Raw genomic sequence first — 121,896 nt, forward strand, 5'->3', positions numbered from 1 at the left:
GCAGTCTCCACACTGTCAACGAGGAGCCCAAAGTGGGGCTCAAATCCACGAACCGTGAGATCACAGTCTGAGCTGAAATCAAGAGTCCGATGCTTAACTGACTGAGCCACCCAGGCACCCGTCTCCCCCCAAGGAATTTCTCTTAAATGTCCTGTGTTTTTTGGTGTGATCCAAGGTGAAGGTTGTTGGTTGTTCAAAACGTAATCAGGAGTTTGTGTTTTATATCTGGTTTTATAGGTTTTATACCTTGCTTTTGAGCAGAATGTTGAAAGTAAGGGAACATTCTTTGACAGACTATTGGACCCCAGTGTAGCCTTGATAATGTCAAGTGAGTCAGGTCCCCTGAGCAAGGTCAGGGGATAAGATAAGGACAAAACTATGAGAGAGAAGAAAGTGAATCCCAGGACAGCTTTTTGGTCCTGGGAGGCAAGGACACCTGTGGCGGTGGCCCTTGGAAATTCCCGACACCATTTCCTTGGGGTCCCGGCCCCTCCTGCCTCAGGATGGCAGTGACAGTGACCCTCCTGTGGACTGCTGTCCCCCGGGGAAGTCCACTCTCTCTTAACGTGGTCCTGCTCAGCACGCAACAGCCCGCTTGTCTCCCTCGGGTGGAGCCCTCGGTCCCCCTTCCCGGCAAGGCCAGCCTGCTCCGTCAGGATGCTGCCCTGTCACCACAGGTGTCCCGCTCACAGGTCCCCCAGCCCTTGAGGTGCCAAAGCCGCACTGCGGTCCGTGGCGGGAGATGAGCTTGGAGCCCCCCCGCCCCTCCCCACCATGAACCTGGGCACCATGCCGTCCCGGAGGCGGGGGGCTGCACCCCAGCACCGGGCACAGCGGCTGGCACCTAGTGGATGCTTGATGGCTTTGACGAAAGTGGATGGAGAGCAGCAGACACAGCTGTGCTTCGTCACCTGTGTGCCACCCCTCCTTTCACCAGGTGGGCAGAAAGGGACGGGAAGGGAGAGCCTGGAGGGGGGAAGGGCAAGGGTCGGGGGGGGGGGAGCGGACGCACACCAAGCTCGCCGCGCGGCCTTGAAAATCGTCCACAGTTACGATTAAGCAGCTTTTCTTCTGCAGGCAGAACAGCAGAATCAGATCGAGTAGAAGTTGAGAATGAAATTCGATTATCTGAAGGCTGGCAGGGAGGGGGGGGCGGGCGCAGGCAGGAGGCCAGGGACTGTCACGGAAAAGCCCCAACGCCCAGACAGACACCTGTAGCTCTACGTTGGCACAGGGTGGGAATTATTTGCAAAGGGGTCGAGGGGGCTGACCTCTTCAAAGGGGGACCTTGGTGCGAAGGGCTCCCCTTTATTTTATTTAAGATGAGAGTTTCCTTAATTGAACACAGATATCTGGCAAAGAAAATGTTTGGTCATTACCAAAAGTGTTGGGGAGCACCACATTTCTGAGACACCTCCCCCCCCCCCCCACATCAGGGATTTTGCTGTTGCCGGGTGACTTCGAGACAGACACTCCTTGACAACGCGAGGGGTCAGAGCACAGGCAATAGCGATGTCCTGTTGCCCTGCCTCTGCCGTTTGTCCTGGCCTGGCCTTCGCCAGCAATCGTGCTATAGCTGCTGAGGCTCCCTCTGACCTCTGGCCGTGTTGCCCCAGCTCTGGAGTTAACGCTATTGGGGGGTGGCAGGGTTTGGGGGGAATATACCAACAGCCACGGGCCTCCAGCATCCAGGTATGGAGTCATCTTGTTCCCCCAACTCTTCCTGCAGCCAGCCTGCGAGAGGGCGACTGCTGACTTCCTATTTAATATCGCAGTGCCCTCTGAGGACCCAGGGAACACTGTCCTGGGGCCCTGCCACTCTTTCCAGACCTCCTACCCCCAGACACTGGGCCATATATTTTTCTCTCCTTTAGCCTCTTAATATACGATCTAAGAGTGTGATTCCTTTTTTTTTTTTTTTTAATGTTTATTGATTTTTGAGACAGAGACAGAGCATGAACGGGGGAGGGTTAGAGAGAGCGGGAGACACAGAATCCGAAGCAGGCTCCAGGCTCTGAGCTGTCAGCACAGAGCCTGACGTGGGGCTCGAACTCACAGACCGTGAGATCATGACCTGAGCCGAAGTCAGATGCTTAAGTGACAGAGCCACTCAGGCACCCCTACTTTGACTTTTAATAGGTACATTCAAAATATTTACATCTATTATAATAAAGATATGTTTTATCAAATATCTGTTATCTAAACCGTATTTTCCTTTTTGTCGTGCTTCCTTGGCTTTTTCCAGATTGAAAAGGTTTCCTTTATCCCTGATGGTTTCTCTTTCTATCGGCTTGGATGCTCTACAATCCATCCATTCAATGAATATTGGCTTAAAGAGCAAAGGGATTCCATGCACAGTCAGCATCCTTGGATACGTTTCACCTGCCTTTTATTTGACGAGAAAGTGAGATTTTGCATGCCTGGGTAGCTACTTGGCTTGAGGCACATTCTCAGACGGTCCTATTTGAATGGGAAGTTTGCCAACTACTGTGGTCAAATGGGATGTCCTGACTTCTGCTTGGATGCTCCCTCCTTCACCTTTTATCCCACATTTCTCCTCCGGGAACTTTCCACTATCAGCCTCCCTGGGTAACGGCAGCTGTATACAAAGAAGAAACAGGAGACCAAGTTCCAGGGGGTGAGTAGTTCCCCCAGGTCCTGAGGAAGACGGCAAATAATAGATAGAAAGTAAGCAGCAGCAAGGCATCGTCATTGGTTACTTAAAAAAAAAAAGTAGTATTTCAGGTTGCGGAGCCTACTTCCATGAAGACTTTCACCGACCTCATTCATTCATTCACTCGTTCATTCATGAAGGGCAGACTGAACACCTCCTATGTACCAGGTACTCTCTCAGGCAGTGGGGTGATGGCGGTGAATGAGATTCCTTCCACACGGAGTTGACGTTTTGTGATGGGAGAGAGAAATCCACAAGTAAACAAACATGAATTCAGATTATAATACCCTCATAGGAGCAATACACTGACTGTGAGGTAGAGAGTCATTGTGGGTTTCAGGTGGAGGCAAACGCAAGTGCAAATGTCCTGGGGCAGGAACGAACCGGGAATTTTGAGAAATAGCAAGCGAGCATGACACACAATAAGCAAAAGGAGAGGGGCCCAAGAGGAAGTCAGAGAGGCAGTGAAGGGACAGAGAACAGAGGCCTTGAAGGCTCTATCCTGAAGTCTGTGTTTTGCTGTAAAGTGCAGTGGGAACTCATTGACGGATTTTGAAGCAGGGGGGTCATGCCCCGTTTCAATTGTGGGAAGTCTATAGTTTAGAGAATGGTTTGTAGCAGTGGTTCTCGGTCTCTGGCACGTGTCAGAACCACCAGAGGGGGGTGGGCTGTGAAAACAGACTGCTGGGCCCCATATCCAGTGTTTTTGAATCAGCGGGTCTGGGATAGGGCCCCAGAGTGTGCATCTCTAGCAAGCCCCTGGGTGCTATGGTCTGAACTGTGTCCCTTCCAAATTCATATGTAGAAGCCCTGACCTCCAGAGTGATGGCAGTGGGACATGGGGCCTTTGGGAAGCAATTAGGTTTTGAAGAAGTCCTAAGGGTGGGGTCCTCAGGGTAGGATCAGTGCCCTCATCAGGGACACCAGAGAGCTTGCCCTCTCTCACTTTCTCTGCCACGTAAGGACGAAGTGAGAAGACAGGTATCTACACACCCGGAAGCGAGCCTTACCAGAACCCGGGCGTGTTGGCACCCCTGATCTTGGACTCCCAGCCTCCACAGCTGGGAGAAACAATTTCTGTTGTTGAAGCCACCCAGTCTGTGATGTTTTGTTATGGTGGCCCGGGCTAAGACATCAGGTACCGGGCGGGGGTCCACCCTCTGAGAACCACTGCTCTGGAGGGACACAGAGCACAGGAACCAGGTAGGAGCTCTTTCACGGTTTGGGGTGAAATGGACATGTGATCCAGTGCACATGGAAAGGAGATGGAAAGGGAACCAACCAGCTGATCTGTAAATAGCATTTCCAGTCACAGAAACGAGAAAAGTTCATATATTTCCCAACTACATTTTATTCTAAAGTTTACAAAGAAATTCTTCCCACCTGTCTAAACATGCTTCTATTTTTTTCTTTTAAGTATTTAAACATCACACATTAGGGGTGCCTGGGTGGTTCAGTTGGTTAAGCGTTCGACTTTGGCTCAGGTCATGATCTTGCGGTTTGTGAGTTCGAGCCCCACATCGGGCTCTCTGCTGACAGCACAGAACCTGCTTTGGATCCTCTGTCTCTTCTCTCTGCCCCTCCCCCACTAGCTCTCTCTCTCTCTCTCTCTCTCTCTTTCCCTCAAAAATAAATAAACATTAAAAAAGATAAAGATAAAATGAAAGTCACAAATTAAAAGGTTCAGATAAAGGGGTGAAACAGAGAACTGAACGCTTTCTTGGACATAGGTGACAATTCCCACGCCAACATCATGGCCGCATAGAACATCCCTGCTTTTGCCTTCCTTTTTGGTGACAACTAATTAGGCGTCCATCCACACACAAAAATGCCTCTGTGGGGGGTGTGGGGTCCAGCCCTATATGCCAGGGGATCCAAGAGGCCTCTCACCCACCTGCGCATCTGGGAGCAGGCAGACAGACCTCAGCTCCAGCCGTCGGGCCATCAGAGCTGGCGAACCTGACCTCTCTTGGCCGTGACCAAGGAGAAACTTGGAGGATGCTGACTTGGGCAAATACCCACGGATGAAAGAGAATTTGTACAAGTCCAGCCTTCCCGAGGGAAGATTCCAGCACGCCACTGGAGCGAGAAAGGGAAAAAAAGCATACGCAGTGGAGAGGGTAAGAGGCTCTTTGCCAGTACTGTCTCTTCCCAAGACAACACGGTGTGGGGCTGAGCTAGCCCTAGCTGTGCAGGAAGGTGCTGGAGACCGCTCTTTCTCCCCAGTAGCACCCAGGGTCCTGATGGGGTCCTCCGTGCCTAGACAGAAACAGATGGGGAAAGGGGCAGATAATACCAAAGGGCTGATTGCACTCAGGACTCCAGCAGGAAGCCTGCCCGTGAGCTTCTGGGAGAATCTCACCTGAGGATCACGCCTTCGGCCCCCGTCGCCCCCAATGCCCCACGCACTACACACACATCCCCACTCAGCAGCTTCGCGTGCTCCCAAGTGCGGGGGCCAAGGCGAGTCCAGTAACAGGGGTGCTTTCAGAGAAACAGACCAGGATCCACGGGCAAGGGCGAAACCACAAATTTGAGCTATAGTACCACCTTCCGAAAAAGGAAGGAGGTTTCCAGTGGCCAGCTGCTGAGTGTAAGAACCAGAGAAGACATGAAAGCCTCAGGGTGCTGCCATGGGAGGAAGCAAGAGGCGTGGAACAGGGGGACCCATCCAGAGTCAGAGAGAGAACCCCAGATGGAACAGTCTGTACCCCATCCGGAGGCAACTGGGAAAGATCTGAGGAGGTGCCTGCTGCCTCAAATGCGAAAGGCAGCTGCACAAAACGAAGCAGCAGGAAGAATTAAGGCAGCGTGTCCTCGCCAACAGCCCAAGCCACGGAATCTTGCGGTCCAGCTGACAAAGGATCAAAATGAGCTCTTTTGAGGAAATCCCACGAGCTACAAGAAAACAGAAAGATAACGCAGTGGTAGCAGGGGAAAAAAAATACAAACCAAAAGAGAAATGTAACTAAGAAATATAAATCATAAGAGAAGAACCGAACCGAAATTCTGGAGCTGAAGAATTCAGCGAAGGAAATACAAAATGCCTTAGGGAGCACCTGCTCCAGGGTAGATCGGGTGGAAGACAGAAAAAGTTATCCAGAGGGCAGGAACTTTGAAATAGCCCAGTCAGCCCCCTCCCCCACTTGCATTCTGTCCCTCTTCCTCAAAAAATGAATAAACATTTAAAAAATTAAAAAAAAAATAATAATGCATCGATATTTTCTGTAAACCTAATACCACGCAAACAATTAAAGCCTATTAACAAATAAAAGAGGAGAAGGCTGAGAAGTCATAGGAGAAGGCTGGGGCTATCATCACATCTGGAAACGGGCCTGCAGGGCCCATCTACTCATGGAAGCCCAGTGGGTACAGCATCTACAACCTGTGATACTTTCGGAGAGCCACAGAAGTGTTTTAATCTCTTTCAAACTCAGAAGAAAAACTTGCACATATTAATGAATACACAATCATAAGTTCAGTCTGTATACCAATGCCGTCACAAATTACACTTTCAAAAACGTTTATGGAAGAAGGAGTTCATGAAGGCAAAAGTGGCTAGGGCCTCAAGCATCAAAATGCCACCTCTTCCGAATGGGTGAGACCTAACACCCGGTGAACTTGGGCGTGGGCTTGGGTTGAGTTGGAAAGGACCTAGAGGGTAGATACAGAGTTGCTATGTTAAGAAGAGAGGAGGACTCGGGCAAGTTGTTCCAGACGGAGCCTGGGCAATCAGACTGCTGTTGGAAAAGAATTAAACAGCAAATTAAAAACTGCAAGACAGGAGCTATACTGGGATGGGGGCGGGGGTAGCCAGAATCTCTTCTAATTTGAATAAGAAAATGGGCTCAGAGGCATCGGGGACCAGGGACACAGGGAACAGCTAGTCAGGGGGGCTGGATTCTTGTAGGCAGGGACCACATGAGAGAGAAGAGTCTCGTTCTCAGGCTGTGGGGACCCCAGAGGGAGAGACTCCGTCCTGGCTGGGTAGAGACTGAACAGGCCTGGAAGTCACTTCTGGTGTTTGTATCTAACAAAGAAGCAGTCAGAAAGGCTTTCCTGGCAGAAAGCCTATGTGTGCTCTTTATCCCTTACTGATAAGAAGCTATGGCCTTGACTTAGCCCCAGTGATAAGCAATCCAACAACAGAATGTTTTCTTGAGTTACAACATTTTATAAAAATAATATACATCCCCATGGGTATCTTTGGGTGGATGTGTGTTCACATTTCTGGTGGGTATTTACATGGGCGTGGAAGGTTAAGAGTTTGTAAAAATCTTGAATTACACAGTCCCCGTTCTTGTACCAAAGCTTTCAAAACTAGTAATGCTTGAGAGGAGTGCGTCTTACGCAGAAGCCCTCACTGAAAGCAAAAACCCATCGTTGCCTTTGGTGTCTGCATTTCATCAGTTTCAAAATATCTTGGATTGAGAAATATTATCGCGCGTAGATTGACTTCTTTGCATTATGGCCTAATGCAGTAGTCCTGCAGCTCCGGCGTAAGAATCACCTCGGTGCAGGGTTTGGGGGCGGTTTGTGAACAGGATAGACTCCCAAAGACCACTCCCCCCATCCCCAACCAATTCTGGTTTAGTAGATGCAGAACTCTGCATTGTAAACAGGTATCTGAGCTGGTTTGGATGTCTGCTCATGGTAGACGGTACTATAAGAAACATCTACATGGTGCTTAGGGTATACTCTCTAGTCTAGAGAAGAGTTTCTCAACCTTGGAGCTATGGAATCCCCAGGGAGCTTTTTGACAAGGCCCGTGTCTTATCCTTGGACTCCCCGATTCCACTCCCATGTAAATACCCACCAGAAATGTGAACATACATTCACCAAAAAATCTGTAGGAGAATGTATAAAGGAACACTGCTTCATAATAGCCCCATGCTGGAAAGATCCCTAAGGCTTGCTCATCAATAGTTGATTAAAAATATTATAGTCTTTTCATACAGTGGAATGCTATACATTCCTACAGCAGTAGGAATTAAAAAAAAAAAAAAACTACAACTGCGTTCAGGAACGCGGATGGGCCTTACAAGACTACTCCTCCGCGAAAGGAGCCAGACACGAAAGAATGCACGATGTATGGTTCCATGAAAACATTGAAATAAAGCTCAAAACCAGGCACAACTGCTCGGTGGTGTTAGCAGTCAGGAGACTGAGTTTTCTTAAGGGTCTGGGGAGTGACCAGGAAGGGGCATGAGGGGACTCCTCTGTCTGGAGTGTTGGGTTTCTCCTTCCGGGTGTGGTTAGGGGGGGAGAGCTCCCTGAAATTCATCAACCTATGCCTGGGTTCTGAGCCCTCCTCTGGGTGTATGTTACGCTTTAACAAAACATCAACTTGAGACTAAAAAAGAAAAAAAAAAGTCAGCATTTGGACCCTAGCCCAGTCCAAATAAATCCGAATCTCTTGTGTGAGTGTGAGTGGGGGTAGGTGGGAGGTCCCCGGATAACACAGTCAACAGTTTCCCCACGATGCTGATGTGCAGCTAAGGCTGGGAACCACTGCTCTAGAAAACGCCTAGTCTGCTCCATCACAGCTCTTTCCCTGATTGGTTATGTGACGTTGAGGTGATCAGCTGCCTCAGTTTGCCCCGGACTGACCTGAACAATTTATCTAACCGCTCTGAGCTTCCTCATCTCCAATGTAAGATTAATGATGTCTACTGAGAAAAGTTACTTTGGATGTTAAAATGGGTAAATCGCAAGAAAGCACTTAGCATGACACCTGACGTCACCCTTTTCATCCCTCCTTCCCCAGTGTGTTTCCTCTTCTGCCCTGTCTCACAGACTGATCCTTGTGCCTCACACTCCCTCAGGGGACCCTCTGCTCTTTGGACTGTCTTCCTCCTTGAGAACAAAGGGTGGCTTCATGTGTATCAAAACGGAGACTGCCAGCAGGATGTGGTGGTGAATGCACAGCATGGAGCTCCAGGTAGAGCACGGCTGCTAGAAGTTACGTGCTTCATGTGTGTAACAGGGCACTTTCAGTCGGTTAAAAACACATGCACACTTGGGGTGCCTGGGTGGCTCAGTCCACTGAACGTCCGACTTCGGCTCAGGTCATGTTTTTGCAGTTTGTGAGTTCAAGACCCGCATCAGGCTCTGTGCTGAGCTCAGGGCCTGGAGGCTGCTTGGGATTCTCGCTCTCTGCCCCTCCCCCGCTTGTGCTCTGTCTCCCTCACTCTCAAAAATAAATAAACATTTAAAAAAGAACACAGGCATGCTTAATACCAGTCAACATTATGAAAGAATGCGCTAAACATGTTAGGATGATGGTCTGAGCATGAGAAGTGAAGGATAATACAGGATAAATACATAAATCCACGCATCAGAGAGAAAGGGCTCCGTATGAAGTGATAATGTACATATGCCATGAGTCAGTTCGCGCACCTGACCCCAAATAAATACATGAATGAATAAATGTAGAAATTGATATTTAGACATGTCTTTTTTTAAATTTTATTTTTTTTAGAGAGAGAGAGTGTGTGCACATGCAAGTGGGGGTGGGAGGAGAGGGGCAGAGAGAGGGAGAGAGAGAATCTCAAGCAGGGTCCACGCTTGGTGCAGAATTTGACTTGTGGCTTGATCTCATGACCCTAAGATCATGACCTGAGCCAAAATCAAAGAGTCAGATGCTCAACTGTCTGAGCCACCCAGGCACCCTGAGAAATGTCTATTTTTGAAGGAAACAAAGATAAGAGGTCAGGAATCTGATGTATATTCTTTCGCCCTCTACTTCAGGGACCTCCTTCCTGAGGACCCTCTCTCATGAGAACATGGTTTTCTGGGCAGCAGAAATGAAGCTTCAAAGCCTTCTCCTGTTCTGGTCATCTTTCCCCCAAATGTTCTTTTCTCTTACACTCTAGATGACTCACTTTCCCTGAATTACAAGTTTGATATGTTATCAGTTTGGAGACTCAGATTGCTGGCCAAAAACCATAGTGAGTCATCAATCCACAACTTTCTCAGCGAAAATAGAATAATCAATGCATGCCTTCTGGAGCAAGGTGCATTGAAATCGGCAGAATAATCAGATTAGACAGTTCTGCCTAAGCATGTCTGGGCTTAATACTGAGATTGGTCCGATCCACAGTAAACATGTTTTCGTTGAGATGAAACTCACATAAACTTTACCATTTTAAAGCATACAGTTTAATGGCATTTGGTCCATGCACCATGTTATGCAACCATCACCTCTAGCTAGTTGCAGACACTTTCACTACCCCAACAGGAAGTCCCCAAACCGTCATTTTGCCTTTTCCTCAGACCCTGCTAACCTGCTCTGTCTCTGGGAATTTGCTTCTGGATATTTCACACAAACAGAATTGTACATAATTTTCCTTTTGTGACTGGCTTATTTCACTTAGTACAATGTTGTCAATGTCTCTTGTACCATACATCAAAATGTTCTTCCTTTTCAAGGCTGAATAATATTCCATTGCACGCATACACTACCTTTTGTCTATTCATTCGTCCCTTGATGAGCACTGAAGTTGTTTCTACCTCTCCGCTACTGGGAGCTTGGGTGCACGGTGCTATGGTTTTTATGAAGTGTATGGGAGAATGTCTACAAAAGGCAACCCCCAAGTTTCCTGATGATGGTGATGCTACCTGCCTTCAAGTAGTGAAATGTCAGCTGGTGTGGGGAACCTGCAGAAGATCTTGCCCCGCTTTGTGACAGGGGGCAAGGGTGGCGAGTGGGCTTCCACGACCCATTTCAAATGAACTCATTTGGAGAAAAGTGGGTGACGGGTGGTGGTCACAAAAAGATGCCCGGCTATGGATGGGATGACTGGCAGTTGGACAAGAGGCCAACGAGGGCTCTCTCCGAACCACGTGGGGCATGTTCATCTTGGCGACAGTAGGAAGTATTTCCTCGACAATAAGCTCAAACGTTAAGAAGAAATCAAGGGTGATCCCAAGGACTGTTGAGGACAGTTGAAAGAATTTTGTTGAAAAGTTCGAAGATTCTGTCTTCTCTCTCTCGCTGTTCCTTCGTCATCCTCCTACCAAAAGAGCAACCACAACAACAACAAATCTCTATAATAAAATGACTGGAATAAAACATTGAAGCAAGAGTGAAAGGCTTGTCCATATACCAGGAATAGTCACTGGAAATGGGAACAAGACAGGATCCTCTTTCACCACCGCGACAAAAGATGAAAAGTACCTAGGGGTAAGCTTAACACACCCTGTGTCAGAACTATATGAGGGAAACTGTTACGTGAGGACATAAAACAATACTTCAGTAAATAAAAAGGCATATTCTGTTTCTTGTTAGGAAAGCTAGATGTTAAAAACGCCAAATCTACTAAAATTATAACACAGTTGCATCTAAAATCTCAGTACATTCTTTTGAAACTTGACAAAAATGGTGTTAAAATGTAGCCACAAGAATGAACATGAGAGAATATGTCTAAAAGTATTCTAAGGGAGTGTGATTGGGCTTTTTGCATATTAAAGCATACTCTGCTATCGCTGAAACAGAGTGGTTGAGATACAAAAAGATAAAAGGATTAATGGGTAGAGAGTTCATAGTCATCCTGGTATATGTAGGAACTTAATGTATAAAGAGCTGGTTTTTGCCTGCCTAAATGGTAAGAAAAAAAAAGAATTTTTTTTTAATATGAAATTTATTGTCAAATTGGTTTCCATACAACACCCAGTGCTCATCCCAACAGGTGCCCTCCTCAGTACCCTTCACCCACCCTTCCCTCCCTCCCACCCCCCATCAACCTTCAGTTTCTTTTTAAGAGTCTCTTATGGTTTGGCTCCCTCCCTCTCTAATTTTTTTTTCCTTCCCTTCCCCCACGGTCTTCTGTTAAGTTTCTCAGGATCCACATAGGAGTGAAAACATGTGGTATCTGTCTTTCTCTGTAGGACTTATTTCACTTAGCATAACCCTCTCCAGTTCCATCCACATTGCTACAAAAGGCCACATCTCATTCTTTCTCATTGCCAAGTAGTATTCTGCTGTGTATATAAACCACAATTTCTTTATCCAGTCATCAGTTGATGGACAATTAGTCTCTGTCTATAATCTGGCTACTGTTGAAAGTGCTGCTACAAACATTGGGGTACAAGTGCCCCTAGGCATCATCACTCCTGTATCCCTTGGGTAAATTCCTAGCAGTGCTATTTCTGGGTCATAGGGTAGATCTACTTTTAATTTTTTGAGGAACCTCTACACTGTTTTCCAGAGTGGCTGCACCAGTTTGCATTCCCACCAAGAGTGCAAGAGGGTTCCCGTTTCTCCACATCCTCTCCAGCATCTATAGTCTCCTGATTTGTTCATTTTAGCCACTCTGACTGGCGTGAGGTGGTACCTGAGTGTGGTTTTGATTTGTATTTCCCTGATGAGGAGCGACATTGAGCATCTTTTCATGTGCCTGTTGGCCATCTGGATGTCTTCTTTAGAGAAGCGTCTATTCATGTTTTCTGCCCATTTCTTCATGGATATTTGTTTTTTGGGTGTGGAGTTTGGTGAGTTCTTTATAGATTTTAGATACTAGCTCTTTGTCCGATATGTCATTTGCAAATATCTTTTCCCATTCCGTCTGTTGCCTTTTAGTTTTGTTGATTGTTTCCTTTGCAGTGCAGAAGCTTTTTATCTTCATGAGGTCCTGATAGTTCATTTTTGCTTTTAATTCCCATTGCTTTTGGGGATGTGTCAAGTAAGAGATTGCTGCGGCTGAGGTCAGAGAGGTTTTTTCCTGTTTTCTCCTCTAGGGTTTTGATGGTTTCCTGTCTCACATTCAGGTCCTTTATCCATTTTGAGTTTACTTTTGTGAATGGTGTAAGAAAGTGGTCTAGTTTCATCCTTCTGCATGTTGCTGTCCAGTTCTCCCAGCACCATTTGTTAAAGAGACTGTCTTTTTTCCATTGGATATTCTTTCCTGCTTTGTCAAAGATTAGTTAGCCATACGTTTCTGGGTCCACTTCTGGAGTCTCTATTCTATTCCATTGCTCTGTGTGTCTGTTTTTGTGCCAATACCATGCTGTCTTGGTGATTACAGCTTTGTAGTAGAGGCTAAAGTCTGGGATTGTGATGCCTCCTGCTTTGGTCTTCTTCTTCAAGATTGCTTTGGCTATTCTGGGTCTTTTGTGGTTCCATACAAATTTTAGGATGGCTTCTTCTAGCTTCAAGAAGAATGCTGGTGCAATTTTGATTGGGATTGCATTGAATGTGTAGATAGCTTTGGGTAGTATTGACATTTTAACAATATTTATTCTTCCAATCCATGAGCACGGAATGTTTTTCCATTTCTTTATATCTTCTTCAATGTCCTTCATAAGCTTTCTATGGTTTTCAGCATACAGATCTTTTACATCTTTGGTTAGGTTTATTCCTAGGTATTTTATGATTCTTGGTGCAATTGTGAATGGGATCAGTTTCTTTATTTGTCTTTCTGTTGCTTCCTTATTAGTGTATAAGAATGCAACTGATTTCTGTACACTGATTTTGTATCCTGCGACTTTGCTGAATTCATGTATCAGTTCTAGCAGACTTTTGGTGGAGTCATTCGGGTTTTCCATATATAATATCATGTCATCTGCAAAACGTGAAAGCTTGACTTCATCTTTGCCAATTTTGATGCCATTGATTTCCTTCTGTTGTCTGATTGCTGATGCTAGAACTTCCAACACTATGTTAAAGAACAGTGGTGAGAGTGGACATCCCTGTCATGTTCCTGTTCTCAGGGGAAAGCTCTCAGTTTTTCCCCATTGAGGATGATGTTAGCTGTGGGCTTTTCATAAATGGCTTTTATGATGTTTAAGTATGTTCCTTCTATCCCAACTTTCTCGAGGGTTTTTATTAAGCAAGGATGCTGAATTTTGTCAAATGCTTTTTCTGCATCGATTGACAGGATCATATGGTTCTTATCTTTTCTTTTATTAATATGATGTATCACATTGATTGATTTGTGAATGCTGAACCAGCCCTGCAGCCCAGGAATGAATCCCACTTGATCATGGTGAATAATTCTTTTTATATGCTGTTGAATTCAATTTGCTAGTATCTTATTGAGAATTTTTGCATCCATATTCATCAGGGATATTGGCCTGTAGCTTTCTTAAAAAATTTTTTTTTAATTTATTTATTTAAATTCAGGTTGGTTAACATATGGTGTAGTAATGGTTTCGAGAGTAGAACCCAGTGATTCATAACTTATGTACAATACCCAGTGCTCATCCCAACAAGTGCCCTCCTTAATGCCCATCACCCATTTAGCCCACTCCCCACTCACCTGCCCTCCAGCAACCCTCAGTTTGTTCTCTGGATTTCAGAATCTTTTATGGTTTGCCTCCTTCTTTCTTTTTATCTTATGTTTCTTTCCCTTCCCCTCTGTTCATCTGTTTTGGTTTTTAAATTCCACAGATGAGTGAAATCATATGATATTTGTCTTTCTCTGCCTTATTTTGCTTAGCATAACACACTCTAGTTCCATCCATGTTGTTACAAATGGTAAGATTTCACTCTTTTTGAACACCAAGTAATCGTCCATTGTGTGTGTGTGTGTGTGTGTACACATATATACATATGTATATATATTACATCTTCTTTGTCCAGTCATCAGTCGATGGACATTTGGGCTTTCCATTATTGTTCACAGTGCTGCTATAAACACTGTAGTGCATGTGCTCCTTTAAATCAGCACTTTTGTATCCTTTGGATAAATACCTAGTAGTGCAATTGCTGGGCCCTAGAAGACCTGTTTGTAACCTTTCATCACTTGACCTTTACCTCTTTGTTTCTCAACTTTCTCCTCTGAAAATGAAACTAATAATTGTATCTGCCTTATAGCACTGTGACAATTGAATTGGGGAATGCCTATAGGCCATATAGCACAGTGTCTAATTATAAACAAAGAGACAAGTGCATGGCTCTGGAGAGATATAGCCTGTATCAAATCTCAGCACCACCATTTACCTTGAACAAATTGCTTACCATCTCTATTTGTCAGTTCCTCATTTGTGAAGGGGGGGCAATAATAATAGCACCGACCTTATGAGGTTGTTTGAAGAGTAAATGAGAAACTGTGTTAATCTTTTCTTAAAAGTTTATTTATTTATTTTGAGAGAGAGAGAGAGAGAGAGAGAGAGAGAGAGAGAGAGAGAATCCCAAGCAGGCTCCACACTGTCAGCATAGAGCCTGACACAGGGCTCTATCCCAGGAACCGTGAGATCATGACCTGAGCCAAAATCAAGAGTCAGACACTTAACCAACTGAGCCGCTCAGGCACCCCAAGAAATGTGTTAATCTATATAATAGTACGTAGCACAGAGCCTGTTAATAATAGTAATAATCAACCATAAAGAGAATGTGCTGGACTCAGGATCAACCCTCTCCTCATTTGATAATGAAGGCCTTTTTTGTTTGTTTTAAATTAGTTAATTTTTGTCTGGATCATTCTTCCTATGAGGTAAATTCTGAGCCAGATATTCCTCAGCTGATCATGGAACTGGAACTTAACTTTTTTAAACAAAGTTAATTTTTGGTACTATAAAGGAAAAATAATGGCTGGGAACAATGGCTCCTGGTTGATGGTATCCACTTCTGAAAATGTTCTGTTACTCTCCCAGCTCACACTTGCTTTTGCCTTCATTCCACTTTGACTTCCATTTATTTCAGGATTAAAATCCATTATGTTAGGATGTTTCGTCTGGAGGTATCATCTGGGCTTAGGAGTTTAGGGGAGATGTGAGATGTCAAGGTGGGGGGTGGTGCCTGTGTGGGTTGCCCTCTGTATGTTGGCTTCCCCTGAGACGTGGCTCATATGTCTGGTCCTTAGGTGTGACCAGCCCTGCAGTTACCTGAGATGTCCATATCCCCATCAGATCCCTAGGCACTCAACCCCTCTGTAACCTCCCCAGATTGGGATGCCCTGAATATGATGTGCAGGTTGAAGAGGTACATTTCACAACCTTCACACTCCCAGATCTGGGACATTTAGAGACTCTCCAGAAGCTTTCTGCCAGGCAGCTTTGCCCTCACATGAACACAAGAAACTGGTCTGTTCTCTCAAGCACTGAGCTGGGACTCCTGGACACCCCGAGGCTGCCATTGAACCCACTCAGATGGACACCTGCCATCACCGTGACTCTACAGCTTAGGGACCTGGGAGCTTCCTTGACCGGGTGTCTTCTTCCCAACCTCACCCTGGGAAACAGGGCACAGTTCTCTGCTTTGAGACTTCCCAACTCAACTGGGTATCCCCAGACATTAACAATAATAATCCCCCAAGCATTGATAATAATCATCTCGAAATGTGGAAATATGGATGGATTTTATTTTTTTATATAATCTTTCCTGTGCTCTCTAACAATTTTTCTGATGGTTGTCAGAAGGGTTTTGTGTGGGCATGGGTAACTGATAATGGGGATGAAGGAGTGCACTTGTTGTGATGAGCACTGAGTGATGTATGGAAGTGTTGGGTCACTATATTGTACACCTGAAACTAATATTATGCTGCATGTTAACTAGCTGGAATTTAAATAAAAACTTAAAAAAAAAAAAAAGAAATGCCATTGACTTGCTGACCCCCTGGTGATCTTACATCCCTGGATCATGTATCTGAACCAACTCTGCTATAAATGGCCTGTCCCCTGTTAGATCAGGGCGTAAGTCAAAAGGCAGGAAGAATGAGTATGATGCGGCACTTCCTTTACCCAGTACTGATGTCTCACTCTTGGTTCCTTGCAGCTATGGTCCACCTTCTTTGGGAGACCCTTAGTGAAGGAAGCCCGTCAGAATACCCTTAGGGATCTGAAACAGGACTGTCAGGACCTATCTTATTCACTGGCCACAAGGATTACAGGTTAAAGCTACTCTCTGTCCCAATCTCCAGTTCCCGAGCAGGGAACTAGAGTGGGGTACTAGAAAACAGCAGCTGTGCAGGGCTGGGGGCTGGGGTGGGCTGCAGCATGGGGTCTTGCTCTTCATGACCTGAACTGCAGGTTTTCAGGAGGAGACAATGAAACAGAAAGGCACTGGCCCAGAAAGGAGGCTGAGTCCACGTGTAGCTGCTGAGATGACCAAGCGCCTAGGTCTTCTTACAGTTACGTCCAAGAGAATCATGATTTCTGGCAGCCCCAGCAAGCAATTGCCACATCATCTTTGTCCTCCTTCTGTGCCAAGGGTTCCCCTCCCAGGGGAGCTCTTACATACTGCAACTGCAGGGTTCAACCCTCTGGTTAATCAAAGCACACCTTTGGGTGCCATCTTGGAGAAATGCCCAAGCATGGCCATGCTGGAAGACAGACAGCCCTCATTGAAGAAACAGAAGAATGCATTGTCTGGGGCTCCCCTCCAGCCTGCTTCGGAGAGGTGAGAGGAACACGAGTTCCTGACTGTCTCACCTCATGTCCAGCTAGGGTGATGACAGTGTGCCATCCCTAATGGCTGGCTTCTTGAGGCTGCTAGAATACAAGTTGGCCAATATCTTCCCCCAGGAAGCCACTCCTTTGGAAGTTAACCCTTGTCTGGTGATTTTGAAACTGAAGGTTGTCTCCAAGTGTATATGGGGTCTGGTTATATGCAGTTAATGTCCCTGATGATAATGGTGGCTTTGGGGATGCGTTCATGACAGATTTTAAGTCAATCCAGCAGTTTCTAAAATATAAAAACTTACTTACCCCAGTAGACTGGTTTAGAGGTTTCATTTCAAATCGCCAAGTTCAGAGTTTGTACAAACTACACGTTCTGATGTTTGGACTCTGGAGCATTTCTGGGGGAAAAAAATGGCACACAGATGTGGATGTTGAACGCAGGTTAGGATCTTGAAACCGCATTTAGCAGAGCTGAGTGTTCAGGTGCGCATTGCACTAAGCCTTTTGTGCTGCAGTTACAGCCTGGGAAGATCCTTCTCCCCACAGATGATAAGAACAAAGTCCTCAACAGTAAAGTAACATTCTTGGATGCCTGGGAGGTAGGCTCCATCTTGTTCTACGTGTGCTGGGAGTGAAAACTTGCCTGTAGCTATCCACAAGGGTCTACACTGGTGTGAAGGAGCCTATGTACTTGATGCTGTTTAATTCCATCATCATTATCCTCTAATCTAGCTTTTTCAACTCCTTCCTAATCACCTCTGGCTTTTGGGTTCATCTGACAATATGTATATTTTCAAAGGCTAAGGACTGGATCATCAAAGGAGATAGGAATATAATGTACCTCAATATAGAGGATATGCATGCTGTTCTGAAACCAGGGGGAAGGATCTGGAACAGAGGGTTTGCCCTGGGGTTGCATGCCTTAGCTGAGTAACCTGGCGTTATGTTACCTGATTTCTCTAAGCCTCAGTTTCTGCCTCTTAAAAAAAAAAACAAAAACAAAAAACAAAAAACAAACAAAAAAAAAGACAAAAACAACTTTATAAAAATATATCTTTTAGGCTCTGGTAATTTAAAGATTAAGATAGCCAACATCTGTTGAGTGCCAGGAACTTTAATCATGGAGCTTATTTAATTATCTAACTTAATGGGGCAGGTACTATTATCATCCCCATTTATAAAAGAGGAAATTGAGACCTAGAGAGGTGGGTGACTTTTTCAGACCACATTGCAGAAGTGTGGCAGAGCTGGGATCAGACCCAGGTCTACCTGTCTCCAAAGTCCAACTGTTCGAAGCCCTGCACGTGGTGTTTGGCACACAGGGAATACACACGTTTGCACATCAGGGGACACAAGCGCTTGGTTTCTGAGATCAAGTAATCACCTGTTCCATGTAATTCTTATTCAAAATCGAATTAAAGAGTGAAAGTCTTTTTCTGGTATTTTTTTTCCCCCTGAAAACATTGTTTCCTTCTCAAATGCTAACAGAGAACAGAGGGAATGAACAAACTGCAAATGACTGGTGACAACACCACCAAGAGTTAACTGCGTCATTTTATCGGCTTGTGGTGTGGGGGCAAACGTCCTTATAAGTTTATATTGTGTTTTACTGCTTAAAACCGGATTAGGACTCACCTTTCTGAGGAGCTTAGAATTGGCATGATTTAATTAAATGTAACTTTTCTCTGGGTGGTTTGTTCAAACGTATTTATCCGGAAGCACGGGCTTTCTTGATACTTTGAACTTTAGCAGCTAATAGTGAGAACATTTAGAGAGAAAAATTGATTTGATAAGGAAAGCGTGATGAAGCAGAAAAGTGATCATTTCATAACGGCAAGGTTAACAATCTTGTAAATGTATTTGAAGGGAATTATCTTTGGCAAGTAAGCCATTAAATTTGCTGGCTAGGAAGAGAAAGGATGGAGGAAATGATCTGGATTTCTATGGGTGGGTTTTTGAGACTGTTATGAAAGCTCTCTAGGTTGTATATAAAGCAAATCCACCAGCTGTGATAAAGATCTTCAGTATCACCACTGAATTTGCTCGACAGGATATGTCATTTGCAGTTAGGTGCTACGAGCCTAAATTCGCAATAGTAAAATAGCAATGATTTATGTCATTAAGAACCATACTAAATAATAAATTACTGAAAATATATCTCACGAGCAAGACACTATCCATCGAAGTAAAATCAAATAAATAGTCTCATGAAGCCATCAATTTGTCATGCCTTCTGCTATTTTGATTATGTAATTAAATACAAACCCACAGTCAATGTGACAAAATGTCACTGCTATACAAGCCATCAGCTGGGTGAGCCCACATACTAGAAAGATGGTTCAAACTACAAGTTGAAACATGCTGTTTTTTTTCTTTGGACTTACATATTCTTATTTGCCTTAATGACCACACAAGTCATTATCCAACTACCTAGTCTTAAATACTTGTTTGATGTATTTACTGAAATAAATTTATTAAGCCTGAATCTTGGAGATGAGATATTAATTTCTCTTTGCTAGTGACAAAATCATAGCCATCAAAACATAAAAAGAAACTCAAATTCTGGTACTTAACTGTAAAAAAAAAAAGTCAACACATTTCTTCTGCTACCACAAACAACCTTCCATTAGGGAAATGTTCCAGGTTTGATGATTTATTGAGCAACATAGTGGTTTATGTGCATGGACTCAACTCAATGAATGTTTTATTCCCGGGAATGAAAACTGTGGCAAGACCTACAACAAAGCCTAAAATTTCAGCAGACTCAGACTTTGCATTAAATCTGATAAGAGGGCTCTATGATATATATTACCCAGGTAAAATACGATGTCTTCTACCCTTAGGAATTATTCTTTGTGAAATGTGGAGACCAGCACACCTCTAAGGTTGGTTCTGTGAGATTTTTTGCCCTAGTTCTTATGACGATATTCAATGTGGCAATTATGTCATTGTTCTCTGCAAGAAGTACCCCAGTTTCACAGTGCCATGCCCTTGGAATGGATTTCAGAATAACCACTAACTAAAAGATTCGGGGCCATGAAAAGATTTTGATGATGAAAGTCGGTGGGTCCACGATGAAACAGCACTGAACACGTAAGCGATAGATTTTTATGTGGATCCAAGACCAGTTCAATAGAAGCCTAACTGACCACCCTGAACCACATGGGATAAAAAAGTATAAAGGAGTCCACGTGGGTCCTATACCCCCTTACACCTGATCTATGACACACAGAAACTTTTATAGTATCTCATTGCTCAACTCAGACATGTCGTGGACCTTGTGATCTCATCAATTCTAAACTCCTTTGCCCAGTTTGAAGACCGACATCATCTACCCTAGTGGCCCTCAGCCTTGGCTGTACCTTGAAATCACCGGGGGAGTTTGAAGAAATTCCAGTGCTGAGGCTACATCCCAGACCAATTTGGTAAGAAACTCTGGGAGTGGATCCTGAGATCGGTATATTGTAAAGTCCTCAGGGGATTCCAAATGGCTGTCAGATTTAAGAACCACCGCATGAAGTGTCCCTTGAGCACCTCAAGTTTGTCCCTGCCACAAAGCTCCTGCTTTCTTCCCTCCACCCCTGCTCTTGTTCTTTCTCTCTTTCCTCCAAGTCATTTTTCAAGTCCCAGTTTAAACTCCACCCGGAGTCCGCCCTTCCTTTTCTGACCTCCCTGATTCCCAGTGCTATGCTGTCAAGCGACTGGAGACAGCCTCAGCATCTGGCGGACTGATGGATCCCCAGAGGGGAACCTTAGCACTTTAATTGGACTGTGAGAGTCTTGGCAGAAGGAGGTACACGGTATATTTTTATATCCCGACAACTCCTGGACAGGTTCTGGATGTGTAATAAATGCATAATAAATACATGTTGAATCTGGACTGCTGTTAACATATAGGGTATCTTTGGGCAATTTCGGAAAAGTATCCTTCACAGGCTAAAAATCACGGGAAGATACCTTTCCTCAAGTTCAATGTAGTTTCTGTACCTGGGAACATGTCTTGGTAAGTGGCTAGTGGCCAGATTGGGGCCCCATTCAATCACTTGGCCCGGTGCCCCTGCCAGGGCACAACCTGCATGACCCTCTCCAGTGGCCCTGATATTACTGCCAGCCAAACCGATGTCAGTGTGGGAGAGGGTGACTCCAGATGCAGACAACAGGTGCTTCCCCACATGCTGCAGCCTCTTCCAGGGCCAACTCGTGTCACCCAGATGTAGGCAAGAGGAGGGGAGCAAGCATATCCAAGCTTTACCTTTTCCTCCTTGTTTCACTGGGGCTGGTAAAGGGCAGTAGGGCTGAAACCAAGGAGCTTTATGGCACACATGAGCTGGACAACTGGACTGAAATTTCCTTTTCATACTTCAGCTAACGTTGCCATGATGGCTCCTTTACCAGCTTCTCCTGCCCCAGAGAAGACGAAGACAAGCCAGGGTCCCTGCAGTCTCTCTAGGACTGCTCCAAAAGTGTTCCTTTCTGTGATAGGCCATGGAGGACCTGGTGGACTAGGGGCTGGTGAAAGCCATTGGCATTTCCAACTTCAACCACTTCCAGATTCAAAGGCTCTTGAACAAACCTGGACTGAAATATAAACCAGTGACTGGCCAGGTAAACTGTTTAGGGAAGGGTAAGAGTCCTGCCCTTTTCCTTCTCAAACATTTGGGGCAAGTTCAATGCTGTGTACTCAGTCTTTGGGGAGGGGGAAGTCAGGGTCTGGTGTAGGCAGTCCAGCAGTGGGAAGGGTTTGACCTCTGCTTGGCAGTCTTTTTTTACGTGGGGGGCTCCCTCTGTGCAGCTTGAAATGCAGGCCACCTTCCCTAGTGATGGCAGGTTGGGTGTCATCCTTACCTTATACAGGAGAAACAGATCCAGTAATGTCACTCCAAGCGCATCACTGTCACATGGTGGTATTTGAAGCCATGTGATGGGGTAAATGAGTTTCCTGGAAAGCAAGTTTCCATAGAATAGAGAGGTTAAACAATGCATTCCTCCAATTTACTTGGTCAACCATAGGTTTCATTCTTAATTGAATGCTTATTAAAGGAAGTGGGAGTAACTTCACCTTAAATCTCTTATAAGCATCCAAGATGAATTTTTTACTCTTGCTAGGTGATCCTTCTAAATGATCTATTAATCTTTCACCAATGCTTTCTGATTATTAGATCCCATTAAAGATATCAAAGATATTTGTCCTTGGGAAGATGGCTTGTGACATTTGATATTGCCAGGTGCCCAGTTTAATGACAATCTGAATCTCTTCTATGGTTTTTAAAGCCAAAACAACAACTCATTTTCAAGAGCATTTCAGTGTCTCAAGCATCAGTTTGCATGGCATGATGTTCCATATCCACCCTGCCCACCCCGGGTATCATAGAGCTGCCTTTCCCCATCTTACAACTGCTCATTTTTGTTAGAGGGCAGCAAAGCAGCAGCTACTTAGAATGACAAGGAATGTCAAATGTCAAATGTGACCTTCCCCAGGATGAAACTACCTCTCCTCCTACCAGCACCATTTCCGATGGAGGCAATAGACGGGTGGGCTCACGAGTGAGAGTCCACATCCCAGCTCCACCATTTATTTCTTAGCCTCGTCACCTTGGGTAGATTTCCTGTTTCCCAAGTTGGTTTCTTTATCCACAAATTTGGGATGATTGTACTAAGTGCAGCTAACATCTACTGAGTGTTCGCTCAGAAAGGGGTAGGCATCCTAAGTTCTTTGCATGTATTATTAACTCACCCAATGCTCACAGCATCCCCCAAACCATTCTCTTGTTCTCTACTCACACAGTTGTGAGAATAAGTGGGGGTGATACTGGGAGGGCACTCAGCTCCATGCTGGGCACCAAGCTTATTATTAGCTATCCATTAGGGTTTACTCTGGTGCCCCGATCCCTGCTTCCTGCCCTCCTTCCTAGCACACCATTTGGGGCAGTTGGATGGAAGGTCAAGGCAGGGCCCCTTCTTGTGTCCTTACAGCATCTTGTGGGGAGGGGTCTGAGGGAGCACAAAACCATAGGGCACACCACAGGAAAATGCCTTCTCAACTAGTTAATGCTCACATACTCTCCTTTGGCCTTGTTTTCTCTGCAGGTTGTCTCATTTGGAGGATTACCCCTTCCAGAATCCAGAATCAGAATAAGAAAGCTGAATCTCCTGATAAGATGACCCCACAGATTCTCTCTCTTCACTTTATTGAAGTGTAACTCTTTCTGCCAGAGTCTGACTTTTGCCAAACTTGTTTGAAATCATACTGACACTGGCCTCATAGGCCAGGATCTAGGCAGTGTTGTATGGAGATTGGTATGCTCAACCAGGAGCAGATTATCACAGGGAGACCTGAATTAGATAAGCAAATTACAGGGTGTCCTCTTTTGCTACCCCCACTCATTTGATCTGACGATCATCACAGGGGAACTCTGCTAACACTGAGGATCCAAAGATAAAAAGAACAAAGAATGATAATAATACCCAAAATGGATTGAGAGATTGCTATGCGCCAGCACTATTCAAAGTGCTTTTTGTATCTGTTCTCATTGAATCTTGCAACCACCACACTTTTGCAGAAAAGCAAATGCAAGAATGGAGAGGCCAAGGGACTTGCTCAAGGGCATCCGTGTTGTGAGTTGCTGAACCAAGTGTCAAAGACAAAAAGACTGGGAGAGCTCACTGTGATTGGTTATCCTCTCCCTCCCAAGCTTCTGGAACCTTCCCTCTTTGCCTTTCCTTCTTCTTTTCCTTCCTCATCCTCCTACTCTGCCTTTAACATGACCTCATGCCCAAGAGTCAACCCTGGTGATTGGCAGAGCCTGTAAGACCCACCCACTTGCCACCCTCCTTTGAAGAAGAGCCATGGCGAATCATCAGGAGTGAGATTGGAAAGGGAGGTGAGTCTAAACAAGGAGAATGTTCCTTATTCCATTAACCTAGAACATTTCTTTTTTTTCTACAATAGTTTCTTCTTTGAAGTATTCCAATTATGCAGAAATGCAAGAGACTACTATAATGAGCATCTGGCCACCTACTTTATACATTTAACAGATGCTGACTTTTTGCCATATTGGCTTCAAACTTCAAAAAAAATTATCAATGAAATAAGTGGTTACCAATACAGTTGAGGACCACTCTGTACCCTCCCCTCCCCATTCTCTGGACTCCCTTTCCAGGAAGAAGGTCTTGCCCATCCACGGGCTGGTGAGGCGCCTGCCCCCTTTTCTGCCACTCACTTGCCTGCTTGCTCCCAACCATTACCCTCCTCTATTCTCAATGGGAGGGAGAAGGGGAGTCCACGGACTACATTTCCCAGGATTCCCAGCCACTTCCGCTGGGTTTGGTCAATGGGAGGTACAGTCAGGCGATTGGAGGGCAGGAGGAAGAGAGAAGCCAGGTGTTTCTCCCTCTCTCTCAGCCTTGAGTGGCATCTCCAAATGCAGTTACATTTCCTGTGTGGTCCCAGCTCTTGCCAGACACCCTCCACTTGAATTTCTCTCTCTCTTACCAGGGGACATGGCTTCTGGGATTAGAAGTATCACTTCCTTCTAGGTACTCCATCTAGGACCATAGTTCTTTCCTGCTGCTGTTAACCCCTGAGTCACCTCACTGGCTCTTCTCCCTTCTCATATCCCAGCTCTTCCATCACCTGGGTAACCAAGTCTTTGAATTAAATATCCAATGTTCAACAATCTTAGAGTACATTCTGTTCTCCCAGCTGGACCCTGACTGACACACTTCCCATCCATGTTTTTATATTTTTACTATTTATCTATACATCCATAAATAATCTATGGGAGTGGTTTTTTTGTGTGTGTGCTTTCAAAATGTTATAATTTTTTTCCTTCATGTGATTATGATTTCCTTGATTAAAAAGCTTAGGTTATAAGATAAAAATATTTCTATTAATAAATTACATGACATTTTTGTCTCACTTAAATTTAACAAACCAGAGGTAAATAAATAAGCTAATAGAGAGAAAAGCTGTATTCTACAAAAAACAACTTCTTATTTATTGCTGATTTTATTTTATACATTTGCATCTCAAGGAACGAGAACTTTGCCAACCTTGGGGTCCCTAATATCACAGTTCTAACAGATACAATGAATCCATCCTAAAATTTGTTCACTGTTTTTGAATTGCTGGGAATAAAGCCACTCTAGACATCAACTGAATCTGCATCCACCGTCATAGAGAGTCTAAGGTATACATTACAGGGGTGTGTTAAGTGAACGCTTTCTACTCCATGAGTGTGTAGGAAACTTGCTTTATCTTATGGAGAGAGAGAAGGGGAGTAGCTGGGGAGGAAGGGATCCAAGGCAGGATGTGGAAAAGAAGGGAGCTTATCATGGAAAGTTGTGGGCCCTCGTGTCCCTAGTATGTCTCTTCCACCCATTGTCCTGGATTGGTCTGGAAAACAGAGTACTAGCTAACCTGGAGATCCAGGAGTCACTGCTGCTGTCCTGCAGGTCCCAAGAAGTCTTGGGACTTGATTTGACCCCTCAGTATGTAAGTGAGATCTAGCAAATGCCCACCAGCAGATGTCAAACTACGGCTGGGACCTGGAGGGATTGGAATTGCTCAGCCAGATGCCATAATGCCCAACTGCCCAGGCCTGCTTTAGTCAATCATTAAACCTACAGTAATTGCATTTTATGTAATTAAATTTTTGGACCCTACCTATTGCATTATTGTGGGATTTCACTGTACATTATAGAGCAAAAGCAGTACCAATATAGAGCAAAAGCAGTACCATAATTTTCAGTAAAATTTGAAAAGACTCTTTTAGTGAACATTGTTGGAAATAAATATTTTTTGGCTTTAATATTGAGTATGCATGACTATAAAAATGCAAAATTTGGACATAAAAACTATGCAAAAATAATGGGCAGTAAAGAATCTTGGAAAAAACCATTTACCATGAATGTGACAGAAAATAGATTCATGGTTTTCTTATGATTAAAAAGCTTTTTCAGATCGGTAAGAAAAATTTAAGAGAAAGCAAAGTTGATACATGAAACCTGGCCAGTAAAGCATGTGAAAAGTTGTTCACACTAGTACCCAAAAATGCAAATTAAAACAAGCTATTTTCACTATCAAATCAACAAAGTTTAAAATAAAAGGGAAATCTATCTAGAAAGATAGAAATGTAAATAGTTTTTTTTTCCTATGTAGTCACAAGCAAATTTTGTTCTTGTTATTTCACATAATTTTCAAGTTTTTTACAATGGGAAATTCATTTTTACAATCAGAGTATTAAGCCTTTTAAAAAATAACAAATAAGGATCCAACTCAATTAAATATTTCATACACCTACACTGTTACTTGAAATTATTTTCATTCAATTGACCTTTCAACTTTAGAAAACAAATATTCTGAATGTACTACACAGTGGAATTTGATTACATTTTACTTTTAAATTCTACCCAGCTTGTTGCTCCTCATTTGTTGTCAGTAGGGTAAATGTTTTCCCAGAAATTTCAGGGAAGGGCTTAACCCTTCAACTTGATAGTGCTGCCTACAGGCACTTTCATTGTTTCTTTTTTAAAAAAAATTTTTTAATGTTTATTTATTTATTTTTTTTATTTTTTTATTAAAAAAAATTTTTTTTTTCAACGTTTATTTATTTTTGGGACAGAGAGAAACAGAGCATGAACGGGGGAGGGGCAGAGAGAGAGGGAGACACAGAATCGGAAGCAGGCTCCAGGCTCCGAGCCATCAGCCCAGAGCCCGACGCGGGGCTCGAACTCACGGACCGCGAGATCGTGACCTGGCTGAAGTCGGACGCTTAACCGACTGCGCCACCCAGGCGCCCCAATGTTTATTTATTTTTGAGACAGAGAGAGACAGAGCATGAACGGGGGAGCGGCAGAGAGAGAGGGAGACACAGAATCGGAAGCAGGCTCCAGGCTCTGAGCCATCAGCCCAGAGCCTGACGCGGGGCTCGAACTCACGGACCGCGAGATCGTGACCTGGCTGAAGTCGGACGCTTAACCGACTGAGCCACCCAAGCGCCCCCACTTTCATTGTTTCAAAAAGGTCAGCCCTCGGGTAAGTTGGGGAGTATTGGTGGGGACCAAGAAGAAGAACTTGACCATCATTAAAATATAACACAAGACAGGTGGTTTGGGGTTACCACTGTGTTTGTGCCCCAGGACCTTTGCCATTGCTATTCTCGTTGCCTGAGATGTGCCACCCTCATATATGGGAGTGTTTCTCTTCCTGATATTCTTCTGGTCTTTGCTCACTAACCATGTTCTCAGGCCTCAGTGAGGACTTCCTTCACTGCCCTATTTAAAATTAATCCATCTTCTGTGGTAATCTCTTTCCTTTCTTTGTTTTCTTTTCCACCATATGATATATATATAATTTATAGTTTGTTGGCTTGCTTGCTCTGTTCCTACCCAAAAGAATGTAAGCTCTATGAGAGCAGGACTTCTGGTCTGTTCTGTTTGTTGCTGTATTCTCTGTTCCTCAATCCTGTATTTTGAATAAATGGACGAATGGATGGGTAGGTGGGTGGGTAGGCGGATGCAAGGTGTGCTTATTGTTATTTTACACATGAGAAAACTGGAACCAAGCCTCTTCATTCTTACACTTCCTGGCGCCTACCCACATAATCTGAAATGATTCTACAAGTGACTCAACAACTAATTATATATATTTTTTATTTGAGAGAGAGAGAGAGTAAGGTGCATAAGTGGGGGACAAGGGCAGAGGGAGAGAGAGAGAATCGCAAGCAGGCTCCATGCTTAGTGCAGAGCCCGACACAGGGCTCTATCCCATGACCGCAAGATCATGACCAAAGCCAAGATCAAGAGTTGGTCGCTCAACCGACTGAGCCACCCAGGCACCCCTACAACTAATTATAAACTTCAGGGACTATATGACATTCTTAAACTGGAATTGAATTGACCATTTTGGAGTCAGGGGTGATACATGGAGAATGTCAGTTAACTCATGATCAATTTTTTACTCCTGTCCTCACCTGGGTATAATTGTAAGGGCTAAAATAACCGTTGAAAAACAATTCGTATTCTCCTCCTTCAGTTCTGTTTGTTTGATTCCATACCAGAAACAAGTGAATTCCTTTTATTAGCAATTCCTTCCTAAATGTGATTTGAACAGGGCTTGGTGATAAGCCACAGTCCCAGGATCTTTTCTACCAGGGCACATCTTCAGAAGGCCAGGCCAGGGAGGCAGTGAGTGGAGGAGAATGGCCGTGGTCCTATTCTCCATGAGTCAAGTGATGCTAGCAGCTCAGGAAAGCAGCAGGGCCAATCACAGCCTATTTGTCAGCCTTCCAGGGGTCTTAAGCTGTCATAATTGGAAAAACTGTATTCCACTGCCTCAACCTTGGACGAATCCTGGAAATTAAGGAAAGATAGTGGCTGTCTCATGTTGATTGATAAGTGGAATTCATAACCCTTGCTATCTTCCTATGAACAGAAATATTCTGATTTTTCCAGTTTTGATTTCTTCCTTAGTGCCTGTTCTAATTTTCCCAGGGTGGCTGTAACAAATTAGCACAAAGTTGGTGCCTTAAAACAGCATGAACTTACTCTCTCACAGTCCTGTAAGTCCAAAATCAAGGCCATACTCCTTTTGACAGCTCTAGGGGAGAATCCTTCCCTACCTTTTCTAGCTTCTGGTAGTTGCTAGCAATGCTTGAGGCTCCTTTGCTTATCAGAAAGGGGTCAGGATTCCAATGTCAGCCTCTGCTTATATAACCTTCTTATAAAGACACTAGTCATTGGATTTATGGCCCAATGTACTCCAGTATTACCTCATCTTAACTTATTATATCTGCAAAGACCTCATGGTCAAATAAGGCCACATTCTGAGGCCCTGGGTGGACACAGACTTTTGAAGGACACTATTCAACTCAGTACACTGTCAACTCAGCGTCAGTTACCATGACCATAGTTGAAGGCCCAATACTTGTGAGAATGTATTTATGGACTTTCTTGAACAGGACTTCCCTTTAGCATTAGTTTGTTACCCAAATAGCTAAAAGAGCATCTGAACGTCATCCAAATCATATTTAGGCCCATTTTTTCCCAACAGCCTGTTTGCTTCTGTACACACCCATTCTCTCCGCTTTCTGCCTGTATTACCTTATCCAAGGCGAAGCATTTTCAGCTGTGTTTGCAAATGTTGGCAGCTTCCCTGGCACCATGCCTTTGCATTTGCCAGTCTCTGTTCTCTGACATGAGAATTGCGCCTTAGGAAAACAGACACCTGTTGCCTCTGCAGAAGAACCCAAATTGCCTGACATGACTGAAGAAGTTTCCGGATCTTTATCCATCTGACCTACAGGTATTTTCCTCTTCAGATCCAGGCCGAGCAGGGGCCAAGATAACACATTTAACGTGATCACAAATGAACCTAACAATTTCCTTGGGGTCACTAGCCATTATCTATCTTAAGGTAGATGTAGAAGGCAGAATTAAGACAGCCTTCAATGACCCTCACTCTTGTATAATCTCCTTCCCTGGAGTGTGGCGCTTATGCATATGATAAGATAGTACCCAAATATTGATGTGATATTGTATGGTAAAGGGGATTTTACAGATGTAACTAAGGTCCCAAATCAGCTGACCTTATGACAGGGAGATCGCTGGGGTGGGCCTGACCTAATCATGTGAATCCTTACTTGTGTTACTTCTGCTTATTAGACAATCCGTTGCACTGAAAATGACAGAGAAGAAAGGAAATATAGGGCAAACCATCGTTCCTTTTCTTTTCAGTACATCCTCAATCATCTGTAAGCCAAATGTAGAACCAAATGTGGGAAAATGCATGCATATCCAGAAATGAAATAAAAACAATTGAGTTAGTTTTATGCAATCTTTCTACTATTGTGGTAAGAATGACACATATACATGTGTATGAGCTCCAAACTATGTCTGCGTAACGTTGATGATTTTGCATATGAGTTAAATGCTCTCCTATTTGCATTTGAAACTGATATTGCAGAATATAAAGATAAATAGTAAAATTCATGCTAATAATTTTCAACTTAAAATTTTCTTTACTTAAAATGACATTAAATAGCAAATTAAAAAACACTATGGTGGAGAGAGAGACTGTGAGCAAAAATTAAAAGCTTTGTATTTTAGTACCTTTAATAGCATTTTTTTCCTCCCAGGGGATAAGAGCTCTGCATTTTCATTCTCCATTTAGCTCTGCAAATTATGTAGTCAGCCATGGACTCAGATTTCTTGTTTTAAGCAGTTACAACTACAGAAAGACACAAAACTAGAATGAACTCTGTGGAATTGGATTAGGTTTGCTGTGAACTCATGAGTTTCTATATGGATGGGGTGGCATAGAAGTAGAGATGTAAAGATCCATATAGCTATAGATATGTATGTACTATTCTCCATTAAAAGAAACTAGGTTACTTGGAAAGCTAGATGACTCCAGGATTGAATCAGGGAACAGATTTTTCCACCGGGAAGTGAGGGAGTGCTCAGTGAATGATGGGCTTCTGCCTAAAGGCACAGAGACCAGCTCAATTAGAGCATAAAATTAATAATGACACTAATGGATTATGACCCATTGAATAAAAGAGGAATTCATGGAACCACTCTGAAATGAATAAATAAGGACAGAAAACTCTCCCTCACCATATATTGTCAACTAATATGCAGGAGAAATAATGGAATCAGAGGACCATGATTTTAGCCACCATATTAATAATTAACCCATCCAAGAAACATCAATTGATACTTAAACTAATAAGTGGGTAAACATTTGATAAGGGATATTTGTCTAGTCTTAAAGTACCTCTTTACAAAATGCTTATTAATTGCTATTATGTACTGAATGTGTCTCCCCAAATTCATATGTTGAAATTCTAACCCCCCAATGTGATGGTATTAGGAGGTGGGACCTTTGGGAGGTAATTAAATCATGAAGGTAGAAGCTTTATGAATAGGCCTTCATAAGAAGGGCCTCATAAGAAGTATATTAACATATACTTGAAAGCTTGAAACACACCCACTTATGATCTCACAGTTCTGTAAGTCAGTAGTGTAGGTGGCTTCAATGGGGTTCTCTGCTCTGAGTCCACCAAGATTGAAATCAAACTGTCAGCCAGGCTAGACTCTTACCTGGAGTCCTCTGGGGAGGAATCTACCCTCTGAGCTCGTTCAGGTTGACAGGACTCCATTTCCTTTTTTTCTTTGTTAATTTTTTAATGTTTACTTATTTTTGAGAGAGAGAGCACGAGCAGGGGGAGGGACAGGACTCTGTTTCTGGAAGCTGTAAGACCGAGGTTCCTATTTCCTTGTTGGCTGTCAGCTAGGGTCCAGGAAAAGCCCCCTGAACCTACAGGCTGATCTTGGGTCTTTGCCTTGGGTCTTCTTCATCTCCTTGAGGTAGACCTTCCTGGAGTTGAATCCCTGTGACACTTCAAATCTCTCTGACCTCTGCCTCTGTTAACAGCCAGTGAAAACTCTACTTTTAAAGTACTGATATGATTGTGTCCACTAGATAACCTCCCTTTTGCCATATCATGATCATAAAAGTAACACCACCAGCCAAAGTCATAGAGCCATCCTAAGTTTCTGCCTATTAGCCTACCTTAATCAAGGGCTCAATTTAATATTACCAGTAATATGACAAATCGAAATTGTATACCAATAGGATGCAATGAGAAGAACTCAGCATCACATCTGTGATATTCCTGCCAAAGTATAATTTAAATACAAACTTGAAAAACATCAAACAATCCCATCATAAGACACATGTGACAAAATTAGTGGTCTGTAATCTTCAAAATAGTCAAAGTCATGAAAGTCAGAAAAAAATTGGGGGAACTGATTGAGATCAAGAAACACAAAAATACACAAGAAACAAATGTGATGTGTGATTCTGAACTGGATTCTTTTGCTATAAAGACATTATTGGGACAACTGCTAAACCTTGGATAGGGTCTAAAATTAAATGCCATCAATGAATTACAGTTAATGTTCTCGTTTTGAGGGTTGCAGTGTAGTTATCCGGGAAGTCCTTGTATGTAAGAATTGCACACTAAAGTATTCAAGGGTGATGGAGCATCATGTCAGCAAATCACTCAGAAAGAAAAGCTCTTCCTACTATTTCTGCAGTTATTATTTAAATCATTTCAAAAGAAAAAAAAAGGAAATCATTACTTAGTCAAGAAAACAAGAAAAACAGGCTAGATTCCCAACAGAATTTAAAACAAATGATTTTAAAATAAATTCTTTTTTCTTTTTAAATTTTTTAAAATGTTTACTTATCTTTGAGAAAGAGAGAGAGAGAGAGACAGAGCACAAGTGGGGGGTGCAGAGAGAGAGAGGGAGACACAGAATCTAAAGCAGCTCTCTGAGCTATCAGCACAGAGCCTGATGCGGGGCTCAAACCCACAAAGTCTGAGATCAAGACCTGAGCTGAAATCAAGACGCCCAACCAACTGAGCCACCCAGGTGCCCCTTGTTTTGAGTATACAAGAAATTAAATGAAAACCAAAGAAAAGGATCTGTTCCCTTTAGGATGTCAGTTTGTAAAAATGGAGAATTTGCTAACTGGAAGAAAGTGGAATTGAATCAGAGTGAGTTAGAAAACTGGTCTGAGTAGTTGTCAGACTAATGATGTATCACAATGGAAAAGCTGAAGCTCAGAGGGACAGAAAAATAGAGTATTTGTTTCTCCAGTGTGTTGGGAAAGTAATTCACATTTTTTATAATACAATTGACTCCTGACCAAGCCAGGTTTGGACAGTGTGGGTCCACTTACACATGGGTTTTTTACAGTACGGCTTTGTAAATGTATTTTCTCTTCCTTATGGTTTTCCTAAGAACATTTTCTTTCCTCTGGCTTGCTTTGTTAGAATATGCTATATAATACACATAACATGTGAAGTATGTGTTAATTGACTGATTATGTTACCAGTAAGGCTTCCCATCAACAGTAGTTAAATTTTTGAAAAGTCAAAAGCTGTATGTGGATTTTCAGCTGCTCGGGGCAGAGGGTGGGGGGGTCGATGCCCCTAACCCCTGCACAACTGTCTAGGGGTCAACTGTATACAGAAGTACAAGAGTTTTGTCAGGGTCCCAGACCACTCCTTGTGGTTACAGAAAGAATGGCCTTCCTTTATAAAGCAATAAGTAGGGTTTACGCTAGTTATGTTTAAAATAATTAATATTGATGGATTATTTTTACACATTTCTCCTAGAATTCAGCATTTAATAAATACATAGGGACTACTCTTTGGTTCAGTAAAGAAAGAAAGAGAGAAAGAAAGAAAGAAAGAAAGAAAGAAAGAAAGAAAGAAAGAGAAAAAGAACACTGGCTTTTTTTTTTTTTTTTTTTTTTTTAGAGCTCTGTCGGTTTCTGCACTTTGCACGACCCGTATCCAAATACAATCTTATCTTTTGTTAAGCTGTTGGCTGACTTCCCCAGCACCATGACTCTGCATATACATCTTCCTCACTCTGTCTTTAGATTTAGGGCTTTGGTTTTCGTCGGCATAAGCCCTAGGATTGTCACTCTTTCTCCCACCAAGGCAAGGGCTGTGGAGTCTCAGAGCGGGTAGGCTTCTGAAGATCCAAAATACCCATAAGCTCTAGCTCATGCTTTCTAGTGACAACCTCTTTTCCTGCTGTTAGTTACTGTAATAAAGCAACATATACGTGACCCATACATACTCCAGTATAAATCAAATACCAAGTATTTTCTTAAAAGTCCCGAAACAGAAATAGGTTCGTAAAGTGGTGAATTGGAACCGACAACTCTTGCTAAAGTATTATCTCCATATCCACCAAAGTGAAGTTCCCTCTCTGCTGCCTGCCTCAGATTAGTCGCTCCAGAAAAGGCTCTTCCTGGACCCCACGCTCTCCACTTCCTGGCAACAATATGAATTTAGTTCTAAGGCCCTAGAACTCCTGAATAAATTTCCTTAATTTTTGCTTGGGCTTTCAGAAGGGGGAAAAAATGATTTCGGGAAAATAAATCTCTCTACTCGTTTCTTCTTTGATTCCAGCACTTTAAGACTGCAGCTTCTATCTTTCAGCATTGCTTGATTTATTTCTAAGCCAAACGGGTAATATTCTAAAGTGAAAAATCCTGCTGTAATTGTGTTCTAATGGCTTATAACTCAATTCAGCTCCACCTGTAAGCTAGAAGCCAAGAATCCGGACCAGGATTTTAAACACTTGCTTCCTCGTAATGATCAGCCTTGCAACATCATGCAGTACGAATCTGCGAGATGAGAGGCAGCACTCTCATCGCCACAAGCTCGGATAAAGATGCAGGTGTGTGTCCCTAGAGCCACATCCTGCTTCCTTGTAGGAGCTGAGTGAGGGCTGGCAGCAAAAGGGGCCTCGGTTTCCGTACAGTTGTGCACTTGGGGTTGCAGCAGAAATGACCGGGCTGATTTAGGAGATCACAGACTCTCAGAGCTGGTGGGATCTTAGAGGCACTGGAGGTCTTCCAGATCTTCAACACCACAGGCTGGCAAATCCCCAACCCCCTCAGGTGACCAACAATTCACTTTTCCCAATGAATAGTTAGAGAAATCTTGTTGTTTAGAGGGGTCTTGGTGATGCTAAGCTAAAATGGGCTTTCCCACATCTTCTACCTGTTGATCTTCATTCTGTACATGCTTTGACCACACAGGACAGGTTTTACCCTATTCGAAAATCTTCTGAATATTTGATGTAGCTGTTATATCCCTATGTTATACCCAATTGTTTGTGGTAAATACTGCCAATCAATTGATACAGTTTAAATGAATTAAATGCATCTTGAATAATTTAATTTGTTAACAAATTTATTATCCAATAAATTAATTTGCTAATATTAAAGCTCATGGCATTAATTAATATACTAATTCACTAATTCAATGAATACAGATTAAAATGGACGTGCCTTTGGGTTGATAGTGGTAGCTTTAAGAGAAGGAGGATCAGGCTGAACTTTAGAGGATTCCAGCCCGCAAATTAGTGAGCTCATTCTGAGGCCAAGGTCACATCTACAGCATTGTAGATTTCAAAATTCTTTCTTGTTTGTTCACTCAGGAGTGATCTGGGGGGGGGGGGGTTGATGATCCATAATAATCTATTTCATAAGAAACTGATGAAGATGATGGAATTCTCATTTACATCACTGTTCTCAGAGATGTGCCCGTCAAGCAGACTAGAACATGCGTGTATCTGCTGGCCACACGTTATCTTTCCATTAGATAAAAAGCCGTTGAGCACTACTTGAATATCAGCAGTGATTATAATAAAAAAAGTTAAGCCCGAGGCACTTACTCTTTGTCTGAACTCACAGCTGAGCACACTGGCATATGCCTGCTGGCCAGAGAGCGGACTCTCTTTCCACAGTGCTGGAGGGAGAGTCTGACAAATTCTGGATGAATGATTCTTCTTTTAAAATATTCTTTATCTGCCACAAAAGTGCTGCATCAGCACATTTGTGTATATGGCAGCATGTCGTGGTTAGGAGTCTCGGCTCAAGTCAGTAAGTATTTATTAACTGAATGAGTGAACAAATGAATCAGAAATCATCGGATAGGACAAGCTCAGTGGAAATCTGCCAGAATAGAATATATTTTACGTAAGTTTGTTACTTTTTAGGGAATAGTTTGAAATCACTGTCTTTGCAGATGAGGTTTATAAAAGCTGCCGCCCAGGGCTTCTTCCTGTAAGTCAGGAAGCACTCCAGTCACCAACATTTGTAACTGGACTGGACTAAACACTTGTGCACCCCCAAAATTCATATGCTGAGACCCTAACCCCCAACGTGATGGCATTTGGAGGTGGGGTTTAGGTTAGGTGACGGGGTGAGGGCCTCCTGATGGGATAAGGGGTCTAACAAGAAGAGAGAGAGAGATCTTTCTCTTTCTGTATACATCCTGCCAAGGAAAGACCTTGAAGAGATGTAATGAGAAGGTGGCAGGTGCTCACCAGCAACCGAATTGGCTGGTGCCTCCATCTTGAACCTCCTAGGCTCCAGAATTGTGAGAAATAAATGTTAATTGTTGAAGCCTCCCAGGCTGCAGTGTTTTATTATAGCAGCCCGAGCTGATGCAGAGCGTAAAGTATCTTTCAGAGAAGCAAATTGGTTCTGAGATGAGATGCAGGGTATTGCTTTATTACTTGTATTGAAGAGGGTGGCATTCCTGACGTCTTCCCCCACCAACTCTAGGAAGGTCCCACGGAGGACTCTGTAGGTCCTGTGCTCAGTCTGCAGTGGACAGGGGTTGCAGGGAAGGACTGGATGGATGGTCCCAGTCCTTAGATAAAGGAGGATGTGAGACTGGGGAGCTGAAATGTGGAAAGGGACTTCAGGGAGTGGAGCAGGATTAGAATTGTGTCTATGAGCGATGCCCCAAGGAGTTAACTAAGGACAAAAAGAAAGGTGAACAGCCTTGAGGTCACCACTGAGGTTACAAATTATGGATGCAGAGTTGAGTAATGTGTAGACCGTTGCAACTTTCTGTAGGAGAACCTGGCTACCCAGAAGGAGAGAGGCAAGAGAGTTGGCTACTTAGCAGTGGGGATCAGCAAGGCAGTTAAGAGCAAAAGATTCCAGGAGGCTTACTGGTATTAAGTCACTAACCCTGAAATAGAAAGTGCTTCAGAGAAGTTAGGCAGCGAGTGTTTCAAAGCAGAGGGAGACTGCCCACATGAATAGGTACGAAATGGTTACAGTCAATGAACCTGGGAGTGTCCCGCTACCCCCCCCCCCCCCCCCCCCCCCCCCGTTGCTTAGGTTCAGCCACTTCTCTGGTTTACATTTATGTGGAGGCTCAAGATATTCTTGTCCCCAGCCAACGTATCTCTCTGTGTTCTCTACCATTTGTTTAATTCCATTTCTTCCTTAAACTTGAGGCTCCAGTTGTTAATAACAATTATCTTGGGGCCCAAGCTGGGGGACAGTTTAGTTAAGACTCTGCTGCCACCTAGTGGTCCTTGGTCGCTTTACATGCCTGTGGCATTGAGGCTAGGAAAGAGGCAAGTGAAAACCAAGAGAGCTGACTATATGGATATGAATATCCAACGGGTCTGGGGTTCACGCTGAGAATAAAGGGGAAAAAATTAATCGGTGTGAGAATTACAGAAGAATAAGGGCTTGTAGTCTAAGAGAATTTCAGAGTTTGAAATCTTGACCACGAAGGAATATCAAGTGAGGATTGATTCCAAAGGCATGGCTATGGTTTTGTGTACCTGAAAATGTCCTGAAGAGAGAGGTTTAAGTTGAAGGTCAAAGAATCCAGGGCCAGGTTTTTTCAAGGGCCATTTACATTCTCCATTTAGAAATGAATGCTCCTGTGTTAGAGTCCATGTTTCAATATTTTTCCTCTTCCACACTTCCTGACACATGGTTTATAAAAGGCTATTTGAATGGATTTGAAGTTTACACATCATTAACGGTGATTATAGAGGATGGACTGGAGATTACAACCGTGAACTGGTTGGCCTATATTTTAAATATGATAGAGTTTCAAATATTTGGTTTTCTCAAGCCAAGCAGCTCTTTTCTTTTTCTTTCTTTTTTAAGTTTATTTTATTTATTTTGAGAGAGAGAGTGAAAGCAGGGGAGAGGCAAAGAGAAAGGGAGAGACAGAACTCCAAGCAGGCTCCACACTGTCAGTGCAGAGCCCCACGCGGGGCTCGAACTCACTAAATGTGAGATCGTGACCTTAGTGGAGATCAAGAGTCAAACACTTAACCGATTGAACCACCCAGGCACCCCCAAGCAGCTATTTCCAACCTTCCAGTGACTTCCCCTATGCATCTCTACTAGGCAGATGATGTCCACATACCTGGTACTTTCCGGCTTTACGTGTATCTTCCTAGGGCAGGAAAACATCCTGGATGTTGCTACTCCTTGCCTGAAGTGGACACACCATATTCCGCAATGCCCCTCTTGCCTTCCCTGCCACTTACTCTCCACTGTGAACTTTCTATAAGATTTTCATCAAGGGATTCTTAATCTGGGGTTCATGAATCCCAGGCTTTGGGGAAGCCCCTGAAATCAAATGCAAAAATTTATTTTGTGCACACTTGTTTATTTTCTCTCATTTAAAAAATTTAAATTCTTAAAGGAATGTGTGGCTCATGAAAGAACAGCCCTTGCTTCAGGCAGTTTGACTTCCTTTGATCTCAGGCAAGTTTCTGAACCACTGAACTCCATCACCTTCCCCTCCTTTCTGAGTTTGTAAAAGTTTTTCAAAGTTAACTCACTCAACTTTTCCATGCTTGTCCAAGGAAGTCTGGAAACCCTGCATATCTACCCACTGGGTTATCTATCTTTTGTGCATACTATCCTCAGTCAGCTGAGTCTTTGGCTGAGCCAGAGGGTTTCCCTTCTCCACTCCCCAATGGGCAGAGGATTTCTAGACATTTTTTCCATTCCTTACCAAGTGGATTCTACATTTCTTCCAACTGAGAGCTCAACCAAATCATATGCTTGACTCATTCTTGCTGACCTTTGGATTCTCCCCGGGGCCCATTAATTCTAGGGCTGAAGCTGGCAGTGGTTCCCCAGACATCCAGGGCCTGAAGGACCCACAGCTGTCTGGTCCTTTGAACACTTTGATGAATACTCTGGTTACCTCGTGATTCTTTTTTGAAGTTTATTTATTTATTTTGAGAGAGACAAAGAGAGAGAGAGAGAGAGAGAGAGAGAGAGAGAGAGAAAACAGGGGAGGGGCACAGAGAGAATCCCAAGCAGGCTCTGTGCTGTCAGTGCAGAGCCCGGGGCTCAAACCCATGAACCGTGAGGTCATGACCTGAGCTGAAATCAAGAGTCGGATGCTTAACCGACTGAGCCACCCAGGCAGCCCTGGTTACCTCTTGATTCTTAAGACAGCTTTATAGGCCAACTTATCTATCATGTAGCTTCCTTGTCAGTTGTGATAGCAGACATTATTTTTTTGTAACTTCTTACTATGGAAAATTTCAGACATATACAAAATTAGAGAGAATGGTATATTGACTGTAATGTACAGTTTACTCAGCCTTCATCATTTTATGACCAATATTATTTCATCTGTACCCCCTCGCTTTCCACTCCTACCCCTGATTATTTTGAAGCAAATCCCAACATCATGCCCTCTCATCTATAAATATATCAGTAGATATGTCTAAAAGATAAGAATTCTTAATACCACATCACATCTAAAAATTAGCAAAAACTTTCTGAAGTTCATTGAGCATTAAATAATAGTGGTTGAAGGTGGCTCTTGTTCAGAAAGAAAACCTCAATTTCAGTCTTGAGCTAAAAACAAAGAATCACAATTAAATTTTACCACTACTAAGACACCAAGTCAGGATATTTTGCTTCTATTTCTTTTTCTTTTTTTTTAAGTTTAGTTATTTATTGAGAGATAGCAAGCTAGTGCAAGTGGAGGGGCAGAGAGAGAGAGAGATGGAGAGAGAATCCCAAGCAGGCTCTGCACTGGCAGTGCAGAGCCCAACACGGGAGCTCAAACCCACAAACCACAAGCCACGAGCCACAAGATCATGACCTGTGCTGAAGTCAGACACTCAGTCGACTGAGCCACCCAGGCTCCCTGCTTCTATTTCTGACAAAAATTCATAGAATTGAAGATGCTTAAGTCCATAAGAGTGAATAAAGTTCATTTTTTACACTATTGGTTCCACAACACAAAGATTCAAATATTTTCTGCAAAGGATATACTGATGAATAATACAGTAAATAATCACAGGCGTTAACATCTTATTGTTTTATAAGTTTTGTAAATTTGTCCAATTAAGCCTTTTTCTGTTCCACAGAAGTTTTTACCACCAGCAGTTGTAATACTGTTTAGCAGATTCTACCTCGGTTTGTACTGCATTATAGACCTTCTCAACTTGTCACTGTTCTTTATACAGCATTTGTAGGATCCAATTCTTCAGCCATTTCAAACTTGACATTGACACGTCAAGTAAACAGCAATAACTGAGCATTATCTGGGACACCTGTCAACTCATCAAGATACAAGGAAAGATACTCAGTCATTAGCCTTGTTTTTTTTATGTTTTGTTTGTTTGTTTGTTTTAACTAACTGTTGATGTTATTCCCAATGTCTTCAGCACTTGGACCAGCTGTTCTTACCAAAAGACTGGTTACCTTAAACAAGTTTCTTTTCTCTGGACACATTTTTTTCAGCTTCTGCAGTCAAACATGTTTTAATGAATTTACTAATGGTCAATGGCTTTTCTTGTTTGCTACCAAATGAGCCACTTGAAAACGTTAGCCTCGTTTACGTGTTTAATTTTTGCGAAGAAATTCTGCTATATTGAGATATTCCATTTTAAATTTCTTAGTATTTCTGACTATCGCTTTTCTGTGAGTTGGAAATATTGTGATGGCCGCTTAATCTGGTAAGGTTGTTTTAGCACAATTATAGTGTCATTACATAATGAGTATAATCCAATAAAAAGGAAATCACACTCCAGTGGTGAAAAAGTGCAGCATTTGAAGTCCCCTTTTCTTGCTTTGACATGAAGGATATGCATTGGTGGTATGATATGAAATGAAATGAAATGAAATGAAATGAAATGAAATGAAATGAAATGAAATGAAATGAAATAAAATAAAATAAAATATCATGGTACAACAATATGCTTAGCACCCATAATACTGTGTTGAGTGAGTTATGCTCCCCTGAGAAGCAGTATGAAGTGAAGAGAGTTCCACATATAGTCTCTGTTGCAACTTTTCAGCTCTACTGTTGAAGCTTGAATGTGGCCATAGACAACACATAAATGAATGAGTGTGGCTGTGTGGCAATAAAATGTCATTCACAGACACTAATCTTTAATTTCAAGTATTTTTCACATGTCACAAAATACTATTCTCCTTCTGATTTTTTTTCCCCCAACCATTTAAAAATGTAAAACCATTCTCAGTTTGCAGGCCATATAAAAATAGGCAGTGGACCAGATATGGCCCATAGGCCATAGCTTGTCAACCCGTGGTCTAGACCACTGTGTCTCTAAAAATTCCACAGATGTGTCAGTTTCTTGAATCATCTCCTATTATCTCTTACTTACACATTCAAAGTTCTAGCCCACTTTCTGATACCAGGCCCAATTGGCATGGTGTCATCAGGGTAATAGAACAGTGACCAGAATGTCCAGATAACCAAAGTCCATCCATCCACAATCTATACACTTTCAGCAAGGACCAGACTGTGAATTGAATGGGTTACCATGAAGAGCATCACTCCTGTATCCTTTGAGTGGCTGAGGGTGACCTCAATTGCTGCAGGATTCTCTGTTGGCATCAACTTACTATTTTTGCCTAAGGATAGGGATCAGGGAGGATTTTTAGGAATTTCCACTTAGCCTTTCCTACGATGAAGACTTAACTCCACAGAGAACCAACATGAGAGTTTTTCCAGCTGCTAAGAATACCACAGCCCTCTGACTTGGGCTAGGATGACATCTATTACCTGGCCTCTAAACATCCCTCTCTAATAAGGATTTTGATGTCCATGTCAGCCTATCCATGGCCCTCAAAATACCCAAATATTCACTTTCCCCTGTATATGATGAATCTGGTTAAAGTCTATAGACTCCTTTCGGGAAGGATTGTTAATAGCCACTGTAACTACTTGCTACGGTGCTTCAAAGTCCTTCCTCAAGGGGGCATGGCCCTTCAATCAATGGATTCTGAGACTGAAAACTGCCTAAACTCTTGAAACTAGACAGGAGACCATGATTTTCCACTGTGGTACTGACTGACTCAAGAGGAGGTTTTCTTGGATATATAAATCAAACAATGCCTTCATTGCTTGCCCATATATCTCACTTCTAGGTGACCTGGCTTTGCCACAATTTCTAAGGGTCAAGTCCTGTTGGTTGTCACTGTTTCCCATTAGGATAATTGCATCTACCTGGCTTATTGTGGCAATTAACACAGCCAATTAATTCCACCGACCCCACCTTCACTCTGCTACTTTTGTGTTATCAGCTGGCTTCTGCTATTCCAGAATCCTATTATCCCCATTAAATCCAGGGAGACCACTTTCCCGGAAGATCTTCTGTCAGCTTTGGCCTGCAGAAACAAACAACACTGAGTTTGTCAAGGTGTTGGTGTCTCCCTTTTGAAGCATTTCTTTCTACTTTAGTGAAGAGTGTTCTCTGGGTTTTGCTGAGAACCACCGGCATCTGATAGTTCTCTGGTGTTGCACAGTAAGTCAGTTCTTTTTTTTTTTTATATTTTTATTTTTTATTTAAAAAAAAAATTTTTTTTTCAATGTCTATTTAGTTTTTTGGGACAGAGAGAGACAGAGCATGAACGGGGGAGGGGCAGAGAGAGAGGGAGACACAGAATCGGAAACAGGCTCCAGGCTCTGAGCCATCAGCCCAGAGCCTGATGCGGGGCTCGAACTCACAGACCGCGAGATCGTGACCTGGCTGAAGTCGGACGCTTAACCGACTGCGCCACCCAGGCGCCCCAGTAAGTCAGTTCTAACATGCCCACCTTTCTGAGCCTTTCACCCCTTCCTCAGCCAAGGAACTTCCAGCATCTCTACCTCATTTACTATAATTATCATTTTTTCCAAGCCTTATTTAAGAGGCATTCTGGCAGTGTATTAGGAGTGGCTCCAGGTATGCTTACCAGGCAAGCTGGGGGAAGAGAAAGCAAAAAGAAAGGGAAGCAAAAGAATAGGCCACATGTCTTTTTTCCCACTGGTAAGTCCTCAAACCAAAAATCAGTTCTGAGCTAAGGGAAGGGAAACACTCTGACCTGGATGACAGTTTGAAGTTTTTGACTGGATAATACCTTCTAATACTTGAAAAGCCAAGCTGTTTCAATACTCAAGAGCAAATGGAAAGTGAATGGAGAGCCTTTGGATCTGCCCATGATATCACCAAGGGAGAGAGAGGGAAGGGAGAACCAGCAGAGTATTTCAAGGCAGAGGCAGAAGAAAAATAGAGCTGTTTCCTCATTGTACCCTATCAATCATAGATGGTTTAAATATCCAGTTGCACAAGTGTTGAAGTACAAAATGGTGTTGCTGCCTTTTAGTTTTCCGAGTTGTTTTTCGCATTTAGGAAATGGGTTACAATGAGCCATTATGCAATGTGAAACCACTAGACATTCCATTTTTATAAACAGAGGGAACAAAATGAATAAGCTGTCCATGTCATAATATGTAAACTGGTCTCAGAGACTGGCAAGTAGCAACATAGGTGCCATACAAAAGTTTTAGCTATGTACTATGGAGCTCAATGAAGGAAACATTTCATCTATGGGTCAGTGGTTGCAGGGTCAAAAAGGAGATGATATTTAAAAGGAATTTGAACTACTGAGTATGATTTTGAAAGGTGTAGAGAAAGAAGTCCTTCCAAGTGCAGGAAACAACAGGGAGAGGCCTGGCAGAGTGATACTAGGGATGAGAACTTCAATTTAGATGAAACAGAGAACCTATGTAGAGATGTAATAGAACAAAGATTGAAAACCACATTCCATTTGTATCTGGAGAGTCCTGGGTACCAGGGAGCGGGATTTATATTTCATAGGGAGGTATAGGAGTGATTGATTGTAATGCTAATGCTTTCCTTAGTATTTTCCAAATAATTTCTTGGACAGTATCTTCAAGTTGTTGTTTGAAAAATAACCCAAAGGTAGAGTAAGTGGGAGTAAGGCTCTGCTAAGGAGCCAGTGGGCAGGGACTTGCTGATGCAGAGCAGTGACTGGGGGTGGCTATACCATACTGTTCCATAGCAGTGACCTGGAGAACAGGCAGAGCTCTAGAGTTCTTGTCCTGCCTACCAGCCAGCAGTAGCTGAGGTGGAAGGAAGCACGTGCCATTTCTGGGTTTGACAGCTTTCAGTAAATCCCCCTTTCCACTGCCCTCCTCCAGTCTTGTCCTGGTCTGAGTACAGGAAGTGGGTGGTGAACACTGTGTTGGACCCTATGAGCAAAGGACCTTTTTCCTCTGAAGTTGATTGCCTAGTCTTCAAGGTGAATATTGGAGCCCAGTGTCAGCGTACTGTATTTATATGAACAAGCTTATGCTTTCCCCTCGCTGGATCTTCAAAGGGAAGAGAGTTATTAGAACACTCCTAAGGTGCTAGACATGCACCAGTGGCTATCTCAGAGAGTTTGTGCAGGGAGGTAGTGCAACAACACACGTAAAATGGTTATCATTTCCTGGCAGAGAGTTGACACAATATTAAGTTCCCTTTCTGTCACTTTTCTATGTCAGGGAGCAGCACAGAGTAAGTCATCTCTTATCTCCTTGAGCCCCTGCCCCCCACCCAGGTAACTGAAAACATATTACATCCTTTATCAATTATATTCCCCATGCCTGCAGACATTTTCCACAGAAGATGGTTTCAGAGTTGCCTCTTCCCAGCCACTTCTTCTGGACCTCTATGGGTTGATGTTGTCCTTCAATGACACAATACCTGGAAGACCACTCAGTTCTCCAGGTAAGGGCTGACCAGCGAAGGAGAAACAAAAGGGTTCCCGCACCTCGCCCTAGATACTAAAATTCTGTTTTTCCAGGTTAAGATTTCTTTAGGGTTTTATTTTATTTTGTTTTGTTAAGCAGCAACAACTTGCTGTTGACTCATATTTAGCTTCCAGCCAACAGAAACTGGAGTCTTTTCTTTTTCCCCATGTGGTGCCATTAAGCCATCTCAACCCCACCCAGGTCTTGGACATTTGTTTGTTTTTATAGATCTGAATAAAGGACTTCTCATGTCTGTTAAATTCCATCTTGTTAGGTTCATTTTCTCCATTCTAGCTTCTAGCACATTAACTATCCTGTCCCAGCCCTATCCCATAAGAACCAGATACCAATCTTCTTTAAAATAGATTGAGTTTTAATGATATCCTTTACTGAAATTTATTAAAAATTTTAAAAGGAGCAGCAGCCCCCCAAAAAAGGCAGCCCAAAGCTCTGGACCTGCCACAAGAGGCCTCTTAACAGAGTGAAAGGAAATTCAGTAAGTGCCCCTCTTTGGGTATGGTCATTCAACGGGACATGAATTCACCTAATTGATCTAGAATCCAGTTCCCATTATTACACCCTTTCTAAAATAAATTATGAGGGGACTTGCCAAATGCCTTGCCCACGTAGACAATTTATGCTGTATTCACTCCATCTTCCAGTCTAGAAACTCTACCAAAAATGAAATGAATCTAGAGTGAAGTGGCTTCCTCTTTGTGAATACTACATTTACCACGACCTGGGGCATTGCCCTTCCATCCCTCTTCCCTACACAACAGTGGTCTCTAAAACATACTCCCTTTTTCACAAAGGCAGCACTGTGAGAAAGATCATGAAGAGCATGAGTCTGGGCTTGAATCCTGGCTCCTCCAATAGCTGGCTGTGTGAACTTGGGCAATTTGTCTCACCAATCTGTGCCTCAGGGTTTTCATCAGTAAAATGGGGATAAGAATAGAGGCCACATCATCAGGTTGGTAGGAGAATTGAATAACTCAATATTTGTTTAAAGCATGTAGAACTATTTCTGGCCCATTCATAAGGAATATAAAAATTCTTGTTAAATAACTAAGTGAAAAAAATAATAAACCCAGTGTGCTGGTGTACAGGTGTCAGAACAAAGCCTAAAACATCAAATCATGGACACCCCTCTAGCGGCCGAGTATAAATAGCAACAAAACACACCACAGCAAACATAAACTGTAGTTTTCTTAAAAATAACCCACAAGCCTTGTAACTGACCAGAGGTAGAGTCTCTGTTAACTTCTCAAAACTTTAGAGTCAAAAAAAAAATTATTAGGGGAATACATTACGTCTCCAGAACTTATGATTTCTTATTACTGTCTAGTAGTCATATGCGTATTTTGTATTAATGAGCATATGCTTTCCTCTTCCAAATCATTTTAAATACCCTAATTGGTACTAAATAATTGAATAGCACAACACTTTCTATTACTTTTACTTTTACCAGAAAAAAAGTCTATATAAAATCGGGATATCTCTTAAGTTCCTGTGCATTTTATACTCTACTTCAGATTGAGGAGAAATTCACATAACATTAAATCCACCATTTTAAGGTGAACCATTCAGTGGCATTTAGTACATTCACAATTTTATACAACCCTCACCTACCTCCATCTAGGTCCAACACATTTTCATTACCCCAGAAACTCTGTGACCATTAAATAGCTAATTAAACTCCCCATTCTCCTCTCTCTCAGCACTGCCCTGACAATGACCAACCTGTCTTCTTTCTATCGATCTGCTTATTCTGGACATTTCAAATAAATGGAATCATTCAGTATGTAGCCTTTTGTGTCTGACTTCTTTCACTTAACATAATGTTTGTGAGGTACATTCATGCTGTAGCATATATCAGCACTCCATTCCTTTTTATGGTTGAATAATATTCCATTATATAGGTATTCCACCTTTGTTTATCGATTCATCCACTGATGGATATTTGGATTATGTCCACCTTTTAACTATTGTGAATAGTGCTGCTATAAACATCCAGCACATGTATTTGTTTGAATATTGATTTTCCATTCTCTTGAGCGTATACCTAAAAGTGAAATTGCCCGTGCATATGGTAATTCTAAGTTCGATTTTTTGAGTACCCACCAAACTGTTCTCCATAGTGGCCGCACCATTTTATATTCCCACCAGTATTGTAAGGAGTTCCAATGTCTCTATACCCTCACGTGTTTTATTTTTTTAAATTAATTTGTTTTTTTTAATGAAATTTATTGTCAAATTGGTTTCCATACAACACCCAGTGCTCATCCCAAAAAATGCCCTCCTCAATACCCATCACCCATCCGCCCCTCCCTCCCACCCCCCATCAACCCTCAGTTTGTTCTCAGTTTTTAAGAGTCTCTTATGCTTTGGCTCTCTCCCACTCTAACCTCTTTTTTTTTTTTTATTCCCCTCCCCCATGGGTTTCTGTTAAGTTTCTCAGGATCCACATAAGACTGAAAACATATGGTATCTGTCTTTCTCTGTATGGCTTATTTCACTTAGCATAACACTCTCCAGTTCCATCCATGTTGCTACAAAAGGCCATATTTCATTCTTTCTCATTGCCACGTAGTACTCCATTGTGTATATAAACAACAATTTCTTTATCTATTCATCAGTTGATGGACATTTAGGCTCTTTCCATAATTTGGCTATTGTTGAGAGTGCTGCTATAAACATTGGGGTACAAGTGCCCCTATGTATCAGCACTCCTGTATCCCTTGGGTAAACTCCTAGCAGTGCTATTTCTGGGTCATAGGGTAGATCTATTTTTAATTTTTTGAGGAACCTCCACACTGTTTTCCAGAGCGGTTGCACCAGTTTGCATTCCCACCAACAGTGCAAGCGGGTTCCCATTTCTCCACATCCTCTCCAGCATCTATAGTCTCCTGATTTGTTCATTTTGGCCACTCTGACTGGCATACCCTCACGTGTTTTAAAGTAGTCCCTCATCATCCTTTCTATTTCTGTAAAATCAGTAGTAATGTCTTCACTTTCATTTCTGATTTTAGTTATTTATGTCTCCTCCTTTTCTTCTTTGCCATATATGCTAAAGGTTTTTCAGTTTTGTTGATCTTTTCAGAGAAACATGTGGTTTAATTGGTCCTCTTTATTGTTTTTATATCATCTATTTCATTTGTTTCTGCTCTAATCTTCATTCGTCCCTTCCTTTTGCTAGCTTTGGGTTAACTTTGCTTGTCTTTTTCCAAGGTATAAAGTTGGGTCATTGGTTTGAGATCTTTCTTCCTTTTTAATGTGTTCAGCTATAAACTTCCCTCTGAGCATTGCTGTCACCGCCTCCCATGGGTTTTAGTATGTTATGTCTTCACTTTCAAAGTATTTACTAATTTCCATTGCAATTTCTTTTTTTAAGTTTGCTTGTTTGTTTATTTATTTTGAGAGAGAGGAGAGAGACAGAGAGACAGAGAGGCAGCGAGAGCGGGAGAAAGAGAACCCCAAGCAGGCTCTACACTGTCAATGCAGAGCCTGACGTGGGGCTTGAACTCACGAACCACGAGATCATGACCTCAGCTGAAACCAAGAGGTGGCCACTTAACTGACTGAGCCACCCAGACACCCCTGTGGCAATTTCTTATTTGAGCCATTGGTTGTTTATGAGGGTGTTGTTTAATTTCCATATATTTGTGATTATATGCTACTTTAAATCACACTTCATAGTCAATGTTAAGTTCTATATATTCTACCTTAAGGATCTTATTTGAATCCTTACGAAACCTCATTTTCTTGTATTTATCATACCATTTAGACAAATTGTTTTTGGATTCCGATTTCATCATTCAATATATTTGGCCTAGAAGACTTTTATCAAATAAATGATAAAAATGTAGAACAGGATTAGTTAAGATATACCTGTCTTCATAATTAGTACATAATTATACATAAGTTAACAGTAGCAGTTCACTTTATTCTTTTTTTACCTTTTGAAAAAGTAAAAGGTTAGGATTGAAGATCCCAGCCTACTTTCTTCGGACTATAAATCCTTAATATAATTTATATACTACAAATATAATTTAATACGCTATAATCTTGCTGTGATGGTTCATTTTACGTATCAACTCAACTGGGCCACAGTGCCCAAATATTTGGTCAAACATTATTCTGGAGGTTTCTATGAAACTGTTTTTTGGATATGATTAGCATTTAAATTGGTGGACTTTGAGTAAAGCACATTACCCTTCACAAAGTGGGTGGGCCTCATCCAATCAGTTGAAGGCCTTCTGGGAAAAGACTGACCTCCCCCTTGCAAGAAGGACTCAAACTATACCACTTCCCTGAGTCTCCAGACTGATGGCCTACTCCATTGGATATTTGATTTGCCAAGCCTCCACAATCGTGTAAGCCAACTCTTCAAAGGAAATCTCTCTTTATACACATACATGTTGTTGCTTCTGTTTCTTTGGAAGAGTGACTAATAAACTTGTTATGTAGTATTATTCTGAAACTAAATATTTCCCTTTTGTCCTCTGATTTATACTTTGTTTCCAGAGTAAAACCTATCCAGAACTTAATTTCTCATGTTGGATTCCATCATGCATTCATTGATTCATTCATTTGGCAAACATTTACTGAACATCTACAATGCACCAGGCACTGAACACAAGGCAGTAGACAAATAAGGAAATATATAGCATGTCAAATGGTGGTAAGTGTTATGGAAAGCAACAAAGGGCAGGATGCAGGGGGTGTTTACGAGGATTCAGGAGTGTTACCATATACCTTCTGTCTTCTTCTCTAGATCTGTTCCCTACCTTTCTCCACTCCATTATCTGTCATCAGAGGGTGATATGTATAGACTACACAATATACTCTTTTGTACTTCGGCATCCAGGTTGGTTTGGCTGGTTGGAGTGCTGGCAAAGGATTACAGGAAAAGAAAAGAGTTGATTTTGGATATTTCTTCTTCTGGCTCCTTTCCTATCACATTACCATGTTTCAGCTATATCTTTCTACTAAAGCTTTTGCGAGTGGGATGTCCATCTCACTACACCTGTCTCTCTTAGGGTTCTAGTAAGCTGCCCTTGCCTGGTATGTTTCAACCTCGGGCACTTCTTTCCCCTAGGGGACATTTAGTGATGTGTGGAGATCATCTTCATTGTCCCGATGGGGGGAATGCTACTGGCATCTAGTGGGCAGAAGACAGGGATGCTGTTATACATCCTTAAAATGTGCAGAACAGTCCTCCCCCAACCACATAAAACTATCTAGCCCCAAATGTTGCTAGTGCTGAGGTTGAGAATCCCTGCCTTGCCCCCTTGGGCCTGGGAGTTGGTAAGTAATGGCTCCAATCCGTTCCTGGCCCAGAGTTACTGTACCATCCCTCGCTGTTTCTCCAAAACCAAACCAACACCTGTGTAAACAGTTCCTTTTATTAAACTTTCCTCTAATTACACGTTTCCTTCTGGGACTGAAACTGATACAAGTTGTCAGATTCAGTCACTCTAACAGAAATAGGCCTATAGAATCAAAAGAGAGGAATTTATTGGGAAGAATTGATTGCATGGGTATTGGAATACCTGAGGGGCCAAATAATTCACATTAAAGAAACCTGGAAATCAACAATGGCTGGAAGCCACTAGCATTCCTAGGCTGGAGGAACAAAGGGTTGGACAAGAGAATGATAGGAGAACATGTAGGCTTGTACCTAACAACGAAAGTCCCTTCTAAGTAAGATGACATTTCAGTAAGAACTTGAACGAATGAATAGGCAAACCATGTAGATATTTGGAATAAGAATTTTCTGGGTTGCAGGGAAAAGTCCAAAGGTCCTAGGAAGTAGCATGCTTAGTGTATTAAGAGGAAAGTATTGCTAATGATCCCACAACAGAAAGAATGAGTGGGAAAGTGGTGGGAGGTAAGATCAGAGGTTAAGACAGGCAGCAGACAATATGGGACTTTATGTGCCATACTGTGGACTTGGGTTCTGGCTCTGAGATGAAGTCATTGACAAGTTTTGAGCAGAGGAGTAACAACGTGATTATGGTTTAGAAGGATCCTTGTGACTGCTGTGAGGCAAATAGACTTTTTTTAAAAAAATTTTTATTATTATGTTTATTTTTTGAGAGAGAGAGAAACAGAGCATGAGTGGGGGAGGGGCATAGAGAGAGGGAGGCACAGATTCCGAAGCAGACTCCAGGCTCTGAGCTGTCAGCACAAAGCCCAACGCAGGGCACAAACCTATGAGTGTGAGATCATGACCTGAGTTGAAGTCGGACGCTCAACCGACTGAGCCACCCAGGTGCCCCAGGAAAATAGACTTTAATGGAGCAAGAGATGAAGAGAGAGAAAGAGAGCAGTTGGGAAATTATCTCAATAATCTAGGGAAGGCAGCTTGAGTGAGGGCCCAAGGGGTAGATGAGAAGAGATAGGTTTTTGCACATATGTTGAGGGTAAACCCAACAGATTTGGTTGGGTGATACATAAGTGTGAAAGAGTAAAAAATGGCTTCAACTTGAGAAGTGCAGTTTGGAGAGAAAATCAGGAGCTCACTTGTGGACACATTAAGTTTGAGATGGAGACTAGATATCCATTCAGAGCTGTGGGGGAGGGCCATTGGATATATGATTCTGGAATTTGGGGGATGTTTAGATGAGAGATATAAATATGGGAGTCATTGGCATAGAAGGAGCATTTGTCTTAGTTTGGGTTCCCCTAGAAGCAGACCCTGACAAGAATTTGAGTGCAAGCAGTTTGTTTGGGAGGAAGGTCCAGGAATTACCAGTAGAGAAGTGAAAGCAAAAGAGGAAGGAAGTAAAAGGTACACTATGAAGTAAGTTATCCCTTTCAGCAACTTAACTCTATTCCCATTGTGGAATTCTAGGAAAGAGTGTAGAATAGGCCTCAAAGGCATCCTGAGGGATCAGAAAGCTAGGTTTATTACCCACCAAATTGCCATCCATCTTTGGTTGAGGGCTTGCTCTTGGGGACATTTATTCTCTAGGACTTCCAGGTTTCTCCATAGGAGAGTCCAGTACTGCCTGGGCCAATAAAAGCCCCCTTGATAGAACATCAGAAGTGAGGATCCAAGTAAGCAGCTCTCTGTGTGCACAGGTCTTAAAGAACATAGGTGGGGGTTCCAGTCATGAGATGGTCCAGCGTCACCCCCAGAGTGAGTGAGGTTAGAGAAGATGTCTGGTCTTCTATAAGCTCTATAAGCATTCCATCATTTAGAGATCAAGGAAATAAGAAGGAACCAGCAAAGGAGACTGAGGAGAGGCCAATGAAAAAGAGAGAATGGAGTCCTAGAAGCCAAGTTCAGAAAGTGCTCCTAAAGGTTGGAAGAGATTAGCTACCAAATGCTGCAGAAGGTTCAAGTAAGGTGAGGATTGAGGATTGACCATTGGATTTAGCAATTTGGAGGTCACTGGTGACCTTGAGAAGATCCAAGGAGCAGTGGTTCAAGACAGGGAGTGAGTTCAACAGAAAAAAGAAATCAGAGACAGTCTGTAGAGACAACTTTTTCAAATAGTTTTGTTGTAGAGAAATTGTATGCTAGCTGGAAGGAGATGTGGGGGTCAAAAGAGATTGTGTGTGTGTGTGTGTGTGTGTGTGTGTGTGTGTGTGTGTGTGTGTATGTGTGTGCGCGCACACACACACACATGTATGTTTAAGATGGGAAGTGTTGCAGCATGTTTGTGTGTTGATAAGAGTAATCCAGGCAAAAGGGAAAAACTGATAATGCAGGAAAGAGAGGAAAAGTCACAGAAGTGATATTCTTGGTACACAAGAGGGAACGGGGTCTGTACACAGCTAGACAGAACTGCCTTAGGAGCACAGATATGTATCAGTAGTGACAGAGGGAAGGCAGAGGGTAGCTGTGGAGGTGGTGGAGTGTGTGGAAATGCTCTTCTGAATTGCAGTATTTTTCATAATAGCAAGGAAGTCAGCTAACATTTGAGGGTGGAGGAGGAATTGTTGAAGGGTTGGGGAGAGAGAAGAGGTATGAAATAGTCGTTCAGGATTGGGAATAGTGGAGAGAAATAGAGAAGGATGGCCAAGAAGCAACTGGCCCTAGTGATCATGACTTTGAAGTGAGTGCAGTCAGCGTGGTTGAGTCTGTCTCCAGCCATGTTCAGCTGCTTGGGTATGGCCATGGGGTAAGACAACAGGCTGACTGCTCTCACTTTAAATTAGACTTGACCAAAGGTTGGGTGTGCTTTGTTTACAATGCCCAGCATTTCATTTCGCTCCAGAAATGAGGTTTCTTGGGGAAATCATCCTAAATTCTCAGATTCTAGAGAACACGTTTATAAGCAAAGGGAGAAAAAAGAGATTTGTGGGAAGATCAAAGCAGAACTTGCTTTATTGAACACATTTTGAAAGCGTTGCTCTGCCAAAACCGATCTGGGACTCAGCAGGAAACAATAGGTCAACCCCTTTACCTTCGATAAATGTAGTGAGCTGGATTTCCTCTCTGAGTTTCTTGACTCTGGTGAACTCTATAGCCACTGATTAAGGAACTGGAACCCAACATGCCATTTAACTGTTAGAGTTCTAAATAATTTATTCCAGTTTACAAGAGGCTGAGTGTACTACAACCACAGGGAATGTAAAAAGCAAGAAAGGTGTTTTTGAAGTTGCCCCACCTTCCTCTAGTAAAATTGTTTTACTACTTTTGCAGATAGAGCTCACATCTTTGATGATCACATCTTTGATGGTCAAAGATTCCAGTAAGAAAACTCTTGAGACAGGGAGCTGTATACTTTGGACTTTCATTTTACCCCTGGCCAAAGAGAATTAACATACTGAGTCTTTGTGTCCCAGTAGCTAGTTTATGAACAAGGTCAAACAGCCCATTTATGAGTGCTCAGAAGACATCCATAGCATTAAGCCACCAGATAAAGGCAATGAAAGGGCAGGCACAGTGGTTGAATATTGTGCCCCCAAAAGATATGCCCAAGTCCTAACTCCTGGAAACTGTGACTGTGACCTTGTTTGAAAACAGGATCTTTGCAGACATAATTAAGTTAAGGATCTTGGGATGAGATCATCCTGGATTTAGGGTGGGCCACAAATCTAATGCCTGGCATCCTTACAAGAGAGGGGATGAGACACATAGAGACGCCAAGAAGGGCAATGTGAAGATGGAGAAAGAGACGCATGGCGTCCATGAGAGGCAAGGAAGTGATGGGACGGGTACATAACAGTCTCCCTCCTCTTCTCCCAAAGGAACCAGCCCTGCTGACCCCTTGATTTCAGACTTCTGGCCCTACTGAACAGAAAGAGGATAAATTTCTGTTGTTCAGGTTTGTGGTGACTTGTTATGGCAGCTGTACAAAACTGATGCAGGGAATGAACTCACATTTTAATAAAGTGAAAAGTGCATAGTCAGGAAAATGGTACTGAATGAAACGTTCTTGGGACTAGGGAAAGAGGCTGGGACCACTTGCATTTCCTAAAACCTTGGGGTGTTTCCCTTAGTTTCCCTCTAGAAGAACATAGCTAGCTAGCTTCTCCTCCTGAAATCATGCCTCCTGACAGTCTGGAAAACATGCCCGTGAGTCCATCGCTTCATTTCCATGAAGGTGTTTGCAAGTATCCGGCTCCCCCAACAAGTCCTACCCTCATGACTTCATCAGCCTGATTCTGCAGTCCTGAAATTTCTGCTTGTAACAGGTCCGAGCTGAGAAGTCTGTACTTTAGAGAACAGCCTCCCAGACACCTGTCTCCCCCTGGATTCCTGTCTCATCTGGAGTGAAAAGAAGTAACAGCTAGCACCACACTTTGATGTGCTTTTTTTTCATTCTGATCTCTACTTTAATGCTCACACTCCACTTAGGGAACTCTTGCCTCTCCTTCAAGACTTGCCCAAATGCCTTCTGCTCTGTGATGGTCTCCTTGGAGCCACGGAATCAATGATGTTTTCTTCTACATTCCCACAGAACTTGAGCACCTCGATTAAAGGGCATAATTAAATTTTATTACAGCCTATTTTTTACCTATCTGTCTTACCTGAAACACTCCAGAGGAAGTGTTATTCATGTCTGAATCACCAGCAGTTGGTCTAGCTCAATAAATACTTTTTGTATAAATTAAGGAAAGCAGTATCTTAGAAAAGTCCACAATAACCAAATTCAAAGGTTCTCAAAAATATACAACTGCTGTTAATTAACTTCATTTATTTTGGATTTCAAGCCATTAGCACTTGGCAAAGAAACAAAGCAACATAGAAATTAGTATGTCCTATATGAGTAAAGAGTTCAGTGCAGAAGTTTGGAGGTAAGTGTTGACTGCTTTGCCATTAGCAAGAGGGAAACTTCTTTCCCAGAGATAAAAAGGGCAATGTTACCCCCAGGATGGCAACATTCTTCAACACATGGGAGATAAGTTCTTCCTATTTTGGATGAAAGTTTAGCAAAAGCTTTCTAGAATTAACCACTGAAGAAGCACAATGAACCACATTTCCTTCATCTGGTCACTGCAGAAAGCTGAAGTGTTCACAGCAGATGGTGTTCAGTGTGATGTTATCATACCACGGCTTATCCAAATGTCTCCTTTCATCATGTTTTGTTTGGAGTTATACCTGGAGTTTTATGTATTTGAAAATATTCAAAATGAATCCTCAGTTGTTGAAGAAACATGGATTGTGCTCTAAGCTTATATGTGAACATGTTCTGTAGAAAAGATGAAAACATCCAAGTGAACAGAGGCCCAGAGCATAAATTTAAGAGGAGGGTTTGAGTAGGTAAGTACGTATGTTCTCATGGGAACACACAGCTGCTGCCAACAAAAACCATGGGAAAAGGCCGCAGACTCTTTCTATGATTCAGGCTAAAATCAAATTTGTAAAGGAGTCAAAATACCCATGAATCATCTCCTCTTTCAACCACCATGATCATTACTATCTCCAAGTCAAAAGCGGGCCAAGAGTTACAATGAAAACCAGCCTGTTGTGACAACTGGAGATGTTTGTACTAAGTAATCTCCCTGCCAAGGAATTCTGGCAGCTTCTAACATCCCCCAAATACCCTTTAAGTTCCTTTGCTTATTAGGACCCCCATAATCTGGTACTATAATTGCTATCTCATCTAATTTGTGACCACTTCCCCATTTTGGTCAAGGTGGTCTTTTCACTACCCAGTACACTTTCATGTTCATTCATGCCAAAACTTGACTCACTCTTTGTCCCCCAGTTCATGTTCCCTCATTCTTCAGCTATTCAAACCAATTTGTTCTTAAATTCCAGTCCCAGTACCATCTGATCGGTGGAGTCTGTCATGACTGCCAACCATATTTGCATTACCCTGCTCTTAATTCCCATACTGACACTTCCGAGCTAGAATCACAAGATAATGTTTCTTTCTTTTTGTTTGTTTATTAGAGAGAGAGAGAGTGCAAGTCAGGGAGGGAGGGAGGGAGGGAGGGAGAGAGAGAGAGAGAGAGAGAGAGAGAGAGAGAGAATCCCAAACAGGCTCTGCACACAGTGAAGCCCCCAATGTGGGGCTCGAACTCACAAACCATGAGATCACGACCTGCGCCGAAGCTGGATGCTTAACCGACTTAGCCATCCAGGTGCCCCCCAAGCTAATGTTTCTTTTGAAATCAGTCTATCATCTATGGACACTCATTGGATTCACACACTGCTAGGAGCGTAATGGAGATTTCTGGTTGACCTTCTAGCTATTGTCTTTGCTGCTCACCATTGTAAACACGTCTTTCCTTCCCAAAGATGACCAAGATAAGTAAGGGCTCTTGTTCCTTTTTAATCCTATGCAAGGGAAACATCTCTCCCCCTTCTCAAGGCAAAAAAGAATCAGTTCGTACTAAACTGGTGAAAGCTATTGGAATCTTGACTTTTAACCCCTTCCAAATTGCATAAACCTCAGCTAAACTACAAATCAGTTACTAGTTGAGAAAACCCTATGCAGATAAAGGAATACTGGTTTGGGGTACCACTTGGAATAAGTGGTCTGGATCCCAGATTTTGGATATCCAGACTGTGGAGTCACTAATAGGCATATTCCATAGTCAGGATTCAGAATGAGAGTAATTCTTTTGGAAAATGAATCTTGTGGGGAAAAATAAATGAACAGGGCTAGATTCAGGTCTCAGAGTCTGGCAATCACAGTTTAGTCACGAACAGATAATGGAATCTCTGTAACATTTGCTTAACATCTAAAACCTCAAAATGCCTCCATTTCTAGGGCAATGTCATCTTTGTATCAAGAAACCATTTCTGGGCATGGAGACATTTAGCCTGGTATTTTATTTTATTTTATTTTAGCCTGGTATTTTAAAAAGTCACACTAGTTCATCTGTGCTGAATGAGAGGAAAACTGAAAGAAATTTTTTTTCCACCTCTTTAACTGAACAAACTGTAGCTGCCCTTGAATGACCTTTCTGTAGCTTACTCACTGCGTAAGTCACTGTCAAAAATGTTTACACCTTTCCCCTCCATGAAAGGGACATCCTTCTCCCACTCCTTTACTTTGGTTTGGCCATGTGACCTGCAGCTATGTAAGATTAAATGACTGTTATTCTACTGAGTTTGGGGGAAAGTTTGTTACACAGAGTTCTTGTGGCAACAGCTAACTGATGTACATACCATTACCTTCATAGGTAGGTAGTTTCCGAAGTTTCCAGATTTTCCGAAGTTCTGTTTCAGCTCCCAGAAAATACCATTCGTGACCCTGAAAGATGCAAATATAATATTTTCCTATGGGCTTCTAGATCAAATGGCGTAGTTGCTTCAGACACATGCTTCTATTTTTTTTTTTTTCTTCAATTTCCGACATCGTGTTTCCTGCGGAATATTGCAAGTAGTCACAGGGAAATGTGATGTCTCTATGTGCACAGGTTACTTGATTCCAGGCCCAGAGGGATCTGGTTGTGATCCCTAAATCTGTCACTGTGTCATGGACCGCTGAAAAGTTGAAGGTAGGAGGCTACATCAGCCAGGGGCTCAACAAGAAACAGAGGGCACACTCAGTTTTGTTGTGTAGAGGCTTTTTATTTAAGGAACTATTTATAGAGATACCGGTAGGATTACAGGAACCCGCGGGGGAGGAACAAGAGACTAAGGACAGCGGAGATCATTTGCAATCCCCAGCCTGAACAGCAGGGGGAGACAACCCTATTACCAAGACCCTGGTTGAGAGCTAAAGTCAGAGAGGGACTTCCCCATGGTAGCTGTGGTTTGGTGATAAGGCCATAGACCTCAGGGAAGCAGAGTGTTTGGGAGGGAATAAATGCCCTGGCATCTCTCTCCATCCACATTCTGACCTCCTGCTGGTGCCTCCTACTTGCTAGAGGGTGACATAGCCCATAGAGGTCAGCTTCCCAGGGCAAAGAACACAGAAGAGGAAAACAGAACAGATCTGGGGAGAACCAAAGAATAATCAGAATACAGGATACCTCAGAGATATCGTGGACTCAATTCCAGACCACCACAATAAAGTGAATATTGCAATAAAGTGAGTCCAATGAAGTTTTTGGTTTCCTAGTACATATAAAAGTTATGTATAAACTATAGTCTAGTAAGTGTGCAATAGCATGATGTACATACCTTAATTAAAAATTCTTTATTGTTAAAAAGTGCTAACCATCATCTGAGCTTTAAGTGAGTTGCCACCATCTTTTTGCTGGTGGAGGGGCTTGCCTCAATGGTGATGGCTGCTGACTGATCAGGGTGGTGGTGGCTGGAGACTGGGGTGGCTGTGGCAATTTCTTAAAATAACACAACAATACATACACCGTATTGATTGATTTCCTTTTTTGCAAATGATTTCTCTGTAGCATGTGGTGCTGTTTGATAACATTTTACCCACAGTAGAACTTTCAAAATTGGAGTCAATCCTCTGAAACTCTGCCACTGCTTTATCAACTCAGTTTATGTCATATTCTAAATCCTTTCAACAAACTTTGCAGCATCTTCACCAGGAGTAAATTCCATCTCAAGAAACCATTTCCTTTGCTCATCCATGAGAAGCAACTCCTCGTCTGCTAAAGTTTTCTCATGAGATTGCAGCAATTCAAATATAATAATAATGAAAACATTTGAAAAATATTGCAAAGAGTTATCAAAATGTGAGGCAGAGACCCAAAATGAGCAAACATGGGGAAAATGGTGCCAATAAACTTGCTTGACTCAAGGTTGCCACAAACCTTCAATTTGTAAAAAATACAGTACCTGCGAAGCACAATAAAACAAAGTATGACTGTAGATGTTCATTAACGCTTGACCCAGTTCCCTCAGGAAAAAAAAAAAAAAAACATGGCAGGAAGGGAGGCCAAAAATGGTGTTATGATTAGGGAAAGTGCATGGTCTTTCATTGTTAATTGATTAGCAAAAAGATGGAGATTTAGATAACCTGTAATTGGACCAGTAGGTTGCTTTGCATTGCACCTATGTTGCCTTCAAGAATTTCTCTAAAAGCATCATGACATAAGCCAGTGGCACTAGAAGGCATCAGTGAAATTAACACTAAAGTATCTGGAAGATAATATTTTGAGGAGGGCAATGAAACTAAGGCTCAGACCTGAATTTATGGATTTGGGATTGTGATTTAAGAAGAGATATGTTAATGGATAATGAGGCAAAACCTATCTTGGTGCCAGGAGATTTCTAGCATCTGAGCCACGAAACCCTAATGCTATTTCGATTTTGTGATATTCTTCAGATTCTTGACCTATAAAAATATTATGTGGAGATATTTACCAAGCTTAACTCATGACACATCCATAAACCCAAACTTTCCAAAATATTTTAGGTGAGGGTGTGGAGGGCAAGGGATACTGAGGACTCCTGGGTCCATATACACGCATGCCTATACATACACCAGCATCAGCTGTCTTTCTTCAGCAAAATTACATTTCCTTTCCATTTTTGGAAACAAAAATATGCTCAAGTGAGTAAAACTAAAATATCAATATGTTGAGGGTACCTTTTATTACACACAGAAATATCTTAATATGCTGGGAAACAGTATTATACATTATACCAATTTGCTTTGAGAAATCAATTAGCTGACTATTCATCTGAACTCAAATATGTGAGACACACTTCCATGGTTTTGAGATCATTCCTTAAGCTGGATCTTTATCTCAGGAGAATTCTCGAACAGTAATATTTCAGGGATAATGCTAGGTAAACTCAGAGGAAATGAATTCTAGGTCCTTAGGAATGCTGGATGTGAACCATCTGAAGCATCAGAAGATTTACTACCAATATCTTCATCCTAATATTTTATTAGTGCGTTTGCTTGATTTAAAGCTAGCCTAGATCGGGTTTCTCCAGAACAGACCCTGACTAGGACCAAGGCTACAAGTTTATTTGGGAGGTGATCTCAGGAAACATTGGGCTGGGGAAGGGGCAGTGAGCCAGGAGATGAATCTAGGAGTATGCTACAGCTGTGGGAAACTTGGGCTCATTCCAAACGTGTTCCTCTAGGAGGTGGTGTAGAGCATATCTGGTCATTGTTGCACTCCAAGGATGAAAAACGTGGAGGACTTAGCCACTGAACCCCCACCTGTCATTAGTTTGAGGCTGTTCCCATGGATGTTAATGTGCTGGCACTTCCTGCCCGCCTGGCACCCTGAATGCTCCTGTGGTCAAAGAAAGCTCTCAGCCTAAGGGGTGCAGGTATTGGCAATAGAAAGCTTATCGGCATGTATAGGAATGTTGGGTTACAAGGGGATAAAAATGGTGTGCCAAAAGTACCTACTCAGAGGCATAACCAATTATAAACACATGACTAAATCTTTCTCTCAGTGGGAGGAAACCAAAAGGCCAGCAGCCAAGGGTGGCAAGATCTGGAAAGCATAGACTGTAATCCTTCTGATAGCAGTCCTACTCTCTTCCCACACAGGATCCTTGCAAGCTTCTCCTCAACCCCCAGGCAGTCACTGGAGGTCAGACTAAGGGAGGCCTGAGAACATTTTTTGCTTATCTTCTTGGAAGACATTGGGAACAGGTCAGGGAAGAAGCTATACAGAACACAGCAGGAGAATGCCATGCTTTTCTAATCAATGGTAACTTAGAGTCCATATTCCAAAGAAATAGTATTTCTCATGCTGTAAATTGTAATCATCCTATTTCTCTACAGGCTTGAAAGCCACAGGATTATCTCTTCAAAGGGAAATATTGAAGCTGAGGTGCTTATTGTTCCTCAATAAAATTTCCACATAGTACTTTCCTTTTAGGTTTTATGGTATCTTACGTCCCAGCCTTACAAGCTTCTTGTACCTCTTAACATCAAATTGAATGAGCAACTATGACTTGGGCTGTTGGTATTTCCTAAATTGGGAATTAGAGGAGGGTTGAGGAAAGGGGAGTTTCCCCTGCCCTAAGCTTTCAGTGCCCTTTGAAAAGACAGTGGTTGATGCTGAGTCTAGAAAACTGGTTCTTATGTAGCTTTTAGGCTTATTTCCTCATCTCCTAACTTTATGGGAGGAAGGATTTCTTTCAATAAAGTAAGGACTAGATAAGGAGTAAGTAGTTAATCAGAAAAGCGTGGTAGTAAATGTTCTGGGCAAGGGAACCACATGTGAAAAACATATTAAGCCAAAGGGTGCGCTCATGAAAACATGTTCAATAGCTAGCCATTAGAGAAATGCAAATTAACACTAAATGGAGGTACTACTTCACACCCACTGGAATGGCTAAAATTTAAGACTGACAAATACCAAGTGTTGATGGGGATGTAAAACAATTAGAACCCATACATACTGCTGGTGGGAGTGTAAAAGTGTGGTAAAGGGCGTGGTAGTTTCTTATAAAGTTAAACATATACTTACCTTATGATCAGCAATTGTAGATCCAGGTCATTGCCCAAGATAAGTGAAACTATATGTTCACAAAAGGAGTTGTATAAAGAGTGTTCATAGCAGTTTAATTCACAGTAGCCAAGAACTGAAAACAACCCAAAGGTCCATCAACAAGACGATGAGTAAGTAAGCTGTGGTATATTACCACTCAGAAATAAAAAGGATAAATTAGTAATGTTCTGATACCTGCAACACCATGACTGAATCTCACAAACCTGATGTGGAGAAAAGCAGCCAGACACAGAGGGTATATAATTAATGTTTCCACTTACATGAAGTTCTAGAATAGGCAAAACTCATCTAAAGTGGAAAAAAAAATCAGTGGTGGCTTTTGGGGGACTTGGGGGATCAGCTGGGAAGGGCAGAGGACTTTCTCACAAGATGGAATGCTGGTAAGACTGTAGGTACACAAGTGTAACTAGTTATTAAAATTGTTCAATTAAGATCTGTGCATTTCAATGTATGTGAATTTTACCTTAAAAACTCTAAAAATAATGATAATTAAATAGGCTGGGGAGTGGGTGGAATAGATAAAACAAGAGTGGTAGAATATTCACCGTTAAAGTTAAGTGGGGATCATTATACTATTCTGTTTATCTATGAAATCTTCCACACACACATGTAAAAAAAAAAAAACAATAAACAAGCATCATCAAAAGGCTTTAAGGGAACTGAAAATAGTTGAGAATGATTGAAGTGGAGTGTCTTTTCCACTCTTTCATCTCGTAGGAATCTTACCAGACTGTGCTGGACTGAAGATACCAAATCTCTTAGTCACATCTCACTTTACAGCACGGATGGTTACAATGACGAGCTAACATAAACTCTGTGGCAAAAACAGACATTTATATCTCGTGTATAAACATAACTTACCAAATATTGTTCCTTGAGGTACCTTGCAGCAATTGGAACAAGAACTTAAACATGAGCCATTTGGCTACCGTGCAATATGGACATGTTTACTGGTACAGGCTCAGACCAGTATAATCCCCTTTCTTAACCTGGTAGAACTCCTGAAGTCGCAGTAACTAAACTATACCACACCCAGTCAACAACTGATGTTTAAAAAGCCATAAATGTCTTATAAATCAAAAGTCATGTCTGAAAATATATAAGAAATACACTCAATAAATCATCACCTCTCATCACTTCCTGCTTTAAAACAGATTGATGCCAATGCTGTGAATGTTTCATACGAGTTTACATTAAAATTCCTTCATCTTAATGTAATGCAGTTGTGTGTGTGTGTGTGTGTGTGTGTGTGTGAGAGAGAGAGAGAGAGAGAGAGAGAGAGAGAGAGAGAGAGAGAGAGAGAGAAACCACAGGTCTATGTAGACTTGTTAGAGTGAATTACAGATTTCCTTTTTAGGAAAAACTTAAAGCTCCCTTTAATTTTGCAGATGAGGGAACTGAAACCAGGAGAAGTGAGATTGCTGTCCAAGATAACAAGAGTAAGAACGTCACTCAGATCTTATTTCTTCAAGTTGAGATGGATCATTCTGCAACGTGCATAAATATGAAATCCTTTCCATTAGCTGTATCCACATTGAATAACTCAAGAGAACTTTATCTTGGCAGTTTACAGAACACTACACAAATTCAGAATTGTTCAAAATGTTTCCAGTGCATTAGTAGGAATACACTTTTGAGCCATGGAGATTACTACACTGGAACATGGTGACTCCTTCAAAAGACCTTGGAAAATACCACCAATTTGCCATTTGCATATGCTTGCTGACCCAGCATTAGAGTAGATAATTGAACTACTCAAGATCTTTTCTTCTATTTTTTTTGCTTGTCCACATTTTTACTTGGGTGATATCACACACTACACCAGTTTTTTTAAGTAGTGTGTTATAGTCCCTTAGTGAGTTATGAGATCAACTTAATGGTACACGATTAGCATTTTTTAAAAAAAGAAACTAATTAGATTAGAAAACAGTGTACAATATACATACTTAGGGCAAGGATTATTTTGTAAAATTTTTGTTTCATATACCAATGTGTGGACACTGGGTGACAATATAAAACATTTATTGTTATAGATCACAATTAAAAGCACTTGAGAGTCATCGGCTCTCAAAACTTAAAATTCCCACAAGCAATGTTCAAGGGTCTCCTAAGGACTTTAATGCTATAACTCTTGATTACTCCTTTCTCAACTCACTTGTTTGTGTTGCCTACTATTTTAATTCTCACTCGTAGAACCACACGAATGAGACATTATTATCATCATCAATAATATTATGCAATTTCTGAATTTACCTATATGTTTGTTAATTTCTTTGCACCTGTCAACTTTATCGTGGTAAAATTCACATCACATAAAATTCAGTTTTAACCACTGTAATGTGTATAATTCAGATGTACATTTAGTACATCACCTCTATCTGGTTCCAGAGCATTTTTATTATCCCAAAAGGAAAACTCTACAGCTGTTAAGCCGTCACTTCCCATTCCTCCCTCTCCTCAGACACTGGCGACCAGTAATCTGCTGTCTCTATGGATCTGCCTATTCTGAATATTTCAAACAGAGTCATACAGTATGTGACCTTCTGTGTCTGGCTTCTTTCACTCAGCATAATGTGGTTATTGTGAATAGTGCTGCTATGAACATTTGTGTACAAGTATCTGTTTTCAATTTGGGGGGGGGGTAAATAACTAGAGGTGGGTTTGCTAGTTCATATGGTAATTCTATGTTTAACTTTTTGAGGAACCATCAAAGTTTTTTCCATGGCAGCTGCACCATCTAAAATTCCCATAAGCAATGTACAAGGGTTCTAATTTCTCCATATCCTCCCCAACACTTGTTTTCCATTTAAAAAACTATAGCCATTCTACTGAGCATGAAGTGGGTATCTCATTGCAGTCTTGATGTGAATTTTTCTAATGACTAATGATGTTGGACATCTTTTCGTGTGTTTGTTGGCCATTTGTGTATCTTCTTTGGAAAAATGTCTATTCAAGTGTTTGCCCCACTTTTCAACTGGGTTGTTTGTCTTTTTGTTGTTAAGTTATGCAAGTTCTTTATAACTTCTGGATGCTAGACACATGATTTTTATGATTTACAAATAGCTCCCATTCTGTAGGTTCATTTTTGATAATGTCCTTTGATACACAAAATTTTTAATTTTGAAGTCCAATTTTTGTTGTTGTTGTTGTTGTTTCTTGTGCCCTTGGTGCCCTAAGAAACCATTGCTAAATCCAAGATAATGGAGATTTACCCCTATGTTTTCTTCCAAGGGTATTGTGGTTTCAGGTCTTTGATCCAATTTGAGCTAATTTTTTGTAGACTTCGTTCTTTTGCATGTGGGTATCCTGGAACTTGTTTTTAGAATCATCTTTCTTCTTTTTAAAGTACATTCTTTACAAATTCCTTTACAGAAGGTTTCTTGGTTGTAAATGCAATCTCTATTTATCTGAAAGTGTCTTTTATTGCCTTTGTCCTATAAAAATAGTTTTGCTAAATCCACAAATCTAGGTTGACAGTTATTTTCTCTTCAGAACTTTGAAGATACTATTCCACTCTGTTCTGGTTTCCACTGTTGCCGCTCAGATATTGGTAGCTACTTATCCTCCTTTGTAAATTATCTACCTTTTTTCTCTGCCTGCTTTTAAGATCTTCTATTTGTCTTTGATATTCTTTGGTTTTCCTAACATGTATCTGGGTGTGGCTTTTTTATTTCTCTATTTTGGACTCTTGTTTCCCGTTCTCTCTGGATTCATGTCCTTTTGTCAGTTTTGGGAGAATTTCAGCCTTTATATTTTCAAATATTGCCTCTTCTCTATTTTCTCCTTCTGGAACTCCAATTAGATGTGTTATACATATTCATTATATCCTCCATGTAGCTTAATCTCTCTTCCATATTTACTGCCTTGTCTGTATGTATTATAGTCTGAGTATTTCCTTCAGATTTAACTCTCTTCAGCTGCATATATTCTGCTGTGTAATTCATCCACTAAGACATTAATTATAATAATTATATTTTATTTATAAATGTCCTAAGTGGTTTTTTTTCAAACATGCCTGTTATTTTCATTAGATTTATATTTTGACACTTTTTCAGTTTTTATTCCATCTTTAATTTCTGGAAACATTTGATCCACAATTATTTTATCCTCTCTATCCGATCATTTCAATATCTTATTATATTTGATTTCTATGTTATGTTTTATTGTATTTAATTTTAACAAATCAGAAGTATTCACTGGGGATTTCTGTTTGTTTCTTCATGGATCGGTGGGGGTTGGGGGGAGAGGGAGGAGATTGACCTGGGACCACTCTAGCCTCCTTCAAAGACTCTTGGTTAAGGGAAGAGTTTCGCTCTCCACTTTGCAGAAAGCCCAAAGCTTTAAAGTTTCTATAGTTAAATAATATCTTAAATTTACAGACAAATAGCTTAGACTACAGTTTCAAGCAATTTATCCTAAAGTCACACAACTAGTATAATAAATCGTGGGAGTAAAGTCAAAGTCTCCTGACTCCAAGCCATGCTTATATATTACACCACATTCTACCATTGAATTGACTTGATACTAATTGTTCAAATATGTGGCATTGCATACCAAAAAGAAGGGGGAAAAATGCTCTCTTTGAACTAGTTGTTTTCTTCCCTTTCTTTTTACAGAACTGATGACTTCACTCATAACCTTGTTTACTGAAAGAAGCACATAGTTTTGATGAGTATAAATCCTCTATTGTGTATTTTTTTAACTTTTTAAATTTTTTTTAACTTTTTAAATTTATTTTTGAAACAGAGAGAGAGCATGAATGGGGGAGGGGCAGAGAGAGAGAGAGGGAGACACAGAATCGGAAGCAGGCTCCAGGCTCTGAGCCATCAGCCCAGAGCCCAACGTGGGACGAGAACTCATGGACTGCGAGATTGTGACCTGAGCTGAAGTTGGACGCTTAACCGACTGAGCCATCCAGGCGCCCCCTCTATTGTGCATTTTTTTAAAAAAATAATTTGCACCATAAGAACAAAAATCTTTTCTTTCCTCCTTCTTTTTTCCCCCCTTTGGTAATTGTTCAACTCCTAAATTCAGTAGATAAGGATGGATACTGCCCAAAAGTAAACAAGAAACACAGTTCTAGTTAAAGACCAGGAAAAAGCTGATTGGTTCATCAGAATCAAGATCTCTCAGAGATATACATAGAAAATGAGTGATGAATGAGGTTAAGGAAAGGTAGAGCTTGTATGCGTGTGAAATGGGGCAGGTCGAGATTTGAAATTCCCAGAGATATATATGCTTAGCTGTTGCTGACTTTGGCGTGGGTTGTAAAGGGGTAAAGGCTCGATACACATTAATTTTGTCTACTTTTCTATCTCCCTTCAGGGTGAGGCCTAGTAGAACTGGATTGGAGTTTCTTTAGTGATTTAACAGAAGGTTACTAGATGGTTGAGCCTGGCTTGTAGCACTTATAGACTCCCATTTGGTAATCAGGTGCTGCGGCTGTTTTCCATAATGCCGGGAATCCAGGATAACATTTCCAGTCCAAATTTCCTTCCTCAATAGCAGAGGTGGACTATGGAGGCAGAGTGGGGAGGCAGAGTGTACAGGATAGATGTAGCTAGGCTGGGTGGGTCAGGGGACAGTGGAGGACAGGTGTATGTAAACATACAGGTGAGGAGGGATGGAGACGGAAGTCACATACAGTGACAACCTTGCACACCCAAGAATAGCACAAGTCTCTGCCTCACAGCTGGGATTAGTACCAGATTGGCTAGGAAGACACTACACATGTTTCACTGCTTAAATAGACTTCTCTGGTGTGTGTCACTTGTTTAAGATCTGATAGCTCTTTTTTTGCCTACTGGTGGGTAGAGCAGGAAATGATAAAATAGGGGGTAGATACACATAGAGTGGATACGAGAGACTGGTCAGTAGGTTATGCAGTCAGAGAGAAATGATGGCCACTTGAATAACAAAAGGATTATTCGCACAGTCAAAAAAGATATTTGAACTGTATAAGAGAACACTACATAAAATTTTGCCCCAAACTGGAAAATCTAGATGTAATAGATGATTATATAGAAAATACAAATGACCACAAGCAACTAAAGAAGAGAGAGAAAAACTTAGGTAGACCAAGTAGCACCAGGGGTGGGAGGTGGGGTTGAAGGTGTAAAAAGCAGGTAAAATGTCTACCCTCTAAAAAGTCCCCAAGCTGGGATGATTTACAGAGAGCACTCTACCAAACATTCAGAGTCCAGGTATTATCTGTGACAGTCACATTATTCCAAAGTATCAGAAAAGAAGGAATTTTCCCAACTCATCTTATAAGGATAGAATAACCCAGGACAAAAATCCTTCCCAAGAATCATTCAAAACTGTAGACTAGTCTCTCAAAAAAAAATATGAATAAAATATATAACAATTGATTCTAATGGCATATTTATAAAATAGAAAAAATAGAAAAAATAGAAAAAAACGCTGTGCCAAAATAGGTCTTATTTGTAGAAATTCAAAGACAGCTAAATACTAGAATATCTATAAAGTGATCCATTAATGAATTTTATTAATAGAACACATGACTTAAAAAGCAAAAGATCAAGAGCCAGTAGCTACAGAAGAAGGCAGAGGCCGAAAAATCAGCCTATTTGAAGTGCAGTCAAAATGCAGCAAAGATGATTATTCTAAGCAAAGAAGAGGGACAAAGAGAAAATTTAAGCATAGGGGCTGAGTCTCTAATCTAGATATGGTTGGTGATGTCTCCTGTTGTTTATTTCCCCTTTGGGGCCATTCTACTACAGTAGGAAGATCCTTTCTGGCACAAATAATTCAAGCCATTTAGTATGTGTGTGTGTGTGTGTGTGTGTGTGTGTGTGTGTGTGTGTGTGTGTGTGTGTGTATATAATATAGTATAATAGTATATGTTATATATATTAAATATATATTTATATATATATTTAATACATATATATATTGACCTAAGTGTGCCAATATCTTGACTTAAGTGTGAAGTTGGCTGGTGACGAGGAGCTCTATCAGCCTACAGATGATACCTGTGAGCCGTTAAGACCTGTGAGATTTCAGTCCGTCAAAAGACATTTGGGGTAGATGCGGAGTAGGGGCTATGGCTGCAGACAGCCATGAGGAGGACCTCTGCTCCTGTCACTCACTTGGTGACCTGGGTCATTTACTTCAATTCTTTGGGGCCCTATATTCTCATCTGTAAAATGGGGATAATATGACGTGTGTCACGGGGCTGTTGTGAGAATGAAAGGAGATCATGAAGAGGACGAAGCCCAGAGCCTGGCAGATGGCGAGGCACGGGAGCCCTGCCCTGAAAGCGCTCACTATTGTGTTCTTTCAGAAAAGCCCCTTCACACGTGTGATCTCCTCTGAGCACCAGGCAGCACACCGACACTGCCCGTCCCCAGGGACCACCGCTCGTAAGTTGTGCAGCCTGAGACCTCAGATTATACTGCCCTGCTATGAATTTTGGCGGAGCAAACCAACCTTCTTGAAAGGCATATGCACAGTATCTGCTTTCCTCCTCATGTTGGTTGAGCAAGGAGTCCGCAGGACACAAACCCAGAGCCCTTGAATATGAACTTGCACGTGAAGTATACTAAACTTCTGGCATTAGGAAGCAAGATCATTTGAGGTATGAATTTTCTTTTTCTTTCATATTTTAGAACACTTCATTACTTTTTCCAAGTACTACTCTACAGTTACAAACATTTCATTTTATCCTCACAATAACACGGGAAAGTTTGCAGGACAAAGTACATTTTTCCCGTTTAACTGGTATGGAAACTGAGGCTCGGAGAAGTGTGGTGATTCATCCAAAGCCAGACAGACAGTTGGTGTCAGAATTTGAACTACCACCAACTAGATCTTAAGACACCATTACGGGAATGCTTTTTTGTTTTTCTTTCCTTTCCTTCATCTTTCCCTGTCTCTTTCCATCCCTTCTTTGCTTCCTCTCTTCTTTTTTCTTCTTTCCCTAACTCCAATTTCCCCTCACTACATTATACAATACACACACACACACACACACACACACACACACACACACACAAACGGTTGCCTATAGTCCATTTACCCACCTTTCTGTTTAAGAAATATACTGCCATTATCTCTTAAGCTTACTGCATCCCACCCCCTACCTGTAATCCACTATCCTGGATTTTGTAGTTATCATTCCCTTTTCTTTCTAGTTTTACCATCTTATCATTTATGCATCCCTACAAATATCCACATTGTTTTATTTTGCATGTTGATGGACTTCAAGTGAAGGGAATCATACTTCACGTTCATTTTTGTGCAATATTATGTGTCTGAGATTTATTCCTGCTGACGTGTGTAGTTGTAGCTCATTTCCACCGCTTTAGAGTATTCCATTTTATGAATATACCACATTTTACTCATCTTTTCTCCTACTGATGGGCATTTGGGTCATTTCAGTTTTGTGCTTTTCTGAACAAAGCTGCGCTAACTCCTGTCGCACATAGGCAAGAGTTTTTCCACTGGAATTACTGGTGCATGGAATGTACCTACCTACAACTTTACTAGCTAATGCTAAATTGTTTTCCACACTGATGGTACCAATTCTCATAAGCATATGAATTCTAATTAGTCCAAAGTCTCATCAACTTGAAATTGTCAGAAATTTTAGCCAATTTCACATCTTTCACTCAGATCTTGGTTTCCAAACACGCCTCTAACACAACTGTTATACTCTGTTTCTTCCTTGGGAAACAGTTGATTCCAGGGCCAGGGCACATCATACTTAAGATGAACCTGGAATATGTTGCAGTGCCAGAAAGTAAGAACACGGTCCAAAATAAAACAGAACTAGGGACCAACCTGAATTAGCTCTTAAGTGCCAAAGCTGGAAAAATTTGAGCAGCAAAATAAATAATCACAGTGTTCGATTCTAATCCATAAATATAATAGATACCCATGAGTCCATACAGATAAAAATAATTAATTAGGGGCGCCTGGGTGGCTCAGTCAGGTAAGTGTCCGACTTCGGCTCAGGTCATTATCTCGCAGTTCGTGAGCTCGAGCCCCGCGTCGGGCTCTGTGCTGACAGCTCAGAGCCTGGAGCCTGCTTCACATACTATGTCTCCCTCTCTGTCTGCCCCTCCCCCACTCAAGCTCTGTCTCTCTCTGTCTCTCAAAAATAAACATTAAAAACTTTTAAAAAATTAATAAGTAAGTGGGGGAGATGCGACAGCTTTTCCTTTGGTAGAATTTGAACAAATAAATGTAAAAGGAAAGAGGAAAATATAAAATTATCAGGAAATACCACAATAATAATGGCTGCAGAAAAACTCCATCACCAGATGGTAAAATTAGTGGGTCAAGTTTGTGGAGAAATAAAGTTTGCATCATTTCAAAATATCTGCCCCAAGATATTTATTAATCACAAAGCGGAATTCAGTAGTTTGAAGTGGAAAAACCTGGCAGAAGCCACCTTAACCAAGTGATGAAGGTTTATACCACCAATGATGAGACACATCAGTATCATGAACTCTGTGATATGATGCAGGAAGGAGAACACGGTATTTTGTGGTATTCTCACCTAATGTGCATAACCTCAGTTTAATCATGAGAAAATATCAGGTGAACTCAAACTGACAGACATCTGACAAAATAATCTGTACTCTTCGAAAATACCAAGGTCGTGAAAGACAAGAAAGGCTGAGGAATGATTACACACTGCAAGGGACTCAGCATAGCCGTCAACTTCTTTGCACCCCCAGAGCCTCCCCCCTCCCTACATACTTAATACTTCCATCAAAACACCTCAATAATTACACTTGCACTTATATTTGTTGGGCCGTAATGAACAATTCATGAGTTGGTCTCTTTCCTTTTAGACCATACTCCTTAGGGACAAGGAAAATGTTTCACTTATATTTATATCTCTTGCTCCCAGCACGGTTCAAGGTAGGCACTAAATGTACTGTTAACTCACTTCGTTCAAAACCTAACACAATTTCTTAAACATGAGGAGACATTCAATGAATGATTGGTTACTTTTGGGTTTGATTTGCTGGTTGAGACCAGATCCCATGCATTTCTGAAGATGTTACCGGGTTGTTGTTTTTTTTTTTTTTTTTTTTTTTCATTTTTTCTTTTCCTTTTTTGTTCTTCTTTCTTCTCCATTGTTAGAGAAGGTGGAGACTCCATAAAGCATAAGAAAATATGGGAGCTTAAGCAAAGAGGAATACATATTACATATTTATATATTATATACCTGAAAATATAAGGAGTTATATACATATTTGCTGAATTTACCCTTTTCTGGAGGTAAAAAATGTAACTTTTTCCACATTTTGTTAAAAGTTGGTCTGTTGTTAATATTTTGCCTAATATGATTTGATTTGGAGCTGAGAACATAGGGTTTTTTTTTTTTTTCCTATTGGTCTTAAAAATACTTTTCAACACCAGGGAAGTGTTAGCAAGATACAGATGCCTGGCCTTTACCTACTTGCTTAAAGTTCCAAAGGGGAAGAAATGTAGGTCATGTGGCATTGCAGGTTCTCTGCTTCAGCTGTCACGGAGTAATCATGGATCACAACAATCTGAGTTTCAACACGTCATTCAGCACGTCAAGAATCATCAGCATTGGTGCCTTTGCCATTACTCACCTTATACACCATACCTAGTTTACAGAGCAACCTTTTTTTTTTTGCTAACTTTTCCATTCTGTGCTTACCACTCAGGTGATCTACCTAGTTCTCTTATCTGACATCCCCCCTGAGAGATAATGTCAGAGACTAGGATACTCAACTGGCATAAAAAGACCAATGCTCAGTTGTTGGTACTGGCTGATGGTCGCAAGACTGGTAACAAATTGCTTATTCTCATTACTCTGTACTTGAAAACTCACGATAAACGAAGCCAACCAAGCAATCTTCTACATGTATGTAGTGAAGATTCAAATGGGGAACATAAAGAGCTTAGTCTCACTCATGTTGGAGTCACAGACATGTAAGTAAAGTAGCTTACAAAACAGAACTTAGAAGGAGCTACAGAAATGACAGCCCTGAAAGCCACCAGAGAACATTCTGTTAAAAAATTCTGGGACCTCAGGTAGCTTCAAAAATGTTTATTACGCAAGGAAAAGATACTTTACATAATAAGGCTTGGTTTAGAAGCGTATGATAATTTCATCTGTAAATAGATTGTCTTTTGTTTGCTGTTGTGATTTTTTAATACTATTTTAGATTTCTTTAGTGTTTTCCTCTCTGTATTTTTTAAACCCCTAGGCTTCATTTTCTTCTCAACACGCTAGCATCTGTGTCCTGGCACTTGTTTTCACTAAGTAATCACATGTCTTACCCTACGTAGTGCAGCCCCTGAAACCTTATCTGCTAGGACCAGCCTTCTCCTGCCCTAAGAGGGCCTCCCAGTTGCCTACTGTATCAGTTTTTCTCTAGAAGAAAAGAGAATATCAACAAGGTTGATTTTATTCTATACATAAGAAATAATATTGGGCCCTTAATCTACCGTGGAGACTTTTTAAAGCTAAAATTTATTGACCTCCTTCCATATGTTAACTTATTTAAATAATACAACTTTATAAGGTAGGTACCTTTAAATAAGGCAAGGATGCTAAACAGGTTGTCCAAGTTAGCCCAGGACAGAATCAGGCAGACTGCTTCCAGAGCCCACACTCTTACACTTCTTTTGAACCTCCAAGTCATATTTTCTTCCTGTTGGATAATTATTAGTCCCCAGTAATATACCTGCATTAGAGATTCAGCCTGGGAATTAGGAAATTTGAAATATTGTTCTATACTTTAACTGGGGAGGAAACAGCATTCTAGGGAGGGAAAATGCATGCACAAAGTCTTAGTGGCTATGGAGAGGAAGAAGGAAGGCCAATATTAGGAATAATGGGAAACCATCGCAGTGTTTGAAGCTAGAGGGGCTGGGAGATTAGTTGTGATATGACTCCAAAGATACTCTACCAATATCACCTTGGCTGCCTAAAAGAGAGCAACAGTGGATTCAGGAAAATTTGGTTAGGAGCCTACTGAGAAAATCCAGGCAGGAGGTGATGGTGGCTTGGGTTAGGGTATTGGTAGTGTGTGTGTGTGTGTGTGTGTGTGTGTGTGTGTGTGTGTGGTGGAAGGATGGGAAAAGGGTATTTTAAAACATGTACCCTTGATTAAAACGGATTTTGATTAGATCATATAAAGAAACTTTAGCAACACATTCTAGAAACTACACCTCCAGATAACATGTTACTGGCTTCAAAGTATCATATTGGGATGTTAAACACCTATTTCAAAATGCTTCATAGCTCTAAATAATTCTGGAAAACCTTTTTTAGAATTTCCTTCAGAAACCATTTATGAGCCAAACCAGAAAAATAGGCTCATTGCTATATACGTGCTTCATATTTTATATATGTACTTTAAGTCACATTTCATATTATACATATACATATACACACACACATATGCACAAGTATACTTCATAAATCCCAAAAGCTAAGGGAACTATGTGTAATGTTGTTAAATTGCTGCAGGATTTATAAGAACTTCCTTTTATGACTCTGACCTTCCAATGTATACAGTAAGGACACTTCTATAAGAAAATAAGCAACACAGGGGGAAAAAAGCTACATCATCGGATTGTTCATCAAAAACTGAAGATATGTTCTTTTGGCAAAGAGTGAGCCAACTCAGGAAACCCATAGACAGAAGGAATTCTTGGAAAGTCAGGAGGTGTTTTTTTTTGTTTGTTTTTTTACGGAATAGATATAAATATATATCCTAGAAGATTGACAACAAATTTCTCACAGGAAAAAAAAAATGAAGTTCCACCCATCAGCTTTTAGGAGCAGTGGACAGCATGGTGGGAAGAGTCAAAATTTTAGAACCACGCCTAGGAGTCAAGCTCTGGTTCTCTTAACTAGCTACACAGGTTTAGACAAATTCTCGGAGCCTTACTTTCCTCACCTCGAAAATGGAGACACAAATGCCAGGAGTTTTGTAAGGTTCTATTAACGGACCCCTGTCCATTCCCTCCCCCAATTTTCTGTCACCTAAACTCCCTTTTCCTCAGGAAACTCCGAGGCAAGCAGGGCTTAAAGGCCAACCCCTCTGGGAGCTTTCGGCTTAAATGGCTTCTGCTCTCTCAGCCCTGCAATACCAGGGCACAGAGAAAAGAATTCTTGGCCACCTTACCAGCCCTGTCAAAAAAGAACTGGGACCAGCAGACAGTCCCTTTGGTTCAACAGACATTTCCAGAGCACCCTGTCACTGGGGGAAATAAGCAGTCCATTTAAATCCCTGAATCTTTTCAAGACACTGAAACACCCACAATGTCTGGAAGTAGCAGACTGGTTGAATTATGAGACATAATTTTTGAAGGCACATTCACATGATAGAATTATGTGCTGAAAAAGAATTTTAAATGACGGGGAGATGTTCATAATAAATTAAGTAAATGTTGCTGTAAAATAGTATATACATTAAGGACTCCAGGGTTTTTTTTTTTTAAATAATTGATTTATAGGGAAAACCAGAAGGAAATAAAAATTGTCAATGATAAATTCTGAGTGGTTGGATTATGGGTATTTTAATTTTTTTTAATGTTTATTTTTGGGAGGGAGAGAGACAGAGCGCAAGCAGGGGAGGGGCAGAGAAGAGAGGGAGACACAGAATCTGAAACAGGCTCCAGGCTCTAAGCTGTCAACACAAAGCCCACATGGGGCTCAAACTCATGAACCGTGAGATCATGACCTGAGCCAAAGTCGGATGCTTAACCGACAGGCGCCCCAGATTACGGGTATTTTAATTTTTTTCTTTTCTAAACCTTATACAATAAATTTAATAGTTTTCAATATAGTGTTTCAATATGTAAATATGATACAGCATTTAGGAAACAACTCCACTGGGCAGAAACTGTGACTACCTTGTTCATCACCATAGAAAAATAAGCATTTTTTTTTAAATTTTTTTTAACGTTTGTTTATTTTTGGGACAGAGACAGAACATGAGTGGGGGGAGGGTCAGAGAGAGAGGGAGACACAGAATCTGAAACAGGCTCCAGGCTCTGAGCCGTCAGCACAGAGCCCGACGCGGGGCTCGAACTCACGGACCGCGAGATCGTGACCTGAGCTGAAGTCGGACGCTTAACCGACTGAGCCACCCAGGTGCCCCGGAAAATAAGCATTTTAAAGAAATGTGCCCTTTTCCTCAATAGAGAGGTAAAAAATTTGGATGGGGCAAATTTTTTGGATGAGGCCCCTCCCTCCCTTGTCCTTGAGTTTTGGGTGTCCCTACATAGCCCAGAACGGAGAGTGGAAAATTAAAAAAAAAAAAAAAAATCATCCTGGCTCTTTTCCTGTCCATAGATGCTCAGTGTTGAGACTTAGGATGGGGAAATTTCACATAGTTCAGACCTCCCAATACAGGGGCTCCTGGCCTTGTCCATGGGTCTGCACCCTCTCCACATTCACTTCCTGACAGTTGCTTCTCCGGGTGGCCGTGAGATACTGAGAGACTCCCGTCCTATATCCTCTGCAGGAGGTCAGGTCTCTGCTTGGGAGCAGGAAAGGGAAGGAAGGCACAAGGCCCCAATTTTCTTGAATTCTTAAAATACGAGTACTGCTAAGTAGTTAGAACACTTGACGTTTATCATTAGCATAATTGTTAAGAATAACTGCCACTTACTGAATGCTTTCCAGGTGCCAGGTACACACTGTGTTCTTTCATTGAATTTTCACATTAGCCACATAGGTTTTATTCCTATTTCACAGATAAAGACACAGGCTGAGGTCAAGCAGCATGCCTAAGTTCCCAGTTCTATAAAATGGCTGACGTAAGGTGCTTCACAGATTGTGAAACTGTTTCAAAACAGCCTCTGTTATTTTCCACGCTACTCTGTGAGAAGCAGATTCTACGTTTTCACTTGTGAATGAAGGAGCAGATGGCTTTAATGTCCTCTCTGTGGGTCTACGTGCCTGATCCATGAGAGCATTCCCAGCGTTTGGTTTCAGTTAGAGGAGTCCTATACTTAGCAGGGCGATGGTGGGAGCCAAACCTGACCCGACTATACTAGATTGTGCGTGACAGATTTTAATCTGACTCTGAAGAAGGTAGGGTGTGGTGGGAGACTAGATACCAGCAGCAAACAACCAGATCAGGATGTGACCTGACACTGTGAAGACAAGGAGACAGTCCTGTACATTGGATATAGGGTCAATTAATTCTGGACTTTGCTGGTGAGAAGCGGGGGGGAGGAGGGAGCCAATGGCTCTGCAGGGAAGAAAAAGGCAGAACAGCCTAAGTCAATGGATGATGTTTTGATGCTCGGTGGACCAGCTCGACCCTACCTCAAAGGCTATATAAACAGCTGTGAAATTCTTTTGGCCAGGTATGTATGCTATCATAAAAGTATTTTATTCAGGTTCTGAATAAGACAATCTGCTACTAACCCTTAAAGTACCACGTGTTAACATCGACTTTTCAATATACACATGTAACAGAGAGAAAAACAGAGACAACACAGCTATGATAATTTACGGCATTTTCTTTTTTTTTTTAACTTTTTAAAATGTTTTATTTATTTTTGAGAGAGAGAGAGAATGCATGTGCACGAGTAGGGGAGGGGGCAGAGAGAGGGGGAGACACAGAATCTGAAGAGGCTCCAGCCTCTGAGCTGTCAGCACAGAGCCCGATGCGGGGCTTGAACCCACGAACTCTGAGATCATGACCTGAGTCAAAGTCGGATGCTCAGGCGACTCAGCCACCCAGGCGCCCCAATTTACTGCATTTTCATTTGTTTGGATGAAAGTGGGACTACACCAAAGTTGCTGGAAACAAAGCAGTGAACTGTGACACTATTTCCATAGCTAAACTGCTTGCCTGTATCAGAATTAAATTTCCCCTGATTGGCCTTAATGGAAGTTAATTTTAACATCAGTAACCTTGATTAAAAAAAAAAAAAACTATTGGGGCCCCCGGGTGGCTCAGTCGGTCAAGTGTCCGACTTCAGCTCAGGTCATGATCTTGCAGTCTGTGAATTTGAGCCCCGCGTTGCACTCTGTGCTGACAGCTCAGAGCCTGGAACCTGCTTCAGATTCTGTGCGTCCCTCTCTCTCTGCCCCTCCCCCACTCACGCCTCTGTCTCTCTCTCTCTTTATCTCAAAAGTAAATAAACATTAAAATAATAATAAAAAAAACCTATTGTTTATTTTTGGGGAAAGCAGTGGAAGAGGAAACATTTTCTCGGATTATGAATCGGCAACCTTGGGTCCTTGCCACGGTTCTGTCCCCAACTGCTGTAATAATTGTGAACGTTAAACCTTTTAAAGTTCCGATTTCTCACCCGTACAAAGAGATTCTAAAATGCAAGTGATGTTTTGGATTGTTCATGTCCTAGGTGCCCAGCTAGCCCTCCATGGGTATCCACAACAGTGAAACCAAATCCAATGAGCAGGGGCCCTAAGTCCTAAGTAAGGATCCCTAAATGTCAAATGCTGTAAGAGTCTGACACGTGAATGGTCGTCTTTAGACTCCAGAGTAGGGATGGGGGGCACAGAGTAGAGAGCTTCGATGCTACCCTGTAGTAGAAAAGCTTTTTCCTCACTTTGCCCCCATCTGGCATGGAGAAGAGGAAAAACAAGTGAGTACGAGTATAGGATTTAGAAGCTGCATTCCTGGGTGTGAAGACTGGACGCTGCCTCCTCCAGTTGCTCTGACCTGACTCTGGTCAATCTCGTGCAAGGTGAATTCTAACTATCGCTAGGTGGGACCTATCACCTGCTGGGACCCGTCAGGCCTTGGAGGTGTGCTCTCCCAGAAGTAAAGCTCTTGTCTTTGAGATTCCAGGAGGAACTGTTACATTCAAAGACAGGGAAATGCTATGCCGAGCTAACTACAAACACCTGGGTGGGAAGGAGTTCAGTACATAGTGTGTCACAGAGTTTAAAATGTGGAAGGATGATCTTTTCAAAATGATGTTTAATTTAGGCTTACGTTTATGCCTGGTGGTCACAAACCTACTGAACTTGTCACGAGGATGAAATAGGAAAAAGCCAAAAGAGGGCACTAAACAGTAGGTAGGGCAGCTTCTAGAAATCAAGAAGGACAATTTCCCAGGTGGTCAGGCAAACCTATCATTCCTTATCTTTCTCGTCCACCCAAAAGTTCTGACACTCGCCTCAAAGAAGTGTGGTAGTTCAAAGCTACTCAGATGCTTACAGGGCCTCGTGCCGAGCTTTGGGTATTTTCATGGGGTTTTCCTGTTCAGTCACTGTGGCCTCCCAATTTATAATTCTCCTCCTCTTTCCATTCCATCCTTCCTTCAACTGTTCTAGCTTTTTTCACGCATCCCTCTTATCACTTTTCTTCCCCAACCAAAATAGTGTCGGGGAATTGCCCAAAGGGAGTCCCTATGAACGTACTAAGAGAAAGGGGCATGAGTTACTGCTCATATATCGGGCACTTTAAAGGCTTTTGCTTTAATCACGAGGTAAGTCTGACAACCACTGAGGAAAGCAGGAGCTTTTCGCCTTCGAGGACTCCCACCTTCATCCCCAGGATGAAAATTTCCCATGAGCAAAAGAAGGTATCACCTCATCACTTCCAGGATTCCGCGGACACTTCTCTACGTTGGCAGATAGTTCATTTGTGACCCGAATTGCTTTCCAGCAGCACCTCAAGGGTTTAAACGCTACCCAAGCCCAAAGGTTTTCTATCGCCGCGGCGATGCTCCCGGCTTTGTTTTTTTCTACTTCCCCAAGCCCAGGCCCGCCCCCCGGCGTCAAAGTCAGGTCTTTACTGGTCTGCGAGTATGCTCGTCTCCTCAGAGAGCCAATCAAAGCCTCGCCTTCTACCCCAGGGCTTTGGGAAGCGGAAAAGACCCGGACCTGATCCCGGGAGTGGGGCGAGGCCTCAAATGAGTGACAGCTCGACCCTCCAATAGGCAGAGCGCTAGGACCTGCCCCTTCTGGCTCCAGAGCTAGAAAAGAGCGTCGATGCCGGCGGCAGTGATGAGTTGTAGGAGGAGCTGGCTGCTTGGCGGTTCTGAGGAGCGGTGGCTGCTGCTGCTGGTGGCCTCTTTGCAGGTGAGTGGTTTTGTTTTCGAATTTTGCTGTTGCGAACCTCAACGTTTTTCAGTGATGTGGTGTTTTAATTTGAGCGCAGGAAGGCCATTTCTTTACTCCCCGGATTCCGTCTTTGGAGAGAATCTGGAGCTCGCTCGTCCGCCCCTTGAGCTCCCACCCTCACTTACTCCCCAAGGTCCCTCTCAGCTGTTCCTTTCGCAGAATGTGCCCCTCTGGGAGTCAGATCTGTCAGCTGAAAGGAGGACTCCGCGTTGGTAGTGGTGTCTTGACGGCAAGAATAAATAGGAGTTGGAGGGAGTGATGAACTCCTCGCTCCTGGACGTTTGAGGCACAGTGTGGCAGAGCCCCTTCACTAGTAGGGGTCCTGGAAGCAAGCTCGGGTGTTTTCAGAGCCATGCCACTAGGACGATGGCAGACCTGGCCCTAAACGTCTAAGTAGAGAGAAAAAAACTGAATGGCAGGGAAGGAGAAAGAGGTGAATATCTGCGATGGTTTCATGTAGCTCTCAAATCGAGCTAAATCACAGGTTCTTAGAATCACTAAAAATTAAAAAAAAAAAAAAAAAAAAGTAAGTTTGTTTTTCCTCCTTCCAAAGGGATGGGGGCTGCATTACTCGAGAAGGGCAACAGAAATGCATGATGGAAGTAAAGTTCACAGTTACTCTGAAAAAGTAAAGTTAAAGGATAATTGGTTGTTTGCTAACTTATTATAACCCTCTTCCCCTACTGCCTCCCTTCCAAATTATGGAGGATTGACAGCCCGTGAGTGGTACCAGAATGTTGACCGAATGTAGACTTTTCGAGAAAAGAATCAAATGCTGTGTTTCACCAGTAGCTGCTACAGTTTTCTGTGATGAGAGCAGAACACATGTCAGTTTGTACTTTGTTCTAAACCTCTCTCCCCTGAGGAGGGACTAGGTTTTATCCATCTTTGTATTCCTGTACCGTCTCGACACACCACAGATGCCCCTCGAATGTGGTGGACTTTCTTTTATTTTAAGTTTTTATTTTTAATCCTAGTTAGTTAACATAGAGTGTTATATTAGCTTCAGGTGTACAACGCAGTGATTCAACACTTCCATACATCACCCTGTGCTCATCACAAGTGCACTCCCTAATCCCCATGTTGGTGGACTTTAGAGAAGTGTAATTCAAACATATGGTGTAATGGAAGAAGCTCTGAGCTGGAAGTCAGGACACCTAGGTTTTAGTCATGAAGCTGTTGCTATTTGTGTAATCTTAAACAAATCATTTCAACCCTCTGACTTAGTTTTTTGCATCTTTAAAAAGCGGATGGTGCAGTGGATTATTTCCGAGGGCCATGCCTGTGTTAAAAGCCGGTTTTAAACTAAAGGTGATTAGACGTTTTCCACCGCGAGTACATAAGCAAAAAATCTCATAGCAGTAAATTCTGGGCCAATCTGTTGGCAAATAAAAGCTCCCATCTACAAAGGGTGGTGCTTACTCTTTTGTGCCCCCATTTAAACCAAACCAAATGGATCATTGTAGAAAATTTGGTCCGTGTACAGAATGACCATTGTACAGGGCGTAATGTGGCAGAAAATGTCATCCTTTATTCCGTCGCTCAGAGGTAACCACTGTTAGTGTTTGGGCAGATCTTCCAGTCTCTCTTCCTCTTTTGCCTTCTACGGTTGGTTGAAATTAAGTGGCACATTTCATTTCAAGTAATGACTGGTACATCTAAATTCAGCTGTGCCTTCATTTCTGTGGGCCTGGTGCTCAGAGAACAGAGGATACACAAATATTTGAGCCAACAGGTCTCTTGAACATCCTTGGAATGAAGTCTGGTTGTGAGAGGATGTTTACGTGGAAAAATAAGACTACAAGTATTACTTAATGGTAATACTCTTGCACTGAAATTTGGCCACAAATATTGAAAAAAATATACTTTATAAAACATAAACTTGACCAAGGCATTTGGATTGTAGAATACTGCTTACTATTTTGTATGTTTCTAGAGCTGTATCTTAACATCAACTCCCCACACCCCCAATACACACAACATTTGATTGTATTTCTCCTTCCACTACCTAATTTAACCTTTTCTCTTTACCCCCGCCCTCACTTTACTTTTTTTTAATTATTTTTTAAAGTTATTATTTTTTAATGTTTATTTATTTATTTATTTAAAAAAAATTTTTTTTTCAACGTTTATTTTTGGGACAGAGAGAGACAGAGCATGAACGGGGGAGGGGCAGAGAGAGAGGGAGACACAGAATCGGAAACAGGCTCCAGGCTCCGAGCCATCAGCCCAGAGCCCAACGCGGGGCTCGAACTCACGGACCGCGAGATCGTGACCTGGCTGAAGTCGGACGCTTAACCGACTGCGCCACCCAGGCGCCCCTAATGTTTATTTTTTTTTGAGAGAGAGAGAGAGAGCATGAGGTGGGTGGGCGGGGGGGGGGGGGAGTATTGAGAGAGGGAGACAGAGAATCTGAAGCAGGCTGTAGGCTCTGAGCTGTCAGCACAGAGCTCAAAGCGGGGCTCGAACTCACAGACTGCGAGATCGTGACCTGAGCCAAAGTCAGGCGTTTAACCGACTGAACCACTCAGGTGCCCCTCATTTCACTTTACTCCCAGCATTTACTTCTGCGCATACCTCAGCAAGGAGGATCACTTTCAGGAGCCTGAGGTCTGTGCCAGGCTTGGTTCGTCAAAGTCTGCTGCATTCAACCCAGAATACTTTTCACTTCGGCAGGAGTGCTTCACTGTAATTTCATTTAGTCTCACCCATAGCCCTTGAGAACAGCAGTTATCCTTATCTTTATGGATAAGGAGCCTGAGGTCCAGAAAATTTGAATACCTTGGTCAATATCAGTAAGTAGCAGAGCTGGGACTAATGTCCAGGTTTCTTGACTTCAAACTTCTGGGATTTGGTGGAAATAGCTTGTGTTGACAAAAGCTACTATCCTGGGGGAATAAGTAACCAAAGTTAGGAAGGAGGTGTCATGAGTGGGTGTTTTGCTCATCAGTGATGCCATGCAGGCCGGAACAAGCAACGTGCCTCAGGCAAACACTGATCTCATTACAGATGGAGATGTCTTCCCTGTGAATAGGGGTCTCCCTGCTGTGGTTTGCTTTGCATGTACCAAGTGATCAGTGGGGGCTGCTGGTAGATGTAAAGCTGGAGAATGACAGGGTCGTACTGCCTGCAAAACACCTGGAGGTGATAGCATTTGCTCCTGTAGAGAGGCGCCCTTAGATGACAAATACAAATAGAAAAGTTACTGTAAAGCTTTAGGGAAAGTAATAGATAGTGGAAAACAAGGTACTTTCAAGTACATGTTTGAACTTTTAATATTGAGCTTGATTTGGGGGAAAGAACGCTTTGTTAAGACTCTAAGAACTGAGCTCTGGGGGCGCCTGGGTGGCGCAGTCGGTTAAGCGTCTGACTTCAGCCAGGTCACGATCTCGCGGTCCGTGAGTTCGAGCCCCGCGTCGGGCTCTGGGCTGATGGCTCGGAGCCTGGAGCCTGTTTCCGATTCTGTGTCTCCCTCTCTCTCTGCCCCTCCCCCGTTCATGCTCTGTATCTCTCTGTCCCAAAAATAAATAAACGTTGAAAAAAAAATTTTTTTTAAATAAATAAAAAAAAGAACTGAGCTCTGGATTTCATTTCCCTTAAGAACAGTTCCTTTTTAATTTATTAGAAACATGGCTAACCCCTCTTTTTTTTCCTGTCCTCAAATACAGCCAGCCTATGTTCTGTAGAGTTGGATTCCTACAGAGTTAGGTTAAGAGTTGTTCAAAGCTGTGCAATGAGGTTTTGGACTAGGAAAAACATCAGAGTGGTTGAGGGTAGCATTTGAAGAGCTAATAATTAAGGGTAATCTTTTGATCAAAGCAACCCTGACTCTGTATCCCTTTTTTTTTTAAGTTTATTTATTTATTTTGAGAGAAAGAGCAAGAGAGAAGGAGTCAGGGAGGGGTAGAGAGAGAGGAAAGGAGAGAATCCCAAGCAGGCTCCGTACTGTCAGTACAGAGCCCTACGCAGGGCTCAAACTCACGAACTGTGAGATCATGACCTGAGCCAAAATCAGACACTTAACTGACTGAGCCACCCAGGTGCCCTTCTGTATCCATTATTTTTATGTTACCTCAACATGATATCACTGGTCACATTTCTTCCTCAGTTTTTGGAAGCAGAAAACAAACTAAGTTTTTAGACTGGTCTTTAGCCTGTAATTTTCCCCACCCATTCATGAGTTGTTAATGCTAGAGTATTAGACATCATTACTTTTCAAACACCTGAGGAAGGGAGGCAGCAACGTCTCAGGAGCATTAGTTTGGAAGACGGAACGAGCGTCAGTTATTGGGGTTGGCGGGGGAGGTGAGTGAAATTATATGCTTTAATGAAAGGCAGGAGTAGGAGGCAGCAGCAAGATTGTTGTTCTACATTTGTTGAAACTACCTAGAGGTCCTGGAAATATTGTAGTAGTAACCTCAGTAAATGCAGGGCCATGTGTTTGCACCAGTCCCCTACCTGCCTGCTCTCTCCAGGCTTGCCTTGCTGAAAGGATGCTGAGTCTAAAAAAATAAATAAATAGGGGCTCAGCCGGTTAAGCATCTGACTTCAGCTCAGGTCATGATCTCACGGTTTGTGGGTTCAAGCCCCGCAGCAGGCTCTGTGCTGGCAGCTCAGAGCCTGGAGCCTGCTTCAGATCCTGTGTCTCCCCCTCTCTCTGTCTCTCTGTCTCTCTCTGTTTCTCCCTTAAAAAAAAAATAAACATTTGAAAATAAATAACATAACTTCAATTTTATGGTGGCACTTATGGAAAGAATATTTTTTTGGCTCTACAAGCGATTTAGGTGGAATTTCTATGCCTACACGTAGTGAAAAGTCTTTGAAAAGATGTCACCTGCATAGCGTGTTTCCTTTGAATCACCTGTCGATTTACTGCTGGGCCAATTGCTAAGCTTGTATTCCCGAGCAAGTGTACATTCACCTGAAGTGTGAGACACTGTGGCAATTTATGAAGACGATAGTCTAAGAAAAGTAAAGCATGTCAAAATGACCTATTTTTGAAGTTGCTTACTACCATGAATACGTCTTCTCTCTAACTTTACCTTGGACCCATTATGAATTACGTGAATTAAGCAAAAGTAAGCTCCTCAGACTGATTTAAATGAGTTCAGTATTGTCTTCTGTGAGGAATAAAAACAATTATGAATGGGATTTCATTCCTCAAGGTACTTGCAGTTCTGGCCAAGAATAAAATCAGGTGATTTAATAATTCTGAGATTATCCCATGACAGGATGCTTAAAGGTTCAAAATGCTGATATGATTAGTAGATCTGAATATGATATCCAGCTAGGCCAGGGATTGGCAAACTAAGGCCTTCTGGTCTACTCCCTGTTTTTGTACAGCCCACAAGCTCTGAATAGTTTTTACCTCATTTACTCGTTGAAATAAGTCAAACGATGACAATATTTCACATGGATGAAAATTATATGCAATTCTAATTTCAGTGTCCACACATAAAATTTTATTGGACTAAAGCTTCATTTATTCATTTATGAACTGTCTATGGCTGCTATCAGCTACAGGGGCAGAACTGAGTAACTGCAACAGAAGCCAGATAGCCCACGGAGCCTAAAATGTTTACTATTTGGCCTTTTTCGAAAAAAGTTGCCAACACCTCAGCTAAGCTGTACTGTCTTTCACGTTCATCTCCTTCATCGCATCTCAACAGCCATTATCCTGGTCCAGGTCTCCATTATCTACATTACCAGAATCATTGCAAAAGCCTCTCAAGTTTTCCTATCAGTGGTTTTTCCCATCTCATTCTGTGTTTGTAAGTGCTGCCTGATCCTCCTAAAATACACATACTTATTTTAGTGATGTCCCAATACTTATGGAAGAACCTATCTTCTTTGCACAAGACCTTTCTGGGGCCACTATTCAGTCTTATCTTTCTAGGCTAATCTCCTCCTACTTCCTTGTTAGACCCTATACTTAGGATAGAGATCATAAAATCTTCCGAATGGGACACTCAAGTGTGAAAGGGGCCCTATAATGATTACGTGGGGGAAACAGGCCTAAAGCAAGACTGTTCTAGGCAAAGCAGGAAATGTGGTCACACTATCTATACTCCATCCGGTTTGAATGGCTCACCATTCTCCATATGTACCCGTTCCCTTGCTTCTACTCATTATTCCCTTAGGCTCGAGTTCCTTTTCCTTGTTTTAGAAGTCTGAGTCTTGAACATCTTTCCAAATCTAGGTTCAATAGTGCCATGTCCATGAGCCTTACTCAGAAATAATCTTTCCTTTTTTTATCTCCCTTATGAATGGCTTTCTCATGGTGTGGATGACTTTCTGCCTTAGTGATACACACACACACACACACACACACACACACACACACACACACACATCCTTTTTCCCCATCAGTTCCTTGAAGACATAATCTGTGTTGGATCCTGTACTCCTCATAGTCCTAGCATTATGTCATGCTCAGGTGGTGGTTGCAACACATGTTTAAAGAATGAATTAGTTGACCAGACTGGGGAGACTGATGAATATTTGGGGCTGTCAATTTGTAAATCTTCCATTTTAATGTGATTAAAGTAGTGAGAAAAGTTGGGTTTCCAAGGACTGAGGAGAGCCTCGGATGTCAACGTGGCAGTGTAGCAGAGTGGTTCTAGGCGTAAAGATAGGCGTTGGGGTCCAGTCTGCCTGAGACTGATTGCCAGCTCTGCCATTTACAATCTGTGTCACTTTGGGCAAGTTGACCTTTCCTCCTAAGTTTCTGCATCTGCAAAATGGGAGTAGTCCTAGAATCTTCTCCATAGAATGGTGGTTGAGGATTCAAATAGTCCCAAGTCACATGGTGAGCCCTCTATGAATACTAGCTGCTGTGATACCGCATGCTGTCTTCATCATCACGGTACTATTAATGGTGGGTAGGAAAATACAGCGACTCGAGACAAGGATGTAACAATAGAAGAGCCGAGAGAAATGCAGCCCCGAAATCTTAGAATAATTGTACCCCCTTGATTGAAGTAGTCAGTTTCAGAGGGACCAAAGTGGTGTGAGTCCTGCGAGAAGATGGTTTCACTTAGTAAGAAATGACTAGTTAGCAGTTTTTTGAGAGACCAGTTCAGTCGAGTGGTCAAGGCACAGGTTAGGTGTCCGAGAACTAAATAAATACTGGCCAGAAGGCGGGGAAACAGTGAATAGGAAGGGGTGAGAAGGGGAGACACAGAAGCATATAAAAGATCTATTTAGTAAGTTTTTTCTTTCAGCTTTACCATACTTTAAAAAGGAAGAGGGACGCCTGGGTGGTTCAGTTGGTTAAGTGACCGACTTCGGCTCAGGTCATGATCTTGCAGTTTGTGGGGGTTCGAGCCCCGCGTCGGGCTCTGTGCTGAGAGCTCAGAGCCTGGGGCCTGCTTCAGATTCTGTGTCTCCCCCTCTCTCTAGTCCTCCCCTGCTCACGCTCTGTCTGTCTCTCAATAATAAATAAATGTTAAAAAAAACAATAAAAATAAAAAGGAAGAAACCCTAGGATATGCTAATTCAGTGACCTGTGTGGCCCTTTTTGGAATGAAGTAAATCATTGACTAAAATTGGTGCTTAATTCAGGTGCTGGTAACCCTTGCCAAGGGATACATAAGGAACCTTCAGAACCAACTCCAGAGTGGTTAGCTTTACCAAACACAACACAAAAAACAAAGCTCGATTTAAAAAATAATAATTTTTCATTTGAGAGTAGGGAGTATATATTCGTAGTATGGCACCCCTCTAAATTGCCCACTTGACTTTGTACCTTGAGGTTTTTCTCGAGCAGTCATAAGCTGAGCCCTCCTTTATACTCACCTTGTTTGTATGCGTTTTATGAAATGACTGCCTGGGTTTGGACGGACAAGTTGTGACTGGAGATGCTCCTGTGAAGTGAAGCCAAGTGGAGCCTAGATACTCAAAAAACCCAGACCCTGAAGTCTCTAGTGGTGAGAAGAAGGAGCACAGGCATTGGAGGCAGAAGGCGTGGATTGTCGTTCCAATTTGCCACTTAGTTGTTTGTTGGTTGGTTGCTTGTTGTTGTTGTTATTTTTTTTTTTCAAGTTTTTATTTGAATTCCAGTTACTTAACAGATGGTATAATATGGTCAGTAGGAGTCTCTTCTTTCTGGAGATAATGACCATTCATGAATATATTAAACTGTCAAGGACACAGAAGTGTAATGGATGATTGTTATCGGCTCTGGCTTTGCCACTAAATACACTGTGATTCTTGAATTAAGGCTTCCTAACCCCTCGGGCCTGCCAACTGAGTGGTTTTTACTTTGGAAGTTACCGCTAAAACGGTCAGGCCTTAGGCTCATTAAGCACAATGTAATCACCCCTGTCAAACTGACTTCAAGTCAGTCAACACAGCTCCTTACTAAGTACCTTGTGTGTGTCGTATGTCAAGTGTCACGCTAGATTCCAGAGATAGGGCAAGTAGCACCTGCCGTGATACAGTTCACAGTCTAATAGGGCACCCAGATGCTGGACAAGTAAGCTGTCACAAGTGACCCATCACAGCTGTATGCAGTGTTGTAGAGCAGGGTGCTTCACGAGTGTTTTCCAAGCAGGACTGTCCACTTCCCAATGGGTGAAAGGGAAGGGTAGAGAAGTCTGCCTAGAGCAGAGGTTCTCAAAGCATGGTCCTCAAACTGGCAGAATGTCAGCATCATGTGGGAACTTGTTAGAAATACAGATTCTCAGGCCCGCCCAGATGTGGTCAGTCAGGCCTTGGAAGTGAGGCCCAGCACTCTGTTTTAACCACTTCTCTTGGTGATTCTCATGTACATTCAAGTTTGAGAATGATTGGCCTAGAGGAAATAACCTTTAAGCTCTAAAGCTGTTCTGATCCGTTTGGTAGCCACTGGTCACATGTGGCTCTTGAGCCTTTGAAATGTGGCTGGTCCAAATTGAGACGTGCTGTAAGTATAAATACGTATCAGGTTTCAAAGACCTACTATGAAAAAAAAAGAATGTAAAATACCCCATTAATACTTTTATATAGATTGTATGTTGGAATAGTATTTTGATTCTATAAGGTTAAATAAAATATATTATTTTTTTGAGTTTATTTATTTCAAGGAAGAAGAGACAGCATGAGTCGGGGAGGGCCAGAGAGAGGGGAGGAGAGAGAACCCCAAACAGGCTCTGCACTGTCAGCACAGAGCCTGATGAGGGGCTTGAACCCACAAAACTGTGAGATCATGACCTAAGCCAAAACCGAGAGTTGGGCGCTTAACCGACTGAGCCACTCGGGTGCCCCTCAATAAGGTATATTATTAAAATTAATTGCATTTATTTCTTTTCCCTTTTTTTAAAAATTTTTTTTGACGTTTTTTATTTATTTTTGGGACAGAGAGAGACAGAGCATGAACGGGGGAGGGGCAGAGAGAGAGGGAGACACAGAATCGGAAACAGGCTCCAGGCTCCGAGCCATCAGCCCAGAGCCTGACGCGGGGCTCGAACTCACGGACCGCGAGATCGTGACCTGGCTGAAGTCGGACGCTTAACCGACTGCGCCACCCAGGCGCCCCTCTTTTCCCTTTTTAATATGAATTTTAAGAAATCTAAAATTATATATGTGGCTTGCAGCATATTGTGATTGACACAGCCGATCTAAAGGGTGACTAGAGGTTACCTCAAGCTGGGTGGGACCAAAGTGGCAGTGGAGGGGAGGGGATGCAGGGCGAGGGTTCTGGGTAGGGTACAGTGTGTGCGGGGGTCCTGAAGCAAGAAAGAACATGGCATGCTCAAGGAAATAAGAGAAAACCAAAGCCTTGCAAGTCATGTTCAGGATTTTGGACTTTATCCTAAGACCAACAGGAAGTGATTGAGGATTTTAAATAGGGTGCTCACTTTTCAGGAAGTTTGCAGTTAATAAATGAAGGCAAGAGAGCTACATCTGAATATATCAAGACTCTCAAAGTCAAAGCTTCTCCCCTCCCCAAAAGATGGTGGGCATGGAGGCATTTGGTCCGGATTGAAAGGGAGCAGGACCCTGCCTGTCACCTACCCGTGCCCCAGGGCTTTAGGCCCAAACACCCCCGAGTCAAGGGAGAAGCAGACACCTGGAAGAGGTAGTTTTGCTTTCAGTTCATTTTCAGCATGGTTAAAGCTCAGAGCCGGCCGAAGCATTCCAGGAAGAGTCCAAAGTTGAGTGGAAGTTTGATTGCAGAGCTGAGGCTCTTCAGGGCACTGGCCCAGGCTTTGGTGAAGAAGGGTCAGGGACAAGGAGCCCAGCACATGTGGGGGTTAGAGGGTGTTGGACAAAGCAGAGGAAAGCTGGGATTGGAGCCTGGAGGCTGGGGGACTGACCTTCTCCTGGGGTATGGTGGCCTCTTCATTCATCTGTGGCCTGGAGATTTCCCTGTAAGTCATGGTGCATATGTTAGCAGACTCAAACTGGCCTCCAGACACATTTCGTTTAGTTCATGTTTCTAAAATGTATTTAAATTAGTTACCAGTATTAATATCAGATTTCACATAAAACTGTGCATTTCTGGGGCACCTGGGTGGCTTAGTTGGTTGGGTGTTCGACTCTTGATTTTGGCTCAGGTCATGATCCCAGGGTTGTGGGATTGAACTCCATGTCAGGCTCTGCACTGAGTGTGGAGCCTGCTTAAGATTCTTCCCCCGCCGCCCCTCTCTCTCTCCCTCTCCCCTTCTCCCCCTCTGTCCCTCCCCTGCTCACAACCCCCCCCCCCCACTCTCTCTCTTTCTCACTACAGTTGTCTTTAATGTGCATTTCTGGTGTTTTTGAAAATTGGAAGATCCAGGAACCCCACAGAGACATGGAGCAGCCAAGTAGTAGCTACTCCTTTTATTTTTATATGAACTTTTAGGAGCTGAAATGACCATTTAAAAAAAATTTTTTTAATGTTTATTTATTTTTGAGAGAGAGACAGACAGACAGAGTGCTATAAGGGGAGGAGGAGAGAGAAAGGGGGAGACACAGAATCCGAAACAGGCTCCAGGCTCCGAGCTGTCAGCACAGAGCCTGACGTGGGGCTTGAACTCATGAGCCGTGAGATCATGACCTGAGCCGAAGTCAGACACTTCACTGACTGAGCCACCCAGGCACCCCCTGAAATGACCATTTTTATGGTTTTTAAAGAAGACATTTATTTACCCTAAAGACAAAACTGAGTCCCTAGGTTCTCTGTGGTCTGACTTGAAGTATTGCAGTCTCTCCAGTGTTTGCTTTGAGGAGTCCCTTCTTCTGTGTATTCTCCAGAAAGGTTGTAAGAATGGGACCCTTAGTTCATTGAGACCAAGTTATACAAAAGCTCTGTCCATCTGCACAAGAACCACGTCCATCAGAGAAGCACATATGCTCTCTACAGTTTTCCATGGTTCCCATCATGCCTGTGGCTCAGTGTGTGTGTTTGTGTGTTTGTTGGTAAACACTTGGTATACCAGCTCCCATGATGATTAAAATCTTAAACTTTAAACCTCAGCAGCTCCCCTGTAAATATTCAGTAGTTAATTAAATGGGAAGTCAGTTGATAGCAGCAAGGAGGAAAGAAGGAAGTGACTTTATTTACCCAAGATAGATGCACTAATCTGTACTTTGTCCTATGTTCACCCCTGTACACCAGAGGGAGGGAGGGGTGTAGTCTTTGTGGCTGTGGTACTGTTTCTCTGCTCTCTCTCTCTCTCTCTCTCTATATATATATATATATATGTATATATATATATATATGTATGTATGTATTGGGGGTGGGGGGAACAGAAATTGTTTTATTTCTTAAACAGAGTAAGCAAATATAGCAGATTAAAATACTGCAAGCTTGGTGGTAAGTGCCTGAATGTTCATGATGTTATTGCCATATATATTTTTTGTTCTCTTGGTATAGTTCATAATCAAAGGCAGTGGAGAAGTGCTTTTGCCTACAGAATTTGTCCATCCTACCCTTTTTTTAAATATATATTTTAGAGGGAGAGAGAGAGAGCGAGTATGAGCAGGGGAGAAGGGCAGAGGGAGAGAGAGAGCATGAACAGGGGAGAGGAGCAGAGGGGGAGAGAGAGAGAGGGAAGGAGAGAGAATCTTAAGCAGGCTCCACACTCAGCACAGAGCCCAATGTGGGGCTTGATGCAGGACTCAATCCTGTGACCCTGGGATCATGACCTGAGCCGAAATCAAGAGTCAGAGGCTCAACTGATTGAGCCTCCCAGGCACCCCATCATACCCTTATTCATTTAAAGGGAAAACAGCTTTATTAGCATAAGGAGGCTTCTTGCTTGACGCGACAAAGTGAGGGTTGGGGTGGAGGAACACTTGATAGCCTCTCTTTTCTCCATTCCCTTCTCTACCAGCATCAAAAAACAAAACAATAAATGTTACAGGAGGGTGGGTCTAGTTTTTGATCTGACAGAAGTTTCTAGTACTTGGTGAATTGGGGCTCTTTGAGGAAACAATATAAAAATGCCTTTCTTTTGCAAATTAAACACACACACATACACACACGCCCACACATTCATTATTTGGTCTCTCCCTGTGCCTTAGACGGGGGTTTGTTCAAGTGAAGGATCCTGAAATTTGAGCTCATTAGCTCCGTGATTATTCTGCTTCTGGGCACCAGTGATCACACAGCAAAACACTGCCCAGATGTGTGTCATCCCATTCTCTGTTCTTCCGCCAACCTCATGCCCCTCTGGGCTGAGGGTAGAATCATCCCTCTTCCCCCAGAAATTCTCAGCTGTCTGATGTACCTTCGCCCGAGCCCAGTCTCTTCCAGATGCTTCCTGTTTCACATGCACTAAAGCTTCAAACCTGATGCTTGACCAGAAAGGGGTGTCATAAACCTGACGACCCTGGTCTTTCAGCTACTTGCAGATTACCTCAATCTGCTTCTTCCCTCAGGGCCCCATCAGTTTACCTTCTCCTGCAGTGAGATGAAGCCTTGTTTTAAAGGGTTTTTATTCCCCTTCAAAATCTCTGGAAATTACTAAAGAAAGGAAGAAACTAGATACCTAGATTCCAGTTAACTTTGTCACTGTTATGTAACTGTGGGTGAATCACGGATTAAGTGGGCCAGAAAATCTCCCATTTCATGGAAGTTGCAAGAACGGCAGGAGACCAGGCCCCGATGTTCATATCATTTTTAGTCCCCAGTGTGGAAAACCCTGGGGTGGAAGTGGAGAGCCTGGGCATGCAAGGCAGGCAGTGTTTGTCGGTATACATATGTCCACTGCAAGGAGGGTGAGGGCAGGCTGATGCAGCCGGAACAGCAGATTCTCCAGGGGACGGAGTGGGCCCAGCAGACCTTCGGGCCAGCAGCCTAACTTAGGGAATTCAGAAACACTGTAAGGTTGTCTGTCCCACTTCACCAGATTCTTCTCCCGCTGAGATGCGGCTGGTGTGTGCAGGGCAGCCTAAGATTTGGGCAGGAGGGGGCGGGGCCTCCTTATCAGCGTGCTTCCTGTCACTTCTTCAGACCTGCTCCTGCTAATCTCTTTCTACAGGCAGCATCTCTTCTACAGCTGCTTGCATTTGATAGCTTTTTTGCATCAGGATTTATGCCTGCCGAGCGTTGTTTTGGGGGCAGGTGAGAGATTATTTAGGTGAGTACCGTATTCAGTGTTAATGTTGTTTTAAATCACTTTTGGTGTTGTTTGAACGTTGGGCTGGACCGTAGATTTTCTTACGTGTAGTGTCGCCTGTGGCATTGAAGAGCGAGTTGCCACCCATTAGTGATTTACATACCAAGCAGATGTGGTGGTTCATTGAATTAACATGTTTAACTTCTATAATAAGGTGACACTGGTAAATATTCTTTTTCCACCAGGGGAAAAACAAAGTGAGAAGGATGCCTTCAACCTGGAGTCAGCTGCTAGGAGCTGGGAGTTCCCAGCTACTAGTCATACTTTCAGACGTCTATAACTCATTCTAGTAAATCCTCTCTTCTGTGAGCACAGACTGCCTTTTTATCTGGTGGAAACGCAGCATGCCATTAGAATGACATGTCCTGTCATTTTACATCATACAATTAAGATATTGTCTAGCTGTCAGAAAATTCAAATCGACTAGGCTCCCTGTAATTAATTATCTGTAGAATGTGCCATAGTGTATATGTTGTAAAGTTGTGCTTCCATTCAGGTAGTCGGTTGAATGAAGACCATAACATTCTTTTTGTTTCTTCTCTTTCTAGATGTCTTGCTGTCATTGAACACGGGCCCATTTGCAAGTGCTAGGCGAGCTCAGCCATCAGTATGTCCAAGTACAAACTGATTATGTTAAGACATGGAGAGGGCGCTTGGAATAAAGAGAATCGGTTTTGTAGCTGGGTGGATCAGAAACTTAACAGTGAAGGAATGGAGGAAGCTCGGAACTGTGGGAAGCAACTCAAAGCACTAAACTTTGAGTTTGACCTCGTATTCACGTCCATCCTTAATCGGTCCATCCACACAGCCTGGCTGATCCTGGAAGAGCTGGGGCAGGAATGGGTTCCGGTGGAAAGCTCCTGGCGTCTAAACGAACGTCACTATGGAGCTTTGATCGGTCTCAACAGGGAGCAGATGGCTTTGAATCACGGTGAAGAACAAGTGAGGCTCTGGAGGAGAAGTTACAATGTGACCCCACCACCCATTGACGAATGTCACCCTTACTACCATGAAATCTACAGTGACCGGAGGTATAAAGTGTGCGATGTACCTGTCGATCAGCTGCCACGATCTGAAAGCTTAAAGGATGTTCTGGAGAGACTCCTGCCCTTTTGGAATGAAAGGATTGCTCCTGAAGTCTTAAGTGGCAAAACCATTCTGATATCTGCTCATGGAAATAGCAGTAGGGCTCTCCTGAAACATCTGGAAGGTACCGTCTTTATGCTACTACTTATTAGAGGTTGCTAAATGTTATGCTTGGACCTTAATCTAGAAAGGACAGGGTTTCTGAGCACAATTTACATAATGGACTTTCTTGCCCTATTCCCTTTTTTCATTTCAGTCTCTTTTTTTTTAATTATATGAAATTTATTGTCAAATTAGTTTCCATACTCATTTCAGTCTTTTAAGAATCATTTTGTTCTATTAAATCAAAAACGCTGTGCCTTTCACATTCATACTATATAAAGCAATGATTCTAAAACTTTAGCAAGCATCAGATTTCCCTGGAGGGAGACTTTGGTCTACTCCAGATTGCTGGCCCCATCCTTGAAGTTTCTGAATTTGTAGGCCCCGGGGGTACTGTTGGAGAATTTGCACTTCTAAGGTGTTTTCAGGTGAAGCTCGGTTACTGCTGCTTGGGGGTTTTCCACTTTGAGAACTATTGATCTAAAGGATAATAAGGTTTTTGCTGTAGCAAGGTAAAAGCAGGCTAGGGAGGGAATTAATTTCTATAGAGATGGTATGCAAAGTCAATTTATTTATTTGAGTCGTTCCAGATAAACAAAATTATCTAGACTTCAGTTTTGCCCATGCTCTTCCAACTCTAAACAATTATTCCTGCGTTGCAGATCTGTGTTTCTTGAACAATTCCTTTGTTCCAGCTTTTTCTTTCCAGACCAGGCCTGTTCATCGATTGGGAGAAAGTTAGGGGGAAGGTAAATAAAAGGATTGCCTGTTGGAGATAATCAGTGGGCTCAATTTTATTTTAACCACTTCATGTTGTGTTCTAAACATATTCTGAAATGTACAATATTGTTATCTTCCTCTTAACTGATGTAAACTAGGAACCCCTGAGGACTCAGGCTCACCACTTTGGGGCATCAGCGACTGCACTGTGACACTTACAGGGGGTTCTTCCTTCCCCTTTCTCCCTTCACTAAGCAATCCCAGGCATTTGTGCTTTTTGAGTGATCTGCTCCCTCGTCCTTTGTCCTGACAGCACCAGCAGTAGTTAGCCCCTGATATTAGAATGCATTTCTCTAACATTCCTTGCCCGTTCTGCTTTACTTTTCTCTATGAGGCTGTGAAAAATGAAGAGGTTGACATTGTATGTGAAATAAGTGAAAATACGTTATTGGTAACCAAACAAAGTGATCTTTATGAGATTTTATTATAAACTTTTTAGCATGTGCTTTTGCCCCTGATTTTTATAACATGGCCAAAAGCCAAATCATTACTCGAATACTTGCATCCATTAGTTGTGCAGAGATCTAAACTCTACAGACTTTATTGGCTATTAAAAATGTTATTGGCTAGACATGGCGCTCACCCTGTTTGTGTATATATCTTATTGACTCAACTACATAAAGGCTTCTATTCTTTTTCTTTCAGAATAGTCAGGTATTTGATTAAGTGATAAATAACTTCATCATTATTGGACTACAGTACTTTATTGTTTGAAGAAGAGTTGAGCCTTCTCTTAGGACAACAACAAACTGAAATTCAGAATTTCGAAGTTTCTGCCAAAAGGTGTATTCTGTTCCACCGCTCCAATTCCCTTGTTCCAGAGACGAGACTTCGATCTCTCTGTGGCCAAGCTCCCTTCCCTAAAGAAGACGCCATCATCTGCTTCAGGAACCTCTTTTCTCCCCTGTCTTAACTAGGAAACCCTCCCTTTAAAAATGATTTCTTGCTATTTAATACCATTTATTCTTCAACTGTCTTTAGGTTTAGATGTCTTTAAGATTATTCTGCATCCCCAGCCACAGCCCATTCTAGATACTCCCTTCTATTAGTGCATCGAGGATTTCCCTATTTGTTACTGTTCTTTTTTGAAGGGAATAGGAAGGGTTTAGCCAGTGGTGAAGAAGACTGTCACCCTGGTCAGAGTAGAGGGAGAATTACCTGTGGATGGCAAGGTTACCCATAGAAAGCTTACTTTCTGTATTTGAGGGAGGTCTTGAAACCATTAATAATTTACCGAAAAACAATCACTTGGTATAGCTGCTGTGGAAAACAATCTGTCAGCTTCTCTATAGATTAGACCTGCGGTTACCATACGATCCCACCAATTCTATTGCTAGGTATTTACCTGTATTCATTTCCTAGCGCTACTGTAACGAAGTACCAATAACTGCAAGGCTTAAAACAACAGATACTAATTTTCCTCACATTTCCCGGGGCTGGAAGTCCTAAATTAAAGTGTTGCCCGGGTCATATTCTCTCTATCCTTTCTTGCGTCTTCTAGCTTCTTGGGTTTGTTGGCAATCTTTGGCATTCCCTGGTTTGTAGGTGCATCCGTGCAGACCTGTCTTCACTAGGTGTTTTCCCTGTGCATCTCTGTTTCTTGTCCAAATTTCCCCTTTTCGTAAGAATACACATAATATTAGAGTAGGATGAAAGATATCATTTTAACTTGACTACCTCTATAAAGACCCTGTTTCCAAATAAGGTCACATTCTGAAGTTAGGACTTCAGCGTATCTTTTTTGGAGGGATAATAGTTCAACCCATAGCAATACTTAAGAGAGATGAAAACCTATGTCCAAATGAAAACATGTACACAAACCTTCATAGTAGTAGTATTCATAAGAGCCAAAACACAGAGAAGCATCCCAAATGCGTGTCACCTAGTGACTAGATACATTAAATTTGGTATCCATACAATACAGTATGATTCAGCAATGAAAAAATGAAATACTCTTATGTGCTACAGTGTGGATGAACTTTAAACTCATCATTACCTGAAAGAAGGGAGTCACAAAGGAATATTTATTGTGCAATTCTACTTAAATGAAATGTCCAGAATGGCCACATCTTTACAGACAGAAAATAGATTATGTGTTTCCTGGGCCTGGGGTAGAGGTGGAAGGGTGTGGAATGAACAGTGGCTGCCGTTAGGTACAGAGTTTCTTGTTGGGGTGGTGAAACATGCTAAAGTTGATTGTGATGATGGTCGCATGAGTCTGAATATACTAAAAGCTGTGGGATAAATAGATAAATTGTATAGTATGTGAATTACCAAGTTAAAGCTGCAAAAATAGTTTAATCAATGGGATTGAAAGATTAAAGGATGTGGCATTGGCCTAGAGAAAAATATTGGAGGGCAAATATGGGAAGCAGTGTCAAAGTAGACATGTATGGATGTGGAGTAAAGAATAAGGAAAAATAAAATAAACTACAGCTTTGGTCACTAGAGCAGAAATGGATTTATAGGGGTTGCTGAGAAATTAGTAGGCATTAGTCCTCAGGCTTTATTTAATCTTTCTTCTGGAGGTCTTTTTTTTTTTTTTTTTTTTTAAGTTGGATGTATAATGCTAAATGACTTTTCAGAGCTTAACACAACTGAAGCAACCTTAAATTATAATTCCTATCCCTCTCCCTACCTATAGGCCTTATACAAAATGTTGTTATTTGGAAGATAATTGATTTAAAACAGCAGTTTTCATGCTGGAAGAGGCAAATGGTATGAGATTTGAGAAGGAAGTACGTGAAAGTAGAAAAGGCATAAAGTTGGCTGATGTCTGCAGCAGAAGACAGGGGAGGTGTAGATGAGGGAGACAGGAAGTGGAAATGGGAGGGTTGGTGACCATGGCGGATGGCAGACATTCAGGGGGAGAAAAAATGGCAGAAAATCCAGAATATGCCATTAGGCACAAGCCATAGAGTGGGGAAACAAAAGCAGTGGATGTGAAGATTGGGATCTGTCCATAGGAAGACAGAAGGCTGGTATGTAAGTTTGGCTCACCCACCCCGGGCAGAACAACTTGGTTCCTTTTGGCCTATGGTACCCCCTGGTGGTGCCGTTGTTAAGACTCATGGAGCTCTTTGGTGTCGCTGTGCCTCCCTTTAGAATGACCTCCACGCCTAACATGGAAGAAATTATTTTAGATTTTAGAATCACTCCATAAATTAGTTATCATGTCTTATTTTAGGAGTTCCCTAAATACCAATCTCCACTAACAGATTTCTCTTACTATATATTGAAAAATAAGATCCATGTATTCGATGTCACAGCTCTAAGAATTAAGCATAAATGACTTTGCCAAGATCTGAAGGAACAGTGTATGTTATTTCTTCCACATAATTTCTGTTAATGAGATTTTAGCTTTTTAAAAATTTATTCTGGATGTATATGTTTACCAGAATAGGAATACCAACATTAGTCTTACCTCACACATCTGACTTTCAGGAACTCAAGTTATAGGGCTTTATGTGGTATTTGATAAATTCTCAGCCTAAAAGAAAATATTCCTTTGAATTTGGATGCTAACTTAAAAAAAAATTTTTTTTTGACATTTATTCATTTTTGAGAGACAGAGACAGAGTGTGAGTGGAGGAGGGGGAGAGAGAGAAGGAGACACAGAATCCAAAGCACGCTTCAGGCCCTGAGCTGTCAGCACAGAGCCCGATGTGGGGCTCGAACTCCTGGACCACAAGATCATGACCTGAGCCGAAGTCAGATGCTTAACCTACTGAGCCACCCAGGGGCCCCTGGATGCTAACTTTTTAAGATTCCAGAAATTAAGTGAATCTTACTTACTTTAGGGGGAAATACAGGTATTTATCATATAGGAAGGACCACTGGCCAGTTTATTTGTGTGTGTGTATGTTCATTGTGTTAAAAAAATATCATAAAATTTACCATTTTAATTGCCAGTTTATTCTTACTGTAAAGTTACATGACTGTATCACCCCCATTTTCTGGTTAATACCTGTTGTTCCAGTGCAATTATTAATAGCATCTCCTTTCACTTTCATAAGTGCCCTGCTTGAATGATAAATTATGTGGTCACCTTACCATAAAGGCGTTAGCCTTTACTAGTATTAAGAATGAATCCCGGGGCGCTTGGGTGGCGCAGTCGGTTAAGCGTCCGACTTCAGCCAGGTCACGATCTCGCGGTCCGTGAGTTCGAGCCCCGCGTCGGGCTCTGGGCTGACAGCTCAGAGCCTGGAGCCTGCTTCCGATTCTGTGTCTCCCTCTCTCTCTGACCCTCCCCTGTTCATGCTCTGTCTCTCTCTGTCCCAAAAATAAATAAACGTTGGAAAAAAAAAAATTTAAAAAAAAAAAAAAAAAAAAAAAAAAAAAAAAGAATGAATCCCTGAAATAGGTGTGACCAGATTCCATATTTTCTGTAAACACAAAAGTTGCTAAACAAAAGTAAAAATGTTTGTGGTTGTAGGTTCATCTGATTCCTAGTCATGCTTTCTAGATATGTCTATATAAAATTCTCTCCTATTACCAGGATCTTTCAAGGAACTGGGCAATTTTTCCCTGTATTATCCTTAAACTGCCTGACAAACTTAAAGCATGTTACCTTCTGCTGGGGAGGAGTATGGTAGCCGATAGAATCAATGACAGCATACTCTCATATCACAAAAATACTTTTTTGTTTAAAGACTATAACTTTGGGGTAGGAAGGATGATGACCCAGTAAAATAACTAATTAGAATATTAGTCTATCCTGAAATCTCCAAGTGCCTTATGATCTCTCTACTTAAAAGTATACTAGTGTTACACATCTACTCTACCTCGTATACACCTCAACAATGGAGACTGTTGGTTCTTAAGACGTTATTTTGTTTGTCAACTATTTGGTGCTATATGACTTTATCCTATAGGCAGTCCAGTCCTGACTGACACTTCTTCCATTTGTGAAAAAGAAGACAGGTGCTGTTGAGGGGAAATGAAAGCCAGACAGACCTCAGATGACTTAGCCATGATCATGATAATTAGTTGGAGTCGTGAACTCCACCCAAACCCAGTTCACTGAGTCTCCACACATGATTACCACCTGGGCTTTTTTGTTTTAAATGTTTTCTGAAAAGTAGCCCTTCCCTTGATCTATTTTTTGTTTGGAATACTATGTTTTAAGAAGCTGAGTCAAGAGTATCCTTGGCAGGTTAACCATTAAAAGTTAATTTGATGCAGCTAACTCTCAAATTATTATTGCTGTTACCCTAATATTGTGGTTTGTGAATGGTGTTCCCTAGTACAGATGTATAAGGTGACCTTTTTTTTTTTTGAGTGCATGCTAAGTGCAGCTCTAGGCATTTACATACATATCCTATTTAATATAGGAACTAGAGCCAGGCTGTGAACTCACTGGAAAACTGAGGTTCAGTCCCGTGTTTTACACTGCTGTTTAGTGTATCTGGGTCATACTTTTTATTTCATTTGACCAATCATTGATTACTCAGCTGTTTTGCTTAAAGAAACTGCTCTAATGAAAAGGAACAAACTACTGATACCCTCAACATCGTGGCTGAACCTCAACGGCATTATGCTAAGTGAAAGACCTGGGCTCAAAAAGCTGAGTATTGTACATTCTTGTTGAAGTCTTAGCCTTCAGTAGTTCAGAATGTGACCGTATTTAGATAGAGAGTCTTTAAAGAAGTAATTAAAGTAAAATTGGGCCATTAGGGTGGCCCTAATCCAACGTGATTGGCATCCTCATAAGAGATCAGGACACAGACACACACAGAGAGAAGACCATGTGAAGGTACAGGGAGATGACAACCACGTACAAGCCAAGGAAAGTGACTTCAGACTTTGATATCCCCAGAACAGTGAGAAAAGAACGTTGAGTTTTGTTTTGTTTGTTTGTTTGAGTTTTGTTTTTTTTTTGTTTTTTGGGTTTTTTTTTAGCAAAAAACAAGCAAACTATGCACTGTATGACTCCCATTTATATGCCTGTCAGGAAAAGGCAACACTATCGGGTCAGAAAAAAGATTAGTGGAAGAAAAGGTAGGATGCAGGGGGGCATAAGGAAAATTTGGGGGGTTCATTAGAGCTATTCTGTACACTAAAACCGGTAAATTTTACTGCATGTGAATTATAGTTCGGTGTAAAAAGTCTAGCTTTTATCCAGTGAAATGACCATTTCTCTAATGGGGACCGTGGCTTTTGTTGCCTAAGATAAAGACTCGATTAGTTTGTCAACTAGTAGAATTAATTAAATGAAGGTTGCTACATACGCCTAATTGTGCCTTTGAAAACTAACCCGGAGGGCCCCGGTATGCTCTCTCAAGACTGGGAGCAAGTAGTGCTGACTTTACTCAGCATCCAAACCATGGACATCACAGGGAATCGCTGGCACAGCCGGTCTTCGCAAGTTATCTAGAAGCTGTTGGACCAAGAAGCTTTGTCCTTCGAGGTTGTGAGCTTGTCTAGGAAAGGTTTTTCTGCCCCAGAACTATTTCTGCTCACTTGACACTGAATTCTCTAGTCGTCCTTGGGTCTTCTACCTGTCCTTTTTTTCTTCTCACAACCACCTAGGCAAGGAGTAGGTCAATGCAAGAGCATGAAAAGAACAGCAAGTCAAGTGTTACTGATTTGGAACTAGGCAGCACTCTTGTACAAGAATTGCAAACACAGGAACCCATGTCAGGGCCTAGGATACGCTTCTTGCCTGATCAGGACAGCTTCTACCATGTCGATTACTTATTTAACATCTCTGCTTTTAAATTGTAGGTAATTGGGAGGTTGCATTACTTTTAACTGGAAAGTAGTCCTTGACACTTTCAGAAGAAGGACTGCAGACAGACCTATGAGATACGATATAGTAAGAAAATTCCTACCTAAGGAACTGCTTTACCTGTTTCTAGCAGCGTAGAGGATTGCCTGTGCTGTGCTAGTAAGTCCAGGCAAAAGCAGGGCCCTGCGCTGACTGGTTCAGACACACTTGTCACAGAGCACCACCGCGAAAGCTCCTAACACAGGCTTAGTATCTAAAAGCATCTTGTTCTGTAGCGCTCCAGACAGGCGTTTGTTTCTTTCTCTGTGGTTGGCATAGTCACTTCCTGTTTGTTTGCTGCTGGCCCACACTGAAGGAAAATCCAGGGCCTGAACTGAAGCGTTGGATGTAGTCTGCGTCTTGCCAGCGGAAGTGGATTGTTTAGTCTGGGTTCAAGCACAGGACTAGGCAGTTTCAAGTTTGGCATCAGAGTGGCATGCAGGAGACTCATGAACGACAGGCTTGGTCCCTGAAGAATTGGGTGCAGCTGCACACATAGCAAGGCAAGGAAGCCTTGAGGCAAAATTAGAGAGCCGGGGAGGGCAGGTCAGCCAGGGCCAGCTGTGGCGGCGGGGCTGACGAGTGCTTCACCTTTGGCATTTTAGCGTGATATTTTCGGAAGCTGCAAATTCAGACCTCTCTCCTGTAAAGCAAATGCTTGTCTGGTGGTATGGTGAGGCTTTCTCTTATTCAAAGTTTAATTGATGTAGGAAAACTTTTACTTTTAAAAGTTGCAGGCTATCTTAACTTTGAAATTCAATGTGGATTCTTCTCTTTGCCTTATTCCAAATTAGAGGCTGTTATCCTATCATCGTGTTGCAATATTCAAATAACCCCTCTGCACTTGCTCCCCAGCGTAAGTTGTAAATAGTAGCATCCAAACTTTAAAGATTTCTGATTAAAGATAGATAGATCATCTATGAAATTGAGAACATCTTGTGTCAGCTCTCATTTTTGCAATAGAATACAGGCCTCTCACCACAGACCGCCCATCAGCGGGGTTTGAATTGTGACCTTCTTGACTGGGAAAGGTAAGTGGGGCGTGGGTGCACCTCACAGCCAAATGAATTGGTCGAAGTGGTTTCCCTCTTTTCCTAGTTTCCAAAAGTATACACTATAGATTTGGGGTTTGCTTTCATCCTGTGACAAATCTGTCTCCCTGGCCATCTTTTCTCCTGTTGCTCGAGATGAGCAAACCTTTGGAGGAAATCAAAGAAAATATATAGACAAATTTAATTTGAATTGTTTATTAGCACTAAATACCTTGTATCCAAGCCTAAGTGCCTTCTCTCTCTCTTTTTTGGTAAGGTTATAAAGGAAACACAGTCTTTAATCAAGGTTTCAAGAGTAAAAGAATAGATTAAATTGGAAAGCCCAGAGAGTTCAGGTTTATTCATTTCAGCTGTGTGCTGAGGGCCTGTCAAATCAGGTGCTGTTCTTGGCGCAGGATATAGCCCCTAGAATTGGACACGCAAAATCCTGGCTTTTGAGGAGCTATGTCCCCATTTTGATCTCTTTCTGAAATTCGGCCGATACTGGAACTCTGGCAAAGTCTTCAGAGTGCTTTCATGTATGGACTTTATAAGTTAGAGTTTGTAGCTAATGTTCTGTTCCTTATCACTTGTATTTGTATATAAGAAGTAGATTCATACAATATATACAGTTGTAAAAGTGGATCATACAGCTGAACAGTTTCTGGATCCTGGCAGCCAATGCATATAATAGAAGGTTCTTTACAGTTGAACAAATATTACTGAGTTCTCACAGGGGGTAAGGCACTGGTCTGAGAGCATGTGTGACACAGGGATGGATGAGACATGGTCCCTCTTCTCAAGGCGTTTATAATCCTGGTTGGCGAAGCGAGCATTTGCACAGCCACCTCTAATAGAAGGCCAAGTGTGAATGCTGTAAGTGTATCTTAATATACTTAATTAATGTATATACATATTAACGTAAGTATTAATATACTTAATAATGTACAGTGATCTCGGGGCACCTGGGTGGCTCAGTCGGTTAAGCGTCCGACTTCAGCTTCAGGTCATGATCTCACGGTTCGTGGGTTCGAGCCCTGCCTCGGGCTCTGTGCTGACAGCTCAGGGCCTGGAGGCTGCTTCTGATTCTGTGTCTCCCTCTCTGCCCCTCCTCCACTCCCATTCTGTCTCTCTCTCAAAAATAAATAAACATTTAAAAAATAAATAAAATAATGTACAGTGATCTCAATAACTGACTGTGGCTCCTGTTCCTGCTATAATGACTTGGTGGAGAGGGCTCATAGGTGCAGATTTGACTTTCTAGAGCTATTCCTGTATGCAGAAAATGAAGTTGTTTGAATTTCTACCCATACTGGCATTGAGTTACCCCCTTTGACTTACCATAAACTTTCACTGTTTCTTACTCGAAATAGCCCAACCATTTGGATTGACCACAGTTAACTCCTAGATGCTCCTACGTGAAGATTCAAGAATTAAAGACAATGGTTGGGGGTTGAAGAAGGGGCGGCAGGGGAGGGAGCGGTGACGGAGAAGGGCAGTTGCAGGGTGAGAACTCTGATATTTCCCTTCAAACGTTCTTGGAGCCAAAAAAACAACAACAAAAATCTAAGCCAGTTATCAGACAGGGGATGTGCTGTTTGTTCACTCATTTTAACTTTCATATGATGTTCCAGTTAGTGAATTTATAATACAGTATTGCATAATACAGTATTGATTCAGTTTGGCTTAATTCAGTGCAGATGCATTATTCTAGCCTTAGGAGTTCTGCTGGCTTAACTTTCTCAGGATGAAGAATGGCTTATGCCAAAATCGAGTAATGAGTAATAGCTTCACTGTGGTTTTTCCTAATTTGCTATTTTAAAATTTCAGTCTGTTAAGTCTCATTGACTGATTATTAACCAGTCTAAGCATTTTAAATATTTGTAAGTAATTAGTCTGCTGTGTGAATGATTTGAGTAGTCATTAAAGTGGAACGTCAACTTGGTGTTTATTGGAAATGTCTCTATTTTTGTTGAGCTCGCCTTCCTTTGTATGTGAAATATGATAGTTCTCGTGGCCTTTGTTTAGTTGGCTCTTTGATTTGGTCCCACACAAAAGTGGGATGTTATCTGAGCCATAGACATGAGCTCGAGTGTGGTGCTGTTGAAGAGAGGACCTGTCAAGATCTGGTTAGATCTGGGACCTTGGCCAAACAGGAGAGTCCCATGTGCTCTCCAGCCCCTTGCCAAAGACCTAGAACTCATTTCTAAGGTCCCAGACGACAACCCCTAAACCTGGCGCATCATGATCCCAGTGTGTTAGCTGTTTCAAGGGGATCAGATGAATCTGTCCTTACCAGCCCTGAAGACGGAGGAACACGAGGTGCTACTGTTTAGTTAGTACCCAGCCCTTCAAAAGGGCAGAACATGATTGCAAACATTCTCTTCTCTCCTTATACTGCGCTGGAAGTAGCCGTGAACAAGTCGGATGACCAGAGTTGAAATCCTGGGATTTGGGAATAAGAAAACCAGGTGCAGTGTGATTGCCTTATCAGTCTTGTGATTTGAGAAATTTAATTTAACTTCTCTGGATCTGTTTAGTATTTTTTAACAGCTTTCTTGAGATATAATTTACATAATGTACAGTTCAGTGGCTTTTAGTATGTGTACAGAATTGCCCATCTATCACCACAGTCAATTTTGGAACATTTTCATTAGTCCCAAAAGTAACCCTATACTTAACTGTCACTTCCCAATTTCCTCATTCTCTCTAGCCCTAGGCAATCACTAATCTATTTTTCTCACACTAGATTTTCCTATATAAATGGAATCCTACAACATGCCATCCTTTATGACTGACTTCTTTCATTAGCATAATGTTTTCAGGGGTCATCAATGTTTAGCATGTATTAAGCACTTCTTTTTTTATTGCTAAATAATGTTCCATTGTATGGGTATACCGCAATTACTATAGTTAATTTATCCATTCATCAATTAATGGACATTTAGGATGTATCCACTATTTGGATATTATGCTACTATGATGGCTCATGTACAAGATTTAGATAGGAAACATGAAGGAACAACAGGTTGCCCTGAAGGGTATCTACTATCCTAAAATTTAATATGATGCGAATCTCTGTCTAAGCTTTTTTTTTTTTTTTTTTTAATTTCTGAGAAGTTTTTATACTTCCAGGAACTATAGCTAGAATCCCTTACAGTATCTGGAGTGGTTCCAGACATGCCACTAATATGGGACTCAATAAATGTGCAGTGAAACAACTGAACAGAACTAGCTCCTGTGTTGTCTTTAATGCTTTGTCCCTTCCTCTCCCAATCTACAGGTATCTCCGACGAAGACATTATCAACATTACTCTTCCCACTGGAGTGCCCATTCTCCTGGAACTGGATGAGAACCTGCATGCTGTTGGGCCTCACCAGTTCCTGGGCGACCAAGAGGCTATCCAAGCCGCCATTAAGAAAGTAGAGGATCAAGGAAAAGTGAAAAAACGAGTTGAAAAATGAAAGCTTTCCCATTTACTTGCTAGGAATAGCTGCAAAGGAAGTGGCATGCAGTATTTTTTGGGTGCTGATCTCCCTCTCTTTTTTTTCCCCTGATTTTTCCAGAACTAGTCAATGGGATAGAATTTATAAGGTAACTCGGTAAATGTTATTGCCCAGATAAAAGATTTAGGATGCCTGAGTGCTTTGTCATAAGTCTGATGAGAACTCTCTTGCTAGTCTTGTTTGAATTAGTCATTCATGGGGCTAATTGGTAACCAGTGGGGCTTAATCAAGGTCCTGAGTGTCTAAGATGAGAGAGTAACAAGTAGAGGTGAAGTTTAAGGTATTCATCATTTAATAAATCACTATTGAGTCACTATTGACAGACACTACTTATTCCAATAGGTAGTTCACTTTTATATTTACTGAGACTTTCTGGGATGATAGTAAGGTATATTAGATAATATGCTCTACTTAAGTATTTATTACTAGTCTTCTCTAGGAAAAGGGATGCTTTGCTAGTTAAAACCAGAGGCCCATTAAATGGGAGAAATCACCGATGGATTCCTCCAAGAAAGCCAACAACAAACAGTAAGGCACTTTGCCTTGTCTCTGGACCAGAGACATCCTTTCTTTGGCAGTTGGTACGATTCCCCTTTGGCTGCTGGGATTAGCAACGTGTCAACAGCCATAGCTGTTGATGTTCTCCTTTTGTTTTGTTGAACTTTAATCATTGGTTCCTTAAAATTGCTTAAAACTAAAGGTCTGTGACCTAAAATGAATCTCCTCAAAGCATCTCCATGTGACCGATAAACATTAGGTAAAGGCCTCCGAACTAGTCTTTGGCTCAAATCTTCTGTAACTCTCAAAGTGTTGCACCTATTTCATTGCATGGACACTCCTAATTCCCTATAAATTGAACATCAGGGTCAGGGGGAAGGTAAAATATAATGCATGTAATTTTATTCCCATGAGCAGGAAAAATATGGTACATTGGGGCTGGCCATACACATTTATTGTTCATCAGCAGAGAGCAAAAGATTATAGTATGTGACATAGAGCAGCTAGGGTAGGCCACAGACAGAAATGGTTGCTGATCAATCTCAATGATACTGTTTTCCAGATCATATTTTTAGATGTCATGGGTATATAAGTCACGGTTTCTTCAAACTCTTGCCTTATTTTAAGGCAAGGGACATATATTTCAGTGACAAAGTTATGGAAAAAATCTGTATCTGTTTATCAGTTTTTCATGATTTTCCATTTGTGGGTTAGTCTATTTGTATCCATTTTAGAGTAAATGGCAATGGAAGAAAACTAATTCTAAAACCCTTGCCACTGCTTCGTCTCCATTTGGTCCTTCCTTTGAGACTTTTTAGAACAAAGATGTCTGGGAAGAAGAGATGACCCTGGTGTGCTCCCAGCTGGCCACATCTGGGATGTGTCAGGACATGGCATGCGGATGCTTTACATTTCTGACGAACCAGTAGTGTCTGCTGTAGCCCTTCATTTTAGTCCACTTACTTAACCAAATAATATTCTTTGGAATTCAGAGATCAGATCTTTCTAGAATTCCAAGCCTATGGCCAGGCTATACCTCAGACCATTCTTTAACAGCTTCATCTCTGGATTTTCTGAATTTCCTAACCTGAGTGGTGACTGTATCTTAATGCAGCTGAAGACCCTAGAGTTGGATTCTTCCCTTGTCCTTCGCTTGTCCTCGTTCACTTCCAGGGAGCGCCCCCGGCAGAATGATGTGGTTCTGCACACAAAGCGACACTCACAACCAGTCACTTGGGAATCTGGCAGATCTCCTAAGATAGGGATAATTTTTGCTGATACTTTCTGATGTAATTTGGTGTATTGTTTTTGAGATCTTGGCTGAAATAAATGAGACATTTATGAAAACCTCATGTTACATTATTTTTTTGGTAAAGATTCTATTTTTAAAACTCTACACCCAACGTGGCGCTCAAACACAATCCCGACCGAGATCAAGCGTCGCGTGCCATACTGACTGAGCCAGCCGGGCACCCCATTTTTTTAAAGACAGGTAAAATTATTTTTAACAATTCCAGCACTTCGTCCTTAGACCGCCTAATGTAGCTGTTCTCTTCACATGGCTCACATCCAGAATTTTTGATGTAGGAATCTTGAAGGCCAACCTGCATCCTAATCTTGGCAACCTTCTGTTCTCTATGAAGCTGGTACCAAACAAAGGGGGATTTTTTTTTCTTTGAAAGTAAAGGCAGATAGCCTGTCTAGAAATTTGGCTGTTAGAGAGGGCAGCCCGGCCTGCTGCCAGGATGGATTTGCCCTGAAGCCAGCTAGACCCGTCTCCTCTGCCCAGGTTGGAATGACTGACTACCCCCGGGGTGCAGCAAGTGTGGTAAGATAAGGGCCACAGCAGGATGCTTCTCCCAGGCTTTAAGTTATAAATTTTCCACAAGTGCTGTATCCCAGTACACCGAGAATCTTTTTTTTCTAAGAGAGCACAAGTTCTGCTTCAGAAAACGGAGGTTTTCACATCCTCTAATGCTAATTTGAGCACTGACAACAAAGCGTCCTTGGATGAAAATGCATTACGTCATGTATTTTTCTTTGATAAGATGTGCCGGAAAGATTTCTAAATGAGACCTGTTTATCTCTCAAGCTCATCCAGATTTTTTTGCCTGCGATTTGTAGATTATTTCCCATCTTGGAGCTTGATCACCTTGATGGAAATGCTGTTACCACATGTGCACAATAGGGTGGTGGTTCTTTGTCTTCCAGTCTGGGAAACGTCCCCAGGCCCTGTAGCTTTTAGAGGGGATTTTTTTTTTGGGGGGGGGGGTTGGGGTGGTCAGTGTGTGAGCCTGTTAAAACCAGTCCCAGGTGGGCAGCACTTGGCCGATTTGGTGGCCAAATGTAGAAACCCTCCTGGTAACGTTGCCACCCCCAGAAAAGAGAGAAGAGTCAGGTAATTCCCTGCTCCTTCTCTCATGTCGCTGTAGTTCTTTATTTCCCTAGCCCCTTCCTGCTTTTGGCCGAAACGGTTAGGGGAAGCACTTTTACTACACAGAGGTTTCATCATCCCTGGTGTCATTTTTCATTCACTTTCTTGCTTTTATAAGCAAGAGTGACTTTTCAAAGTTCAGCTTCCCTATTACCTGGAAAGCCTTTCTTTTCCTTTTAATGCATTTATCTAAATTCTAATTAGTTAACATACAGTGTGATAATGATTTCACGAGTAGAACCCAGGGCTCATCCCAAAAAGTGCCCTCCTTAATGCCCATCCCCCCACTCCCCTCCCCTCCAGCAACCCTCAGTTTGTTCTGTGTATGTAAGAGTCTCTTGTGGTTTGCCTCCCTCTGTCTTCATTTTATTTTTTCCTTCCCTTCCCCTATGTTCATCTGCTGAGTGTCTCAAATTGGACGTATGAGTGAAATCATACGATGTTTGTCTTTCTAACTTCTTTCACTTAGCATAATACACTCTAGTTCCATCAACTGATGAATGGATAAAGAAAGGGTGTTCATGCGTGTGTGTGTGTGTGTGTGTGTGTCCATACATAATGGAATATTACTCAGTGATCAAAAAGAATGAAATCTTGCCATTTGCAACAACGTGGGTAGAATTGGAAAGCCTTTCATATGTTCTTTTTCCCTCAGAAAGATACCAAAATTGCCTCAAGGTTGCAGTTCCTTATTATGTTTCCTGTTTTTCTGTTTTGCATAATTGGATTTTGCAAGTTTTTGGCTGACTTTTATAGCAGCACTTGTTGTATTAAATCGTGCCTTGCCTCACAGCAGGTCTGGCTTTGGTGGATGCCATGTTATGCTGTGGCCTGAGGGTTTTCACATTGGACTGTGAAGGGAATTTAAGCCACCGATTCCAAGAGGAATATGAAACATCCAAAATGTAAGAATATTTTAATCATTGAATCTCCTTCTTATGACAAAGTCATTTGGCCGAATGATGGGCGGAACGAAAGTCATTCTTTTTCCGCAATTGGTAATGTGTTACTTATTGGAGGATAATCTGGCTGTGTAGCCTAGCCTTTAAGACATTGGGACCTTGGGGCGCCTGGGTGGCGCAGTCGGTTAAGCGTCCGACTTCAGCCAGGTCACGATCTCGCGGTCTGTGAGTTCGAGCCCCGCGTCGGGCTCTGGGCTGATGGCTCAGAGCCTGGAGCTTGTTTCTGATTCTGTGTCTCCCTCTCTCTCTGCCCCTCCCTTGTTCATGCTCTGTCTCTCTCTGTCTCAAAAATAAATAAACGTTGAAAAAAAAAATTAAAAAAAAAAAAAAAGACATTGGGACCTTAAGTTGCCCAAAACTGTAAGTTCCTTTGACAGTTTTCTAGAGGTAAGCTAGAGTGTCCCCATCACTGCCTCTTTACACGTAAAACAGCCACATATCTCTTACTTGCTTTTTATTTAAGTCAAGGGCTTATTTAAGTTAAAGGCTGGCCATTTAAGCTTCCACTTACTCTGATTTGACAGGAATACATTTTTTAAAATCTTTTTATTGTAGGGATGCCTGGGTGGCTTAGTTGGTTGACCACACCAGATTCTGCACTGAGTATAGAGCCTACTTAAGATTCTCTCTCTCTCTCCCTCTGTCCCTCTCCTCATTCGCACCCTCTCTCCCTCTCTCTAAAATGAAATAAACAAAAACAAAAAAAAATATTTTTATTCTAGAATGCTTTAGAGTATAAAAGCAGAGAGTATAAAAAGTACAAAGAAGGGCGCCTGGGTGTCTCAGTCGGTTAAGTGTCCGACTTAGGCTCAGGTCATGATCTCACGGTTCGTGGGTTCAAGCCCCGCATCAGGCTCTGTGCTGACCGCTCAGAGCCCGGAGCCTCCCGCAGATTGTGTCTCCTTCTCTCTCTGTCCCTCCCCGCTTGCACTCTGTCTGTCTCTCTCAAAAATAGATAAACATCAAAAAAAATTGTTTAAAAAAATAATAAGTACCAAGAACACTCATGCCCATCTGCCATTCAACTGCCACCTCATTAGCTTATGACCACTGTTATGTAGATCTTCCCTCTCTCTTCCCCCCCCCGCACTGGATCATTCTGAAATACGCGCCACACATCAAACAGGATAGATTTCGAAAAGAAAACAGCTTAAATAGTCTTTGTGCAGTTAAAATCGAAGCCATCAATCATCTGTTCTGAACTTTGTCTTTTGTTGGTACTAAAGAGAAACCAAACGGCAGCCATTGCTAAATCGTCAAATTTGAGTCGGGCTTGTATATAGTCTGTACTGTCTCTGTTTGCTGTCTAGAGACCTGTTGATCTGTTATGTGTGACTTCTGCTGAAGGATGCAGGATGATTTGGTGACTGATGTTAAGGATGAAAATGTTCCTGAGACCCTTTTTAATAATTCTGAAACAAGCTCATGAGTTTAAAAAATGAGCAAATCTGTTGGTGTTCTTGTAAATCAGGGTGCTTCCTATGGAAGAAGGGAGATAAAACATGGAGGCAGATAAAGAGGAATGCTATTTTATTGGTTTTGAACTGGAGATATTTATATGAGTGTGTGTGTGTGTGTGTGTGTGTGTGTGTGTGTGTGTGTGTTTTCCTTTCCCTAACACCCTCCCCTTCCCACCTCTCACCCCCAACTCTGTCCCTGTCCTCTGAAAGGACCTAGAAGCAATAACCTAGTAATAATAAGCACGTCTACCCTCTTGAGTTTGCCTTCTAATTACCATTCCACATAATCAGGGTGTTTGCAAAAATGGTCAATTCCAGGTTTGGGACAGATAAAGTACCAAATGAGCTTCGAACATCTTAAATCAGAAAAGAAGAAATAGCCTGAAGACTACTGGGACACAAAAATTGGCTCCAAGGGCCACATTTGGGACAATTTGAAGTTAAAGGCAAGAGTAATGACAGTGGGTTATAGAACATTTGTCTTAGTATACTCAAGCTGCTATAACAATACCACAGACCAGGTGGCTTCAACAACAGACATTTATCACAGTCTTGGAGACTGGGACGTCGAAGATCAAGGAACTGGCAGATTTGGTGCCTGATGGGGGCCCTCGTGGTTTTCAGACAGATGTCTTCTTGCTCTCCTCACATGGTGGAGAGAGGAAAGGAGGGCGAGGACAGTAATCTCATCACAAGGGATCTATCCTCATGACCTCATGTAAATCTAAGTACTTACCAAAGGCCCCACCTCCAAATACCATCACACTGTGGACTAGGGCTTCAACATTTGAACTTCAATTGGATACTTTTAAGTTAAAAGTCATAAAGGACATTTGGGGTCTGTAGCATTTAAGGGTGAAGTGTGTCTGTAACCCACATTCAAATGATTAGGCCAACACAATTGTCCCTCTATGTTTAGAGAGAGAACGCAAACATAGTAAATGTTATAATTGAAGGAAAGAATGTATGATACTGTACTATGGTACTATTCTTCTAGCTTTTTTGTAGGTCTGAAATTTTTCAAAATGAAACCAGGAAAAATAAGGTGACGGGAGGAAAAAAATACTGACAGAGCAGCAACTGAAACAACCTCTGTGTAGTGGCTGGATAAAGGCTACTGCTTTCTGTGCTTTTTTACTCTACTTGAAATCTCAGTCCTTTAGGTAAGTCACACACTCATTTTATTTCGACTATGTTTGGCACTACAGCTAGGTGTTAGACCAACAATCAGCTTTTCTGTTGATACAGCAAATCAGGAACAGGATTATGATTGCCATTACCTTGTAGCCGAACAAATAGTAAATGGAATTTCTTGCTCCTGTTGCAAAGCCTTCTTTGTAAATCTCCTTTACTGCCTTAGGGTGGCATCCCTTCTTCCTGTCACCAGTCTGGCTCCTAAACTGTATGTAATCTTTGGGCCTACATTCCCTTGAATTTGAGCTCTGTGCAGCAGCCACCTTGGAAGTGTCCCATGGGTCACTCAGTGACATAGCCCAGTTGAAAACGTGATTCTGAAGCAGCCTGGGTTTCTACTGTTCCTCTATGCATCCTTCTACTAAGACTGCTGAGGGTCAATGAATGGTTCTCATTGCCCCAAACTAAAGGTAAATGGGTTGTGTTGGTACCAAAGATATGCCTCTTATTTATGTTGTGATTGGCCACGTCAGCCTTAAGTTTATTCTCACTTAAAAAAAAAAACAAGGTTCATGAAAAAGATCCTGTTTTCATGAAGGAAGCTCTACCCATCAAGACAGCTTTATCACTCAACCTGTTCATTTAATTCTCTGCAAAGCCAAGTTTCTAAAAACTTCAGCATAGCCCAGAATGTGACATAAACATGTCTCCAAAGAGCCAGCACCTGGTTTCCAGTCTGGAGAAGATAGATGCTGACTGACAGTAACTAGAGCAACCATTGGCCAAAATGCCAAATGGTCATTTTCTCACTTTCTCGATAAGGCACCTGCAGCACCTGAAGGAGTTATTTTGCTGCAGAGAGTTTACTCAAGAATTTTTCATGAATTCACTCTAGCCACACAGCTATTGAAAAGGGAACGTTCGCCAACTGTACAGCCTTGCATCCACTTGAAGAGGAAACTTCATTTGACATAATGTTGACCTCGGTGGGGAATCAGAGGTAGAGTTTTTATTAGTGAAATTCGTTACATAAATTTCCCTTTTAGTGAGAAGAGTCTTTGGAGTAATTGAAACTGGACCTTGGAGCAGAGAGGGCAAAGTCCATGCATCCATTGGCCACTTGCATTGAGGCCACTTCATCCATTCTGGCACTTGTCCTATAGAATATCCATTAGAATTCTCCAGGCAGTCATTAGCCATAGGTTAGCTAGTCGGCATTTTAATTTCTGAAGCACGTTAGGATTCTGAATGGCATTGTAGGGAATGTTACTTGTTTCGTAGCTTGAATTCCAGGTCCTCTCTCAGAAGGCTTGGTATCTTATAATCTTTATTTTCTAATCCTTATTTAATGTTTATTTCTGCACCCAGACACTGGGGGTCAGTATTCATTCATAAATGCCTCTAGATTTGACTGCAAACCTAGTTCCGTTTATAAAAGGTCATGCCCAAAGAGGCCTGGAATCGATTGTGGGATTTCTTTTTCCAATAATGTAACTGTAGACCTTGGCCTACGTAAACATAAAACGTAAGTATAAACATTATGGATCCCCATGGGATTGTAACCTGGGAAAGAGGCAGACATAAATAAATATAAATGTATAATTTCAATCTAAAATATAAACTAATACTGAGTCCTTGCTGGTTTCTGGAGATTGGTAACACCGGTCCTACCAATGCCCTCTGATGCTTAGCCAGCATCCTGGCTGCCATCCTTGGCTTTCCTTCTGACCAGTTACAGAGTCCTGGTAATTCTCTTTCCTCATTCCTTTCAAATTCATCTCCCCTCTATCCCCACTACTCAGGCCTTGGGTCACATCCTCAGCTTTCTTCTCTTTAAACATTTCAAAAACTGATCTCCCTGCTCCTAATTTTACTCTTCTCCAATCCTCTCCAAAAAATCTGTCAGGTGACTATTCAAAAGCTCTGCCACACAGAGCTTGATGCAGACTTTCAGGGACACCTGCACTATTTAAAGGCTCTGCCTTTGCCCTCATTCATTGTCTCTCTTTTATCACCCACCCACCTTACCTTCTTTCATTGCCTGCATAGTATCGGCTCATCCCTCAGGATGCTTAGGCTCCCTTAGAGTCCCTGACTTACCTGTGCTGGACCTCATGTGTCCCCTTGTCCCTTCTCTTCCCTGGCAAGAGAACTGAATGAATCCTAAGTCCTCCACCTCATGAAGTTGGTGCCAGACAAAGTCATGCAAACTTATTCTCCAAAATTCCAAAAACGTATTCCCCTTGAGTCCTGAACTATCCATTTTTATAGATTCTTTAGATTATTTCTTGTCTAGAAGATATTTGATCCTAATCTGTACAGCCCTCTGTGGCTGTCTTCCCACTATATCCACAAGAGCAAAAGTAGAAACCCTGCTGCTGGCAGACAGAAAGCCAAGGGAGGCCAATTGGCCTGACAGCTCAAAGCGTTTCTCCATTGGCAGCAGCCATAATAGTGTGGGAACGGGTTAACGATCTGTGTTCTTGCTTTTTATTCAAATTATAGGGCTAAGTGTAGCAGTATAAATAGTTTGAAAATAAGTAGAGAAGATTCCTTAATCCTACCATCCTGAGAACTATTTCATTTATTTCTTTCCATATGTATTTTTCATATAGCCTTAATTTACATTCCATTGTGCTTTTTTAATCATAAACATTCCTCCATGGTTCATAGTCTTCAAGCAATCTTATTATATGGATAAATATTGTTCCATCATTTGGATAGAACTTAAATGTCCCACAGGGAAAAGAATTAGGTGCTTTCAACATTCTGCTATAATAAATAATTCTGTTTATTTAACTTCCCTACAGGCCCATCTTGAATATGCGTGAGGTTTGATACAAGAGCATAATGGTGGCCCACATGCTACTTGTCTATTTTAAAATACCAATCAAGCTAGCAAACTTACATAAAATATTTTGTATGTTTTATATAACTTGATAAATATACCTTAAAAACAAAAATAAAAAAATAAAAATATGTGAAGCCATTTCACATGATTGAAAGCCACCAAACATCGAGAATGGTTATGGAGGAGCACCTGGGTGGCTCAGTCAGTTGAGCATCCCGACTCTTGATTTTGGCTCAGGTCATGATCCCAGGGTCATGGGATTGAGCCCCACATCAGGTTCCATGCTGAGCTTGGAGCCTGCTTAAGATTTTCTCTCCCTGTCCCTCTCTCCCTCTCCCCTTCTCCCCAATTTGCTCTCTCTCCCTCTCTCTAAAATAAAAATAAATCAATAAATAAAAGAATGGTTATGGAAGTCTTCTCTGAAAATATTTCATATATACTATACCTTGAATGAGGCAGTGTGTATATCTATCTGTGTGTGTGTGTGTGTGTGTGTGTGTGTGTGTGTGTGGTGTGTGTGCATGTACACATATGCATGTGTCAGTGCTAAGGCAGAAAAGGTTTTCAAAAAATAATAGCTGAGGTCAGGGTAGCTTTGCACAGTAATGAGTAGTGAAGTCTCACCGGATGGGATTAGAGAAGTAGACAAAAGTCACATTGGGCCATGGTGAGAGGTATGGGAGATATAGAAAGTTTTCTAAGCAAAAGAGTAGTCCAATGGCCCAAGCTATTCTTGCCATAAAGAGCTTCAGCCAGGGGCATCTGGATGGCTCAGTTGGTTAACTCTTTTAAGAGTTGGTTAACTCTTGATTGCAGCTTAGGTCATGATCCCACCAAGAGATTGAGCCCTGCAACAAGTTCTGCCCCGAGCATGGAACTGTTTGGGATTCTCTCTCCTTTTCTCTCTGCCCCTCTCCTGCTCATGCTCTCTCTCTCTCTTTCTCTCAAAATAAATAAATATTAAAAAAAAAAAAAGAGCTTCACTCATTTGAGCATATAGTCTCCCAAAGGCAGCATTTACATTCCACTCTTGTGAAATATGATCCCCTTGAGAACTGTAAATCCTATCACATTTAAAGAGAGATTAAGGCTTCCAAATATATAATTGTTGAGGAACTGAAGGGAGAAATGGACAGCAATACCACAACAGTAGGAGAATTTAATACCTCCTCTTAAGTTATGATAGAACAACTAGACAGATCAACAAGGAAAAACAGAAGATTTGAACAGCACAATTAAACCAGTTGGATCTAACAGACATATACAAAACACCGCACCCCAAAACAGCAGAATACGCATTCTTCTCAAGTGCACATAGAATATTCTTCAAGAAAGACCACATGTTAAGCCACAAATCAAGCCTTAACAAAGTTAAGAATATTGAAATCGTATAAAGATCTCCTTTGACCACATGAAATGAAACTAGGAATCAATAGCAGAAAGAAAACAGGAAAATCATCTAAAATATGGAAATAAATAATTCACTTTAAACAATTAGTGATTCAAAGAAGAAATCACAAGGGGATTTAGTAGAAATGAAATCTGGGGATAAAATGAAAAAACAACATACCAAAACAGATGGAATATAGTAAAAGCAATACTAAGAAGAAAGTTTATAGTGGCAAACGCTTACATTAAAAAGAGGAAGGCTCTCAAATCAACATCCTAATTTTGCATCCCAAGGAACTACAAAAGGAAGAAAAATTTAAACCAAGAGTTAGCAGAAAGAAGGAAATAATAAATATTGGAGCACAGATACATGGAATAGAGAATAGAAGCAATAGAAAAATTAACAAAACCAAGATTTTTTTTAATAGCAACAAAATTGACAAGTCCTTACCTAGACAAAGAGAAAAAGAGTTGAGACTCAAAAATCAAAATTAGAAATGAAAGAAGGGACATTATAACTGATGTCACAGAAATCAAAAAGATTCTAACAGACCACCATGAACAATTATATGCCAACAAATTGGATAACCTGGAAGAAATGGATACATTCCTAGAAACATACAACCTATCAACGCTGAATCATAAGAAATTAAAAGATCAGAATAGCCTTATAACTAGTAAGGAGATTGAAGCAGTAATCAAAAGCCTCCCAACAAAAGAAAGTCTAGGACCAGAAGCTTCACTGGAGAATTCTGCCAAACATTTAAATAAGAATTAATACCAAGCTTCTGTTTATTTAACTTCCCTACAGGCCCATCTTGAATATGCTTCTTAAGCTTTTCCAAAGAATTGAAGATGAGGGAATATTTTCAAACTCATTCTATGAGGCCAGCATTACTCTGATGCCAAACAAACAAACAAACAAACAAAAAAAAACAACAAATTGGAAAGGAAAAAGTAAAATTGTATCTTTTTCACAAATGACATAATTTTGTATGTCAAAAACCCTAAAGATTTCACAAAAAAAACTTAAATTATTTTAACAAAGTTACAGGATAGAAAATCAGTAAACAAAACTCGGCTGTGGTTCTGTGTACTAACAATGACCAATCTGAAAAGACAAGAAAACAAGCTCATTTAGTGTAGCATCAAAAAGAATAAAATACTTAGGAATAAATTTAACCAACGAGATGAAAATCCTGTACACTGAATACTCCAAAACATTGCTAAAAGAAATGAAGATACAAATAGATGGAAAGACATTCTGTGCTCATGGATTAGAAGACTTAATATTGTTAAAATGTTCATACTACCCAAAGTTATCTACAGATTCAGTGCAATCCTTATCAAAATCCCAATAGCATTCTTTTCAGGGATAGAATAAAATATCCTAAAAATGAATCTCAAGAGACCCTGAATAGCCAAAGCAATCTTGAAAAAGAAGAGTGAAGTTGGAGGCCTCACACTGCTTGATTTCAAAACATACTACAAAGCAACAGTAATCAAGACTGTGTAGGAGTGGCATAAAAACATATGTAGAGACCAATGGAACAGAATAGAGAGTCCATAAATAAACCTTTGCATAATATGGTCAAATGATTTTTGATAAAGATGCCAAGACTACACAATAAGGAAGGGACAGTCTCTTCAAATGGTACTGGGAAAACTGGATATCCATGTACAAAAGAATTAAGTTGGATCTTACCTTACACCACATAAAAATTAGCTCAAAATGGATTAAAAACCTAACCGTAAAACCAAAACTATGAAACTCTTAAAAGAAAACACAGGGGGAAAGATTTAGGACATTGGACTTGGCAATGATTTCTTTGGTATGATACTAAAGGCACAGGCAACAAAAGCAAAAATAGGCATATGGAGCTATATCGAATGTGAAAACTTCTATGCATCAAAGGAAACACTCAACAGAGTGAAAAGGCAACCTACAGAATGGGAGAAAATATTTGCAAATCATAGATATAAGAGGTTATATGAAGAATATGCAAGGAACTTCTACAACTCAACAACAACAAAAAATAACCCAATTTAAAAATGGGCAAAGGACTCGAATAAATAATTCTCCAAAGATAATATACAAATGCCCAACACATATATGAAAAGATACTCAACATCACGAATTATAAGAGAAATGCAAATCAAAGTAATCAAAACTACATATCCATTAGAATGGCCACTATCAAAAGAACAGAAAATAACAAGTGTTGGCAAGGATGCACAAAAATTGGAACTCTTAGGCACTGTTGGTGGGGATGTAAAATGGTGCAGCCATTATGGAAAACTAGAAGTTCCTCAAAAAATTAAAAATAGCATTACCATATGATCCAGAAATCCCACTTTAGATATATATCCCAAAGAATTCAAACCAGGATATTGAAGAGATATTTACACACCTGTCCACTGCAACATTATTCAAAATAGCCAAGAGATGGAAGCAAACCAAATGTCCATTGACAAATGAATGGATAAAGAAAATGTGAAATATACATACAATGGAATATTATGTAGGCTTAAAAAAGAAGAAAGTTCGGGGTGCCTGGGTGGCGCAGTCGGTTAAGCGTCCGACTTCAGCCAGGTCACGATCTTGCGGTCCGTGGGTTTGAGCCCCGCGTCGGGGTCTGGGCTGATGGCTCAGAGCCTGGAGCCTGTTTCCGATTCTGTGTCTCCCTCTCTCTCCGCCCCTCGCCCGTTCATGCTGTCTCTCTCTGTCCCAAAAGTGAATAAACGTTGAAAAAAAAAATTAAAAAAAAAAAAAGAAGAAAGTTCTGTCACATGCTGCAACATAGATGAACCTCAAGGACATTATGCTAAGAGAAATAAGCCAGTCACAAAAAGACAAATATTGGTGATTCCATCATATGAAGTATCTAAAGTAGTCAAAATCATACAAGCAAGAAATAGAAAAGTTGTTGCCAAAGGCAAGGGGGAATTAATATTTAATGCTTATAGAGTTCCAGTTTTGCAAGTTGAAAAAGTTTTAGGGATCTGCACACCAATGTGAATATACTTAACTGTACACTTAAAAATGGTTACATTGGTAAATTTAATGTCATATTTTTTATCACAATATAAGAAAGAGCTTAAGAGGAAGACTTCTATACTTCCAAATGTACCACTTCTGGAAATGATGTCATGACAAGCATCACAATGAAATGAAAATGATGATGACTATTTTTATGACTGTCAAAGTCATGCAAAAGTAGCAAAAGTACCATATTTAAAATCTCGATTTTAAATTTTATCACACAAGTATTCCCAAAGATACTTCTCCAATGCAAATTGAGCCTGGTCATAGATCTTCTTAAGATCTTACAGAGGAGCCTGAGAAAAGCTGAGTAACGGGCCCAAAGTCACAAAGCTGGTATATAGCTGCTGCAGGATTCAAATCCAGAACTCTCTATAGCCCATGCTCTTGGTCACTATTCCATATGGTTTGTAGTTTGAAAGAAATTTTAAATTGAGGTGTCCATCTAAAAGTGGCCAAAGAATAAGATCATCCAATGAAGCCACAATGAGCAAATTTTATTTTCATTCTCTTAGAAAATACTACGGTGCCGCAGAAGTACAACAGAACACTGAGTGGAGCTAGAGAGCTTTGATTTTTTTTACACAAAATTTAAGTGTTTGCTTTTCTCAGCGAGAGAAATAGAGTTTTCTTTCCTTCTTTCCTCAGACCATCTGCTCTGATATTTGGGGACTCCAGAGCTTGTGTATCAAAGCCTAACTGGATTATTTGAATACGTACACAGAAATAGGTAAACTAAACATTATATTTGCCAAAAAATAAAGCAAAAATCGTGCCTTCTTCAGTATGGGATATTTAAAGCCACAGCCCTCCAACCTCAGAAAACTATATTGTGTCAGGATCCTCAATCAGAAACAGTAGAAACCACTCCAGCTAGTCTAAACAAAACAGGAATTTGTTAAAGGATATCAAGTGCCTCACAGACTTTTGGGCAAGGCCAGAGAGCTAAGTTTGGAAGGCCACCCAGCTGAGAGTAACACCCCCAAAGCACAGTGTGGGATGGCTCTAGCAAGGTCTCCAATGACCCTGCTATTGGGCACAGACGCTGTAGTTCCCAGCGATGTTGTTGGGCACTGAGTGCTAGAACATCTGCTGCTGTTTACCCCAATTGGCAATAGTCTTATAGATTGTAAAAATGGCCATAAATTCTTCTTGTCTCCTGTATCCATCCATCCATGCTCCTTTACCATGAAACGTGGAATGACCCCCCACCTGATTCTGGGCTCAGCCATTGGGATCCCGGGAAAGTGAAACAAGCAGACACCTGAGAAGCCTGGGCACTATGGAGCTTGTCTTCATTCAGAACCCTGAAGCTGTCACGTGAAGAAACCCAAGCTGACCTCCAGGATGATGAGATATACATGGCACAGTCACTTCTGTTACCCAAACCTTCAGCTTGGCAACCACTGGACACGTGATTGGAGGTCAGCCTAGGTCTCCCATCTATTAGGCAACTTGCCAGTTCACCATGACACATGAGTGAGCCCAGCAATGATCAACGAAGCTGACACAGACCACACAGTCTGGCCAACCCACAAAATCACACACTGAATAAATGGCCGCTATTATAAGTCACTGTGTTTGGAGTATCAGCAGCAGAAAGGTACCTGATACTAGTTTTCTAAATTCTTTCACATACCTTTTCTCACAACTTACCCTGCTCACAACTTTGTAAGGCAGGAGGAGCAGGTATATTATCCACATGTTTCAAGGAGGAGGAAATTGAGCCCCACAGAAGCTTAATGACTTGCCAAACGTCAAACCACTAATAAATAAAAAAGGTGGATTTAGAATGGAGGTTACCTTGACCCCCTAGTCAAAATATATACGTCACCCATATTGTTTAATTTGGGGCAAAGAAATAGCGCAATATGACTTCAGCTTAGCCAATGGTTCTGGTAACATATCATCTCCTCTGA

General features: G+C 41.8%; 2 protein-coding genes across 4 annotated transcripts; one reads left to right on the forward strand and one right to left on the reverse strand.

Moving 5' to 3' along the window:
* Positions 1-9,812: 9,812 nt before the first annotated feature.
* Positions 9,813-84,398, reverse strand: LOC102902631. Its single transcript, XM_045052640.1, has 7 exons — positions 84,388-84,398; positions 82,413-82,520; positions 78,812-79,340; positions 57,041-57,119; positions 21,860-21,953; positions 17,321-17,412; positions 9,813-10,689 (listed from the first exon to the last, which is right to left on the reverse strand). Exons 1-5 carry the CDS (start codon positions 84,396-84,398, stop codon positions 21,889-21,891), a joined length of 792 nt encoding a protein of 263 aa, XP_044908575.1. The 3' UTR covers positions 9,813-10,689; positions 17,321-17,412; positions 21,860-21,888.
* BPGM (bisphosphoglycerate mutase) lies at positions 76,218-108,051 on the forward strand. Of its 3 annotated transcripts, none has more exons than XM_006929385.5 (3): positions 76,218-76,608; positions 93,480-94,141; positions 105,983-108,051. In XM_006929385.5, exons 2-3 carry the CDS (start codon positions 93,541-93,543, stop codon positions 106,162-106,164), a joined length of 783 nt encoding a protein of 260 aa, XP_006929447.1. In that variant the 5' UTR covers positions 76,218-76,608; positions 93,480-93,540; the 3' UTR covers positions 106,165-108,051. The 3 variants fall into 3 exon arrangements, with proteins under 3 accessions (XP_006929447.1, XP_003983125.1, XP_006929448.1); XM_003983076.6 differs by lacking the exon at positions 76,218-76,608 and adding an exon at positions 79,169-79,303; XM_006929386.5 differs by lacking the exon at positions 76,218-76,608 and adding an exon at positions 92,748-92,892.
* Positions 108,052-121,896: the final 13,845 nt, after the last annotated feature.

The sequence above is a fragment of the Felis catus genome, chromosome A2 (genome assembly GCF_018350175.1).
Source record: "Felis catus isolate Fca126 chromosome A2, F.catus_Fca126_mat1.0, whole genome shotgun sequence".
In the NCBI taxonomy this organism is placed as follows: domain Eukaryota; kingdom Metazoa; phylum Chordata; class Mammalia; order Carnivora; family Felidae; genus Felis; species Felis catus.

Coding starts and splice junctions, on each gene's coding strand:
- LOC102902631 (XM_045052640.1), bottom strand. Junction 79,341..82,412: donor CAGCCCCCACTGATCACTTG/GTACATGCAAAG, acceptor AAAAACGTTGAG/GTTCGCAACAGCAAAATTCG. Junction 57,120..78,811: donor GGAATCCTGGAAGTGATGAG/GTGATACCTTCT, acceptor TGCATCTTTCAG/GGTCACGAATGGTATTTTCT.
- BPGM (XM_006929385.5), top strand. CDS start 93,541: ATGTCCAAGTACAAACTGATTATGTTAAGACATGGAGAGGGCGCTTGG. Junction 94,142..105,982: donor TCTCCTGAAACATCTGGAAG/GTACCGTCTTTA, acceptor CCCAATCTACAG/GTATCTCCGACGAAGACATT.